Below are 144,179 nucleotides of genomic sequence, written 5' to 3' on the forward strand. Positions count from 1 at the left end.
TGAACTCTTTTCTATCCCCTCTTATTGTATCAGTTAGGGGTCCACCTATGCCACTGAAATTCTTAATAAACTTCCGGTAAAAACTAACCAGACCATGAAATGATCTTACCTCAGTAGCAGACCTTGGAGTAGGCCATTCCAAGATGGCTTTTACCTTCTCTGGATCCATTTTGAGACCTTCAGGTGATATAACAAACCCCAAATAGACTAACTCCCTTTTTGCAAAGTTACACTTCTTTAGATTAATTAATAGTTTCTCTTCCCTTAGCCTTTCAAGGACATTACGAATATGCAGTAAATGTTCTTCCAAAGTCTTGCTGAAAATTAAAATATCATCCAAATAGACAATAACAAATTTTCCCAAGAACTTCTTAAGTACCTCATTCATGAGCCGCATAAAGGTGCTTGGGGCATTCGTCAATCCAAAGGGCATGACTAACCACTCATAAAGACCCTCCTTGGTCTTGAAGGCTATTTTCCACTCATCTCCTTCTCAAATCCGTATTTGGTGATAACCACTCTTCAGATCTATCTTTGTGAATTACTGAGCTCCACTCAAGCAGTCCATAAGATCATCCATCCTTGGCAAAGGAAACTGGTACTTGATGGTTATCCTATTTATAGCTCGAGAATCTGTACACATCCTCCACTCTCCATCCTTCTTTGGTGTGAGTACTACAGGTACTGCACATGAACTCAGGCTCTCTTGAATCAAGCCCTTCCTCAATAGCTCCTGAACCTATCTATTTAGCTCCTCTGTTTCAGTAGGAGTTATCCTGTGAGCAGCCTTGTTAGGAAAACTAGCTCCTGGAATCAGATCTATCTGATGACTGATTTGCCTTACTGGTGGCAATCCATCTGGAACATTATCAGAGATAATATCTCCAAACTCCCCTAGTAAATTTGAAACTTCATGTGGCATTTCACTACTACCTTCTTTATCTTTCCTAGGAATCAAAGCATAGCACATATGCTAATGTTTCATGCCATCTAAAAACTTTCTTTCATCAACAAGACAAATCCTAGTACTGCTACATACTTTTTCAACTTCCTTTTTCATGGGCTTCAATTTGTGGCGAACTCCATCCTTTGTCAGAGAGTATGTGTTTGCATGTCCATCATGTACTGCATGTCTATCAAACTGCAATGGTCTACCCAACAATAGATGGCAAACATCCATCGAAATAACATCACAGAGAACTTCATCATGGTAACTCCCAATTTTGAATTTCAATAAACATTGTTCACTTACTAGGACCTTATGATCATCTTTTACCCAAGCAATCCGATAGGGCTGGGGATGTTTCTCCCTCTTGAGCTTCAACTTAGAGACCATCTCTTATGATACCAAGTTATCAGTGCTACCACTATCAATGATCACGTCACAACATTCATCCTCACACTTGCATCTGGTACGGAACAAACTCCTCTGTTGTCCTGGTTCAATCTCACCGCTTAGTAGGACTCTTTCATTTACCAAGGTCTCTCCTCTTTTTGCATCCTCTGAATGTGATGATTGTGCATCCTCATCCACATGAGAAATCCTAGCTTGGCCCTCAGCTCTCCTATCTATCCTTCCTTGTCATTGAGGGCATTCAAAGGCACGATGACCTTCTTCATTGCAATGGAAACAGGTACCATAGAAACCTCCTCTTCCTTGTCCATGTCCTCTACCTCTTCCTCTTTGATTTCCAAAGTCTTGATCATGGGAGCGGCTGAAACCCTCATTCCTCTGGTTCCTGCTAGTACCCACATCTTCATTTTTCTTTTGGGTTTCATTGCGGCCTCCAGATGACCTACCGCTTCCCCTTTGTCTTCCTTCAAACCTTTTATTTAGCTTCTCTTCAACTTGTAGTGCAAACTGGTATGCCTCTTCAACGCTAGTCATTCTTACCAGACTTAATTCCTCCTGGATGCTAGGTCGCAACCCACTGATATAGCGAGCAACCTTCTCCTTATTTGCTTCTGCATGCCCCGCTCTGATCAAGAGTTGATAAAATTCCTCTGTATATTCTTGGACTGATCTTCCTGCTTTATTTAACCCATGCATCTTCTTAAACAAATCAAGCTCATAGTCCATAGGAATGAACTGCTTCTTTAATTTGTCCACCATGCGATCCCATCTTGTGATCTTCTCCTTTCCTCTTCTGTTTCTTTCCAATTGAACCTCTTGCCACCAGATTTTGGCATGGTCTTTCAGTTTGGCCTTTGCAAACTTAACCCTATCTAGGTCCCTGATATCCTCATACTCAAGGTATTCTTCCAGTTCATTGATCCAATCGATCAACTCATCTGGTTTCAGATTTCCTGAAAATACACCCACTTCAATTGTGGGTCTTTTCCCAAACTTAGTAATGGCCCTAAAAAGCCTTTCCTCTGCATGATTCAGAACTTCCCCATCAAATTCCCCTTCTGGTCCCATAACTTCTTCTTCATTGTCATCCTCACTGTCATCACCAGCGGCAATATTTGCTCCTCCACGGAGCTCCTCTTGTAATGCTTGTACCTGCCTTTGGAGGGCTCTAACCTCCTTAGGATTAATAGCTCTGGCCCTTCCACCATGCTCTCTTCATGGAGGCATCTTCTAACTTGAACCCACAACCACACAGTCCTGGTGCAAACTGCCTCACAGTCGGCGCTCTGTCTACACACTTAGGAAAACCAGCTCTGATACCACTTGATGGGGACACGACCCAAGAACAGAATGGACACAATAGAAAAGGGGGAAATTATATTAACTGAGAAAATAAGCTAGTACAAACAATACAGAGAAAATAAACTTCAGAACATGCCCTAAGGGCTTACAATAGCATAAATCTAGAGATAATTTCTCCTTTCAGTACATCCTCTCAAACTCCACTCCGAACTACTTTTTACAATGCCATAAATCTCCTTAAATAGACCCCAAAGGGTTAAGGACTAGGAGTACATTCTAGAAAGTGCTAGTAGGCATCCACCGACCAAATAGAAGGTTCCAGAAGCTACGTTAGAAGTCGGTGCAAATCTAGAAGAATCCAGAAATGGTAATCGAACTTTCGGGAGGCATAACTTTTGAACCGTAGCTCCGATTGACGAACCGTTTACATTTTCGGAAAGCTCTTGAAGCGCTCCATAGCCCTATGGAAAAGCTTTTCTTGTCCCCCTTTTTGGCCCTTTTCGAGGTCATTTAATGCCCCTAACCTGACTTTGAAGCATTCTTAGGAGGTCTCCAAAACTCAAAAAACTGCAATAACTTTCAAACCGTGGGGCCTTTTGACCTGATTCTTTTTCTGGAATGCTCTAAATCGCAATTACATTTATCTGGCCAATTCACACCTTCTAGGTGACCAAAATGATGGCCAAATTGCATGCTCCTCTTTTTTTGGGATTGTTTAGCACACTGATAGTTGAACTGTGAGAGTTGGAACCTTTATTTGACCCAAATGGGTGCCCAAAAATGAAAACACATGAAACGGAAACTAAGTCTAAGTACATTTTTTTTTTGGGTGACACAGGATTGCCCTTATACCTCTGGATGCTCCTGCATCATAGAAATACAAATAATTTGCGGATCAGAAAAGAAGAGAAGCACACTTTAATGTTGGTGATTTAGTGTGGGAATATAAGAAGAAAGAAAGATTACCTCAAACAAAGCATACAAAGTTATTACCTAAGAAGGTTGGTCCTTGTAAAATTTTGGAAAAATATGGACGCACTATGTACAAGATCCAGTTACCTACAGACGTTGGTATTTCATCCATATTTAATGTTTGTGATCTCACCCCATACAAAGGTTCAAAAAACCAACCAACACATGAAGATTCAGTAACAACAGATTTGCAACAAGTATCTAAACCAACACCATCTCAATTGTAGAAGATACTAGATACAAAGATAAAGAAGACTCAAAGGAGACAATATGCACAGTATTTAGTCAAATGGAAGAATAGACTAGCAACATAAGCTATTTGGATGGATGAGAAAAATATCAACAAGCATGGTTCATCATTACAACATCTCATCTCAAGTGGACTTGAGATTCATTCTACAGGGGAGTATGTTGTAGTGGCAGATCAGACAGATGCTACAAGAACTAACATGGTAAAAAATGCTACAGGAAGCTTTGCAAAAAATTAATGTCATGTTTTAAATATTTTCAATTTTAATGTTTTAATAAAGTCCTATGCTGTGGTGGCATAAATGGAATAGTAATTTGATGAACTCTCCAAGTATAGCCACTTAGGACAATGTGTGTTTTATTTTTTTGTTGAGACAATTTTCTTTAAGTCAGAGTTTTGTGTGTTTAATAATTAACCTAACTAAGCATTGGATAGCTATAGGAAGTTGGCAACATATTCTTACTTCTGATCAATTCCAATGATTTGAAAAAATGGCTCCCTATTCTTAATTTTGGGATGATGTTTCATCTTCCTACATCAAAGATAGGAAAGTATTGAAAAAGGAAAATTTGTAATAGATAGAGGATCGGATGCAAAGTAAAGGAATATAAATTTTTGAGTTTTTTCTAATTTTTGTGAGTTTATAGTTTTGAATGTGCAATTTTTTCTGTTTCATTCCTAAATTGATAATTTGAACTCCAAGAACATATCGATGGTTTTATTTTAGAACCATAGTATATTGATCAATTTTGAGTTTAAAGTAAATTTGTTGTTAGGAAGCCATCTTAGGAAATATAATTTTTGATTTATTTGTATGTGAATATCTACTGTTTTGAGGGTTGTAGAAATCAATGGAAGTCTTTTAAACTCTCCATTATCTAGTTTCTAAGATCATGGAGGAGTTATGTATTATATTCCTTTTTTTTTCATTCTATTTTCTCGTTCTTTCATTCCTAATCATAGCCGCACAAAAACCAATCTCTAAGGTTGGGTGAATATATTCATGTATTCACTAATACTCTTTAATCACATAATCGATATGTGATACTAAGAAGAAATAGGTTCGAGCCATGAAATGATAGTTTTGATTCATTTTTGGAATGCTATAGTCAATAACTAGTTTGGATTCAAGTTTAGTATTTTGCATATGGACATACAATGTTGATTTTCAACATAAGTTATTATTGATTGATGGTAAATGGGCAGTCAGTTGGATGTTTTGTTTTTGTATTCAAAAAAATTTTCAATCCATTTATGCATTTCAAATCAATTATGGAGGTGGTCGGTTTATATTAAATTGATTCATGGAACCATAGATTGCTACAGGAGGTCAAGGAAGTTCATGTTGCCTGACAGTGTATGAATTAGTATTAAGATAACCAATTAGTCCACAATGTAAAGTAAGTTGTCAAATGATCCTGAAGGTGTATGTGCCCCTTGATGCAACTTAGTCTAGTGATTAATTTCCTCTTAAGTTTTCAAGGTGAGGCTCTACATCAAACTCCACGATCGATGGACTGGCGAAGATGAGGAGTCTTTGACATCAACAATTACAAATCATATAATACAATTTACATATTTTTTATAGAATATAATATAATCAAATAAATTAAATTAACATGAAACAAATGTACCTCAATGAAGCTCATATCATGAATAGGCTCAGAGTCCCTTGTGAATGTTAATGGTCCAGTAGAGAACTAATGCACATGGATACATTTATTTTGTCAATCCTTCATATGGTTACTTACTAAATATATGTATTAATTTAAATGTTAAAATTGATACATAAATGTCAACTCGTTGATGAGACATAAAATGGGGTGGAGAATCTCTACTAGGGCCATCAACACTCTTACCCTAAATTTTGGACAATGTCAAGACACACTGATTTATTAGTTATTCATTGTACATACAAAATGTGATCAAATTAGTTTATTATAATTGTAATTTACCTATGAGTCAATGTCAAATGTCTCATTTAGGAACTCATCAATGACTAGCTCATCACCCATAGTGTCTCCAACGTGACAACCAAATGTGCATAAGGAGCCACATGACGTGCACATGTGACCACAATGCAAAGAAGGCTCCTCCTCAATTAATGGACTAGTGCAATGAATGAGGATCTATGTCAAAGCCTTGATAGTCCCTAGAGTACTAGTCTCTACATGTTCCTTCACAACTGAAGAAATAATGACACGCTCACCCTATGACTTGACAAAAAGTACCCTAACTACATTACGGTCACAATGTGCCCACAACCTTTCAAATGACAACCCCCCACCTCTACCTTGAGAATCTAACATGTAAAAATAATTGGAGATCTCCTTGAGTAAAAATTCACAATATAATTTCTTTAAGAAATATATTGGAACCTCGTGATTATCGTAGGGAGGGGCATCAAAGACTATCCACCATCTATCCCAAAATTTATTTCTAATATCATCATAGATGTACCAATGGATAGAGAACCTTTAGTTGTAGTTTTAACTATGTCTTGTTCTCCTAGCTTTTTAAATAATGCACATATGTTACCTTTCATTATGTCCTTTTTTTATATATCTTTATAGGATATTTTGTTTGCATAATATCTTCTTTGTTATTTTCTCTTAACATGCCAAATATCCAACTGACCACTAATAGAAGCTACATGGCTCATAATGGACTCAAGGGAGGATGCCAATTGTGCTCTCATAAGATTAGTTTTCCTTCAAGATTTTAACCCACCAATAATTGCTTTTAATTTATTTTTCCCTCTTTCTATTTCATTCATTATATTGTCTTGGGTGCCAGGAGGAGGTCTTTCAATTGATGGAGGTTGCAAAGGTTCTTTCTCTTCCTCACAAGAGTTTTCATTTTGATCTTGTGGATGGTTTTTATTTTTATTTTGTTGATCAAGCTGGAGATTTGGTGGTTGATTATTTACATTTCCTGATAAGAAATGAATTGCATTTTAAATAAATAAACAAAATTGAAGCAAAATTTAAAAAAATACAAAACAATGTTAAAACATACAAAACAATGCAAAAACAAGATTAGAAAGCATACTTGATGAACCTGATCTTGATCTCTAGCGACAAGGAGGCATTTTGAGGAGGAGACTGAGAAAAGATTTCAACTTCTACAAAGCACATGCACACTGTTGGGGGAAAAGAAGGCATGAGCAAAAGAAATTCAAAAAAATGGAATGGGTTGCGGGTTTGCAGTCCATATATAAGTTTTTAAAAGTGTGTATGCACTATAGCGCTTATGCACTACTGCAATTTTTCAAAAAAAATGTTGTGTCATATTACATTTTTTTCATACCTTGTATTCTTTCTGATCTCATCATTTCCTCATGATCATCTATCCTCCTTTATGCTTTCACCATTAATCATCTATCCTACCCCCTTATTTTTGACACTTATGTCTACTGCTTTGGCTTATGGGTTTGTGAGGATGTTGAAATCAAACCATATTTATCAATGAACAGTTTGTGAATTTGGTTGATCATAGAAAATGCATGATCCCATATAGTTCTTATTGATTCCCAAATGTGAATCTTCAACTCTAGATTCGTTGCTAAGTCAATCAAGTTGTCAACAATCGAAAGATTATAATATTTTTGCACTAGATCCTTTGTTGAAATCAACTCTCATTACATAACCTCCAAATGGGATATCAACATTGACTGTATAGAGATTAATTTGGCTCTCATTCTTCTATCTACTCTATTTAGCTTAGCCAACCTTCCTTGTGCAAACCACAATTTGTTATAGTGTGTTGAACTTGATTTAGTTGACTGAGAGGTATATACTCCTGATTGTTTAATGTAAGCTTGAATTCTCTATATGTTTTCCTGAAAGTCACTTGTGAACCTTGACACATAACAAAGTATGGTGTACAAATATTGTACTTTCTTTACAAGTTCTTCAATGTTTTATACAAGTACCTACGATTCCACTTTTCTAACCACAATGGCCCAATAGAAACTTTCTTTATGACTTTCTTCTCAATTCCTTCTCAAACCAGACCATAAGTTTTTCATTTGCCTCAATATCTTCAGTGTTGACCTTTTCTACAATTTGTATCAACTAAGAGATAATGAGGGCCTACTCATCAATGATCTGAATATCAAATGCATCAAAAAATATGTCCTTGGTGTCATGCAACACTTGCTTTTATTGTTGTTCTCACCTTATTTCTTCTTGCTTCTTCTTCTTTACTAATATTCCCTATAAGGTGGTAGTTTTCTCAAAAGTGAGATTGGGTAGATCCTATTTTGGTATATTAATTACTTCATCCAAACTAATAGTAATATCTAGAGAACTATCCTTAACCTTCTTTCCTTTACCTTTCTTGGGAGTGTTGTTGCTCAAAACTGCTAGAGTAAGAGTAGGTGATGCGATGACACCACTCAGTCTTAATTGAGCTTTAGTGCTTGGAACAACAATGGTAGCACTTGGCACTACATCCTCTTTTACTATTTTTGCTTCTCTAGTCTCCTTATTTCCCTCATCCTGTGTTCTTGAGACATGTGGTCCTTCTTGACCTATAGTAGAAGTTTCTACATTTGTTTCCTTGACTGGTCTCTATTGCTCTTGCTTCTCCCTATCTAGTTCATCGACATTTAAGGTCTTTTTATGTTCAACAATGGGAGTGTCAGGTGTGGTGGCATGGATAGGGGATATGTTTCCTTTTGGACTTGACACACCTAAGATTTATTCATCACTTTGATCATCCGCAATAGCTATTGTGTCCACTACTTTTTCTTGTTCAACTTCTTTATTAGTTAATCCAAAAAAATTCTCCCATAAAAATGCATTTCATTGTACAAAAGTGATGGGGACAACCCAGGAACAGAATGGAACCAATAGAAAGGGAAAAATATATTAACTGAGAAAATAAGCTAGTACAAACAGTGCAGAGAAAATAAACTTCAAAACATGCCCTAAGGCTTACAATAGCATAAATCTGGAGAATATTTCTCCTTTTAGCACCCCCTCTCAAACTCCACTCCGAACTGCCTTTTACAATGTCAGAAATCTCCTTAAATAGACCCCGGAGGATTAAGGACTAGGATTACATTCTAGAAAGTTCTAGTAGGCATCCACCGATGAAATAGAAGGTTCCGGAAGCTGCATTAGAAGTCGGTGCAAATCTAGAAGAATCCAGAAACGGTAACCGAACTTTCGGGAGGCATAACTTTTGAACCGTAGCTTCGATTGACGAACCGTTTACATTTTCGAAAAGCTCTTGAAGCGCTCTATAGCCCTATGGACAAGCTTCACTCGTCCCCCATTTTTTGACCCTTTTCGAGGTCATTTAATGCCCCAAACCTGACTTTGAAGCATTCTTAGGAGGTCTCCAAAACCTGAAAAACTGCAATAACTTTCAAACCATGGGGCCTATTGACCTGATTCTTTTTTTGGAATGCTCTAGATCATGATTACATTCATCTAGCCAATTCACACCTTCTAGTTTACCGAAATGATGGCCCAAATACATGCTCCTATTTTTTTAGGATTTTCAAATGCACTGATAGTTGAACTATGAGAGTTGGAACCTTTATTTGAGCCAAATGGGTATCCAAAAATGTAAAGACATGAAATAGAAACTAAGTCTAAGTACATTTTTTTGGGTGACACAGGATTGCCCTTATACCTCTGGATGCTCCTGCATCAAAAAGCCTTAATCTTATTCTATAGAATCATGAATGATCTTAATTTAGGAACAAATTAGTTCCTATGATTTTCCAAAAATTTTGTCTTTTTTTTGTTTGATAAATTAGGCATAATCTTGGCCAATGTGTCTTCTCTTATTTGTTTCTGTACTTTTGATGCTTCTTCCCATCTTCTATCTAATCTACTATTCAAATCACTTGGAATTTTATTTTCCAATTCAGTAGGAGCCATTTTATAATTAGCCATCATATCTAGCATGCCCTCCTCTACCTTAATTTTCTCATCTTTGTTCAATGTATCATACTTCACAAAAAATTAAACTTGATAACCCTGCAGAGTTTCTAATGTTGGCACATACCTTGTCAATATCTCTTGGCTTTGTAGGTACAATGACATGGTGATGTACAGGTTCATTGGAGTCAGTCTCCTTTGCATCCTCTTCTTCAATATCTTTCTTCTTTACTAGCTTTCTCCTCTTTGTCTGGACTTTAGTGTCTGGCACTTTCCTCTTCTCTATACTAGTGCTGCTAGGTTTGGTTATTTTAACCACTTTTTTCTTCAAAGGTGGCTCGACACTTATTGTTGTTGTTGCTCTAGTCCTCGGTCTTTATGGTGTAGGAGGAAAGAGGGGCTTAGTTGTTGTCTTCTCCACTACCTTTGTCAGCTTAGGCTTTGTGATTTTCACTATCTCAGCCTTCTTTGCTAGTTGGTGAACCAGTGCTTGGGCTTTGCCCTTTTCCTCTTCACATAGTCTTCCTCTTCCTGATCACCACTTTCATTTTCTTCATCTTCTCCTAGACCTTGAGTCAATATCAAAGGTTCTTTTGTTTTTGTTTGTTTCCTAGTTTACCTTCTAGGTCTTCAATCATTCTTTTTCGCTTCTTATCTATAGAAGCAATCTTGATATCAACTGTTATTCTAGCCTTTTCTTCTTCAAACTTTCCAAAAGGCTCTCCCTCTGCATCAATTTCTTCCCTGAGTAGTGTAGTAATACTTGCATTAACATTGTTAGCTTCAATCTCATTTTCAAAAGGCTTAAGCCATGCTTTCCTAGGCTTAACTACCTATACAAATGTATTATCTATATCTACTAGAAAACATATACATCATTGTAATGTTTAATCACTAATGATGCAGGGATCCTCATTCTCTCTTTCATCTTTTGTTTGAATTCTTCAAAATACTTATCCATAATACTTTCAAAATTTTCTCCCAACTGCATTATGTAGTTATGGATATATTTTGTAACTAGTTTGCCTTGCTCCCAAGCAATATTTCCAATAGTAGGAAAATAATTCTAAACATAGAAGAAAATATACATAACTAATGATCCAAACTTACACATAGAATTCTTTGCCTTCCTAATTGATGTCAGGTTCTTTTCCAATTGTGACCTCTACAACTTGGCAAAATCATATTCATGATCCTATGTTACAATCTTTCATGCTTGATCAACTCCCATACAAGGCATGCTATTTGGTCCACTTGACTGATGAAACTAATGAGAGATGACTCTTATTGAAAACTCAATCAATAGATCAATAATGGTTGAAATGGACAATCCTTGTCCATTCCACTTGAATTTTGTATTAGCCTCAATTTCTTCTTTTCTTAGGCAACACATCATCTTCTTCTCATCCATTGTTAGATATCCAGTTACATTGTGAATTACTTTATTTGAAATCTCAATTGGTCCATTCTCTAACCACAACTTCATGTCATGAATTCTGCTCAGCACAACTTTGATCCATTCGATCTTTATATTCCTTAGAAAATATAGGGAACAAGTTAACCATTTCTTCTCAACAATTTTGAACTCATCCTTTAGTATACCTTCATCACATAATTTCTCATACGCCAAACGAATCTCATAGTTTCCAACTTCACCAATTTTGCACACGTACCAACTCCATACATCATGTATCAAGATAACCTTAGGTGGTGCTGATGATATCACACCCACTGAATCTCATTTCATAGTATTATCTGCAATAACACAAAACTTAGGTGGAGGACAAGCGTCACTCATCACCAATTGAACATTGCTTACCTATATTCCTTGATTCCTTGTTGTAGATGATGAAGATGTCATATTTCTCATGTTAGGGTTCTGAAACTTTTCTTTCTGAACTATTCAACACAATTGAACATCAATGCTTGATCACTCTTTTATTGTTAGTTTCCTTTCCATTGCTTTTAGAATTGCTTCACTACTTTCTCAAATTGCTTTGTGCTCTCAATATTTGAATGCAAGGCATGAAAAAATATCTTTAAATTTTTTATATATACCTTCATTCATTCAAGTTAGGGTCTCCATTAATCCTAATAAATTTGTTAGGTGGAATCCAACTATCTCAATCATTACTAAAATTTTGAACTCGGTCTCCACTATATAGCTCGGTCAATTCCATCTAACTCAGCCTGAATGTTAGTGTTATACTAGGGTACTTGGTCCATATTACAATGCTTGGTCAATATAGATAATCTTACTGATGTTTGAAACCCATCATGTAAGTGATTATTTTGCACTATTCTTTCCATAGATATGTTCTTATGTATATTTTATCATGCTGATATGAAATTTTGCACATTTTATGTTAGGGACTGGTGTTAGATAAGTCATTAAGTACACAGTTCCTTTCATACCTTTCTTGATTAGTTTGAGGTGATGTGATCACCTTCTCCATTGGATTGGGTGACTTTGACTTTATTCATTCCACTGCCTCTAGTTTCCACCTTTTTCTTCTAGGTTTGATTTATCTCCTTCTTTGTTTTTTTAGAATCGTCTTTTTCTTTACCCTTATTGTGTTCATTATTTGGTACTGGTGGTCAGTTCTTGCTCACATGTCCAATCTTGTGATAATTGGAACAAACTTGCTTAGGTGAATTCCTATCTGTCCAGTAGGGCTTTGCTTGTGATCTACATTCATATGCTCCATGTCCAAACTTTTGACAATTTTAACAACAACTTTCAAATCTGGGTGCACTAGATGTATTTTTCATTCTTGATCTACACTCATGTATTTGATGTCCTTGCTTCTTGTAGTAAAAAAAATAACCAGTAAACTTAGGTTTAGGGTTTTTCATATTATTCTTGCTTCTGCAAATGTTTACAGTGTGTCCAAGTTTACCGTAATGATAGCATATAGGCTTTTCTTTTGACTTTGCTTTCCTTAGCTCTCCACTCATGGATGATTCTCCTTCTGTAGTAGATAAATTTTTCTTTGTATGTCCTTGTCTAGAGATGCTGCCAAATGACCTAGGTGATTTCATTAGTTCTTCAAACTATTTAAAAGGTTTATTGGGCCTGTTCATCTTTTCCACAAGTTTTTTCTCAGATCTGAACTCATTCCTTAGTAGGCTAGTTTGTGATCTTAGATTTTCTATCTCCGTGTCTTTCCTATTCAATTCCTGATTTGCAAGTATTAGTTGATTTACCATGTCTAGTTGAGTGTTTGTTAGCTTTTGCACATCATATGAAATTTCTTCAAGTTTGATAGCCATTTGTCTTTTGTCTTCATCAAATAAAAAAAAATATTCTTCAGCTTTCTTCTTCTATTCAGTCACTTCACATAGCCTTGCTAACTAGATTTCATGTTCTCTTTTCAATCCTCTGACTTCTTCACTCAGGTTATTGTTCTTCTCTAGTAGATCTACAATAGCTTCATCATTCTCATTAGAGTTTCCATTGTTAAGAAATCCTTGTATATAAAATTCATAATGTGTATCATTATGTTGAATAGTAAAGTCTTTTCTCTTTCTAAGGGATTTCCTCGGTTCCTCTCTTGCTACTTCAAGTTGTTGTAGTATGAGCTGGATGTCATCCACTTGATTGTCAATAACCTTTCCCAATTTGTAATCCTTCATCTCCAATATCTGAACTCACAAGATGTTAGACTTTCTTTAAGAGAACCAAATCTTTGATACCAATTTTTGGAAGTTTAATTGGGAAACTAAGACACTGAGAGGGGGGGTGAATTAGGATCTTTAAAAGTTATAACCTTCAATATAACTTTACTACATTCACCATATTGACCTTCTCATATCTAGTTTATGCATAACATAACTTGTAAAATCAAATTTTGTAATAAATAGATCTAACTATCAATCACATCCATGAAATGTAGACACTTGACACAAAATATTTGGTTACCTAGAAACCCTCCAGGGTGAAGGTAAAATTGGGGTGGGGATGACACCCACAAATCTTCACTACTGTAGTAACAATGTTAACCTATTAGGGTTACAATTTTGATCACTTCTAATGATCTACCCTATGAGGGGTCTACCCTACTAAAGGTGTTTAAGACTACTAGGTCTTACCCTGTTAAAGGATTTCACACTTATAATAAAGTAAGGACTCTATTAGGAGATTTACAAAGGTATGTTAAAACCACTATGTTAAGATATTTTCCCTTATTCAATCTGTTAGAACTATCTCAGTGCTTGATCCTTCAGTCTACACTTTAATTGTTGATTAAATGGTGTGTCCATGTCAGCTTGAAATGGTTTACCTTAAAGTTTTTAAAACTTCAAACTTTTTGGTTCTCTTTGTGTTACTCTACACTCATTGTTTCTGATGCTCGGTCATAACTATACTCGGTTCATTTTATATAATCAGCATCTATGTGCTCTGTCTGCTCAACATTTACTAGGCTCGACTTGTACTAAAAATACTCAGAGACCAAAGAATTTCTCAGTTCTTATAGAGCTCGGCATATACATGATTATTTACAAGTCTTTACATGACTTGACCTATGTAGTGTACCTCGGTCGTAGTGATGATCATCTAACTCTGCCTTATATATGACTAAATGTTTGATGCTAATAAACAACAAAACTTAGGTATATCAACATTATGTACTTAGCACATATGCATTTTTTATTTTCTCTCAACTTTCATTGATAAATTATAAGAAAAAAATAAGTTTGGCTTGATTGGTTCTTTTAATGTATGAATCTTCTACATTATTATTTTCTACTTCAGCCATGCTTATTTTTGTTTTGGATACCTCCTGAATTAGGAAGGGCTTTCCCTATTCTTGGTTTATATCTATAATTTCATTTTTTGGTGCTTGTTTATTGCAGCATACAAAATACTAGGTCATCTGTATATAGAGGGATATATACCTAGTTTTCAACTAAATTGTAGTCGTCAATATTGTTCAAATATGATGCATGTTTAAGCATATTAATGTTATGCAGTTGTAAGCCGATGTTGGGCTAGGTAGGTGTAATGTATATTTAGATCATCTTGGTTGTACAAGGATCTGGTATGTCTTGGATATTGTGTGTTTGGTCTTAGATGATTAATGGAAGAGTCTTCGAGGCATAATTTATATATTGTGATTTTAGGGTTTCCTCTTATAGTATTGTTATTAAGTTATAAGTAATTCTAAAGTTTTCAAATATAAAATATACTTCCATTAATTTCAACAATACAACATTACATGGATTAAGATATTCCATCAATAGTTCAATTAAAACATTAAATTTTAAAAATCTTTATTTCTTCAATTTTAAGGTTGCAATATAGTTTTCTTAAAAGAAAATTTATTTAAAAAATATATATATTCTTGTAAAATAATGATTAATATATTAAATATTTACATGTTATTCTATTCTATTGTTGTTTTAATGTTTAATATCTTTAACATTTAAAAAAAAAGATAATTATATTATTATTTATAAATGAATAACTTGATCGTAGACATGCATACACCAATACAAATACACATATACAAAAACATATATTTTATTTTATAAATATATTTTATATTTATTTTCTTTTTAAAATTTTCTTATAAATACATTAAAAAAATTATAATTATAAAAAATTATCAAAAATAAATATTAAATAATATATTCAAACATAATTTTTTTAGAAATAAGGCATATAATATCTTATAGATAATAATCTCATTTATAACAATTTTCTTTCTCTATTTAAAACATCATTTGAAAATAATTGTCATTTCACCAATAATAATAATCAATAGTAGGTCTCATATTACAATATATATAACAAGAGATGAAATGTCTTAAATCTCTTAATCAACTTGTGTAACTATTGCAAAAATATTAAAGAAAACTCTGAATCTAGTGCTAAGACAAGCTTGAAAAGAGAGATCCCTATTAATAAGAGGGCGTAGCCATGAGTTAATAGTGAAGAACATCTCTTAGAAAGTTCCTAGTTTACTCGATTTCCCCTTTGGACCTTCAATTTTTTGCAATAAACAATTTATGTCCTATTTTCCATGTAGTGCATGGTTTTTTAATCAAACTTTCAATTCATAATAAGAGATAAGATATAGCCATAATCCAAAAAATACAATGTATGTTTCTAAAATCTTAATTTCAGATTGAAGTAAAGTATATTATTTTCTTAAATCTAAATTTATTTATTTTAAAAGGTTTTCCTCTCTCCCTCATTCTCTTTATCTTTATAATTTATATGAGTGGTCCTAGGACGAGCTAAACCAAACACCCAAGCTTCAAGCTTCCTATTACAACACGAGGCCAAATCAAGTTGCCCTTCCTGCAATTCTCATTAAACCTGAGCTTGATTTGATATCCTTTGATCCAACATCTTGCAATCCATGTGTTTTTCTAGATATTGATGGGTCTATGCTGAAAATTATACATAGCACAGGTTCATCTAATTGACACTAACTATATTTTGTGAGCAAGTACTCCTCCATGTTTAAATTCATAAATTATAATCTTCATAGTTTATTTTAAGTTTCTGAGATAGCCTATAAAACTATAGACATCAAACATAGTCCAATATTATATTTTAAAATTTTATATAGTTACATATTGGTGCAACATCACCTATTCATTGGATGTTTCATGGATAAAATCATATTTTACATTGTCTTTAACATGGTTTTAATGTTATGAAAGGAACTAAATACCATTTGGAGTTCATTCAAATTATTTTGTAAGGCTATAAAAGCCATTAAAAGCATAATGACTTACAAGGTCCTGAAAAAGTCAAGTGTGATAAAACCACTCAAATATATCAAAGTAGAGTGGAAATGGTTTAATCTGAGTCTTAAATTCATTTTAATCATATTTCAATGGTTTATGAAAATTTTTAAGTCATTTGGATAATTATTGTAAAAGTTGTTCAAAAGTTGCCAAATTTGTAATGACAACTTTTACAACTTGGTGTCAACTTTTTAAAAATTGGTTTAAATATGTTAATGGGTAGTTGTAGGTTAGTTGGAGAGTTTAATGTGATTCCAAATTATATATATTTGGTCTCCAAAATACGAAATGGTAAGTTGGAGAAGTTTGAGGAAGGATTTGGAATGGAAGAAAGCTTATTTTGATGTTGTATATCTTAGTTTTTTGGTTATTTTTTCCTGCAATTTCTCTGATGTTTTGATTGATGCAAACTCATTTATGATGATACAGACCTAAAACTTATATTTTTGGAAAGATATATGAGTCAGCTTTTATTTGGTTTTGGTTTGGATGATTTTCATTATGTGTAGAAGAAGAAGTTATGGCCATTTTGGTGAAGACTAGTCAAATTCTGTCATAATATGAATAGCTTTGAAGAAATTGCAATAAATTTTATTTCCTAAATTGTATTTGGCTATAACTTAGAGAAAATGTTGTTAACTCACTGTTATTGAGTCTCACAAAAAGGATTGGTTTCATTCCTTCAATTATGGAAGTTATTAATGACTGATTAAGGGTTTTACATTCTTCTTTGGTTGATAAATTGTTCTTAAAAGATGCAACATTCTTGCATTCATTTGAATGGTTGGAAAAGATTATACATGTGAATCCATACCTATAAGTTAAGATTTTTGTGGAAGGCCCATATAGCACACTTCTATTGTGCTCTCTACATTAAGTGGTATCAAAGCCCAAGAGGTCTGAGCAAAAAGTATTTTGTGGTTGTTTGTTTGTCTTTTACAAGTTGAAGAGAGAGAACCTGGATACCGAGAGACTAGGCCAAGAGAGAAGAGAGGAGAAAGGCCTAAGGAGAGTTATCAAAGACAAGAGGAAGAAGGTAAAAGAGACTTTCTTGAAAATGTATTTATTTATGAAATTGATGCATGGTAAATTTCAAGGTATGGATTCACAAAAGAAGAAGAAGGAAGAAAAAAAGAAAAGACAGTTGGAGATTAAAAGATTGGAAAAAGAAGAAAAGGAGCATACAAAGAAGTTGGAGGCACTTCTTAAAATCCTAGAGCAGCGAATTGCAAATGGTGAGGGAGATGAAGAATTTAATTTTTCAAAGGTTCAAGAAGTTGAAAAAGATGTGGGAAAAGAGAATGAACTTAAGGAAGAACAAAGAGAAACAAGTATAGAAGAAACAAAAGAGGAAGAGTTGATTGAATCTAATATGGAAGTTGAACCAATCAAAGACTCCATAAAGATGGACATTGCTGGAAATGATTATGTTGAAGTATTTTCAAATATAAAGGATAATAATGAACAAATATTAGAGAGTGGTTAGATTTATGATGAGAATGATAGTAAAAGGGAAGAGTTTTCAAGAAGCTTTGAGAAGAAAGATACAAATTTTGGGATTGATTTTGATACTAACCAATTAATTTTTGCCCATGAATTTTTTGTTATTCTCATTTCAATGTAGGTGATGAAGAAATCAGCTTGGAGAGGACATAAATTTGTTCTTAACAGGTTCATATTCTCAAGCAAAAGAATTGAAAGACCAAAAGTGAAGATGAAGAGATCTTTGAAACCCCATTTCCAGGAGGACTTGGAAAAATTTTAGTTGGGGAGTATGGTGCGGCAGCACCTATTCATTGGATGTTTCATGGATAAAATCATATTTTACATTGTCTTTAAAGTTGGGGAGTATGGTGCAACAACACCTATTCATTGGATGTTTCATGGATAAAATCATATTTTACATTGTCTTTAATATAGTTTTAATTTTATGAAAGGAACTAAATACCATTTGGAGTTCATTCAAATTATTTTGTAAGGTTATAAAAGCTATTAAATGCATAGTGATTTACAAGGTCCTAAAAAAGTCAAGTGTGATAAAACCACTCAGATATATCAAAGTAGAGTGGAAATGGTTTAATTTGAGTCTTAAATTCATTTTAATCATATTTCAATGGTTTATGAAAAGTTTTAAGTCATTTGGATAATTATTGTAAAAGTTGTTCAAAAGTGGCCAAAATTGTAATGACAACTTTTACAACTTGGTGACAACTTTTTAAAAGTTGGTTTAAATATGTTAATGGGTAGTTGTAGGTCAATTGGAGAGTTTAATGTGATTCCAAATTTTATATATTTGGTCTCCAAAACACGAAATGGTAAGTTGGAGAAGTTGGAGGAAGGATTTGGAATGGAAGAAAACTTATTTTGATGTTGTATATGGGTGAACCCACAATAATGGGTTCCACTTTAGTGGGACGAACAAAAATGAAAAAAATTGCAAAATGAGAAATTGAATTTACCATATGTTCGTGCGAACACACTTATTGTGTTCGCGCGAACTTTTTTTTAAATCATGTTCACGCGAACATCTTTCGTATGTTCACGCGAACATATGTGATAAATATGTTCGCACAAACATGATTTGCATGTTCGCGCGAACATGGTAAACGTGTTCGTGCGAACGCCATGTTCGCGCGAACATGCAAAATCACAAAAAATTAAACCTTTTTTTCTTTTCTTTTCTTTTTTGCTCTTTTGACTCCCATAATTGCAGGAGAATGATCTCCTACTGTAAAATAAAAAATGTCAAAATGTGCTGCTCGGAGCAAGCTTTCCAACGACTATAATTTTAATACATAATTTAATCATTAAGACTTTCAAATATGAGTTTAACTCATTATAGGTTCATTAACGATTGAATATCAACTGACTTTGACACCTCAGGAAAATTAGTAAATTAGGTTAAAAAAATTTTGAAAAATATGGAGGCACTGGCTTATTGAGATACCTTTCTATTCAAAAAAAAAAATGGTTTATGATAAATTGACTTCAAATTATCTGTGTCAAACGGAATGTATGTCTGAATTACGGTTCATGTCACTTCAAAACTTCATAAACTATACAATATTCAACAAAAATAAATCAAACCAAATGCAGACACTGGATATTGATGTTACAAATCCAACGCCAAAAGAATTACTTCATTATCATTTTTAGAAGAAATGTTATGTGTGTCAAACAGACTATCACTCTTTAAAATATTGAATTTTATTGTGTACCACTTTTCAGAGGAGATAAAAAAAATTGACATAAATAATTTTTTTTTTTAAGATTAAAAAATAGAGTTACAAAGTAGGAACAAAGTATTCAAAATCACTAGTTTATGTCATCTTGAAATTATTTATAGTTTTGGAGATATAGTCACTTGAACGTGACGTTTGTTGCAAAAATATTGATTTCAGTGTCAAAATTGGTCAAAAAGTGGAACCCATTATTGTGGGATCACCCATATCTCAATTTTTTGGTTATTTTTTCCTGCAATTTCTCTGATGTTTTGATTGATGCGAACTCATTTTTGATGATATAGACCTTAAACTTATATTTTTGGAAAGGTATATGAGTTAACTTTTATTTGATTTTGGTTTGGATGATTTTCATTATGTGTAGAAGAAGTTATGGTCGTTTTGGTGAAGACTAGTCAGATTCTATCATAATATGAATAGCTTTGAGGAAATTGCAATAAATTTTATTTCCTTAATTGTATTTGGCTATAACTTAGAGAAAATGTTGGTAATGCACTGTTATTGAGTCTCACAAAAAGGATTGGTTTTATTCCTTCATTTATGGAAGTTATTAATGACTGATTAAGGGTTTTACATTCTTCTTTGGTTGAGAAATTGCTCTTAAAAGATGCAACATTCTTGCTTTCATTTGAATGGTTGGAAAATATTATAAATGTGAATCCATACCTATAAGTTAAAAGTTTTGTGGAAGGCCCATATAGCACACTTTTGTTGTGCTCTCTGCATCACATATATACTACAATTTCCATCCACTTCGGACAATCTTTCTTCCCCTTTCACACTTCCCTCCACGTATCCCACCTTAGACAAGGCTCAAGCAACCCTTGTTTCTTATTATCTCAGTTCAATGTCATCCCTCTAATAGAACTTTAGGCATAGTATTGACTTCATGATCTTCCTATAACACCAACAAAAAATGGCCTTACTTTTGGCCCTATAGAGTAACTAATAGTCTCTCTTTTTAGTATTTGCCAATAGACTAAGTACTATTGTGACAATTTTTGCATTTCATGTCTTAACTCGTGATTAAAACTTATTGTTTTTACGAGTTTAAATTTATCATTTTGAAATTTAATTATAAAATGCATAGTTATATGCAAGTTCTTTAACTACATAATTTTTATTAAATATTTTTTGATGGTTTGATTGGGTGAGTCATTTTGATTCTTATATGGACAGGATTGAAGTTAAATATTTTTATTTGTGAGTTAGTTTATATGTTTATACTTTCAATATTCTATTTTTAAGAATTAAATTTTTTCATTCAACTAAAATATTTTTAAAAATATTATCTATACTTATATTATAAAATATTTTAAGAAACACTATTATATATTGTTATTATTAAAATATTTATATTTCCATATTATAATTTATTTATAATAGTATATATGATATATATGAAAAGAATTTAACTATATAAGATTTGTTTTGATTAAAATATTTTATATACTATGATAAATTTATTATTTTAACATTAAATTTACACTAAAAACTATTAAAACTAAGGCAAGTACTTAGTCAATATATGGCACTTGTTTAATTATGGAGCAACAATCTCTTGGTCCATGTCAAATAAACTCAATCATTGAAAAAAAATTGTTTTAGAAGAACACATTTTGGTTGATCGAATAGGAATAAAGGAATTAGGAATATGTTTTATATTTTCCATTTAGTACGTCAATTGGGATAGGAATGCACATTCCCCTTTTGCCCCTAAAATGAGATTATGTTCATTTCAAAAATAGTTATTATTGGAATAGTCATTCATATTCCTAATATGCATTCCTATCTTTAATCCCTATGCCCACAATCAATTGACATTACAAAGATTTCAACCGAAATTATATGTAAGAAACTTTGCAAGATCTACCTGAACACAAACACACATAGAGGAAAAGATTGCTAATAATAGTAGTTGGAAAACTGCAAAACACTGTAACAAGTCTGCAATCAACGTGAGACAAGTAAAAGCAGTTCAAATGTGAACATACAGCTTATACAATCGAATCAGAAAGGAGTAGGTAGTCCACAGTTTCTTGTGAAGGAATTAAAATAACACAATCCATAGAATCACAAACAACCACGGTTGATTAAAAAATATAGATTGGCCTCTTTCATATGGAAAACGCCTCCGGCGTAGTAATCAGAAGGAAAAAACAACAACATTCCAAATTGGTTGAAGATGGGCATATCTCATAACTAAATAGATATAGAGTAGAATAGAACCATATTGTCTATCAACTACCAGATTTTGACCATACATATGTTAAATTAAAATCAGAATCCAAGAATATTGACTTCTGAGATTTATTTAAATGGTATTTCTGGTCAAACATGGTGGGTAAACAGAACAATCAAGACATTGGGAAAACGTGGTAATGAAGGCATTGCTCCCATTGGATATTCAATGTGTATACCCTTTTACAAGTTTATTGCTTTGTATCTCTTCAACTTTGGCTTCTTTATTAACACAAATTTGTGTGTATTCTCTGTACAACTAATTTTCTACAAAGGCACGTTGTAAGGTTTTGTATTGTTGTTGGAAGCTTTGTGTTTTTTCGCAGGCTGAATTGAACTGGTTGAGTTTGAGAAATGGCTGCAAAACCAGAAAATGGAGAAGTTAAGAAGGTGTATTATGATCCAGTTTATTGTACAGGGAATAATAATAATAACAAGAATAATAGTCAGGGAAGAAAATTGTTTGATGATTTCAGTGTTGCAAATCATGTGCACTTTTTGAGGCCGCCACAATCAGTCTCAGTGGATACCACAAGCCTTTTGAAGAAGCAGAGCAAGGAATTGAAGGCCAAGGAAGAAAAATCTTAGAAAGTTTAAGTTTTGTTTCTGTTTTCTTCTCATGATGATGTTTGTGTATATGATTTGTTTTAAATGAATGTGTATCAACTTCTATTAATGGATAAATGTAAGAATATCCAAAACAAAAAATGTAAAAATACATTATGTTTGTGTTCATGATATGTATGAGCAAGTGTACATCATTTTCTATTAATATATAAATATCATATTATATTTGTGTAACTGTGTTCATGATATGTTTTTATGAATAGTTGTAACTGTTTCTATTAATTTATAAATGTATGCATATCTTTAAGAAATATAAGAGGATGTGAGGTTACTCTTAGAATCACAAGGTTGCATCCGGCATATATAATGTGTAGATTTAAGAGTCTTTTAATGATTAACTAGGTAGGACATCAAGATTTTATTTTATTTTCATTTATTTGAATCAAGTACACTCTAAATCAAGTAGTCATTATTTCCCAAACATGCAACGAATAGGTAAACAAGAATGCGACATGTTTCAAATTATCTCTATCTCCTCCCTCCATCTCTCCCTCCCTCCCTCCCTCCCTCCCTCCCTCTCTCTCTAATAATTTATATGCAGCTACACACCTTTCCCTTCCTCATTCCATAATTATATATATCTACCTGTCACTTTCTTTGAATTTCACCTCTCTCTTCCCCCTTTTCTCTCTAATTATCAATTATTAGGGGAAAAGGGATGTAGGTAGAAGACAAATATGAGAGAGAGAGAGAGAGCACTTTCTTTCAATTTCACCTATATCTTCCCTCTTTTCTCTCTACTTATCAATTGTTAGGGGAAAAGGGATGGAGGTAGAAGATATATATATATATATATATATAGAGAGAGAGAGAGAGAGAGCGAGAGAGAGAGAGAGAGAGAGAGAGAGAGAGAGCTTTCTTTCAATTTCACCTCCCTCTTTCCCCTTTTCTCTCTACTTATCAATTATTAGGGGAAAAGGGAAGGATGTAGACAAGATAAGATAAATCCATTAATTTCCAACAAAAGACCACCAAGAGTTTAAGGGACTGAGAGCATACAACCAAAGAAATAGTGCACTAGTGGACAAAAAGACACCAAATGGTGTATGAGAAAGAGCGAGTGAGAAACAAAAGAAAAAAAAAGATAAAGAAGCCAACAAAGAGGCAACAACTAGGGATCCTTCCTCCGCTGAAAGAAATTCAACACCGAATGAGACAATTTTGGGTAGGACAGAACTCTGGTCCTTCACTATGAGTTGCAAGAGCGGTGTTGCTGAAGAGTAAGAGTAAACTTGGTGCGGGGTCTCACTGATTTGGAGTGGCTAACCATGGGGGTACTGGAGGCATTGGAGGTCTATTTCACCCCCTGCATCAAAGATAAGGGGGAGAAGAAGGTGGTGAGTTGATCCAAGGCCTTCTGGGGGGTTAAGCGTTGTAAAGTGTAGTCCTTAAACTACACCGCCTCCTTGAGGTAGAGTTCTAGACACCTCTAATTTGTGTGCATGAAAAAAACCATGAGGGAACTACACTCTCTAAATAGACAATAACATCTCCCTCTGATCTCATAGTAGGACAGGCAGCAAAAGATGAAATGGTTCTCAGCCTCCGCTTCAGACAAGGAGCACAAGCAATACATCTGGTCCTCTCTACCCATATGATGATTAGTCTGGATCCGTAACTAGTGGGATCCAACTCTAAAAGATCCAAGGGAGATGCATAAGACATGACATCAACATCGTGACTAGTAGCTAGGTCATGTAATAATTCCATCAATGATAACTAATAAGTGCTCAGCGTAAAAGGCCATGTTAGGATGTAACTCCCCAAACAGATTACTCCAGGCTATGGTGATATATTATTTGTAAATGTTCATCCTGACATGCCCATTCAACTCCTATTGCAACGGGAGGAGATGAGTAAGAGCATCTAGTGAAAACTTGAAGGGAGGGAGGTGGTCAATATCAATCCCTATTAAGCTCAACAAAGAGGTAGCTAGAGCATACCGACATCAACCTCTAGGGGAGGGATTCGAGACAACAACGACAATAGAGGAGCAATAGGCCAAGTAAGCATATTTGTAATGACCATCCGCAAAATCTAAAAAGCCACGAAGCCGGTGAAGAAATCAAACTAAATTTAAAAATGGCACCTAGTCTGAAAGGATGAGAACTGAATTCTGCCATAATAATGCCACGGGGGTGAATCTATGGCATCTGATAATGTGTTGGAGAAGCAGAGTCTGAACACACTCAATAGAGGGGCATTCTAAGTCAAGAAGAGATGGTCCCCATATCATTGAACCATAAAGCACTATTTGTCTAACCAAGGAATCTAGAAGGAACAACTTGGACATCATGTCTTGGAAGTGGTGTTTGAAGCATTGTCTCTCGAGCATAGCAAGGGAGCACATCTCCTTGTTGAAATTGAGCTAGATGGCTAGCCTCATTCTGAAGTGATGTCCTAAGAATGTGACACTGAGGTATGTGTAAGAAGAGGTGATCTCAATCTCTTGTCCATGAAAGTAAAAGTGCAAATTGGAGCTCTGAAAGTAAAAGTGCAGATATGTGGTTCCAATCTCTCATCTTTGAAAGTAGAAGATAAATATAAGGGTGTGGGGGAGAGAGAGAGAGAGAGAGAGAGAGAGAGAGAGAGAGAGAGAGGGAGGGAGGGAGAGAGAGAGAGAGAGAGAGAGAGAGAGAGAGAGAGAGAGAGAGAGAGAGAGAGAGAGAGAAGGTGGTTATATTTCTTTTCCAGGTTCATATGCTACATGGAAAAGAACTAGTTATGATGAATACCATATGGAAGGCTTATGTTAGATATGTGGTTTCATACCCTAATTCTTTGGAACCAATAAGCTACAGAGTTAGTCTTTTGATAGCTTGGAATCTCCTAGGTGACTTAGTTCCAATATTTGCATACATAAAATTGGCTATGGGTATAACTTTGATTTGCTAGAGGTCTAGATTTCCTACCTTTTTCTATATGACCCATTTTATACTTATGTCTCTTTATATTTTGTGGATTTATGATGTTTAGATAATACTTTTTATAAATTTTGTTCATTTAAATATGTGGTTATGCATATTAACAATATTCATTTTTTTTGGAGACACATTTGTGGTTTCCAAATTTTGGAATGCAACATGATTAATGGATGTAGAGTTATACCTATAAGTTTACAAGTTTTTCATGCCAAATGTTTTTGGTGTTCTAGATCTATGAAGATATCTTGTTCAAATAAAAAATGTTATAAATATATTTAGTAAAGATAGTTACATATTTGCCAAAAGATTTGAATATATGGTTTTAGAAGTTTGTGGCCTCTTTCTTAAGGGTGCAAATGTCTATATGTGATTAGTGTAGGATTTGAGCAAAAGCGCACAACTAATCCACGAAGCCCAAGAAAACCTGCATGCAGAAAAGCTATCACGGAGAAGAAAAAGACAAGAAGAGGCAAGGGTTTGATCTGAAAAACTCAAACGAAGAAAATATTATTCAACAGATCTTCATAATGAAAAATACAAAGAGATCAATTCTTATAAAGGAGATCGAAACCCGAAAAGGGTAACCTAAAGCCTAAAAAAGCTAGGTTGCACAATATAATTAATAAAATATTAATTATATGCACCTACAAGATAGCTTAAGAAAACTAGAGTAATAGGAAACTTAATTAATTAAATCAAAGTGATTTAATTAATAAGTGCAAACAAATAATTACTCTAACACCCCCCCTTAAGCGAAGCTCAGGAGGTAAGCTAACCTAGCATAGCTATGAAAGAAGAATTGGGTCCTGGCAACAAGGCCTGATCAGGTACCCAATCACAACAAAACCTCTATTTCTCCTCTTTATAGAGATTTTGTTGTGATTGGGTACTTGATCAGGCCTTGTTGTCAGGACCCAATTCTTCTTTCATAGTTGTGCTAGGTTAGCTTACCTCTTGAGCTTCGCTTAAGGGGGGGTGTTAGAGTAATTATTTGTTTCAGGTCCGGAGATCGATTTTGTTGCTTTAGTTGCTTCGTTTTGGGCTCTACCTTCTGTTGTTTCAGCCTTATATTTTTTTTAATCATTTTTGATATTCATTGTAAGCATCTTTATGCAACGCACTGAGATAAAGTGCCACTCTTGCGTTTCGGGATCCTTTTCATCATTGTGATTTGTTGTACTCGCACTATTTTATAAAGTGCCATGGGGGGGGATAGTTGTTTGCCGCTTATAGGCCCTCTTTCTCTTTTTTCTTGAAACACCGAACAAGCTACAACAGATCTGGCTCTGATACCATGTAGGATTTGAGCAAAAGTGCACAACAAATCCATGAAGCCCAAGAAAACCTGCATGCAGAAAACTTGTCACGGAGAAGAAAAAGACAAGAAGGGGCAAGGTTTTGATCTGAAAAACTCAGATGAAGAAAATATTATTCAACGAATCTTCATAATGAAAAATACAAAGAGATCAATCCTTATAAAGGAGATCGAAACCCGAAAAGGGTAACCTAAAGCCTAAAAAAGCTAGGTTGCACAATATAATTAATAAAATATTAATTATATGCACCTACAAGATAGATTAAGCAAACTAGAGTAATAGGCAACTTAATTAATTAAATCAAAGTGATTTAATTAATAAGTGCAAACAAATAATTACTCTAACAATTAGCTAATTAATAGTTTTATGATGATTTTTGTTTAGTTTTAGAACTATGGTTTATCTAATATATTTTTGTAATATGTTTGTTCTAAGTTTTGATTTAGTGTTGGTGTCATAGAGAACCTACATATTATATCTAGTTATTTTTTATTTTCATGTCACTAATATAGCATTCAATCTATATGTTGCACTTTGTGAGATATATTAGTTTATGGTCTTTTTTTGTTGGGTAAAGAGCCATGCTTCATGTCACCTTTGAATGTCATGGTTATGTTATTTAGTTGGTTGTTTGTACTTAAATTTTGTATGAGTATTTTCATATGCGTTGTTTGAACCACATAATTTTCAATTATTATTGGTCTCTAATTGAACATAGTTGGATTCCATGAGGATATAATTTTAAGCTTGTCCAATCATCATATTTCATTGGTATTTTGATCATGGAGAATAGAGAGATGGATGTTTGTAGTAATTAAGATAGACACACATTTAAACCTCTAATAGCTATGGTAGCATGAGAGCCTCTAGATCATAGCTCAATGGTATCTTTTTAGTTATAGATTGTGATTTTAGTTAGCCTTTTAAAAGTTATAATTGGTGTTGCAAGTATGCTATATAATCATAATGTGTAGTCTTCATGTGATTAACATAACTCCTAATTAAGTTCTATTATCATTATTATAATCTTTTATTAGTAGTCAAGTCATTTATAGGGTCATAACTAAGTATCTAAGTCAACCTGGTTAGTAGTCATGATATTTCTAGGTGCATATATGAGCTAGTGGTAAGTATTTTTTTCATTTTTTTTGCAAAACTTTATATTTATATTATATCATAATAAATTTTAACATTTTTTTCCAAGTTCAACAAGGGCTCATGGAGGAAAGAACCTGTAAGAAAACCTCCACATCAACACCCAATCTGAAAATAAAACCTATAGACATCCCAACACCCAGACCCGAGTATGGCCAATGAAAAAAGTCTTTAAACAAAATTATGCCTAATAGACCCCCCTTACAATATTAAGTCCAAAGGAACATCCATACAAGAGAAGTACAAGCATACATTATGTTGTGCATCCTTTGAAGTATACATGATTTCGCTAATCCCATAACAACCATCTCAATAAACCCCCCTTACAATATTAGTGGTAAGTTTATTAACATCCTATAATGAATTGTGTTTTTGTTGGAGGTATTTCGAGGCTTCCCACTTAATTACTTGTTATTCTCACTTATTATCAAGTATTTGTAGTGTATTTCATATTGTAAAGATTATAAAAGAAAGATTATCCTAGTTGTTCCTCTTATTGGCTCCTGTTATTGCTCTTGAAATTTTTTCCTTTTTCTGACACAAATATTATCTCAAATATTTGAGCATGGAAATTGTCATTTTTTTAGGAAGGTCGCACATCACTTATTTCAATTCTTAATACACACAATGCCTCAAAAAGGCCAAAACTTATAGAGTAAATATTCTCTGCACATGGGATGAGGTGTAGATTATTTAGAGAGAGTGGTAGATAGATTTATGTGACAAGAAAAAGTAGAAAAATAGATACATTATAAACAATAAAAAAATATTGCTCCACTATAGTTGTGCTCTCTATTGCTTTCTCATGTTGGAAGAAATTTCTATTTAATTTTTCTTAGAAACCAAGAAGGTATCTAGTTAATCTCATTTTAAGGGATATAATAGATTCAACATCCTCACACACATGAAATCTTACTTTTGTGGAAATGATGGTCTTGGAGTGGTCCGTCGTAACCTTCCATAATTGAGATGTTTATTTGCTATTTGTTTTTTTGTTTTACCATTTCTATTTAAACCTGATCATCTGGCTTTTATTTTAGGAAAAATGCCATTATATTTAAATATTTCTGCTTTAAGTTGAATAATTTAAAATCCTTTACAATTTTATTTAGAAAAGATACATTTGTAAATTTATCTCAACAAACAATTAAAAATTAGAATAAAAAGCTCTATATTGAGGAGAATTACTTCCTTATTCAATATATTTCTCTTCTTCGCTCTATAATATTGTTACCACCATATTAACCTCAAGAATGTCGGTAGATCAACTTTGGCGGTATTGTAAATCATTTCCTTTCCTTCTCATTATGTTTAACAAATATTTGTGATCATTAGATGACATTTTAAAATAAATAAGTTGAAGTACATATATTGTACAACTATGCACATGTAGCATCAAATTTATTGGTAATTTCAAATCTACATGTTCTACAAAGAATGGGTGCATAACCTTGATAAGGCATGTTACCCAACCAACCATACATCATCCACATCAAAAAAATTAAATTATTTTTTGGAAGTTTTATTGGGAAACTAAGATACTAAGAGTGGGTGAGGGGTGAATCAGGATCTTTAAAAACTTTATCCTTTAAAATACCTTTACTGCATTCACCATACTAACCTTATCATATCTAGTTTATGCATAACATAACTTATAAAATCAAAATCTCTAATAAATATATTTAACTATTAATCACATCTATGAAATGTAAACACTTGACGCAAAATATTTGGTTTCCTAGAACTCCTCAAAGGTGAAGGTAAAACTAGGGTGGGGATGACACCCATAAATCTTTACTACTGTAGTAACAAAGTTAACTTGTTAGGGTTACAATTTTGGTCACTTTTGTTGATATACCCTGTGAGGGGTCTACCTTGCTAAAGGTGTTTAAGATTTTGCTACGTCTTACCCTGCTAAAGGATTTTACACTTACAGCAAAGTAAGGACTCTATTAGAAGATTTATAAAGGCCTATTAAAACCACTATGTTAAGAGATTTTCCTTGATTCAATCTGTTAGAACTATCTCAATACCTGATCCTTCAGTCTACACTTTAATTGTTGATTGCAGATCTTCTCCTTCCAATCTTTGATCTTATGTCCAATCTGATATAGCTTTTCTCAATCCTTTACTAATTCATAAGGTCACTAACCTTTGTTCTTCTCAACTCTCTCTTGCATGTAGAATTCAAAACTTAACTTCTTTGCTTCCTTCGCACACTTTGCAATCTCTTCTGCAGTAGCTCACTCCTCTATATTGAAATAGGGCCCACTCCTTACATGATTTCACCAATCCCAGAACAACCATCTCAATAAACCCCCCTTACAGTATTAGTGGTAAGTTTATTAGTTCATCCTATAATGAATTGTGTTTTTGTTGGAGGTATTTTGAGGCTTCCCACCTAATTACGATAATGTAGTGTATTTCATATTGTATTGTTCTCTTGTGCTATTTCATTTATTTATTATCACTTCTTCAAAGCCTTAAGCTCAATGCCCCAAGGACACACAACTTGTGAGTATATCAACTCAATGAAGACACATGACCTACAAGCTCAACACCCCAACAAGAATCTAAGCCTTGATGACCACAACAACGTTAGAGTTAACCACTTCAGTACACGTTAACCAACTTATAAATATTTTTAATGAATCCCATTTAGTATGATATTTATTAATTACAATTTAATTTAATTTCAATCTTTATATTCCTCCCTCCATTTTTGTGTGTTTGTACTTATTCCCTAACTCAAATATTCTTACAAAAAAAATGATAGGCAATGGGCCAAAGCCAAGATCACCATGGAGATCAAGTATATACAAACCCAAAATCTCTTACAACAAATCATTGAATAGAGAGTATTCCCTATTCTTATAAATAACTCCTTTAATTTCAACCTTCATATTTCCCCTTCATTTTGATATATTAGACATTAATATATTATTCCCTCAATTTTTATATTTTATTTCCCATGTTAATACATCCTTAACTTATTCCCTAACTAGAATATTCTTACAAATACGTTACTCTATTGATTTCAACATTTATCTCCCCCATTTTCATATGTCTTAATTTATTTCCTTAACTTGAATATCTTAAATATATTAGTCCCTTAGTTTCAACCTTTGTATTTCCCCTTCTGAACTTATTCCCTCCTCAAATATTCTTACAAATCTATTTTCCCTTAAATTAATCTAAATTAATAATATTAAACGCACATATATCCAAACTCTGCATTCTAGATAGTCTCGCTTGCCCGACTTGACAAATCCTGCAAAAACAATAAACAAAGAGAGTAAGAATAGAATAATCTAGAATATGTCGTCATACGGGCGGCTCGCTCGCTTGGATGGTAGATATACATCCATGCAGTATATTCACTGAATATCCTTCCAAGTTTTGATATTTATCGCTCCCATTTGAAGCTCGGTTTCACTTCTGAATCGCTGAAAAATAGCTTGAATCTGCGAAAGTTTGACCTGTGGATAGTTGGTTGAAAGCTTTCTTCGCTCAACAATTCAGGTTTTATTTTCTATTTTGGTTGGTGTTTTGCTCAGAGGGAAGAAAAACATTCTGGGAAGGCCAATTCTTTTGGTCAATTTTCCCTTTCAAGTGTTTTTTTTTTTTTGTCATTTTCTTTTTGCTTTTGGGTTTTTAATCTCAAGGCTCAAATAAGCTATTTTATTTGCATTTAAATAGCTTTTGGCAGGTTGAATTGATCTATTTGAGCTCAAGAAATGGCAATGAAATCAGAAAACGAGTTAGAGAGGAAGGTTTTGTACGACCCGCTTTATGGTCCAAGGCATTTGCAGAATAACAACAATAATGGCGAGGTTAGAAAGTTGTTTGATGATTTTAGTGTTGCAAATCATGTGCACTTTTTGAGGCCGCGGTTGGTCTCAGTGAATACTAGTACTCTGGTGCAGAACCAGAAAAAGGAAGAAAGCCTCAAAAAATGAGCTTAGCAAATGGTTCAGGTCTGGTTATGTTGTATTTACATTGTATATATCATGATTCAGGTTGGTCATGGTGTATTTACATTGTGTATATCATGGGCCAGGTACGGTCACGGTGTATTTACATTGTGTGTATCATGGTCCAGGTACAGTCACGGTGTATTTGCATTGTATATATCATGGTCCAGGTACGGTCACGGTGTATTTCCATTGTGTATATCATTTTCAGAGTTGCAGGTTCTATGTACATAAGTTTGTCTTAAAAACTCTGTTAAAGCCAGATGAAAACATGCCACTGATATGTAGTTGGATAACATTTCAAGGCATTTCAGGTGTACATCAATTCTATCACCAACTTTATCAAGTAGTGTTAATTGTTTACTGAATACGAATGGCAGTCTTGTAATTCCAGAGGTTTTTGTCCTTGAAAGTGATTGATGATAATAATGGAGGATCCTTTTTTTTTTGTTTCTGCCAAATTGGGGCTCACAATCTTTCTTTTATAATCTTTACATTCCACTTTTGTAATGTTTTGTAGTGAATGAAATTGTAATATTTTTGTAATGTTTTGTACTGAATGAAATTGTAACATGTTCGGATTGACTTAAATTGTGATTCAGGGAGATATTTTGTTAGACCATTTTATTGCCTCGCTGTGATGGAAATGAATATTTGTACTGCCACTGCAATATTAATGTCAATGTCAATTTCACAGAAAATATAGATGGTATTTGCAAGAGTTGGAATAGTAGAGTGGTATGAATGAGTATTATTATGTAGTACCATCATCAGGGTAACATGATGTAAGTAGATACCTTTTCTAATGAGGTTCATATGTATCGCTGGGTACTTTTGGAGTTTTGTAAAGAAAGGTATCAAATTATATGTATTAGTGGGCGTCTCATTCTACTTTTCAAGTAGTTAAAGTTGCTATCAAAATAGTGTGATTAGTGCGACTCATTATGAGTTTTTCTCTTTCACAAACAAGGATCCATCACTATCCTAACTTAAAACATATATTAATTCAAAAATCTAATTTCTTGAGGTAAGTGTTTTACTACAAATTTTAAATTTGAATTTTAAATCAAATAATATGAGAAGAGGATGAAGTTGATTATAGAATGTAAAGGTGAGACAAGAGTAAAATAGTTAAATCTCGTAAGTGAATTGGATGTTTGTTTTGATCTCTATATTGGTTTAGGATAGGACAAAGAATCTTGATCTATAAATGTTCGTCTTTAAGCTCATGTTACTTGAATATTGTTGCATGCAATTTTAGCCACTTTGATATGGTCAAGTTTGTACAATATCAAGGTTGTTCTTTAATTATAGAGATGTTTGAATGGTGATGGTCATCTTTATTGCTAATAAGAAACTTGAACTTACAATGAAAATATTTTGCTTGATGAGTTTAGGCTTTGTTAGGTTTTGCTCACTTCACTTTTTTGTCTATTTTATCATTGGAAGTCCATGTTTTATTATGTTGTTGGTTAACTTTGGCTCAATAGGCGATGTTGTAGAAGATTTGATAAGTGGAGCTCATGGCACCCTCGAACAGATGTCCCAAGAAAGTTGTTCCCATCTTTTGTGATGCACATATAATTTTCTTGATTTTGTCTAAACCGTAGAATATTTTTGATAGCGCTTGAAGTATTTCCATAGATTGACTTGGCAAGACTTAGGCCCCTAATGGGGTTTGGCTTGACGATGTTTAGAACTTAGCCAAAAGTTTTCTTGTTCAGTTTTGTCAAGTCTAATAATGTTTAGGTTGTTCCAAACAAAGATCACATTTGTCAAAATTGACCTTGTTAAGGTCGATGACTAAATTGAATGGTCTCTCACTCTAGATATGTTGGAGTCTCTTTACCTCGGCACTTGGCATTTGCTTCATCTAGTTTATGGAAATGTTGTTTGGGGATGCCTCTATGTGTATCACTATCAATAGCCAGCAACCTTTGGTGTTTGAGCTTTTCAAATATATTTTCCAAGGGTGCCTTTTAGCTTTGTTCTTGCATTATTAGTTCCTACCTACAACAAGATACTATTGTTTTGGTTCAATCCAAACATTTTTTCAACCAGCCAATGAAATCTAACAATTTTACTGCTTGTTGATAATAAGCTAAAGTTTCAATATTAAAATTTATTTAAATAATTCAAATATTAGTATTTATTCGTAGTCCAATTGGCAGCAAGCAGAAAAGACAATGAAAAAATTAATATTTTAAAAGTTTAAATAAAGAAAAATTAAAATGACACTCATGAGATAATGACATATGTCCGAAGGTTATTTACTATATATTTATGCCTATAGTGAATCTTTAATGGGTTCAGTGATTGCATTAAATGAAAACTAATACTGAATGATTTAGCTAGATTTCTCCAACTCATACATTTAATTAAATAAATTTGTTCCTCCATTGTCATTTAACCATTTTGCATCGGAATAAGGAAAAGTTCTAGCACCAAATTTTTTGCCATATTCTCCACATTTATGTGTTCGAGGGTTGATGCTATCACGACATGAATACTGTTTCAGAGTTCCCCTCTTATTTTGTAGGTTGAAAAATGTTTTCATGGATAGATTTTATTGGCAGTTGTTAAATTTGTTTCTTGCAGGCCTAATTAGTTTTTTTTATATTAAAATTTAAACTTTTAATTTTCCATATAATTTAATTCTAATTTAAAATGTTTTGGTGGAATAAAAAATAAATTTCTAATTATTTATGATTTTTAAAAAAAAATATTTTAATTATTGATATTCTAAAATAGTCAACTTGGTCTTCACATATGGAAAACCTTTGGCATTTTCTAAGTTCACAATGAAATGTACAATTTGACTTTACCCAAACCCCACCACACTTAGGCAGGAACTTTGGTGCTTGCGCCCCTTGTTTGGTTGTTGAAGGCGCTTGCACCCCTTGTTTGGTTGTTGAAGGCTTTGAGTATTTGATAACAAATATCTTTGCAGGACATGTCAAATGTATTACCTTTTCAACTTGTTATAGTAATTTTGTGAAGGATTCTTTTCTCATCCTCATTGAAGATGAACACAACATCTAAGATGTATTTCAATGTCTTGATACCTTTTGTTTGGCCTTTGATTTGACTATTCAATAACAAAAAGTTTAGTGTTATCGGAGATCCTTCCTCTTGACTCTTTCTTGGGTGCTCATAAATGGGTGGACGTGGATAAGACATTTTAATTTATAGGCATTCATTTTCCTTTCCAAGGCTAATTGGTGGACCTTTGGGATGTGGTCCTAGCTCTCATCAAGAAAAAGTTGGCCTACTGTTTAACCAAGTTGTTCTCTTTGGATGGAAAATTTCATGTTTGCTCTGAAATTATTGTGACAACCTATGTTTATTGCTCATCTTACTAGGCTCCTTCGAAAGATTCTAGCAATCTACACAAATCTTTTGATAGAAATTTAATGGCCCTTTTTAGTTGAGCATAGTGGTTCCACACAGTTGCTTAGGAGTTTTGTTAACTCTTGCATGACTCTACAAGGTTTGAAACAAGGTTTAGCATTGTGTGTTGAGTGGATCATTCATGCCATCTTAGGCAATCTTGCCCTTCCCACAAGGACAAGTACAAGGACAAGGAGGATGCAACTATAGAAGAAAAGTGGTCCCTTCTTAAAGCCAAACCCAACCCTATTGGTGTATGGGCTCCTAAGAATGATGGAAATCCACCTCGACCGAGGCCACTACATTAGCCACATAATAAATTTTATTTGTGTTCTTTTCTTTGTGATCGTTGCCTATGTTTTTGGTTATGGGTGTTACCCATGTTTTTTTGTTGTTGACTCTATGACCTTTGCACATTTTCAACTCCTAAGGGGTGATCTTGTATCGTCTTTCTTTTTCCTACGAACAATCTACTTTAATCTAAATTAATGGAATCACTGTTATTCATGAAAACAAATTGTATGAAATAAGATGGTATTGGAAACATTAGGGACTTGTGCTAGGATGCGGAAGAGTTTATCTTGAACCCACTCATGCCTTGGTCATGTTCCAAAAATGGATTTGAATAGTCAAAGACTGGATCATGGGAGGACAATAGAATGCCTAAGCTATCAGGTTTAGTATCAACATACGTGTGTTCATGTGTAAAATGAATTTGTAGTAAAGCAATTGGAAACTCTTTCACAACCTACATTACCTTCTTCCCTACATATAACTTTACTAATCAAGTTGTGTGTGTAGCCTCATTAGAAGAAGATAAAGAAAGTAGGCTAATAGAATTGGTTCCATACTCATTGAAATTTTCTTATTTTGTAGTCTTTGAAGTTTTGGAAATCCCCTCACTAGTATGTACTTAGAGAGCATTCTAGGCTACATATACTATGGAGGCAATGGGCTCAATATGATTGAGAATTTGTATAGATCAAATGCCTTGCAAATTTACAAACTAGATCTAAGAAAGGGGTGTTAATGAGAAGCCTTACTCCGAGAGAGCTACTAATCTTGCAACATATACTACATTAAATTCAACCCACTCGATGTGATAATGTTGCTTGATTTGTCTTCTAGTAGGCATCTTACTCATGGGAACAATGTCTCTTGAGTTAAGATCTTTCTCACATCAATTTACTTTGATAGCTTACCTTATAAGGTTAGCCACGCAACTAGGTATGTTGATTATGAAAATTTGAAGGAGGATATAAGAAGAAATTTGGGGCTATTAGAAACTAGATCTTCAAAGGTTGAATTAAATTCATTAAGGGACTATGAAATTTGTAGGGATAGTTTTTTATTAAGGAAAACTGGTTTTGAAGGGTGCCAAAAACCCTTTACAAATCTAAATATTTTCAATGAAGTCCACAAAAAAAATACAACCCAAAGGTGAAATAGGTTACCAACCAAAACAAGGTGACCAGGGTGGCCTCACCAATAACACAATACACTTCTACCACCAAAACAGGTTTTGAACGGGTGCCTGAAACCCCATAGTTACAAAAGAAATAGACAATTAATCTTGAACCATGTCAAACTACAAAGAGCAATAGGACAAAAAGGCCAAGAGAATCAAACAAAAAGGGACAACCTCAAAAAGAATAGGCAAGTAGTAGGTAAAGAAAAACCAAGCCTCAAGATTTACATTTCGGTCTCATCTTTTGAGAACACAAAGACATATCAAACGAATGAGTGGAGGACTTGACCTTTTTTCCTTTTACTGTTGTCCATCCATCCTCCACCTTCCCAGCAGTCTTTTGTCATGCAACATTTGTAGGGATAGTTACTACATTAGTAAAAAGAGTATAGGCAATTGTAGGCACTACTTTATAATGGATGTGGTTAAATTGGATCGAAATATCTTTAAACATATTGTACATGTGTTATGGATCAAGAAATGGTGTTTTTTTATTGATTTCTTCCAAGAAACCTTATCTAAAAAGGGTAGAAACAAGTACCTCATTAGATCTTATGTTGAAAATAACAAAGAAATAAAATGGTGTCCAAACCTTGATTGTGAGTATGTTATAGAAGTCGTTAATTGTGAAAGCAAGTCAGGGTCTTGCAAAAAGAGGGTGAAATACACACTTTCTTATTAATCACTTGATTTTTATTAACCCTAGCAGTATCAAAATTTATGTCCTCTATAATTTTGTAAACATTATTCAAACTATTCTTCAATAACTTTGCCCATTTTTGTATTTTAATATGGGGGACGTCCTCCTTATGCAACACAAAGAAATAACTATTAAACCAATAAAGGAAAAATTGTATGGGACAAATTCTCATACTACTCCATGATAACAACAAAACTACTACTTTAGTGCATCAAACTTTCACTAACACACACATTATGGGATGTTTTTCAACTAACATTCATCAATATGTTGGCAAACCTTTGACAACCTTACGACAAAAAATCACTCAAGTTTTGATGAGTGTTTTACTTCCAGCTGAAAGTTTCGAAAAAAATAAAACATTGTCATCTAAGGTGTGTGGGAGGAAGTCGTCAGATTTCTAACAAAACCCCCCAAAAACCTCTGGCGATAATGCCTTTCCTTGGATGGATAGTTTCATAAACAATATAACAATATTGTTGGAGGTTTTTGGAGAAGATTTGTCGAAAGACTGATGATAACCCACCAAAACCCTATGCTGAGAATCTTCTTTTTTTGCCAAAACAAACCAACGAAAGTAGCGCATTCTCCTTGGAAGTTTTTGGAGGAGTTTCGTCAAAATTTTGACAATATAGTCAATGGAGACTTCAGGATCCAAGGGACCAAAATAATTGCTTGGAGTCTCACTAAAACCTTTTTAACAATTTTGTGACTCATCAACACTAGGGGTATGAAGGAATTCAATACAATCCCTTACACATTTAGACATAGAGGACACTCGTTGTTTGAAGTACCTATTATGCTAATGTGTTTTGATTAAGTAAAAACAAGTTTTGAAAGAACCTGAAACCTTGTACAAAGGGACAAGAAAGATATAACAATGCGGATCTTATAACAACTATGGAATACCACCCAACAAACTAGAGGGACACACCCAAGTTCTCCACAAGAGGGCAAACAACCCAAGAAACCACGAACCATCAAGATTTACATTTTGGTCCAGTCTTTTGAGAACGTAAAAACATATCAAATGAAGGTTTAGAGGATTTTTTTTTTTTTTTCCTTTAACTAATGTCCATCCATCCTCCACCTTCCCAACAGCCTTTTGTCAATCCCCACTAATCCCCAAAACCCTTGTAGCAGGAGAAGCACTAGCAATAGTGTTCTGGACAGAGTCAACAGCAAAAAAAAGGACATCATCAACATTTTGAACCAAATTCACCAAAGGGGCAGCAATCGAAGCAACATAATCAACAGTAGGAGAATGGTCAACAGCAACATTCTGAGTCAAACCTGTCATAGGGACAACATTTGAATCATCAAACACAACATAATCCTTAGCCAAAGAGAGATCAATATGAGAATAGCTATCCAACCCATCTACTTCCGTGGATACTTTTTAAACCATATAGTGATCATCTAAAACCCCCAACCACCAAGAAGGTGATTTCTTTGATCTGACCTTGTCAAAGGAGCATCACACAACGAGTTGGCTAGTCTTATGACATTTCCTGCATCTGAAAGGGAATACCCTCATAATCAACAAGTTGAATTCGAGAACCATTTTGAGAAGCCAACTTCAACTTTTTAGGAAGCCCCTTGGAGACATCCATCTCCACAAGGATGTGAGTATACGTCTTCCTATAGATATTGGAGGAAACTGAATCAACCCGCAAGAAATCCCCAAGGGCATCCCCCACAGCCTCTCAAGACTGAACCCAGTCAAAAGTGAAGGGGAAGATTCAATAGGCTTACCCAAAGAGGACTCTTATTAAAAGATTTAGTAATCAGATCAAAAGTCGGATACCAAGGTTTGGCCATCAGGGGGAACCTTTCTTCACAAGAGAAACCATGACATAGGATGAAATTTCTATCATCAACATTTACAAATTTCACAATTAAAAAACCCCTTGCCATAAGGTAAACCTGAACTAAATCCAAAATGATTGGTTCCCAATGTTTGGAAGTCTAAGCATGCAACCCTAAACCGAAAAATAGCAGCAATAGAAGAGTAATCCTCCACATATGTGGAAATATCTTCAACAATTTCTAAATCAAGACTAAGTACAATCGGGTTACTTACAAACACAGGCACAATCAAATGAATCCCCTTCTTCAGAACAGGAGCACCAATACCTGCCTCAAAAATGACCACATCCACATAAGGAATTGCAAATCTCCCCACAACAACCAGAGACGCATCAAGAGAATAGAGAGCATCCACAAAATGAGCAGATGGAGCAACGGGGGCAGAACCTGCAACAAGAAACCCGAGCCACAGCAGGAGGGCAGAAAACCTCCACAACTGCAACCAAAGGACGAAGGGAATCCCCAACATCAGCCAGAGGACCATGGGCGGGAGAGACTGCCTGTTGAACCCCAAAATGAGCAGTGTGGGCAGAAGCAAATTTAGAAGCTGGAGCAGAAACCTTCGCGTGAGCGAGAGCTTTTATTTCAAAAATCCCCTCTTCCAAAAGTATCATTTTTTCTATTATGCTAATGTATTATTAATGGTATGTTACTGACCTTGTTGTATATATATAACCAACACCTTTATTGTTAATGTATTGTTATTATCTATTGACATCTAAAACATGTGATTGTGTAAAGAAAAACACCCTTATTTTGCTATTGTTGCTTATTGAACAAATTATAAGTTAATGCTTACAAGGTGTCACCTTTCCAATTTGTGCATCATTTGTTAGTTCTAATATTTAGTTAGAAACATTACACCATATCATTAGTTTTACAATAAGTATTATGGGATGCATATCAATCTAAACTTTCACTTCATACAGATTAATTATACTTCAAAAAAATGCTTTTCTACTATTATTATTTGAACTAAATTTTATCAATGACACTCTTCTTTCATGTGGGTAGATTTTTTAAACGTGATCTTTTGGAATATTAGCAACTATTAATATAATAATCTTTTATACAATAAAAAAATGAACATTTTCACTATTAAAGCAATATTCACACAATTTAAGGACCGCTAATGGGCTCCCTCAAGTTCATTCTTCCCCTCTTCCTCCTAGCACACCCTGGGCACCACCAAACAAACGTTGAATTAAGATTAACTTCGATGGAGCTTCCAAAGGGAATCTTGGGCCTTCAGGGCTTGGTGTTGTCGCTAGAAATGATGCAGGTGACATTTTTGGCCGTAGGGGCTAAAGGGCTTAAGGATGGAACTAACAACTAGGTGGATTGTCTTGCGGTTGTCGAAGCGGGCAGCTAGGTGTGAAACTTGGTTCCGGCGAGCTACATCTAGACGGGGATCTGCAGATCGTGAACAATGGGATTGCCAAAGAAGCATGGATGTTTGGCATCTTGACACGCACATTAAGCAGATTTGAAACATTCTATCTGAGTTTGAGGAATTCAAAGTTACACATGTTCTTAGAGATTCTAACTCCCTCATTGATAAACTTTCAAATGTGGGAGTGGCGGGTTCCTTGGAAGATCAATTTGAATTATGCGAGGATTTCAGCCATATTCCCCATTGGCTCTGGGTTGGGAACATCTCTCAACACCTATGATTCATCTTTCTGGTGCCTAGATGTCATAAAACTTGGCATGACTTAAGCATTGGGTTTAATGGTTCCTTCTCCCAAGTTACAACCTAGACCTTTGACATCCATGCCCGAGTTGGCACCCCCCAATTGGTCTTGAAAATCAAGAGTCCTAGTCATACACTTTCTTGGATTTGCTCACATAGTCATGTTGTTGCAGATCCCCTGATCATAGAAGGGTTATATCACACCTCTCCATTACACATCTAGCGGCCCTAGCATACGATGATCTATTAATGATGGCAGGTAGACATGCGGGTTTATAGAGTGCGGTTGAAGTATAATGACTTGCATATGGGAGATCACACATGGCCTCTCATTGGCAGAAGGAAAGGAAAAAAGGAAAGGTGGTTTTATAGTCCACGACACTATGCCATAGTTTTTGGGTTTACATATGGTGACAGTGATATGGGACTACTTCGTACTCTTTTTCGAGAGGCGCTTGGCGCTACAAACGAGGCGTACATACCCTACCCCCCAGTAGGATTTGAACTTGTGACCTCTCTTTCAAGAGTACAAGTTCTCCACCACTAGGCCAACTCAGGTTGTACTTCAGACTTCAAACTTATGCTCCTCCGATGGTCCATCTGTTTGAGGAGGCTTCATATCCAAGTCGTGTACCAAAAATAGAGTGGGGTGTCATATTCGAACATATATAAGAACAAAAATACAATTTCGATATATTTGAAAAATAAAATAGATTATAAAACAAATACCACTAAGTGGTGAGTACTTGCTATCATACTATTGTAAATATTGAAATAAAATTATTTGTTATTAAATTTATAGAACAATTATAATAAAAAAAAATTAAAATCTATTAAATTATAATTATAATAAAAATTAACTCTACAGTAAATAATTATAATGAAAATTAACATTTTACTTAATAGCACATAATAATTTAAGTTTGATATTACTAAACTTATTATAATTCAATTAATAATATTTTTTAAAAATTAGATATTTTGTGTAATTCTATTATAATATGATAATGTAATATAACAAGCTCTTGAAGAATAATATGACAATAATTATAATTAACAAATTCAAAATAGCTGTTCAAATAAAACAAATTAAGTAATATATGTATTAAATAAACTTTGTATAGTTTATAAATTATTCTTGAAAAAATTCTTGGTCATTATTATACATTTTTTTAAAGGTTCAAAATAAGTTACTGTCAGTTCTAAATAGTTAATCAGTCACAACATCAAATACTGCTTCGCCCACCTGCTTCCACTGTAGAATACACCTCTCTCCATAACAAATATGGTCAAAACTGCAGCATCAACTAAATAAGATAATATGCTCCTCCATTGTCAAGAAAACAATCCTACATTGTATAGAGCATAGTGTTATCACAGGCACTATTTTCTAGCCAGGAGATAACATGATCAGAAACATTTTTCCCCGGGAATTTTTAACTCAAGCTGTCAATTTAGTGCTTGAAAGTTGACTTAATCTGCAACTTTCAGAAACAGGTAAGTATTCAAACGTGTTGCACCTTGTAACTCTTCAGAAGTGCAAAAGATCCCTATCACGTCAATAAAGCATCCAGTTGACCCCTTGATCTTAGTTTTAAGAACCAATTGAAGAAGCTCCATGTCTTCTCTCCTTTTTGAATCGAGCTTGTTCTGGATCAAAACCACCTTCTCTTGCTCCATAGACAGCCCAAGATGGAGTAGGCGCGGCATAGTCTTTACTACTAAAGGCTTCTCCAGATGCAACCTACATTAAAATTACACAATTGATATTGCTTTGCAAAGAAAATAACACAATAGAACAAATGTGAAAATAAATTGATTGCTCAGATACCAAACTCACCAAGTCATGGAACCTTTCATAATCAATCCATGTGAACCACTGATCCTGCACCTTAAATTTATTCGCATTCGCTAGAAGTACACAACATGAATGTGCATGCTCACAAGCAAGCTCATATTCCCCATTGCTTCTTTCAACTACTTCCTCTGCAAAAGCTTTAACATCCGAATGCCATGGAACATTTTCCATTGTCAATGTAGAAGTGGCAGATCTGTAAAAGATGTGGACAGACTCCATTAGGATATCAATTGAAAAAAGACATTATTGGAAAGTAGATCAATAAACTTTCACACTTGTCAATGGTTGATATTATAACATCTTACGTGCCACAGTATGTAACACCCTTGATTTCAATGAAGTCAGGTTTCCCAAGCTTAAATAACTCTGTGTATGCATCCAATTCTTCTGTATTCCAACCTTTTACCAGTGTCAAGCGATAAACAGTGCGTTGTTGTTTGTCACGAAGAGCCTTCAATGAATCCTGCAAAAATATCATTTCCATCATAAATGGCCCATTAATCAAGGAAATTTTTAAAACAACAGATAATAGTCTCTGTGCTTGCAATATGCCAAAAAACATGATTCTCCACATGTTATATATCAAGATTAATTCTTAGGGACGGTACAATTTCAAAAGATAAAGGTTGTTAAATTATTTGTCCACATAGCATAAACAGACTTGGACATGGCTACTCAATAAGGCAGAAAAATGAGTGACACATTAAAAAAAGGTGTATTAATGTTTGTGACAAGTTGAAAAAAAAAACATGATAGTTTAGGATATTATGAAAGGATGTTTACAAGGTAGGAAAACTGATGAACAACCATTGTGATCAGTTTTAACCACAAACTTGCCAGACACCAAGTATCATTTAAACTTCAATAAGACATGCATGATGGCTACCATCTTCTAATGTCTCCTTCAGAAATAGGATTTACTAGTAATAACAATAAAACTAAAATATAAATATATAGATAATTAAATAAAAGATAATACAATATAATATATATAATTACAAGTTGAGTTTAATTGAAGTTCAAGAGATATGCAATGAAAAGCTGTGACCCCCTCAACATGAAGTTTAAAAGGTAGGAGAATTTATTTGGAAGTGGATACGGAGGGAAAAAAATATAGAGCAGAGTTAAAAGAAGGATTAATGGAAGAAAAGAATAGGAAGAAAATAAGGTGACTCTTACAAAGTCCAGCAATGATGACAGGTTGACTTCTTCAAAGGGTTGTAATTATGCAAGGTAGTAACTCTCACAAAAGGGTAGAATTTAGAAATAATGAAGGGATGTGATTCTCTCAAAAGGCAGTACTTATGAGAACTTGTGATTCTCTCAATAGGAAGAAATGATGAAGGGTTGTAACTTTCAAAAGGTGGTAATTGTGAAAGGTTGTGACCATTGAAAACAAGCAGACATGATGGAAGGTGTGAATCTGCCTCACCTTGGAAGATATAAAGGGGAGAAGGGTTCATTTGAGGAAGACATCCAAGATATATCAATTTGGATGATACAATTATCACTCTCAAAGGGCAACAATGGAGGGTGGTGACTCGAGTCTTATGGGTGGTGACCCTTTCACCAATGAAGTATAAAAGAGATCATTCAAAATTCCAATCATTCAAGGGTCACTTATGAATCTTCACTTATTCATCCATCAATCGTCAATCCCTCAAGAAATCAAGCAAACAATCAGTCAGCAAGGTTAAACAAATAAGTATCAAATCCACATCAATCATCACTTTGTCTTGGGATCAAGAAAACAAGCAATTTAACAATCAAATCAGCACCATACAGTAATCAGTCATCAATCACCATATGAACAATCACTGAATCATCACTCATCAATCATCAAACCAACAATCATTTAATCAATATTCACTAACATACGAAAAGATCAATCAAGAACTCTGATTTAAGAAAATCAATCTAAAAGAGTATTCTCTTATAAGGGAATCAAATTCTGATATACAACAGCCCATTGCAGAAACTCTGATTTAAGACTGGTATGCATGAAAGGGTATTTATCATGCTTGATGTATGTGATAGTATGCAATTTGGGCGATATGGTTATGCATTTATTATGTTTGATGTTTATGGTAATTTGGATGATACAATATGCTGACATATATGATATGAGTTGGAGGAAATAAGATAGGGAGACGTGGTTTACCAGCTGCCCTGGACTAAGTATGCCACCCCACAAGGATGGAATTGGTCATAGTTGGACATCCTGCCTCTTGTGGGCTGGGGCGATTTGGTTACCCCAAGAGTGGTATTGGTCATAGTTGGACATTCCTGCTGCTTGTGAGATACCCCGAGGGGGGGACTAGTAATAGTTAAACAGTCTTGCCCCTTGTAGGATGTGGGCAAGTCCATAAAGTGAATGTGATGACCTAGGCTGGGCAGTTTACTGGCACCCTCTTGAGGTTCCTACCAGACAAAGTCGTGATTGGTCGTAAGATGGAAAAGTCCAATTTGGGAACATTACAAAGGACCATTAATGAGATTAGTTATATTTTATCTGTGTCACAGAATTCGGCAAACTTCATGCATGAAGTTCTAATTTTTCCAGATTTCAACATAATCTAAAAAAATTGTTTAAATTTGCCCTCTAATTCGTACAGAACCATTGACGGGCTTTTCATTTTAATCGTTGCATAGTTCAAACAAATAAAGCGCAGCTATGTCAGTCCACCGATAGACAAGGTTATAGTGCGGTGACCACCAATTGCAGATATCGTAGGCTCTTCATCACAAATGGTTGCGTCTTTTTCCAAGCGCGCTGCTCCATCTCTGTTCTGATAGAGTTAAATTACTATATTCTGTTCTATAAATCTAATATTTAAAAAATTATAAATCACTTTTATTTATATTTGTTTTCAAAATGTGATATTGTTTAATATTTTATAATTATTTCAAATCTATGTTGTAATGTTAAACTATCTTTAATAATTTATTGGATGTACTTATATTATTTAGAATACTATAAAAATTTATATAAAGCAAATTTTATGTCGAATTTTTTGATCTTGTCAATCTTCATCTGAACTTCATAGTCGTCGAACTCCAACTCAAATTCGGCCCTTTTGACTCAGTATTTTATGACGATTAATTCTCTTAACCCTAGTGAAAAGCATTTTCTTTATGGATTATGTTAGAATGTAACTTTAGTGTAAAAAATAGGGCATTCGAAAAGTAGACAATACACTCCTTATCATAGATAAAAACTTATTTTCTACAATTGTTTATTCCCACTTTCAAGAGCAATAGGATGTTATTGTTGCATCAAAACAACTACAGTGCCCTCACCAAAGCATCATGGTACAACATAAAAGGAAGTGAAAATTTTGGGATGTCAAGCACCAAAAACGAACACACTACCTTTTTTTTTAGTTCATTAAGAAGTTTGCTTGGCAACATCTAACCACTTAAATGCTCCTTAGTCAAATATATGTGGTGTACTATGAATTGATAGAATCCTTTCAGAAACCTTCTCTAGTTGCTGCATAACCCTCAAGTCCTCTTGATTGTGATGCATTCCTTGGGATCACAAATGACATGTCCAAATAATAAATCTCCCCAAATCCAAACTCACAATTTGACTCTTTGGCAAAGAATGTGTGCTGATTTAATATGTTCAAGACATCATCCAAATGCTTCTGCTCCTCCCAGGTTTACTATATATCAAAATATCATCAAAGAAAATTACGACAATCTTTCTTAACTGCTTGCTAAATACCTACTCTACGCACGGTTAATATGTTATTTAGGCCTTGATCAAACTAAAGGGGCATCACTAGAAACTTGAAGAGTCCAAATTGACACCTTACTGCAGTCTTCTGAATATCTTCATCCCTCATAATGATTTGATGGTCTCCTAAGCACAAATCAATCTTCAACAGGTATATAGTTCCATGCAGTTCCTCTAACAATGTGTTGATCTTAGGGATAGGATAAATATTCTTGATTGTTTTCTTATTAAATGCTTGCTAATCAACATGCATCCTCATGGTGCCATCCTTTTTCTTCACCAGTACTACAATAAAGGCAATGGGCTAGGACCCAACCTGATTTGTCCCATATACAATAACTCCTTTATTGCATTCTCTACTCTTCTTAGTGGGTCATTTGGTGATAGTGGGGAGTGCTTATCTTGGCTTTGCATGTCTCAAGCTCAATAATGCACTAGAACCCTCATTCATTTGCCAGTATTGGAGAAAGTCCTAAAAAACATAGACATGCTTGTCCAACACAACCTGCTGATAAATATCGTATGCATCATTTTGTTCAAGAAAGATTATTTGTGTGTGATCAAGCAACTAGCCACCAAAACTAGTTCTTTCATCCCTTTCGTAATAGTAACTTGGGGGGCACCATTTCAAATTCTAGAATCACTTCATTCGTTCGTTTTGAATTTTAATTCCAACAAGTGGTGCCTAAATCAGAATTCTCAAAAAACTTGTAGATACTATACTTTGAGAACCATGTATCTTCCAACCCAACCACAACAAATCCTCATATATCAAACGATCTCCAAAAGTCATTTCAAATGCTAAATTCTTTGTGCAAACAAAATGGTAAACCCATTAGCCATAGTCACATTGAATCCCTTAGAATTGTCAACAACTAAGTCTCTTGTTGCTAGACCCACATCAATAAAATAGTGGGTTGCTCCATTATCGATTGAGACAATGATCCTCTGACCTACAAGCACTTTGTGAACCCTCAATGGATTGCACCTTTAAGTTTCAAATAAAACTGCAAGCATTCCTTCACCTAGATCTTTCTCTTTCTTCATTTGCCTTCCAAGTCTCAACTTCTTATCTTTCCCCATCTAGCTTAACTTCAATATAGTGCAGCTAACCTTTGCCAAGTCACTTCTGTCGTCACTCCCATAGGTCTTTGCAATCAAAACAAAGCTGCTTCCTCTTTATTTCATTAATGTTATCACTTTTTTTGAATGCTGGTGGAATCTTTTGTGTGCTTGATTCTTCCTTTCCAAGCTTCTTTTGGTTTAAAGGTGGAGAATTAGCATAGATTTACTTTGATGTAAAAAACACTCCATAGAGACAGCCCTTTGGATTGAATCTTGAATTGGAAGGCTCCAATGCCTTGATAAATTCCTTCAATGGCTTTCCCAATCCTTCTATGAATACAACCATAATCATTATTTGGAGACATCAAGTACTTTGGTAGTTTATTGTATTCTATAGAAGTCACCTATGTAGTGTTCCACTAACCTATAATGTTTTAGTTGCCCCAATTCATAAAGTCAATTTCTACATCAACCCTATTAAATATTTCAATCAACTTTTGGTTAAAGCATTCAAATTAGTTATGAGACCATGCTCTTGAGTCACTCTACCATGGTACCACCATTCACGAAAGAAAGGAAGTCAAGCTTGCTGGCTTCTTGACATTGGATTTAGAGACAAATAGCTATTTATTTTTTGAATATAGGATTGAGTTGACCACTTTTGTGCCCCATCATAGGTGTAGGAACCCTTCCCAAACATTCCTTGTTGACCTGATTTTGAATTGGTTTTTTTCTATTAAAAGACCATTTTAGAATTTGATGTCGCCAAATGTAGAAAATGGCATATCATCTTAATTTCTTGCACTAGGGTTTTGTATTCAACATGCAAGGCTAAAAAGTGATCAATCAACTCAATTGTCTCCTCTCCTAGCTATCTTACCTTCTTTACAAGAATCTTGATTGGAAGGGATTGGGAAAAAACCAAGCACTAATGCATTTCTCCTTCCAATATGTGATTATGGAGTTTCGAGAGATTTTTAACATTGTAGTGACACTGCCATTGTGTATTTGAGTGCTTGGGCCAATTCTTGCTGGCCTACATCCAAATTGATCATTACTTAAACATGGCCCAAGCCTTTTCTCCCTTTATCAAAACACACCTCCCTCCTTTTGCCGTCCTATATCCCCCAAACCCTGTATATCCTTGGTCTACAAGATCACGGGATGAAGCCTTTGATACCACTATAATATTCCAATTAGGGACATGGAATACTTCTATTGATCAAACTCCACAAAGCACTAATGAATGAGTCTTAATTCAAATGAGATCTACTATAATAAGCAATATACTTAACAAAATATGCAGAAATGAATTAGAAACCCTCGCAAATCACAATCTCTTTACTAAAACAGAAATTCCACTTACAGCTAAACTTGTTAACTTAACTTTCATGAACATGGCAACAATATTATCAGCAGAAAATCTGACGAATATAAAATAGAATGGTGATATAGGTGCTTGTTGCCCAATTTTCAGTTCATCCCTTTTGCTCAAGATTGCAGTCAAGACAATGTATCAATGTCTTGAGTCTGAATCTAGGTTACTTCTAGGAAGATGTTCTTCTCATCTACCCATCAAGAAAACCAGGCAGGAAATCATGTAAGCATGCGATTATCCAAGTGACTAGGTGATTAGGGTTTGGGTGAAGTCAAGCTTTCCCTGATGAGAAGAGGTCTGTAATTTCTGTTGATCCATTGTTCTAATTCTAAAACATGTTGGAGATGAAGATTCATATTGATCTACAGTTTAATGGCGAATGATCCGGTCAAAGGTGGCAAGAGCAAAGGCAGAAATTGAATAATGGCACCAGATGCATCTGAATCTCCACGTCATAGGTTGAAAAGTCAATTGCTCTTAGATATAGATTCATCACATCTTCCAGGGTCGCTGGCAATTAAAGTTAAACATGCGTTAAGGTAGCAAAGCAGCGAAAGTTGAAGGTTGCATTGTCGCATGCGGTTAAAACTGATCTTAGTGTTGCAACAGAGCGAAAGTAGTGATCGCAACATCGCAAGCTAAAAGGCATTCAAGACATTTTAAGTTGTGACCTAGCAAGAATGGTAACAGTTAAACATTAAAACGGTCATCACAGCGTCGTAGATGTTAAGGCTAACTTTCATTTGGCTTGCAAAGCTGCGAAGGATGATCTCGAAAGTTAAGTGAAAGGTGATCGCAACATTGCATGCAGTATTGCAATTAAGGGATTGTAAGTGGTGAAACTGTGAAAAGTAACCCAAGACATTCAAATTTTGAACTGTCGCACCATCGCAAGTGGTTAATGGTAACCTGAGGTTAATGTTGCGACAGGGTGAAAGCATGCATTCGAGGCTTCGTAAGGATAAGTGAAGAGTAAGAGTTTTAAGTTGCAAGCGTGTGAAAAGGTAATAGTTCAACTCAAAATGGTCTTTGCAGCGTCCCAAGGTGTTAAACTCTTAAAGAAGGTTGCGAAGGTGCGAGAGACAACAACAGTTAAGATAAATAGTTTTCGCAAGGTCGTAGGCTAGAAAGCATTCAAGACATTCCAAGCTGCGAAAAGGCGAAAATCATTTGATAGTTAAATAAATAAGTTTTCATACTGTCGCACTGTTAAGCCATGAGTGAAGATGTTAGTTTGCAAAATGAAATAATAGTTAGTGAATTGCATCATTGCATCGGGTAAAGGTATCGTATGAATGACAGTTGCAAAGAAGTGACAAGGGGAAAAAAAAGAGGATTACTAAGGTTTTAAACATGATCATTGATTGAAGATCAACGGTCAGAATTCAAACTTGTTGTGATCGTTGAGATACAAATTACATGGATTTGGTGCTAACAACAGAATATGAAGGAAATGAAGATTTTCACAGGGTTTCTGAAGTCGCAAGAAGATAAACGATAGCCAGGTGTTCTCAAAGGTGCCATGAGATCAGGATCATCGTTGGGAAAGATGCCACGCATCCATACTATGTTGCAGAGTAAACATTTTCATGTTTTATTCATATTTTCTTTCTATTGTATGGTTGTTGCACTGCCAAAACTGAGGAATGATAGAAGACTATAAATGTAATTTTTGATGATAATGAAAAGGTTGACAAACTTGATAGTGAATTGGCTTTGTAATTCCACTTACCTAATTTACTTTTCATGTTTTGTTGCCCATTCAATTGAGAGTAGTTTTGTATTGAGAGTTGAAGGACGATTACATGTGTTTTTGTGATCACCCCATGGATTCCATTTCACCGTGGTAATTAAAGTATAGGTAATTCCATTTACCTTTTTCACATATAGTTCTGCTTCTCCTCTTGTTTGTTCCATGGCATGCTAAAAAGTAGTTTCATTGGGAATTGAAGAATAAATGTGGATGAATCTATTAGCAACTTGTTGGATTGCATTTCACCTAAGTCTAATAGTTAAAGCAATTACATTTGCCCTCATGTGCATCTCTTCTTCCTTTCCTCTTTTGTATTTAGATGATTAATCTACATTTAGAATAGGAGTAAGGGTCAGAAAATTTCAACACAATCTACTATGGTCATTCCATTGGGTGTGATAGGTTGTCCTAATCCATTTCGCCTTAATTGTTTGCGTCTACAAGCAATTTGGTTAGCCTTTAATGCTTTCAGGTTAAGAGCTTATCCTGTCATAACTTTTGATCTAAGAAAGACATATTCATTGTACATCATTGCAAGTCCTAAGGGAGTTGTACCTTGTAATTCAGAGGGCAGTGCTATAACACATACACTAACCCATTTGTCGGCGACATTCTTTTGTTTCTCCAAAACTATGGGTATTAAAAAGAGTCAGGTTATGAACCCTAACAGGCGAACAAACTATTAACCAACAGTGCCTTAAACTGAAGCAACTAGACATTGTAGGCTTTACTCAAACAATGATTCAAATTAGCTCAATTACAATCCCTATTTATATTGCCTATAGCTAGCCAGAGGTTTTCATCCACTGACCATGGAAATCAAGTTCTTCCCATCCTCCAAACAGCGGTGACAAACAAACGGGGTCCAACGTATTTGAGCAAGATTAATGGATGAAGAAGCATGTCTTGTCTTTGTTAATTTGACTTTAATGAACATGGCAACAATATTATCAGAAAATCTGACAAATATAAAATAAAATGGTGATATAGGTGCCTTAAACTGAAACAACTAGACATTGCAGGCTTTGCTCAAACAACAATTCAAATTAGCTCATTACAATCCTTGTTTAAATTGCCCACAACTGGCCAAAGGATTTCATCCACTGACCATCTATGGAACTTATAGTTAATCTTGTCAACTTGACTTTCATGAACATGGCAACAATATTATCATCAAAGAATCTGACGAATATAAAATAAAATGGTGATATAGGTGCCTTAAACTGAAACAACTAGACATTGTAGACTTTTCTTAAACAACAATTCAAATTAGCTCAATTACAATCCTTGTTTAGTATTACGATAATAGATAGTAGTCTATTATTAGTTAATGGTAATCTATTGTAAATATCTAGTTTGCTTTTGTTTGCTTTCACTTTTTTAGCTTTCTCTATTAGAATAGAATGCTTCTATTCTTTACGATCGTTTCCTAAGGAAATATCATTTTATTCTTTTGTATAAATTGACCTTTCGGTCTTTGTTAATAACAAGCAAATCTTTCCCAATTACTTTGTAATATTTAGATTGCCCACAACTGGCCAGAGGTTTTCATCCACTGACCATCTATGGAAATCAAGTTCTTCCCATCCTCCGATCTCCAATGAAAAATGAACGGTATTCAATTTATTTGAGAAAAATTAATGGGGTGAAGAAGCATGTCTTGTCTTGAATCCATCTTCATTAAATATGCAATCTTCAAATCATTTTCCTTTCTATTTAAAATAAACCTGCACACAATCCTTGGTCGAGACCATTACTAAAATGGTCAAATTATAACATAAAAACTAGAGTCCCTTGATCAAGATGCCCAATGTACACACCTACTCTTACCTAAGTTACTTTCTCTAAAAACACACAGAAAATGAAAAATGGGCTTACAAGTCAATCCAAAATCTAATGGCAAATGGGGACATGACAAATTGTTTAAGGGTTCATAAAACAAGTCTTAAATCCTATAAATCTCCATATTTCGTGCCTTTTTCAATTTGCTGATTGTGGGTGTCAAATCTGAGCTAAGTCAAAAATTAACTTGTGAAGTCCCCAGTGGGAGTCTGAGACTTGTAACATTGGTTCTTTCTAACTTACTCTATAAGTGTACTCTAAAAAAATTTGGTAAGCATAGAGTGATAGCAGTAGAGAAAGATTTTAATTTTAGAGTGAAAGCAAGTATTTATTCCTCAACTATTCAACCAGTGGGTGCAGATCAACAAGGTATTAGTACTTGGAGTTTTAATGGGACAAAAGGTAAAATTGGAACCCAAACATTTTTCTTGAACTTTTTGTCCATTTCATTAAGGAAAACAATGAATGATGCATTATTGAGCTCAGGTTGACTAGTAACAGCCAAAGCTGATCACAATTAAAAATGAATAAAATCTCCATGGAAAACAAGGACCAAAGGTATGTAATTGTTTTTAAAAACCAAGTTGCAAGTGATGAAGTAGCTTCCTCTAATTTGTCGGATGTAGACTCCAACAAAGAAGGGAGAAAAAATCACAAGCTCAATTTGATAGAGCCAATTGACTAAGGGATTCTAGAATTGCAATAATACTCGGAGGATTGAAAATATTCTCTATACAACCTTTTCAGTACCAAATGGAGGATTATGAGGTATTTACAACAACTTGTAATTTTCTTAAAGCTACAACTGTCATTGAAGAGCAATTGATGAAATATGATTTTGAAAAGTTGGACAATTCATGTGTAAAAAAAAATTGCAGTAGAGGTATTTGACTTTGCAGAAAAATGCAAAATTACTTACATAAGTCTTAGATCACTAGGAGCTATTACAAGAAAAAAGGGAAAGAACAATAGAGAATATAGAGAAGGTATAACGGACCAGGGGGAATATTTTAGTGAAAAACTAATTCAATAGTTTGAGGAGAAAATAATAAAAGGCCTAACTACATAAAAAGTTCAACCACAAGGCCCAAATACATTAAAGACCAATTACAAGGCTCAATTACATAAAAAGTTCAACCGCGTTAAAAAGCCCAACAACAACAAAAAAAGGTCAAACTATGTTGTACAACCTTCTCTTACATAGTACAACCAACATCCTCTCATGTTATACCAATCTCTCACATAGTCTGACAGCATCATGGTGTACTTCATCCAGTGAATGGCCAGTAGAATCCTCTTAGGAAAGGGAGTAGAATAAATCTCGTTTGTGTGGCCAACTGTAAGGAATCTTGTCATACAATGAAGAGAAGGGTGTGTGTTTATATTTGTATTATGCATCCAGTCTACTTTCACCATACAACCTTTGCAATTGTATTGTCCAGCCTCTACTGTTCTGTACATCCTTTCACCAACATCCTTTCACATCATACCAATCTCTCACATAGTCTGACAGCATCATGGTGTACTCCATCCAGTGAATGGCCTGTAGAATCCTCTTAGGAAAGGGTGTAGAATAAATCTCCTTTGTGCGGCCAAGTGTAAGGAATCTTGTCATATGATGAAGAGAAGGGTACATGTGTATATTTGTATGATGCTTCCATTCTCCTTTCACCATACGACCTTAGCAATTGTATTGTCCGGCCTCTACTGTTCTGTAACCCATTGGGATTCAGCAATTCTATGCAAAGTATAGTATCCCAGAGTACAAACCTCCTTTGTCTTCATTGTATGGCACTCACCCTCCTGCTTCATACAACCACTGTCCTCCACCGTAAGGCATGGAGTACATTGTTTCGTCTGCAGCATTGTACAGGTATCTTCTGCCAATAGCCATACACCCTTCCCTTTATGGTGATTGTGCCACATCCATATCATAAGGACAACAGTTTAGAATTGAAGTGTTTTGGTGATTGACATCGTACAGTTATCAACTATGGTATCAAAACATTCTTCTATTATTAGTCACTTGTCCTCTTGGTTCACTCTTTACTGTTGCACGATGTCAATGATATCTATCACAATCAAATCCTCCCTAAACAAAGTCTGAAACTTTCATTGTATGCTTATACACTTGGCCTTTCAATTATTATAACTTTCTGATGATAGGAATTTGGGCCAAGCAAGTTAAATATCTTAGCCATATAATTCAGCAAGCATATACAAACATTGTTTTTTGCCTTCTACAAGTTCATGAAAATAAATTATAATATGCCGCATGAAAGTTCGTGCAGGTTTAAAGGTTTTAATCTAAGCTTGGTGGCCAGGAATCTGCTCCTCGACCCCACCCTATATCACGACAAGGAGCGCACCGAGTGTGCTGCCCCTGAATCATGCATGGGATAGCACTCCACTGGGAGCATTGACCCCAAACCCCCACTGATTGCCAAAAACTCCCATGTTCTTATTTTGCAAGTGTAATTCCAAGATCACCATTGTCATCAGTTTGGAAACACTTCTCAAAGTTACTCGATGTTTACTTGTTGTCCAGAAGACAACTTTTTCTTTTGGGGGATGATGTAGTTACCGTACAATATTATGTTATGATAATAAGGGTTATCCAATTATGTATTAATTGTTTGTCAGCTTCAGGCAGTTATAAGCATTGGTTGGTCGATGATTGGGTCCTCTTGTTAGGTCCTTTGTATAAATTGATAAAGAAAAGGGCCACAAGCAATATGATCTAGTCAGATCGACTCTAATCCTTAGCTGACCATCTTTGTTCTTCTTCTGTAATAAATTCATGTGCAAAGAAAGATATATTTTACACCTGTACCTTGTCTGCATTGTCATCTCTATTATTAATTCATGTCTTCATGTTAACAAAAGAACTGGTATGCAGTTAATGACAAGCTGTTTGAGCTAGAAGCCAATCTTGAGTGGCTTGAAATGGCAGAAAAATCACACTAGGTTACAAATTCTATCCCACAGTTGAGCTTTAAACCTCTTATGTTCACCAATTTCAAAACAGATCCTTCTTTTAAGGGAAGGAAGAAGAAAGATAAGCCAGTCCTCACCATTATGTCAGCACAGGTAATACTTTGTAATCTTATTTTTGTATACGGTGCACCTGAAATATGTGCACAGTTAGAAAGGCACAGCCATACAAAAAGCTAGCATTAGCTAACCTTTGTCATGGTTACTCACTCTGGAAACACTTGAAAACATGTTTAAGATGACCTCCACAAGTAGCCCATTGGAATGGGTAGCTGAAACCTCAAAAGCTCATATTACATGTAATATCCTCTACTTGAATTTGCATCAAGATGTTACTCTTAGTTGTTGACAATTAATCAATAACTTTCACCTAGACAATTAGTTTTTGAAAATTTTACTGATTGGAAAAGCTAACCTTTTACAAGAATTGTTAAGACATTAGCTTTTTGGTGTAAAATGAACCGTAAAATTTTCAATTGCAAAATTCACATAAGTAATGCAAAATGAAATACGATGCCTGCAATCAGCTACTCACAATAAAACGCTCCCAAAAATCTCCAAACAGAGGCCTGTCAATGGCCTTCAATCTTTCTTTCGTTGCAGCATCAATGCTTACATAGAGCTGTAAATTCATAGAATAATGCATGTTTAGTACTGAGTTTCCTTGGAAACATCTATAGGTAGTTGTCTTCCCAACCTTTTGAGTACCACAGAATAAGCCAAACCAACTTGCAAATGTGATACCTGAGTCACAGGTCTCAGCGACCTGATGGCATCTGGAAACTGTGCATTTGTTACAAGAAAGGTGGAAATTCGCCTTCTGTGTAGTTCCTCAACAAGAGTATTGATCTCAGGGTACATGATAGGCTCACCCACAAGCGACAAGGCACAATGCCTGGGATTTAAGCCTTCTGTCAACCTTTCCTGTGTCACACCTGTACATCAAATAAATGTCCTGCTTCAGTCAGTGACTAAAATAAGCATTGGGTATATATATATATATATATAGATAGATAGATAGATAGATAGATCCAGGATCTCTGAATTGAATGCATTATATGGTTGAGCATCTGCAGTCAGTAACTAAAATAAGCATTGGGTATATATATATATATCCAGGATCTCTGAATTGAATGCATTATATGGTTGAGCATCTGCAGTTGTAAATGAAGCTATTGTTCAAGGATGTCACCAATTAAAATATGCAAGTTAATGATCTTCAGCAAGACACATAATGCTCTATATCCCAGAAACATTTCCTGTTCCCAAAACCCTGTCCTCCCATATTTCCTTGTATCCACTGTGAAGGGATGGGTAGGAAATGTCCTCTTAATTTATTTTTGGCTATTGCAAAAACTAGGGGACCATTTCCAATATGTTCCCTGGTAACCTAGCAATTTATGAAATCCCTAGCCATGCCAGTCAATTTTATCCAAGGGAAAAGCTTGGTTCCATGGTGTTCTAGAAAAGCTAAAATTTTAGAAAATAGATGGTGATGCTGTTTGAAAAAGGAAGCTATCACCTACAATTTTGGGTATGTAATATTGTCTCAAGTGGCATCCCACATTGACTAACAAGTTTTGATTACTGAAAGTCATTGCCATTTTATTTTTTTGGAATTGTATTGGAATTTGATATATTGTGAACCAGTTAATGAGAGCTCTAATTTCTCACCAAAGTGGAACATAAAACTGGAGACTACATTTTATTTATTTATTTATTTGACATGGACACTCAGTTCTGATTTCAGATTTCATTTAAGCGTTCAATGATTGATTTTCCCCATTTCTGTTCACAAGTTCACAGATTTCAATTTCAATGTTTATAATTGTACTTTATACCCTTAGGCTCTAAGCTCGATACAGCATAAGTTTTCTTACTTATAAAGTAGTTATAGAAGTCTCAAACCTCCATATCTAGTTTTTTTTAAATATAAATGAAAAAAAAATGTCTATATATATATGTGTGTGTTTGTGTGTGTGTGTGTGTGTATTCATTCCTAAAAATAATTCACACATATTTTATACACCACAGCACAAAAGGAATAACTAATGCTTTAAATAACAGTGAAACTCAGGAACTCACACCCCCCAATAATCCTCGAAGTAACTGTCCCCGAGACATCCTCGCACAGGGTAATTGGACTATCTGAGTACCGCCCCCCCCCACCACCATCCACAACCACATCGTCATTGGGATGGGTACTCGAATTTCTATTTTTGAATGTTACTAATGGGAATGTACTATGTTACTATGTTGAATTGCGATTTTTCTATGTTCAAGCATATCAATTTGCTATGTTAAACTGAAACATCATTTCAAAACCGGCATTTCAAGTTCTATATGTGTAGCATACAAGACTCCTCCATGCCCTGCCATCCTTTGGTCATCCTGAAATCGAGGCTGTCCCCCCAACCTGTAAACTCATCCGGGCGTAACACTGTCCCAACATACCCCAGCGCTGGTGTTACACTGTTAAATAATTAACATTCTTATATTTTGATAAGAGAACCTAGCATGCTTGTATACAAGGACTCCTTTCCAAGTTTGTTTTATTGCCTTGAAACTTTTGGATACCCTAAACCCACTTATGTCGTTATGTTCATTTGAATATAAAACATAATCTCTGCACAAAACATTATTTGCAAATATAAAAAATCTTATTCAAAATTAGTAATCACAACTCTTGGTTTAGTTATTCAAAATTTCAGAATTAGGAGAGGGTGATAGAAAGAACTCCAATTATTTTCATTAAAAGAAGGTTCATTTCCACATACATACCTGGAACACCTTTCATTTGTTTTATCATCTTAGTATGTTGATCAATAGCCCCTTCAACTATTTTTAAAGGATCATCCAATTTCCATCGCCAGCTTTTTCCCACTGGATTAGTGTGATGTCTCCAGCAAAATACACACTTATTGGCACAAGCCAAACTAGGAGTTGTTTCCATACACCTGCTCAGGCACAAGGTTTAGAACTTCATATCAATGGTTTACTGGAGTGAAAAAATAATAAATGAATTGGTACTATTTAATGGTTATTTGAGACTCCAGATATGCATGCCTAGTGAAACCTAATTGCAATTTTCTAATTACATAGAAGAAATAACAACAAATCAAATGGTTGATGTCAATGTAAAAACAACAAGCTCCAATGGAATCTGTAATGCCAATACCATATACTCATACCACTTGCCCATATGACAGGACTACGGGCAGCTTGAAAGCTTCATGAGATGAACAGCACCAAACTCAATGAAAAAATCCTTCTTGAGAGATTGAGTTTAAGGCTCAACTGTCATCAATATGATAATTCAAGTTCCCTCTATGCTTATCTTGTCGATTTTATCTTTGTATTTAACATTCTTTATTTTTCAGTTGCAGGATCTTGGAAGATTTCCTTCTTGACTTAATTCCTTGTGATAGAAAAAAAGATTTCCTTTGTATTAATGTTATTCACATTGGTGGCCCTATGCTTAAGAGTTGAGACGTACTTTCTTACCAGCATCCCACAATGCACAGCAATCAGACATCAAACTCAGCAATATGGTTTGTTGGCTTGGAAAATAATGACTTTTGAAATCCACTTGAATCCTTCATATCACTCCCAAGCATAACTTTTTTACATGTTGAGCTATTTGTTTCCATCTACAGTATTGATATTGTTCCCATTATAAACTTAGTTTCTCTTTCATAAACAATCATCTTTCTTATGCTAACTTTAGTAACACTGTTAATACAAGTTTAGAAAACACATTTTCTATGTAAGCCACAGATTGTTGTCAGCTGTTGACTGTTTTTTGTTTAGGCACATGAACCTCATATGTGCATTATTTTTGGCTCAACTCAAAAATGCTCTTTTTCCAATAACTGAGCAAGATACATGGCCCCATTAATACTTGCATATCAGTATTACTAGCCTTGTCACACTTAGCTCCTCTCAGACTATCAACATGTCTAGTGTTCTCCCTCATAATCTATTATTTGCTTCTCCACCTTGCTACCCATGTGAACCTTTTTATCTCATTCAGTTCATGCAGCCTTATTCAATTCATCCTTAAGTTTGTATCCATCCAATGATAGTCAAAACTAAAATATATTGAAGCATGTTTTTGATCTTCCAGAACATTGGAATTTTTCGTGCCCCCTAAGAAATCATAATACAAACAGCCACCCCATGACTGCATGGTCTACATCCATGCACTCATGTTTGAGTGGTACGAGTGAAATACTGTAAGATAGGGAAACATGAAGAATTTTCAAAAAACTATTGACTTCCATTATTATATACCTGTCCAGTAGCATTAAGATTTATATACACTACAGGCAATATGAAAGAGCTCCCTCAATTGTCAACAAAAGATGTAAATATATGGTCAGACATAACAGGTAGATCAGTTGACGGCAATTGCTTGGATATTCCATAGCACCCATCATAACATAATATTAGAAGTAAGCTTATTATTCAATCAATTGTTTATTTTTGGCATCACAAAATTGTCTCGTTCCATGCTTGCAGCTAGATTAAAGAATTACACTACAATAAATGCTGCCTGTGCCATCCAAACCTTTTGCCTAACATATATCTCATATGTTCTTGTATAAGTCTGCGCATAACAATTATATGAAATCCAAGAGATGCAAAATCATGTCATAACAGTAAACAATTTTTAAAATGTAATGACAAATCAAGCCTGTTGAAACTCCAATCAATTGTTTTCCTTCAACCACTGTATTTAACAAAGTACTCATATTCTAGCGAAAAAGTAGCCACTTATCTAAATTTATACTTCACCATAGTTAATCAAACCATGGTAGATATGGTAAACAGTTTATGACTAGTCTACAACATCTTGCAATATGTTCTTAACTGAAACACACCTAAAATGATACTTCCAATCTTATTGAAGCTTCAAGTTCAGCATAAATTTTAACATTTTTTATTGGAAATTTATTGTGAAGACCTATTGCATCTATATTATGCATAGATCATCTGTTTATAGCTTTTATTTCAGTGTTCCAAGCTGAAGTTCCTCGGTTGAAAAATGGGTGAACAACAACTTTTAAAATGCTATACAAATCAAGCCTGTTGAAACTCCAATCAATTGTTTTCCTTCAACCACTGTATCTTACAAAGAGTATTCATATTCTAGCGTAAAAATAGCCACTTATCTAAATTTATACTTCACCATAGTTAATCAAACCACGGCAAATATGGATAAACAACTTATGACTGGTCTACAACATCTTGCAAAATGTTCTTAATTGAAACACGCCTAAAATGATACTTCCGATCTCATTAAAGTTTCAAGTTCGGCATATATTTTTTTTTAAATTATTGTGCAGACCTATTGCATCTATATTATGCACAGATCATCTGTTTATAGTTTTTATTTCAGTGTTCCAAGCTGAAGTTCCTTGGTTGAAAAATCAGTCAACAATAACTGCATAGTACAGAATTCAGATAATTACCTGTGGCTTTCAATGCCATAGAATGAATGCTTGTAGCAGCCACCTCGGCCACGTAACTGTGACTTGGTCCATCTACACAACTTTACACCACTATGAGAACCTATTATTTTATATCCCTGCACATTGAAGATCAAAGATTTTTATCATCACAACTATCAAACATGCTATATATATTTAAATATAGTTCTCTTGTTTGAGTTCCCCTATCATTAATTTTGCACCATATGTAATCAACACAAAACAAATGAAATTGTGCAGTGAAGAACATCGATAACTTGAAATCCAGAATTCGCACCCACATAATATTTGTGCAAGTAAAGAATTCTCTTGGATGATCCAAATTGAAACACATGGATGACAAAGTCTGTAGGTTAGGGCAAAGAACACTGTCACATATTGGTCGTCTCCATAACATGCAAAAATCAGGAAAAACTTACTTGTTTTGCAAATAGTCTTCAATGGATTTCTAGAGAGATTTGCATGCCCAAGGAATCTCCTGACATCATGGACCAGGATGAAGGTTTGTAAGACATAAGCTTTATTTAAACATTAATATAAGAAATTGGAAGCTTTTCAATTACAGCCAATAGAAGTCCAAAATCGAAGCTAATTAGGTTTATAGAAAACAATCCAATGTTTACCCAGTGTCTTCAAAACACAAGCATTTTATTCACTGTCCACAAAAGTAGAATTTGCGGTTGTTTCCACATTTTTCTACTGTAATCCAATTATGACAAGACAGGAACATTTACTGGAGATAAGACAAAGTGATGGCTGCATTCTCCAGTTTCAAGACTAGCATGTTTGGTAGATCATGTAAAGGTTTGAAAGAAAACTGCATAGCAGCAACCCAAACCTAAGGAAACCAGTCTTAAAACTTTTATCCTTTGATCACAAGTAGTTTGACCTTTGTAGCACTGGACCTGATATTTGTCCTGGAAACTTTTGAGGCACATATTTCACAGCGTGTAGCCTATAAATAACTTTCTCTATATAGAAGTTCCATTCTAGAATGATAAAACATCCACCATTGAGGTCACAGTGATCCACAAGAGTGTTCCACATTTGGCCCATTGTCTCTAAAAGAGTTTTCTATTGATATGATTCATGAAAAAGGAAAAATATGCTTTTCTGCAATATGGACATCTTTTACTACTGTGATCTAAACATAAAACGACAGAACATATCAGAAATAAGACAAAGGATGGCTACATTCTCCCAGTCTCAAACATAGCCTCTATAGGAGAAGATGAAAATATTTGAGAGGTAGGACCGTACAGGAGCATAAGAACCTACAGAAACCAGCATCAAACTTTTGGCCTTTAAAATTTTCGAATCTCTAATAAATACAATGTGGAAAAGCATATATTATTAGAAAAAATAAAGAAAATACACTTTTCCATAGGGATGCATACTGCAACCCACCCCCATAAAAACAAATCTGAAGTTTGTAGGACACAAACATCCCCTCAAGATGCCAAGGGGGTGTACTACCAGCAGCAGCTAGAAGGCATTCCTTAGATATCTCCCTCGGAGAGCTGACATTTCTGGGGCATGCCTCCCTAATGGGTGTTAAGGGGACATCAAAAGAATCCCAAAGCATTCAGAAAACTTCCGAAAGTCTCTCAACAATACCCAAGATAGCCTCACATCTCCCAACGTCAAATACTTGAAAACAAAACAAAAAACCAGGCATGTTTTTGAAAAATTAGGTCACTAGCCCTAATCTTAATAGTTTATGGATCCCACTTGTAACCTAAGCATGCAAAAAATAAAAATATACTATAAATTTGGATTTCATCTTCACTCCAGATCAGTACCAAAGCACAAATCAAGGCTAAAAGTTGCAACAAAAAGCTGCAAGAGTGAGATTGTAAGCATGTGTGAGAGCAACAGCAGGAGAAGCAAAAAGTGCCAAGTCTTCATCAATCAACCATTCAAGTTTTGATGTGTCGTTAAGCTAATAACTTTATCAGGTCATGTATGGCCAACCTATGACTTCTGCTATCATTTAATTAGTCTCATTTATGTAGTCAAGTCGGCCTGGATGATATAATTGGGTATCTAAGTTAGCATGGGTGATATCCAAGGCATATGTAGGGTACATAAAGGAGGAAGCACTGTTATTTGATTATTATATTGCCAAGTGTGTTCTTATGGGACATATTTGGAGGTTGCCCGGTAGAAGTGGCTTATCATTCTCAGGTATTATCATGTATCCATAACATATTGCCTATTATAGTCTTTTCTTGTACAAACTATTTGAATGCTCATTTCTAAATCTGATATCAATGATCATATCACTTGTACTTTATATTCCAATTTAGATTACAATATTCAAGATTGATTGTATTGTTCATATATTATTTGTAAAATGTTGTTATTAGAGTTATTTAACTGTTGTTTGTACCTGAAAAACAGCATTTGGGATTTTATTTTACAGTTATTGCAGCAATATTTTAGGTTTTTTAATATATTCATTCAATTATTTATGTTTATGCGAAAATTCACAAAAATATAAAATAGTAATGCAATCATAAATACTAGTGATATTAGCATTTCATCTTTTTGGTATACTCTTTCTATTATTTGTGCAAATTTTAGTAGGAAAAACAAAATAATATCATAAATACTAGCAAAGTCATTTCATCTTTTGAATATCATCTATTCTATGCTTTGTGCATTTTAAAGCTTAGTTACCAGATTCATGCCCTAGAGGCCGGATCCGTGCCTGAATTCATCTGGATTCTTCCAGATTTTTTTTTTTTGATTTTTTTTTCCAATTATTTTCTTATAATCACAATGGCTTTGATCCATAGATTCATACTATGAAATGATTTAGTTTTTGAATTATATATATTTCTCTCATTTTTTAGTATATATATAATGCGTACATGTATATGTACATATACACACGAATCCTCTACGAATCATAATTGGAAAAAGACACAAAAAATCCACGGATCCAATTCATGTGCCCAAATCAGTAACTAAGATTTAAAGTAAGAAAAACAAAAATAGAATCCCTATTTGATGAAGGTTGAAGAGCAAAGGGCGGGGGCCCTAGCTCGGTTGGCTAAATCTTCCCTGTTGCAGGGGGTTGGTCACGGGTTCTAGTCTCCCCTGTCCTTGTGGTACCGGTGGGCGTGTCGCGCCAGCGCTACTGGTCACGTTAAAAAGTTTACCAGGCGCACTTTCAAAAAGAGAAGGTTGAAGAGCAAGGATTTATATTTGTGTCTATCCTTTGCTTTTGTGCATAATGAGAGATGTAAACAAACAAAAAAATACGTGTGCTTTAAGCCATTGCATTACAACACTTATAATTCACTTCTTTTAGTATCATGAACCCTTAAAGAGGCCAGGATATCTAGAAAGACTATGGCACAAGAGGACCCAATTCTATGGTATATTATATACATGGGCCTCATTCTTTGACAACCATGCTAGCCATTTGTTTGTTGTCCCAAGTTTTTAGTTCTTGTGTTGCTAAGAGAAACTAAGCTACTTATAGCTTCAACAACCCTATTGGGAGAGATAGGATTGCATAACACCTTCCGACTAATTAACTCCAACATGCTTATGCACATGACAAGTCTAGGAGCCCAATGGGACATCGGGCCAAAGAAGCCAAAACAAGTTAATGGTTGTGTGGCCCAAACGAGCTTTATTGGTATTTGTTTGGCACTAGCTTTGGGGATGATTAGGGGCTTTGGGCCATTGGCTAATTGTATTTGAATTTTAAATCAATGTAACCTAGAGACTCACACCCCCTCCCAAACCTTGAAGTACCCATCCTCGAGATGTCCCCGCACCGGGTACTTGAGTACCCAAGCATCCCCACCTCCGCCAATCCGCAACCATGCTGCCGCTAGGATGTGTACTTGAATTTCTATTTGAATTTTGATTTTTGAACGTTACTATTGGGTATGTAATACGTTACTATGTTGAATGTCAATGGTTCTAATTCATGTGGCAATTTTGCTATGTTCAAGTCTTTTAATTTGGTATGTTGTAGTGAACTATTGAAACATCATTTAACTAGCATTTCAAGTTCTATATATATACTATACAACAACCCTCTTTGGCCCGTCCTCCCCTAGTCATCCCCCCACCGTCCTGAAAATGAGGCACATTTTCCCCACGTCCCAAAAACTTGCCCTGGTGTCCCGCCGTCCTAAAGTACCCCCGTACTAGTGTAACACTGTTTGAATTGTAATTGATCATTTTGTATACAATATATTGATGCTTCATGACCATCATCTTCACTGTCTAAAACAATTTGTTTAGGACTTCAAAGATTCATTTATTATTCCTTATATATTTATAATTAAACTTAATAAATGCTAAGTATAATCGTACAACCATCTCCCATCATCAACAAAAGTAAGGCCCTCAATCCCCTCTCCCCAAGATCTTTCCGCCTACAATTTCATGGAACTATGGAACAACGGGGGGTTTCTCAATGCAGATATATTTTGCTACAGCGAATCTGATAAAAGTAGGCGGTAACAAATTTCAAGAATAAGATAATTGGATGGCTGCATTGTTTAGCCTTAAGGACAGTGTGTATGGGGTATTGTGAAAAGATTTAACAAAGAAGATTGCAAAAGATATGGAAATTGGCAGCAAATTCAGCTTTTGGTAGTTACAAATTAGAATCCATAATAATTGTATTATCTTGATCTTTCTCACTATGACTTTCCCCAACCCAATAACTAAACATGTGGCATCATTGACCAACTCCATCCCATTGTTCTTGAAGTTTGTTGAAGGTCGTGTATCTAGATACTATGCCAAAAAACGTGTTGGTGGATAGGAATTATGAAATGAAGAAAGTTGTCTCAAGACTATATGCTTATCAATGTAATGTCTAAAGAGCACATAAATATACTGAGAGGGAAGGGTGAATCCGTATGTTAATAAATTCACCAATTTTAAAACTTTTATCCAAGTAATTAACTTCAAATGCTAAAATGAACAATTATGCACATGAATACATTAACACAGTGATCTATGTGGAAACCCAATGTGGGAGAAAACCATGGCAAATAATTGCTTTTATATAACTTAGAATCTTTTTACAATATGTTTGTAGGCTCCAACCTACAAGAGGCTCCAACCTCGATTTTACGAGCACCAACCCGCTGGAAGCTACAATTCCCGCAATTTGCAGGCTTCAACCCACTAGAAGCACCTACTCCCACTTCTGATCTTGAATCTGAAACTCCACCTTTGTCTTTGTTGCTTTTACAACTGATGATGGAACTATGTAATTTCTTTTGCCTTTGAAGTCAGCCAATCCTCCTTCAATTGATATATAATTTTGGACACCTCACTCTTCTTTACTAACTCTGATTAAATATATATATATCAGATTAAGAATATCTGAATATATTTATTTCTGCTCCTCTCTGCCAAGCTTCTCAGGCTGCTGACTTAATTTTAAAATAAATAAAATAATCCTTACTTATATTTCCACCCATCTAAAGTTGTGATGTTTGAAATTTAGAAGTCACTTCTCTTGATCACATTATTTCATTAATATTATATTTATTTTAAATAATAAGTTGTCATAACATCCACCTTCTATACATTTGTTTTCACTACCAATCATAATGCTATAATCATCGAGTGATTAATACTGCCAAACATAATCGTATCTCCTTTTATTTTATAAGTATTTGATATATTAACTTCAGGAGATTATCAAGGTATATTCCCGTGCATACCTACAGGTAGCATCGATTATTCAAAACATAGGCAACTTTCATTCGTTGAATAATCAAATTGCTCAGCCTTCCATAATTTGAAGCATATGTATCTGTTATTGCATATTCAGAGTTAATTGCCGCAATGAATCCATTGTCTCAACCTTTTCTATCGTGACTGTATAACCGGCTTCAGTTCTGGACACATATATATTCATAAAAGACTAAAATATATTGGAATTCGATGACTCCAGCAGAAACGTGAGCAGATACCCTTGTTTGCTGCGTGAGGTTGATTCATATACATTGATGCCATTAAATACATATTCATCTTATATCGCTGCATAATTTTTATCTTACATAGAGACATCTTCATGATATATATTCTTCCATTTCATATCTCCAGTTCATTGTATACACAAGCATCTCCCATCACCTGACACTTTTTCAACAATTCATCTGAACTCCTGTTTGTACCCTTTCTGTATACTGCACTGTGCAAATACATCTTGTGCACTTTTAAATTTGATCTATGGTCTTTCGAAAGTCATACAAAGACTAGATATTCTGTTATTAACCAATGCATGAGACTTTAGGTTCAAATTTTATTTGATCTTATGACGGTTCTGGATTTGTCGTGGTCTGCAAACATCATTGGTAACTTTATGTTTTACATTTCTCATACTCCCAATTGTGCCTCTGCATATAATCGTTGTATATGATTTCTATGTTATCACAGAAAATCTATTAAATGCCATTTATACCATTGTATAGTTATTGAAGCCTTTCTTTAATTCTTTGATATATTTTCTGATTATTGGGCACTTGTAATGTTATCGAAATCACTATACATCTCTGGTATGGTATTGAATCTTAGTGTATCTAACCTCTGTCTCATATTCTGATATAACAAACTGCATCACACTTCTATCTCATATCTTCAACTGTTGCATTATCTTCATGATATCTAGGTTCCCTTGACATCAATGACATTCTATTTCCATCAATGTCCCTGTTTCCGGATTGAGTATTTGATGCTAAAACCTGTAACAATTGTTAGTAGATGATAGAAATAAACATATCTATAAGCATTAATTAATAGCTAACTACTAATCCCATGCTAAACCCGGCTAATCCTTAGGAGGCAATTCTAATCAGATTGCTTAACCCTCTGATGAAAAGAATTCTTAGCTAGGCAACCATCTCATCGAAAGCATCTTTCTAAGGCCTCTGGGATCTCTAATAACGGGTGAACCCATTGGCAATTAACACTTAGCAGAGATTCTACCTCTAGCCAAGCCTCTTATCTCTTGTATATACATATGAGTGACCACTACAATATGTACTGTCTCTAAGAGATTCTGTAAATCTCTCTCTGGATTCCAAATTGCAATCACAACATTCATTAGAATGCTGTTTTGGATTTGTGAGTTCCCATTAGGGAAACTCGACATTCCCTCTACCAAGCTTACTTGGTCTCTATAATAATCATAATTATAAAGTTCTTGTCTCAGACATAATATTAATTCATAAATGAATAATATCTCTACCATTCTATAATTAGTAATATCCTCAACTTTATAATAAGTAATCATACCTCTGCTGTCTCTATTGTTCTCTGCAATTATGCTATGTAATATGTGCTGCATATTTCCTTCTTACTCTCTCTATGTTGAAAATAAACAATTTTGTTTTTATTTTTTATTACTCAAGTCAGCGCTGGCAATCCTGACAAACTGTTTTGGTTTTTTATTATTTATTTTGTTCTGTTTGTTAATTCTCTTTTTATATAAGAAAATTGTATTATGTTTTCATTTCTATTACCCTATATAATATATATTTTCATATATATATACATAAAACTATGGTTTCCTTACCATTATCATATCTATATATAGACATATAAGAATTGTTCTGATTTTATTTCAACAATATATAAAGATACTAGTTTTGATTTTATTTCTATATATATAGATAGATAGATAGATAGATAGATACAGATAAATATGTATATATGAAGTTCTGATTTCATATATATATATATATAAACAAAGAAACATCGTTCTGATTTCATTTCTACTATATAGTATAACTATGATTTCATTTCCATTTCCATATATATATATATAAGCAAAGTGGAATATATGTTTATATGATTAATCTCCTAACATATTCTCTTCCAATCAATGTTGGTGTAGCTGTCTTATCTACTTGTCTTCTACAAACATACACCGTACTTCTCTCTAAAATATACATTTATTTATTTTTCTTCTCCTGACCCTTATTTATCCATTCGATCCATATGCAATCTCTATTCTCCTTCTTTTCCCTTGCTGAAGTCTGACAGATGGCATTCTTATATCTTTCAATTGCTAGACATCACATCAGATCATATTGATTAGACACCGATTAGTTTACAATGACTAATTGATGGTAACATTTATTTTTTCTTATTTTAATCAAACTGCTGTATTGGTTTGTGATTAAATGGAGGATTTCTTGATATGCTATCTTTATTGATGACTAGTATTCTCCTTATGTATAACTCGCTTTTTAACACAATGCTTGTCATTAATATGCTGGCTGTTATTTTCCAGCACTGACACTCCATCTTAGAATCTCTGTGCAGTATTGAGCATAACTATTTGAAGTTCGATGTTCATGAAGTCAGGCACCATTCCTATCTCACACTGCTTTTAATCTCTATTATTGCTAGTTGCTATATATTTTGATTCAGATTTCATCAGGTATTAAAACCAAGGCATATATTTACTACAAGTATTAAGTTGTATATGTTTACCATCTTTCACATTGCACCTTAGAAAGTCTTCATTATTATTTAAAGTTGTCTAGTATTTGTTTCTTCATTGAAATATTAAATTTATTTATCAAGCAAATAACTTTTATATGATTTGTAATTACATATGTTATATCTTATTTTATTATTTTATTATTTATTTCATGTTTTTTTTTTTGATGAATAGTCCTGTTCAATTAAAAAAATATACTCAGAATACAAGACACAAAAAAGGGGTCGGGGGATACAAGATCACCCCGCTATTTCATGTTTTAATATGATTATTTATTCATATTATATTACAATTAAACTTTTTTATTATTTATGTTTATTATTATGATCATCATCTATCGTAAAGGGGACATCACAATCAAGTCACTCCAACTAAAGTTTTTGAACTCCCTATAAAGTTATGTATTGCTGCTTGAGTTCTTAGGACACTACGATGCATTGTGTTCCATCTTGTGGCACTTGAAACATTTCACACAACTGAAGTTCTCTGGTCCAAAGAATATAACTTTCTCCTTGCACTTCTAATGCTTCTCAAATCCTCCCTTCTTACAAACTTTCCTCATCTTCTAAATGAGAGAAAAGTGCTAACTCTCTTCCACTCCAGTTGAAATGGTCTCTACTGTTGTCTCCTTTTTAGATTAAATCATCCCACACTCATCAAAATTGAGAAATTTCTCACAAGCATAAAAGCCTGAACAAAAAGATCCCAATATGAAGATAACCCATTTATAGCTATGAGCATCTTTTCCACCCCAAACCAACAATCTAATCTTGAAGCTTAATGATCTTGATTAGGCAGTTGGTCACTATGTAAGTATTACTCGCATCTATGGCACTCAGTTTATTCTTTAGCATAATGTTCATACTCAATACAAAGCGATATAGGTGTCTTACATTTCATTCATTGTCATCTTCTGTATGATGTGAGGGATTAAATGGTTATTCACCGACTCTGGGATGATCCATTTCACCTGGCGATGTTTTAATTATGTTCAGCCAATCGAATAGGTCCAGTAGAAGCTGTAACATTTCATCTCTGCGAAACTCCAAAGGTCAACCTAATACAGCAGCATAAACAATCTACACCTCTGAGGTGTAAAGAAGTAAGCATCATCTAAATACTCATGCTCTCTGAGATTGAGACCAGTCATACCTGCAGCTCCTAGAACACACTAAAACCAAATAATTCAGCTTGTAATAACTCAGATCAACTACCTATCACAGGTGCAGATTAAAACTCCATTCAATAAAGCACTAAGCACATCCCACTCTACGAACTCTTATGGGTCCACAATGCTTCAATCACTAAAGCCCAGGACATTAAATTACTGAAATTCTCTAACAATATCCTCTCCAGGTAGCAGCCCATTCCATTCAAGGGTATGGTAGAATTCAGATCAAAAGCTCTCCTATCAGGTTAAGTTGCAGATCATGGTAAGCAGATTCTAACATCAAAAAATTTAGTCCTAAAACTAGACAGCTTAATACATGAAAATTTCAATCCAAACAATAATCTCTGCATATGCTAATTTACAGCTACATGCTATTGAAAATATGAATGACAAATCCACAGTATTGGACATTCAAACCTGTACATGTCTTCTAATTAAATTTGAAAAGAAATGCACTATAGTGGAAATAATATCTAGAGGAAAAAAGACTATTGTTGATGTGTGTTTTATGACCCACCAAACAGTAGAACAAAATACCGAAATATCTTATCCTCTCTTGAATAAAGTCTCGTGTATGCTAAGATTGCAAGAAGATCATAGGATGACCCCAAGGTTCCTTCAATGTCAAGTCTTGACTGTGGATAAGCTCGGTGGTTGATGTGATTTGCTGATGATCACAAGGGGCCTTATGTATGTTTACTTAGATTCATTTCAAGTCATACTGGATGTGGGAGCTATCTAGAGCTTTTGCAATTAAGTACTGTTTTTGGGTTTTCACAAAATATGCAGAAATAAGATAGGATAGGGTTTAGAGATCCTAATCTATTCCTATGGGCAATGATGACAATAGATAGTATTCTAGTGGACAAATTCCTCAACTTATCGAGCACCACTTCGCCAAGTTATACTACAACTACATGTGAACTAGTGCAATCTTCAAGGGTTATGCGAAAGATTTTCAAACCACCGCATACACCATCATAAAGAACTATGTATATGAATGATAGAAGTTAAACATATGCATGAAAGGGTTTCAAGCTAACTTTGCACAACGATTTAGAATCACTAAAACGTCAAACGTATTAACCGAAGGAACTCATCAATACACCATTATCTTCTCCATTGAAATCACAACACTTTAACTACACTTAATCTAAATGAGGGAATTTAAGATAACAAGCAAGCACCAAGACACGTCAAGTATTCAGCAAGCTTCAATGAAAACTCTATTATCTTAGTAGCTCATAGCAACAATCTCAGAAAATCCTCTCTTTACAAATGAGTGAGGGCTTTATATAGGTCCTCAATTACAATAGGTGTCTCGGATGATCACAATAATCGATGGCCCAAATCATGCCACATCAGCCCTAATTAGGGTTAGGGCAAAGAAAAGGAATCTACATTAATGCAATAAGGAATCCACTACTATAATGGGTAATAAATGCCCACTATGCATGCCCATTTGAGGAGGAAGTGGGGTGCAATAAATGTCTACTAAGGATACCCACTATGCATTAAATGCATCCATCCCTGATTTCCTTGCTTGAAAGCATGATATCGATCCAACAATGTCTCCAACTCTTTTGAGCTGATGCTTGGTGTCGACTCTTGCTTGAATTCTAGAACTACAACTACTTTTTCTGCCTTTCCCAAACTTTCCTCCCAATCTGGTAGTAAGTCCTAAGTTGTGTGCATGGTATTCCAAAAGATGGAGTTCTCAAAATCGTCTCTTTCAAAAACATTCAGTCGAAAGAATTCCTCTAACTTGACTTTCAAATTATCAATTGTCATTTCATCTTCCACCAATCTTTGTGACAACAAGGATGCAACTATATTGGACACCACTTGCTTGATGTTGTCAACAATCTTCTTCCTTCAAGCAGATTCCTTGGTGAAGCTCTCAAACATTTCCTTAGCTATGATCACTGCATTGTACCATTTAAGGAAATCACAAATGTCTCCTTCACTAATAACTCGACCATTGATCAATGCTTGCTTTGAGGTCTCCATCAGATTCTGAATATCGGAAATCATTTCATCTTTGTAAATATGCTCATCCTCCCATGATTCCTCCATGCATTGGATCTTGGAGAGTATAGCTAATGCTCTAGTATGTATTTGCACCAATTCTTCTGCATATTTGAATGCTTCCTCCTAATTCCTTCAACCCAAAGCTTCACACCTTGAGCAGTTCGCTTGATCCTATCAATATCATCAACTGCTTCAGGTTGTTGATGTACTGACACAAGACTTTGATATCTCCTTTCTGTTTTTGGTATCCATCTTCTAGCTTCTTTAGACTATCTTTCAAACTTGAGTAGAGTCATTGAATTCTTCTAAGATTTGCTACCGAAAGGCATGATCAAGATTGATTTCGGTGATATGTACTCATTTGGAGCAATCTGATTTTTACCCTTGTCAATTGTAGGAGTTGCTATCTACAAAATCCAGGACCCCGACTCCTCTGACAACCTTAGTGAATCTTTTTGCTTTCCCTTGCTCTTTGATCGGTTTGCTTGGTCCAAAATTTCCTCTAATTCAATTTCCAGATCAACCTCCTTTTGTTGACTCTTCTGAATTCATTGCTTCAACCATTTTGGAATGGGTACACTCTGGTCCCTTGGGATCACCAATTATTCTTTCCTTTGGATTTCTTAAATGTTGATTTCCTCTTCACCTCTCGGACTATCCACTATTACTTCAAGAGTTGCAACTTCAACATTTGAAATCTATATCTCTTCTGGACCAACCTCAAGCTCCATCATTTCTCGCTCTAAGATTGCAATAAGACTTTACTCTATAGCTCTATCTTGATCTCTTCCTCTCCCTTCCACGGATTTTTCATGGGCATTTATACTCAAATGCACTGGCCTAGCCAAATTTTCTTCTTGCTCAAATCTCCTTATGCTCGTCTCTACTTCCTGCCTTTCAAATGTTTCTATCTCCTGAACACTGAGAGTATGCCTCGGAGAAGAGGGAGAATTTTCAAATTTTTGCTTCTTCTGTTGAGGCTCTTAGACATTTGTCCCACTCCTCAGATGCTCTTCTCGAGCTGCTTCCCCTTCTTGGTTCCTACATCTTCTAATGGAGTTCCTCTTTCTTTGATACTCCCTTCAGATATTTTCCCTCATCGTTCATCCCTAAGTGGTCGATGACCAATCAATTGATACGTGAATCCATTTGCTAGTGCAACTAGCTTTTCAAGCTTATGCTCAATCCACCACTTTGTAAAATCCAAGACAGGCTTTGAAAGAGCGCCCAAATCTGTGACTTCTTTCTTTTTCCAATCATATGGATGAACTGTCATTTCTAGATTGAATCCTTTTGGCATCACATTTGGACCCTCCTCCATCTGATCAGGAACCCAGAAAATGTTGCATGCTCTAATAATGTTCAATGGCAATCTTGAATGCATCTTCCTTCTAATCTTATGCCCATTTGCAACATTTGCCCAAAAATCCTCAAGGTGAACTTTTTGTTGATACTTTGATCCGGCTACCAATCTGATTTTGTTGAAGGGATCAAAACAGTACTTTTTGGATAAAGGGGAAGATAAAAGAAGTGGAGTTCATCCGATGATCTCTCAATTGCCTTCAGATATGGGCATGTTACAATTTTTCCTTCTCCAACAGAAATTGGGAATTGCAATCCCAACTTCTTCTCTTTTTGAATCTTGACATAGACTGTGAGTTGTCGAGTAAGCTCTAACAAGACCATCTCATTTGTTGGGTACCTCAAAAGTTTGTATGGCTCCATGGAGAATCCTTGAATTTGGATGTATGAAAAGGTGGGAAATTGGATGAACCAAGCATCGTAATCTTCCACCAACTTCATTGCGCCAATTAACAATCTCATATGTAGTCTCTTTTGCAATGTCTTTACTATGCGCATGGCAAAGGCATCATTAACCTTTACATAATCATCACTTGAATATAAATGCAACAGTGGGTAGCATTCATGAACTTTCAAGTGTTGGGTTCTGCTCCCAATCGGTCCTTTGCATCTCAACCCATCATAATTCATCCTGTGTGCTAGCATATGGATGATGTAAGAGCTCATGTCGAATTTTCTTATATGCTCTAGATTCACCAATTGCTCATTTAGGTTATCACTTATGAGTCCAGCCCAATCTATCCCATCACCTTTTGTTACCTGCTAAACAAAGTACCACATCCAAGATTCAAATCTATAGGAATGAGGTATGCCAACAATGCAACTAAACATCATGATCATGTCGCTATACTCCCTTTACTGGTCAAGCATATTAGTTCCTTAGGACTCTTGGAATGATGAAATCTATTATTTTTCAACCATTTCTTGTTGATTATTTCTTCACAGAATTGGATTCTAGCAGTGTAGTTTTGAGTGCTTGCTCCCGTGTTTTCATCACCATTTTGGGGTGTGAAGGCATCTTCCTTCTAATCTCATGCCCATCCGCAACATTTGCCCAAAAATCCTCAAGGTGAACTTTTTGTTGATACTTTGATCCTGCTACCAATCTGATTTTGTTGAAGGGATAAAAGCAGTACTTTTTGGATAAAGGGGAAGATAAAAGAAGTGGAGTTCATCCGATGATCTCTCAGTTGCCTTCAGATATGGGCATGTTACAATTTTTCCTTCTTCGACAGAAATTGGGAATTGCAATCCCAACTTCCTCCCTTTTTGAAACTTGACATTGACTGTGAGTTGTCGAGTAAGCTCTAACAAGACCATCTCATTTGTTGGGTACCTTGGAAGTTTGTATGGCTCCATGGAGAATCCTTGAATTTGGATGTATGAAAAGGTGGAAAATTGGATGAACCAAGCACCGTAATCTTCCACCAACTTCATCACACAAATTGACAATCTCATATGCAGTCTCTTTTGCAATGTCTTTACTATGCGCATGGCAAAGGCATCATCAACTTTTACATAATCATCCCTTGAATATAAATGCAACAGTGGGTAGCATTCATGAACTTTCAAGTGTTGGGTTCCGCTCCCAATCGGTCCTTTGCATCTCAACCCATCATAATTCATCCTATGTGCTAGCATATGGATGATGTAAGAGCTCATGTCAAATTTTCTTATATGCTCTAGATTCACCAATTGTTCATTTAGGTTATCACCTATGAGTCCAGCCCAATCTATTCCATCACCTTTTGTCACCTGCTAAACAAAGTACCACATCCAAGATTCAAATCTATAGGAATGAGGTATGCCAACAATGCAACTAAACATCATGATCATGTCACTATAATCCTTTACAGGTCAAGCATACTAGTTCCTTAGGACTCTTGGAATGATGAAATCTATTATTTTTCAACCATTTCTTGTTGATTATTTCTTCACAAAATTGGATTCTAGCAGTGTAGATTCTAAGTGCTTGCTCCCGTGTTTTCATCACCATTCTTGGGTGTGAAGGAATCCCAAATGCTTCAGTTATGAATGTCGGAGAAAAATCTGCGAGAACATTTCGTTTAGAATCCCTAATTGTTCTGTCCCTAAGACTATAGTATTTGGCACATTCTATGATCAATTCCGGATGCTAAAAGGAGGGAAAACAGCTGCAACAACAATTCCACTTCTCCCAATTCTGGTAGCTAGGTGCATAGGAAGATGGTCCTTGTATCCAAACATTCTTCGATTGAATTCTTTCAAGTCAAGGCTGCCAAGGCTTGTATCTCCAATTTCAGCCCACTTTGACATGATTTTGGATTCAAGGTAGAATCCTCTCCTTTCATTCTTTATCAATTGTTCTAATGTTTCTCTTGTTCCTCGAGGTTTTGCCATTCTTCCTTCCTGCAAAACATAAACATGTTCATACGTAAGAATATGGAAGAGCACAAAAAGTAGGAATAACTCCTCCAAAAGAAAAAGATTTTTGGAACTTTGTCAAGATTTCCAAATTCTTCTCCTTGGAATTCTGTTTTCAAGATTTTCTCAAGAAACATGCGATTTTCCACAACTCACTGGAAAAGTTCCTTTTTAATGAAATTCAAAAACCTCCGTCACGAATTCCTAGTAAATTCCTTCTCTCTCCTCAATGATCTCAAAAACTTCTTCAAAAATCTTATTTCCAAACTCTCTAAATTTTGCTCTCTTAATTCGTTCTTGTCTTTATGGGTGTGAGAGAAAGAATAAAATGGTTTGATTATATAAGTCGTTCCTTTGAAAATGTTGTCATTAAAGTTGTAGACTAATTTTAGGCAGTTCCTTTACTTAGCCACCAAGATTCCCATTTCTGTGCCATCTGTTGCTTTTCTCCTTATTTTTCAAAAAGTTGCCATTTTGATGCTTTCATGAAGCTAAGTCCTCATTTATCAAATTTTGGTTTCAAATTTTTTTGGAACTAAGTAATTAAATATTAATTAAAAATCAATTTTCATGACTTACGCAAAAAATTAAAAAAAAATCTTTCAATTTCTTTTAATATTTCTTTTTTTCGATTATTTTCAAAAAAAATCAAATTAAATATTAATAAAAATTAATATTTAATTTTCCATGTAACCCAAAAATCTCCTTGAAAGAACATCGCTTTTAAATCCAACTTTTCCATCCATGAAGAATTTTATCAAATTTTTGTCTTTTCACAATCTCCAAACTTGATTTTCCACAAGATTTAATTTTTTCAAAATTTTCAATTTTTTTGGATTTTAAAGAATCTTCCACCGTCAGGAATTTTCATATTTTCCAAGTTTTGGATTTTCCAAATTTTTCCGAATTTCTCAACTTTTCCAACCTTGTCCAATTCTTGGGATGTCTCCAAAATTCTGAATTTTTTGAATTTTTTCATATTTTCAAAAAAAAAATCAAAATTCAAAATTCCTCTTGGATTTTTCCAAATTTTCCAAATTTTTAACTTTTCCAATTCTCATTTGGACTCTGAAATTCTCGTCCTTCGAAATTTTCACAATGTTTTAGATTTTCATGTTTTCCAAACTTTTCAAAAAATTTCCCATTTGGATTTTCAATTTTTTCAGTATTTTTGGATTTTCAATGTTTTCGAAAATTTTCCAAATCTCTCGGATTTTTTCAACTTTTCCCATTTCACACTTTGGATTTTCACGATTCCAAATTTCTCAATTTTTCCCATCTTTTCGCGCCTAACAGTTTGGAATAGGTGGGAAATTTCATTCTCAATAATTTTACTATCATGGAAAATCCACGCGATGCATTGGAATGTGTGTGAGGCAAAATAGGGGGTATTTCAAAAGGTGTCCCAAATTCTTTCCCTTTGGGCACTTTCCTCAATGCACATAAACATGCGCTCCAAAAAAGTAGAAAAGCACGGTTTGGGAAGGTCCGTAGATTTCATCCACGGGAGACTCAATCCTCCATAGCATGAAAATTCCACTCCGCCAATTAAAGACGGTGTGCATTAGTGGAGGTCATGGATTTTATCCATGCCAAACAAAATCCTTCATAGCATGAAAAGTGCACTCCAAGAACTTAGGAGAGCATGATTTTCTTGTTGCTGTGGATTATATTTGGTTTGACCAATCCCTCGGGTGGGTTGACCTGCACTCCGCAATATTTGGGAATCCACGGTGGAATTTGTGTCAACCTCACTCCAAATACATTGAACGCTGGGGTACTCCACGATGGACGACTGCATTTAGTAACATGCCTGCACACACAGGGATCCCATGAAGGGGCAGGGGTGGGACAGAATAACACAACACCCATGTGCATCATTACAGAAACTAGAATATGTGCCCTTTATGCAGCCAATTTTGTTTATAAAAATGGTTTGAAATTTTTTCTTTGTTTTTGCTTTATGTGAAGGGCAGCCTGTGGGTCCACCTGGGATAAGCCAAGGTTTTCCCAGGATCCCTCCCAAGGACCCCCAGAGTCCCCAGGGTCACTCCCAGGGACCCCCAAAGGAACCCTGGGTGAAACCAGGACCTGGACCCAAACCAAGCCCATATGGGCATGGTGGACTCCAGAGGAACCCAGTAACGTATAAGTCTCAAGTAGTTTCCTTGGCATTAATCTCAAAGAAGACTCCTTACATAAGTGACATTGTTCTCCTACAGTACCCCATCCACATCTCTTGGCTACACAGAAATCAATGTGCACACTACCATCACCACTGCACCGTGCTGATTCTGCTTGACTGCACCTTCCATCCACTTGCACACAGAAAAAAGCTGCTGCTAGTGCTAGGTATACTTATCTGGTGAGGAGAAACTGCAGTGTACTTATGCACGGTTTAACAAAGAACACATTCAGAATCACATGGATAAAACTCTAACACATGAGACAAAAACAGTGACAGCATTTTTGAGTCTCAGGCATGACTGTGAGACCATACAAAGATTTAAGAGCAAAGACTGCATAGAGAATTAACCTCAAACTATGGAAACCATAATCAAACTTTTAGCCTTTGATAGATCCATATCCATAAAAGTAAAATATAAAGGTTTTTTGCTATTTCAGGCAGTTCTGTAATATTTGGTCTCAAATTAGTATGTTTAGGCACTCATGAAAAGACTCAAACTGCAAAGCAGCATCTCAGAGTATGAAACAAGCAATAGATTTTCAATTTTTGATAACTCTATATCCATTGCAAATACATTGTCTACAAGGATAATTGGTAGCTTGACGTTTCTCCGTACAACATTGCTTGATATTTGTTCTGCAAATAATTTATATTTGACATCCAATATTTCAAGCACTACATCAAAATTGAACAGTAATATCTGCATTGATTGAATGGTAATGTAGCCAGCAGTGTTCTCACTTGCTTATTTGAACAAATTTGTTGCAAACAACTTGATTATTGGGTATTATACTGCTATGGGTTGGGATTTTCTAACTGTTTTCTTGTACACAAGAAAATGACAAAAGTTCAACTAAGGTGGCATATTCTATGCCTAGAGAAGATAAATCTCCAAGTGGCAGAGAAGCTACAAATCGAACATAAAAACCTCACCCAAAACCCCTTTGGTGTTTCAGTGCAGATTTCCATCTACAGTGAAAATCACAAAAGAGACCATCCAAGAAAAGATAAGCAGCTATAGCTATGTTAACCTTGCAAAGCCATTTTCAATTAAAGTACTGTAATTTGTCTGCAGTCATCAACTTCAAGCATCCACTTTGACTAAAATAATTTCTTACCAAATACAACATATTACAACAAATTTATAGTAGAGATAAATAACAACAAATGCACGGTTTATACTAAAGGAAAGTTAAAAAATTAGATTATTCTTTATTAAAAAGAATTTGCTAAATAAAATACCTGTTTCTCCAAACTTGCACGGATTATTGGAGTGACCATAGCCTTGGGACCATTTTCCTCCATAGAAGGGGTCTTGTCCTCATTAATACCCTTAACCAGTTGATTGACCTTCCCGAATTGTTTCCTGCTAGTGCCATTTTTGGGAGCAAATGAAGCTTTACCAGCTACATCTTCTAAATCAACAAGGCCAGAAGCTTCTGGTACATTCTCTTTATCATCTTCCTCTAAATCTCCATCACTACAATAGTCAGAAAACCCTTCATCAACCAAAACATTTTCATTACTAACTGATTTCTGCAATTTATCAGTCAAGGATTCAACAAGTCTATGGCTCCAGTCTTCAAAACTTTTGTCCAGCTTTCCATTGTCCTGGTCCCCTATTCCTAAAGGAAGAATCTCGATTGCTCCAAGCCCCTTTAATTGACGGCAAAAAGCCTTGGCCGCTGCAAACATTTAGCAAAAAAATTAAGGGCCACAATTATCACAACTATAAAGCAGATGGAAACTAATGCAGGCCTTAGGAAAAATGTATGTATTGCAGAGAGTTCCAAAGAAAATACATAAGATTCAACAATAATAAAAACATGTATTTTGTACAATCTGATAACATTATGTTTTAGAAAATATTTTACTTTCTTATGCTTCAAAATTTAAAATTTTATTGAAAGATTGCTCATTGTCATATGAGATTATTGATAGCTATTACCTCTTATTGTTAAGAGGGTTACAACCAGCTAAATTTCTTTGTTTGTATAAGCATCAACCAAAAGTTGTTAACCTCCACTTAACCAAGAAACTTATCTTCACTCCTACATAATTGGATTAGGAGTTTGTAAGCAAGCTCGGAAAATTCAAGCATTTGTTATTTTTATAAGCAATAATTTGCTCTGTAAATCAGATCCATGCTCAGTACTATGTTGTATAACCAGATTGCCCCTGTTACCTAGTTGGCAAAGGTACAGTCCATTCTAAATTCTGATCCTGGTAGATGAATCCAGGGGCATGTCAATGGTTACCTTTCTAAATGTGGGTTCATCCCAAAAAAACCCAAGTCAAACCTAAGCAAATTTCTAGGAACATGTGGGGAATCCAACTGATAATAACAGGTTTTCTGAATTTTTTTGGCTTTTTAAATTGTTTAACACATTTGACTTTGATTCTGAAGCATTAAAATGCACCTAACATTAAAAAGTGTATTTCTAAAAATATTGTAAAACAAAAGCGAAGGAGTTGACCTCTTCAAAACATAAAAGTCGTTCATTTTTTGCTTGCCATCACATGGATAGAGTTGATGATTGATCAATGAATGTTCCAACCTACATATGTGTAAGAGCCCATGTTGTCATGTCACCTTTGCCAAAAGAAGAATTAATTAAAAATTAAAATATTTTATGTTGGGCTGGAAAATATATATCTAAGGAGCAACACATTATTACTATTATAAAATAGTTTAAAAGTGTTTCTATAATATCCCTAAATGGGGATAATAGAAAAAAACAACAATATTTCCAAAACTAGGGGACATAAAAATCTGAAACTCTATTTGCATATAACAAATTTTACAATAAACTAGACTTAAAATCTGATTTTCACTGGACAGTGGGCTCGGGGCCTAACCAAGGACAACACAGATTGCTTCTAAGGCTTGGAGCCAGTATATAATCATCCTCTAAATTCATTACAAGGTAGCAAAAGAGTGAGGTAGATAGGAAATAGAGAAGTAGGATCCAGAACTGGTTTCTAAATATAGCTAGCAATAAGCCAAACCTAGGCAAATTTCAAGGAACCTGTTGTGAATCAAACTGCTAATAACAGGTTTTCAGATATTTTTGGCTTTTTAATTGTTTAACACATTTGACTTTGATTTTGAAGCACTAACGTGCACCTAATCCTAAAAAGTGTATTTCTAAGGCATTTGTAAAACAAAAGCAAAAGAGTTTACCTCAGTGTGAATGCAAAACATAAAAGTCGTTCATTTTTGCTTGCCATCAGATGGATAGACTTGATGATTGATCAATGAATGTTCCAACCTAAACATGTGCAAGAGTCCATTCTGTCATGTTCCCTTTGCCAAACAAGAAGAATTAATAAATTATTTTATGTTGGGCCTAGAAAATTTAAATCTAAGGTGTAACTTAATATTACTGGTATAAATAATTTAAATGTGTTTCTATAATATTCCTAAATAGGGATAATAGAAAAACAAAAATATTTCTAAAACTGGGTGACAGAAAAATCTGAAACTCTATTTGCAAATTACAAATTTTACAATAAACTCAGAATTATGATGGAGGGGTTCTAGCCATAACTCTTCCAGAGGTATAGGCAGGTGCTGATCTGATTTTCACTGGACAGCGGGCTTGGGGCCTAGCTGAGGCCAACACAGATCGCTTTCTAAGGCTTGGAGCCAGTATATAATCATCCTCTAAATTCATTAGAAGGTAGCAAGAAAGCCAGGTAGTTTGGAGATAGAGAAGTAGGATCCAGAACTGGTTTCTACATATAGCTTGTAATAAGCCTGTGACAACCTAAGAGCTTGCATTCTTGCATGTGTGGCTAATGGGGTCTACCGTAATCTGCATATGTAAAGGCCTGCAGGCATGTATTGCTTCCATTTTGGACCAATAAACTTGCATATTTCTTTAAATTTGAAGGTGGAATGCAAAATGAATAGAAAAAGCAAAAAATCAAAATGGAGTCAAATTAAAAATTAAAATGAGGAAAAATGGAGCTCGTCAGTTCAAGATTTAGAAAACGAAGGTTTTAAAATGTCAAGGCTGAGGAATACTAGGGGAAAGGACCCAGTAACTGTCAGGGAGTCCAATAACCATGACCTTTTTGTCATGTTGACCTCCCAATTACTGATATTAAAGGAGCCTGCAAAATGGTAATACATGTACTAATAGTCAATCACACATGTACTAATAGCCAATCATTTTTAGGTTTTTTGGTTGGTAATTGGCACATTTGTGTGCAACTAATAGGACATTTCGTAATGACTACTAGGACATTTGGCCACAAGTACTAGCTTTTTTGGGTGAACGGCTATTGGTGCAAGAACATAGTGGGTATCAAATGATACTTTGAAATGGCCTTTTTAACCACTTTGTATTTTACGGCGGCAACCTCTACTAAGAGATCCATAAATCCTCTAAAGCTGAAACCCTAGATTAAAGCAGTTAACTTGCATATAGAGACATATCGAAAAAATCATCAAAATCCAACATACTATTTAGGATCTAAAAGTGCGTGATGCTAGGATGTGCGACTATTGGGTCCTTTCCCTTAAATTTAGAAGGGAAAAATTAAGCAAAAATGAGGAAACAAATTTTTTTTATTAAAGTGATGGAGTTCAAAAAAAATTATGTAGAGGCAAAATCATGAAGTTCATGAATACAAAAAAATTGAAAGCTGAAAAAATAAAAATAAAGACTAATAGAATATTAAAAGTGGCCAATGTTAAAATATCAATTTTTTAAAACTACAAAAGGATGGGTAAAATATTATTACAATGCATGGGAAATTGCATAGCGTCTTCCATTCAACCACATCGTACAACTTTGGTACATTTCCAGGGTATGATTTACATTCCAATTAAATGCATGGTCTTGAAAAGCATTTTAGAGAGAATGACAAAGCTTGGAAATCTTCATCGTATAACCTCTTGGGTTTTTACTTCTTCACTTTAAAACATACAGAGTCCTCCCAAAAGTTCCATATTGTACAGAAATATTTTAATGTCTTTTCCCTACCATACGATTAGGACACTCACATTGACATCCCAAGATTTTTGTTTCATTTCTACTTCTTCTTCCACTTTCAACTAACGTATAGCCTCAACGCTCTTTCTTTCATGTAAGGGCACAGAGCAAAACAAATCCTCATATAGCATCAAAGAAAGCAATTTCAGCACACAACATTCCTTAGTTGAGAAGCGACATTGGACGGCAAAGATCCAAAAAGAACTAAGGGTGATTTGTATATTCAACCAATGACTGGGTGTACAAACTCTTCATTGGGTGGTATAGTCTCCCTTGTTGCTATTTTATAGAGCACAGCTTCCTACTTGCAATCTAGTGTGCATACATCACTTTTGGAATTTCACAACTGGAAAGCATGACTTCATTTTTTAAGCTTGCATAATCTTTCCCCCACCATATAGTCCTTGCATTATTTTGAAGTAGAGCAATTTATTGACAACTATCATATCTCTTTTTGAGGAGATGTATATCTAAAGTTTATTGTGCATTGTCGAGCTTAAAGCTTCTACTCATTCATCAAAGAAATCATGGGAATGAGGCCACTACATTATAGGCCTTGTATTGGATAAGGTAAGACAATTCAAGAAAAAGATGATACCATTACAACATATACAATCATGTAACATCCCCTATTGGGGCTCTAATTTTCCCTAGAATTCCCAAATAAGGTATGGAGTACATTTAGGAATGGACATTTCAGCTTTATATCTTGATTTAGTGCATGATGGTGCATGTGGGATTCAAAAATAATTTTCCTAACAGCCTATTCTCATTATGAGTCCCCTTAATGCGCCTTGAGCTTACTCATTTCCATCAACCCCAAGAGCACGGAATGCCACCCACAATTCAGCCTACTGGCCCACTTGGGGTTGCTCTTTTTGAATGGAATGTATGTGCTACTTGCATCCCTTGCTATGTATTCCAACATAATGCATACGTGGATCCCCTTAAGGCTTTTCCCAACAACCCATCTATATCATTGAGCTGCATGGGAGATAATATAAGGAGCGTCCAGCCTATCCATCAAGCCAGAAGCATGGAATGACTCAAATGGAACCTTGTGCTACTTGTATCCCTTATATGTACATTCTCCTCTCCATAGTGGGATAGCAAATTAAAAGAAAGCTTCAAAGGAATATATATATATATATATATTAGAAGCACTATGTTATCTGCATAACATTCATACTTCCTACTGAATGATATACAAATAATAAATCCACCAAATGAAAAGTGCATGCTTAATCCATTGTAGCAATATCCTGAGTCAATTATAAGTCTGCAATATAGTTTATTAATTACAAAACTCTACTTTCTGCACTGATCGAATGCCTTATTCTCAATTCTTCTACGCCTTATATAAATCCGACCTGCTGTTTACAATCAAATATATATTAGTATATCTCAGAGACTCTCCTCTTTTGACGTCCTTCCTATCTTCTTCTCAACATGGTTTTACACTATCATTTCCCTCAAGATGTGCAATTCTTGGAGTGGCTGTCCTTTCATGAGAAGTCAGGTCTCCTCATTGGTGTCCCATTGCTAACAAATAGTCATCACAACTAGTTCACACCTCATCATGGATCATTGTCTTAAAATATTACTTAGTTCTTTTCCTTAATACAAAGTGCTGCATTATTAATAAATAAGGAGATCACTGCCCTTATTTTTTTGCAATCCCAGCTTATTATTGATTTTTCATGATACCCATAAGTAACTGCACCATACTTGCTTAAATATGCATCCTTAGTCTTCATTCAAAGGGAGTCAGACCTATACAAAATTATGTTAAATATCAAACGGACGGCTAGCCTAGAGAAACTCAATCGACCCCTTGAAATTTTTCATAATTCCTTTAGTTTTATATCTTGAAGATGTCATCATAAATTTTTGGCATATTTTGATATCATTTCTCCTAATATCGTTGCTAATATTGTTTTGATGATGTAGAAATAAAGGGTTTTTACTAGCAGCAAATTGACAAATAGTGTGACAAGATTCAATGCCATAATAGTCTAAAAACTAATCATATTGCTTATTTAGGGTTACACTTTGTTGCCTAGTTCTTTGGAGTGGAATGCAACCATGAATTGCCTACACACATAACTTGGTTGCCATAGAATCGGAGTTGCTAGTGTCAACATCGGAGTAGCTAGTGTCAACATATTTTGTTCCCACTTAACCTTACAATGATATTTGCTAGCTGTGGATGTATCATTATCATCCATGTCCAGAAATGACACAGTGCAAGGCAGGAGAATCCCCAAAGGCGATGTCTTAGCCCCCAGCAATATAACCACACAGCGGAAACACGACACAAGATAATAGCAATGCAAGATTTGATACCAAATCACAACTCTTTATTTATAAAATAACTGTTTACATGCAATATGCCCGGCTGTAAGGCCTTCCGAGTTACGGCCAAATACAACAACAATTACAATAACAATTCTGCAAGATCCCTCAAGATCCAATCCAAAACCTAGCTAGTCCAAATCCACAACTAGATAAGAACACCAAGAAGAATCCACACTTGTACCCTCAAGTCCACCAAGCAATCCTCTGGTTCTCCAACTGCAGCCCTGGCTCTTCAAAATTCACAACTACAGTTCCTCCCCTTCTCCAAGCTGGAATAATCACTTCCTCTAAAGACTCCACAAAACCCCTTACTTATACCCAACTAAGCCACAAGTCAGCCCAGCTCATTACAAACTAAATTAAATCCCGTATATTAAATATAGGTCAAGCCACAAGTCAACTACAACACTAAATTAAATACCCATACATAAATTAAATGCCAAAAGTCGACTCATAGACAACTCCGCATGAACTGAACCAAAAACCAATATTGGCACTCGGCACCAACAGGTTCACTCGGCATCCACTAAGAGGTACAGTAACTCGGCACCCACTAGAGCTACAATAGCTCGGCATCTACTAGAGCTACAGTAACTCGACACCCACTAGAGCTACAGTAACTTGGCATCCATTACACAGCTCGGCAGCAACATAAAATTGAAAACCATTAGCACTCGGCTCCAACATGCAGGATTGCAAGAAAGCCTAGGATGCTCTTGCATCAGACGCCACAAGTTCAAAAAGATGTCCTAGTAACTAGAAGAACATCTTTTGGGATTCAACACATAAATCCCAAACTGGTTCTTCACATACATATTTTGCAAATCTTCAACTTATACAATCTTTCCCTCCTTCTGCTTCTTCACATCCATCTTAGGTGTGCTACAAGTCTTCTTTCCACACTGATCTCCAACTTTCTCAGAATATGCCAACTCAACTCGGTTGCCAATACTCAAGTTCCTCCTACCGAGCTCTTCATTCCACAAAGTAATCAGGGAAAACTTCCTGCCACCTTTCTCAACAGTAAGCACATTCTTGACACAATCATGCAAAGCCCTGCAATCATACTACCAAGGTCTACCATGCAACACATGACAATTGTTCATGTCCACAATATCACACAACACTTGATCTTTATACTGCCCAATTTGGAAATCAACAATGTATTGCTCCCTCACTTCCAAAGTATGTTGACCTTGCAACCAACCAATCCTATAAGGACAAGGATGTCTCACACTCTACAAACCAAGTTTTTGAACCATCTCCTCAGCAACAAGGTTATCAGTACTACCACCATTCACAATCACCTTGCAGACTTTACCACCAGACTTACAAAAAGTCCTAAACAAACTAGTCCTCTAACAAGAATCCAATGTCCTCTCACCAACCAGTACTCGTCGAGCCAGCAAACTTTCTCCTTGCTCAAGTTGACTGTCTTGGACTGCAACCTCATTCACAACAACAATTGTCCTACCTGTCCCTTGTTGATGTGTGTTTTATGACTCACCAAACAGTAGAACAAAATACCAAAATATCTTATCCTCTCTTGAATAAAGTCTCATGTATGCTAAGATTGCTAGAAGATCATACAATGACTTCAAGGTTCCTCTAATGCCAGGTCTTGACTGTGGATAAGATCAGTGGTTGATGTGATTTGCTGATGATCACAAGGGGCCTTACATGTTTATTCATATTCATTTCAAGCCATACTAGATGTGGGAGCTATTTAGGGTTTTGCAATGAAGTACTTTTTTTGGAGTTTTCACAAAATATGCAAAAATTCAATAAGATAGGGTTTAGGAATTCTATTCTAATCCTAAGGGTAGTGATAACAACAAATAGTATTCTAGTGGACAAATTCCTCAATTTACCAAATTCCGCTTCGCTAAGTTATACTACAACTACGCATGAACTGGTGCAATCTTCAAGGGTTATGCTAAAGATTTTCATATCACTACATATGCCATCATAAATAACAATGTATACGAATGATAGAAGTTAAGCAGATGCATGAAAGGGGTTCAGGCTAACTTTGCACAACAAGTTAGAATCACTAAAACGTCAAAAGTATGAACCAAAGGAATTCATCAATACACCATCATATTCTTCATTGTAATCACCACACATTTTAACTAGGCTAAACTTAATCTAATTGAAGAAATTTAGGAGAACAAGCAAGCATTAAGACACGTCAAGTATTCACCAAACTCCAATGAAAACTTTATTATCTCAGTAGCTCATAGCAACAATCTCATAAAAATCTCCCCTTTACAAATGAGAAATGAGGCCTTTATATAGGTCCTCAATTACAACAGGTGGCCCAGATGATCACAATAACTGATGGCCAAGATTGTGCTACATCAGCCCTAATTAGGGTTAGGGCAAAGGAAAGGAATCTACATTAATGCAATAAGGAATCCACTACTGTAGTGGGTAATAAATGCCCACTATGCATGCTCGTTTAGGAAGGAGTGGGGTGCAATAAATATCCACCATGCATGTCCATTACTCAATAAATGCTCAATCTTCCTTGAATAAACTATTCTTGATTCCATTCTCTGAATGCATAGAAGTTTGACTTGGAGACTTCAGTTCTTCATCAAAGATAATTGGATGCCATGAAATGATGATGGAGGCCATGTAAGCTCAAGTCTTTTCCAATTGCATCATTTTAACTAAGATCCAACTTTGACTTACTTTTCTGAAAATCTCTCTTCGAACATTCTCGTCTTCCATATACTTGCTTGGAAATTTATCTCCCTAAAATGGATTGGAATCCCTTGTTGATGATTATGTTACTCTAGAATTTCTTCATATTGAACTACCTTTGCCATGTTCTTGGATTTTTGGATTTGAACTTTGATCTTTGAACCTAGAATGTCTGGGACCGGATCACTTAGTACTTCGATCTTGGTACTAGAATTTTGGATTTTGAGCATCTTTCTTGAATTTCTAGAACTAGAGCTTTCTCCTCCTTTTTCTTCAAATGCTCTCAATTCACTGTTATGCCTTTTCTTACATTTTGAAGAATTCTCCCTTTTTTAATCATCATCAATCATTTTTCCAGTCTTGGGTACACACTTGAAGAGGGTGACATTCAAGATCTGGAGATGAAATTTCCACCACTTAATCCTTTTTCATTTTTTCATGAAGGAGAAAGTTTCCAACACTTAGCCATTTATTCTTCCATGAAGGAGGAATTGCCAACACTCAGCCAATTTTTCTTCTATGAAGGACAAATCTCCAACACTTAGCCATTTTTGCTTCCATGAAGGAGAAACTTCCAACACTAGCATTTTTTCTTCCATGAAGGAGGAATTTCTAACACTTCACCATTTTTGCTTCTATAAAGGGCAGATCTCCAACACTTAGCCATTTTTGCTTCCATGAAGGAGGAATTGCCAACACTTAGCCAGTTTTTCTTCCATGAAGGAGAAACTTCCAACACTAGCATTTTTTCTTCCATGAAGGAGGAATTTCTAACATTTTGCCATTTTTGCTTCTATGAAGGATAAATCTCCAACACTTAGCCATTTTTGCTTCCATGATTTCTAATTCTCTTGCTCGTGGAAATTTTTGAGTGGTCATGGATTTTGTCCATGATGGAAGAATTCCACAACAACCATTTTTCTCCAAGGCGGGATTTTTTGAGAGATCGTGGATTTTGTCCATGATGGAAGAATTCTACAACAACCATTTTTCTCCAAGGCTGGATTTTTTGAGTGATCGTGGATTTTGTCCATGACGGAAGAATTCCGCAACAACCATTTTTCTCCATGGTAGGATAATTTGAGAGATCGTGGATTTTGTCCATGATGGAAGAATTCCACAACAACCATTTTTCTCCAAGGCAGGATTGTTGAGTGATTTTGGATTTTGTCCACGATGGAAGAATTCCACAACAACCATTTTTCTCCATGGCAGGATATTTTGAGAGATCGTGGATTTTGTCCATGATGGAAGAATTCCGCAACAACCATTTTTCTCCAAGGTTGGATTTTTTGAGTGATCATGAATTTTGTCCATGATGGAAGAATTTCGCAACAACCATTTTTCCTTATATTTTCATGCCTTTCCACTTTTGGATATTTCATGGGTTATTCCAGACTTAACCATTATTTTCTTGATTGACTGTCGTGCTTGCCCGTTCTTTTGGATATAGACACATGTACCCTTTTGGCTCTTTATCAACCATAGCTCACTTGTTGCAAAGTTAGACCTACCAAAAATAGACATTCTAAAAATAGTAAGTTGTCCCAAAGTCAAAATAAGGCCAATCTAAGATGCAGTGAAATTTACTAAAAATAGACTAACTAAAAATAGACACTCTAAAAATAGTAAGTTGTCCCAAAGGAAAAATAAGGTCAATCTGAGAGGCAGTGAAATTTACTAAAAATAGACTTTCTAAAAATAGTAAGTCAAGACATTCAATTCTCAAACAAGCAAATAATTTCCATTCTCAGAGCCACATGGACAACACTTTCCACATCTGGCCAATTTTACCAATTCTCATTTGAAAGAGAGAACTTTAGAAGATTGAGCCCAATACTACCAAGAACTGAAGCCAAAAGGACAAGACCAAGAGACAAAAGGGGGCCCCCCATTTGCAATGGGGCGATGGTGTGAAAAGCCCACAACATCCCCCTTTTCTAATCAGTGAGTTTTGTTTCACTTTCAGCACTCGATTTAGCTTGTGCCAAGCTATCCTGCTTCTCCTTCCCTCTAGCATTACCTTGACTTTTCCTTTTCAACTTATCCTCTACCTTCAGTGCATACTGACAAGCATCCTCAACCAAAGAAATATTCAGCATACCAACCTCATCCTGAATATTGAATCTCAAACCATTAATGTACTGAGCTACATTTTCCTTTGACAATTCTCTATAACCAAACCGAATAGTCAACTTGTAGAATTCCTCAGTATAATCTTTCAAAGACATATCTTTCTGTTTCAGATTCTGCAACCTTTTAAACAACTCAAGTTCATAATCAGCATAAATGAACTTATTCTTCAACTTAGTCACCATCAATCTCCATCTAGAGATCTTCATTTCACCTTCCTCTTCTCTGTCTCTTTACAATTCTTTCCACCAAAGAGCAGCATATCCTTTCAACTTAGTTTATGCCAACCTCACTCTGAGTGGATCTTCAACATACTCAAGCTCAAAGTAGTCTTTCAATTCATCAATCCAATCAATCAAGTCTTCAGGAGTCAAAGTACCTGAGAAATTGGAAACCTCCATCTTATGTTTCAGCTTCAACTAAGATTCAGGTCTAGCAAACTGACCAGCCCTAGTTCCAATAGGTCTCTAGAGCCACACGATCAGTTTTGTCCTCACCACTAGATCCAACAACTTCAAAGTCTTCAACAACTTCCTCATAACTTCCTTTAGTACCCACATGCCTAGGTATGCCACCTAAAGCACTTACAATTTCAGCAATCATGTCACTCTTCATCAATGCAATCTCAGATCTGAACTCTACTCTTATCTTCTCTGAGATCCTTTCTTCTACGGCATCACTAAGATCATCAATTGCCCTACGGTCCAATCTTCTTGGAGGCATCTTCCAAAATTTTAGCAAACCCTAAGCAACAGATCCACCAATCCAGAAGATGAATCAGCCATAAGATCAACCTTCTCTGCAAGTCCTAGTGTAAACTGCCTTAGCTTCGGCGATCTATCAACACATTCAGGAACAAACTTTACTTTGATACCACCTGACACAGTGCAAGGCAGGAGAATCCCCAAAGGAGATGTCCTAGCCCCCAGCAATATAACCACACAACAGAAACACAACACAAGATAATAGCAATGCAAGATCTAATACCTAATCACAACTCTTTATTTATAAAATAACTGTTTACATGCAAATGCCCAGTTGTAAGGCCTTCTGAGTTACGGCCAAATACAACAACACTTACAGTAACAGTTCTGCAAGATCCCTCAAGATTCAATCTAAACCATAGCTAGTCCAGATCCACAACTGGATAAGAACACTAAGAAGAATCCACAATTGTGCCCTCAGGTCCACCAAGCAATCCTTTGGTTCTCCAACCGCAGCCCTAACTCTTCAAAATTTGCAGCTACACTTCCTCCCCTTCTCCAAGCTAGAATAATCACTTCCCCTAAAGACTCCACAAAACCCCTTACTTATACCCAACTAAGCCACAAATTGGCCCAACTCATTACAAACTAAATTAAATCCTGTATATTAAATATAAATCGAGCCACAAGTCAGCTACAACACTAAATTAAATACCCGTACATAAATTAAATGGCAAAAGTCAGCTCACAGACAACTCGGCATGAACAGATCCAAAACCAATACTAGCACTCGGCACCAACAGGTTCACTCGGATCCACTAAGAGCTATAGTAACTCCGCATCCACTGGAGCTATAGCAACTTGGCACCCACTAGAGCTATAGTAACTCGGCATCCATTAGACAGCTCAACAGCAACATAAAATTGAAAACCACTAGCACTCGACTCCAACATGCAGAAAATTGCAAGAAAGCCTAGGAGGCTCCTGCATCAAGAAAACATAACAGAAGGGTTAGGTATCTTAAAAATAGGTTCTTCTAAAACATCATGAGATATCAAGCTGAAAGTGCTTGTTAACTCTTTTGATAAGTTCAAGCTTCATGGAAACAAAACTAATGCTCTTATAGAGCCGAGATTGATTTGCATATTTTCATAATTGTTAATCATGATATATGCTAGATTCATGCAAACATATATGTCAGATACAAAACATAAGACATGAGGTGATCCCATACACTTGAATATATGTAAGGCATAAAGCATGTGCAGCATGTCATTAGTCATATATAAATATACAAACGTCATAAAGCACACATTTCAAAGGCACGCACATATAGAAATGCAATGCTGACCCGATTCATTCTATTTCAGACTACGTTTATAGATCACTTTCTTGGCCTTTAAAGCCCTTTGGCTAGATTGCATCAACTACCTTTCACGGGATGGCAAGATAGATGCCTTGCGACCAATTGAAATGTCCCCCTATTGCAACCTTACTCTAATTTAACATAGAATTCCCAAATATCGTATGAAGTATATTTGAGAATGTAAAGAGTCAACTTTATGTCTTTATTTAGAGCATAATGGTGCATGTAGGATTTAATGATTCTTTCCCTAACTACCTATTCTATTTATAATTTCCTTGGAAATACATATAAGGTGCCTTAACGCCTTTCAGCTAATGTAGTTATGTAATATTTCTAAAATGCTCACTGAGTGAGGATCTTTCCATTTCGTAGTTAGTTCTTATTTAAAATGTTTCATTTTAGTCTTTTATTTCTAAAATGCTCACTCGGTGAGGATTTTTCCATTTCATAGTTATTTCTTATTTAGAATGTTTCATTTTAGTCTTTTATTTTTGTTTTAAAAACTTTGTTTGTAATCTCTATTTAAGGAGTTTTTTGTCTCCTTTGTAATTAATTGAATATCAAACATCACTTAATGGTATTAGAGCCCATACTTTAGTTTTTCAAAATTTCACATGTGGAATTAAATTCCATAAGTATTTAACAATTTGTTATGAAACTCTGTGTGGAACCCTAGGAAAAAAACAATTTGTTTACAAAAGTGAGGGTTTTTGAAACTGCAAAACTCTGAAAGTTTTGAAGATTTTCTTTGTAGATTTTAAAGGTTTTCTTCGGAGCATGAGAGATTTCCGTCTTAGAACTGTGTTTTTTTGGAGGTATTGTTTATTGTGTTTGAGGAATTTTTCATTTGCTCATGGATGGAGGGTTTGCTTATTTTTTTTCCTACAAAAAAATTTATTAAGGGTTTTTTTAATTTTTTCCCACAAAAGATCATGGAGAGTTTTCTGTTTCTTTTCCACCAAAATTTTTGTAGGGGTTTCTATTTTTTTCCACAAAAAAATTACATAGGGTTTTCTAATTTTTTTCAAAAAAACAATCATGTTAGGACTTTGCACGATTTCCAAAAAATCGTGGTGTTTTATGGGTTTTGCTGATTATTTTCCACAAAGATCATGATTTCTTGTAAAGTGTTTTGGGTTGCAGCTCGCAAACGATGTTTTTTTGCAAATTTTTTTAACAATTACTTTACAAAATCATGGGCATTGCTGCTTTTGACATTTTTGGCAAAATCATTATTTTTTAGAGTTGTGAAGTTTTTTGAAGTTGATCTTAGTGTCTCTGGATGCAAGGAAGGGTAGCTTTGTTACCTGACATCATGTTGGAAGGATTATGGTAAACTTGGTCATATCCAGAAGTTTTGCAACACCAGGAAGGATCTTAGCAAGCAATAAGCTCATGCCGCAAAGTATTTTGAAAATAATGGGGCAGCCTTCTATGTATTCACAGTCAAATGACATACAAATCATGTCAAGTCTTCTATAGGGTAGTTATTAGAATGACCATTAAGGGAGGGTGTTAATGTAATTATATAATGTTTCTATAATGATCATTTATTTAGGATCATTCCATTTTGTACTTAGTTCTTCTTTTGAATGCTTATTTTCAGTCTTTTATTTTTGTTTAAGAAATTTTGATTGTAATCTCTACTTAGGAGCTTTTGTCTTGTTTGTGATTAATTGAATATCACTAAATTATCATTTCAATTTCCATCAAGCCTAAGAGCACACAATGACACCCATCATTCAGCTTCCTAGCCCCTTTTAGGGTTGCTTTACTTGAATAGAACTTATCTGCTACTTGCATCCCTTATTATGTATCCCATCATAATGTAAAACTGGAATCTCTTAAGACTTTTCCCAACAACCCATCCCTATTATAAAACATCGTGGGAAATCATACAAGGTGCATCAAGCCTATCCATCAAGCCCAAGAGCCATGGAATGACACTCACCATTCAGCTTCCCAACCCCACATGGGGTTACTCTACTCAAATGGAACCTTGTGCTACTTGCATACCTTATTTGTACATTCTCCCCTCCATAATGGGATGGCAGTTTGGACGAAAGCTTTAAAGGAATCTTTATCAGATTTTATTATGCTTCTAATTATATATATGAGAAGCAATATGTTATCTATACAACATTCCTATTTCCTAGCAAATGGAAGGCAAATAACAAATCGACCAAATGAGAAATTTATGCCCGATGCATCATACAATGACCTGAATGAATTAGTCTGTAGTCTAGTTTATTAATTATAAAACTCTAAGTTTCTGCCTTTATCAAATGCCTTATTCTCACTTCTTTGATGCCTTGAATAAATTTGATATGCTGTTTACACTCAGACATATATGAGTGTATCTCACAGAATCTCCTTTTTTGAGTCCCTTCTTCTCTTCTTCTCAATATGTTTTTATACCCTATCCTTTCCCTCAAGATCATAACAATAATTGTATATTTAATAACGAAGATGGAGTTCACAATATTTATCCAATTCCATTATGGTGTTTCTAAATGAAATAAACATAAACAGAAGCTGGATACCTAAACTAACAAAGATGACCATTAAAGAAACATTACAATATTTAATACCTTCCATTAATTGTCATCGTTCTAAATACCCTACAAAAGACACAATTTGCAGGTCTTTTTATCATGAATGCATAGAAGGCTGACCCTTTCTCTTCAAAACATTCAACGACATAGGTTTTCTATTGCAACCCTCCCAGATGTTGCTAAACTTCTAGAAATGAACAAGATGACCAAAATCCTTCCGACCTAATGTCAGGTAGACAAAATTATCCCTCCTTGTAGCCAAAAACACTGAGCTCAATTTGTCAAACTGAAACCAAGAACTTGAGGAGAAAATGGTCAAACCCTCCATTGCTTTAGAAAAAATACACAAATTTTCTGGAAAATCGGCAAAACTTTTAAAGATCAGCATTACAACCCGAAAATTGACTCCTTGATGTGATGTTGAGATCACACACGAAAAACTGCCTTCTTTTTAAGGAAAAAACCAAGCAAACGCTCTAATGAGTTTTTTATTTATTTTTGCAGGCAAAAAACCCTGAGACCAGCAGCACCAGTCATGGATTTTTTGGAAAAAAAATTGAAAACCCAAAAACAAATTTTAACGAGAAAATAGATAAAACCAAATACAATTTTTTTGGAGAAAACTTGATCAAAACTAGACATGATTTTTTAAGAGAAAATTTGATCAAAACCCAAAATCATTTTTTACTGAGAAAATTTTAAAAATCCAACAATAACCATTTTGTTAAAAAAAACATAAAACACAACATTTTTTTTTGTGGAAAAACATTATGAAACCCAGAATAAGTTTGTGGGAATAAATTTACAAAACAGAATATTATTTTTTTTGTGGAAAAAATTATAAAAACTACATGTTTCTGGAAGAAAAATGAAATGTCCACTGCTCCAAAAATCCTTGCCGCAGAGAATAATCCACAAAACCCTAGCAGCAGTTGCAAAAATCGGGTCGTCGCATGTTCGCAGAAAATGACAATACAAGAATTGTCAAAAATTTAAAACGTAGGTCATAGAGAGCAAAGTTGTAAGCTTCACCAAAAACAACGTGAAAACTAAAAACAACACAAGGAAAACGTGCACAGGCTGGAAAAATGCAGAAAAACCGATGGTTTGAAAAAACCTGCAACAACAGCCTGCATTCATGATGCGCAAGAATGCACAAAAAAACCAAAAGCTTCCATGCAAAACAAATATGGCATACAACAAGAATTTCACGCAAACAGGAAAGAATAAATGGGGCCACGAAAATAATGGGCACCAATCCACCCTTGTAAAACGGTTCATAACCAAACATGGGCTAAAACCAATAATTTCCCAGAACATGACACCTCTTCAAGACATAGAAAGACTGAGGAGAAAACCCACAAAAAGCTTCAACGATTTCTTGGAAGAAACCGTACACGAAAATTGTTTCACTTTGCTTAAAAAATCAAGCCAAAAAGCTTTTAAAAATGTTGTGAGAAATTTGTAGGATTTCCAAAAATGAACTTTATAATTTTTTTGCCAAACTCTAAAAAACCCCATATTCTGCTCTAATACCATGTAATGGTAATTGTATATTTAATAATGAAAAAAGAATTTACAACAGATAGGCAGTTATAATATGATATTTCTAACAGAAACAAATGTAAACAAAAAGTCAAAAATAGAAACTACCTAAATTAACTAAGATGACCATCAAAGAAACATTAGAATATTTAATAAAGACGTGCAACCCTTGGAGTGGTTTTCCTTCATGACGGGTCAAGTCTCGTCACTAGTGTCCCATTGCTAACTACTAGTCATCATAATTAGTTTGCACCACATCATGGATCCCTGTCTCTATTAATCACTTAGCTCTTTTCCTTAATTCAAATTGCTGCATTGTTAATAAGTAAGGAGATTGCTTCCCTAGTTTTTTGTGATTGCAGCTTATTATTACTTTTTCATGAATTCGTTGTGTAATCACACTCATTCTTGTTAAATATGAATCCTTAGTCTCTATTCAAAGGGACTCGAGCATATACAACATTGGATTTAATTTGTTTTGAATATCAAAAATGTGAAGAGCCCAAGCCGGCTCTTCTACTTATGCTGATGAATGAGAAGATGTTTCTTGGTTTTTTCAATTAAGCATGGAAAGGAAAAATAAAATGAAATGAAATTCTGCAAATGCAACATATAACTCACATCAACGATTAATTTTGAATGTTTGCAATTTGCACTATTATCAAAACAAATGATGCAATGATAAGGGGAATCACAATTTTTATTGAAAGAACCTGATTTTTGTCGAGAAATTCCAAATAGAAAGCAGACCACTTTATTCCCAAATCGCAACCCTCCTATAGTGTTGTCACTGTACAGGTAAGTATGCTGTCCACAGTCTATTGCTAACAGTGACCAATTTGCAGCTCTATAATCCACAGTCTATTACTCAGCTTGTCTTGCTATTAAATTCACTCAAAATGCCACAATGAACCAATGCCAAGAACAAGGAGAGATGGTGCTAGAAACTCAGTTCAATAGGATCTCAACTCCTCTTATAAATCCCTGATAAGCCATGCCAATTTTCAGAGAATAATGGCGTTCATATTCACACAGCTGCACACTGATTTATTGCAGATCAATTGCCGCCTATAAGCAGAGATTTAGACGCCTGTTTCAGAACTATTATGCAAGGAAAAGCCACATCAAACAACAAGAGATTGGGCGTCCAGAGAGCACTGAATACCCACACTCAAATTCAGATGCAAACGCCCCAAATAATCAGACATGAGAATGCCCAGCAAACAGATATTGCTAGCACTCAGAATTCAGAAATCTCCTCCCAAATTTGCACACCCAGCCACAGGAAAACAGTAAGGGTGACATCAATTTCCAGAATTCCAATACCAAAACTCTTCAGCCACAATTTGCTTCTCAGCCATAGGCAACACAATATGAGAAAGCACCAAATTCAAACCCCAGAAAACTCAGATTGAGTACATTATACTTCAGCACTGGATTGAATTCACCAACTCCAAACAAACACTCACAGGTGATAAGTAAATATTAAAAAGCAATCGTCAGTTGGATGCCAATTCCTCACAATTGGAGTCATATTTATAATGTAATTGTGCAACTTAGCTTCCTCTTCACACTTCTCACTTAAGAGGCTTCAACTTCACAACATTAAATTATAACATGAAATAACATAAAGTGCATTAAAAATAATGAAGCCTCGTTAATATGTTAATGAATATGAACTCCATCATTAATATGCTCAACCATATGCAGATGGCAACCAACTGCCAATGCCACCACTGTAGTATCAAATATAGCAATTACCCAAAATAGACTCACTATAAACAGCAAGTTCAACTCAGAGACCCTAAAAACTCACTGTCAGCTCACGAGGGTCACCATGATGAATTGACCTAGACAACTACAAGAACCTGCTAAAAATGGGGACACTACAAAAAAGTTGGCTAGCCTAGATAAACCCAGTTGGTCCCTTGTAAATATTCAAAAAGAACTTCCTTGCCACTCTTGAATGGAAGTGCATTTAAGATTTGATCAAGTGTCAATTGCTTGGAGTGAGCGGGGCATCTAGCATAGCTATATGAATGATCCTATTTAAGATCGAGGTAAGCATAAGGAAGTTCTATAATTGAGTATTTGTGTTGCTTGAGAAGATTTGAGAGTTCTCGTGCTTTAAGCACAATGCATTCTATATGATATAGCATGTTATTGGTTTCCTACTAGATGTTATGCGCACTCAAGTATCTCTTGATAAGGGGGGAAGATTTCAGCCATTAGGGAAACTAGGCACTTTCTATCCAATTGCATTTTATCAGAGGAACATAGGCATACAATAGGGAGGATACAAAACAATCAACAATGCCACTTGCTCAGGAAGAAGAGGACATAAAAAGATGTTTCAGGGAGTGGTACTACCATTGAACTATTTTCATTAACAAAGTCTACTATAGAGACAATATCACGTGCAACGAATGCCTGTTCTCAAGTGGATGTTGAAGGGTATGTTGAAGGATCCATCAATGTGTGGGATACTTAGTTACCAACTCTAGCCACAATATCACCAATAGTTGCAATACCACTATCGATTGTAGATCCATCATTGGCTACAAAGTCACCATCCACCACATCGACATATTCATTTGAAGGCACTACAGTGACTAAAGAAGCCACCAAGATTGATGACTGGCTTGGCATGTTAGAGGTTCCAATGGATGTTCGTACCCCAAATTCACCAAGGCTCCTAACCAAGGGTTTAGGCCATAGGAGGCATAGGTCATTGCCCTGCCAATTGACACTCAATTATAAACGCTAGAGCCCTCACAACTAGTTCGGCTGAATATAGGGGATGTCACGAAGAGGGCACTGAAGACAGTCCCACAACCCCTTCCTAGGGCCCTGTAGTTACCAATGGTCAAACCCTCAAAAAAGGAGTAGGAGGAGGTGTCAAGTTAGGTTGATTCATAATTGAGATTGCTCCACTAGATACATACAATGCCCTTGGCACGATAATAGTATTCCCTTGGAGAGTTCCAATCTATGGCCAACGTTATGCATGAGGATGACAAGATTTCTCCAATTCTCAACAAAGGCCATGATCTAAGGAGAGGACAATTATTTTTATGAAAAGTTGACTAACAAAATAATTGGCTACTCCATTCCAAACTATGTATGTCCAATATTCTTGTTGTCATTTTGGCAGTTGCCACTTTGAACATGATATAATACTTAAAAAGAAATTCAAAGAGTAGAACATATTTTAAGTTCAACTATTAGAAGTACATTGTGATTTGGATGTAGATATGAGGTTTTCAATAGCATAATCAATTCAAAGATAAACATTTTAGCGTACGAAGGAAGAAGTAAAATGATAATTAATTGTCTAGATTGTGATATTGTTATCAAGATTCAACTATGTAGTTTTTCAGTTAAACTTATAGACCCACATTTCATGAGTAGTGGTTCACAAGAAGCCATCTCTCATGAGAGCGAATGGAACACTTAGCATCCATTGCATCTAAGTGATGCTCACATGGTTCAAACATTGAGACTTCCCAAGAGATCACGCATCCCAATACTATTCCAGGTCAAGCATGAGAGTGAATGGATTACTTAGCACTCATTGCATCTACATGATGTTCAAATAAGTGAAATCGGGACTTCCCAAAAGACCACCCATCCCAATACTGTTCCAGCTCAAGCATGCTTAGTCACAGAGTTCCGTCCAAGATTAAGCCACTTGGCTTGCAATCCAACTTGCAGAACCATTGCCAAGTATTGTGCCATATGAACCATTCATTATAAAACCCCTTATACTCCTAAACTCAAAACTCATGAATGCTAATCAACTAGTTTTGACTAAAAAACTACACAATTGAATTCTAATAGCAATATCACAAATGCCTTGCTGTGAAAATTATCTCCTTATTAATTATCCAAAATTAACCAAAATTCTGCCTAGTGGAACATACAACGATTTCAAATGAGCATATGAATTACCTTGATTGTAAGTATATCCGTAGGCGCTACTGCCGACGCCAAAGACAGCAAATTTGCATGTGTTGAGCAGCCCTGCACCAACTCTGAAATCCTTAGAGCTCTCATCAAGCCACTGCGCTAGAAATGCAGCATTATCCGGAGGCTTACCATTCTCCCAGGTCGAGGCCACTATTATCACAAGCGCCTCCTTCACTATGTCCTCTGGCTCATACGACCGCGGGTCGACGACCTCGACCTTAACATTATTTTCCTGCAGTAGGCTCGAAAGCTTGTGAGCCAGGGCCTTTGAAGTGCCCGTCTGCGAGGCGAAAAAGAGCTTTCCGGGCGGAGATGACGACAAAGACGACGACTTGCAGCAACCGTTGTTAGGTTGCAGCGCCGGGTTTCGAACACTTGACCTGCAGCACCCATTGATGTGGTTCGATTGATTTACTGATTCTTTTGCCTCTTTTTGCACATGGGATGATTTTGATGTTCTGAGACGAGTGGATTTCCAGAAGCAATATAAGGAGGCCGAGACCAGTGCCGCAAGCGCTACTCGAGCTGCTAAAGATGGAGGCCCTGCCACAGAAATCGACTGTGCCGTCTCCATCGAAGATCCTTACTGCCCTGCAACACTACGCCAAATCTACGCAGGAGCAAAATTTCACAATTAAACCCTTTTTAAACCATTTTTTTATTAACGCACACACACCTCGCACCTGATACGCTCGTGAGCTTACAACTTGGCCCCGATTACTTTTTAATTGTAAGGGTTCTCGTTTGTTAAGGAGTTTCAAAATAAAAACCATCACTTCTATTTGTTATTTTTAGTGTGCATGGGGAAATTTCAGTCAAAAGAGTATTGTTTTGTTAATTTTAAATTAGTTTTTCTTTTTTTCTTTATTCTTAATTTAAGAGAATGGTTTACTATAACAAAGTGTCTTTATTTTATTGTCAATTAAGGTTTCTAAAGTTTGAATTATTAAATATTTTTGCTTTATTTCACTACAATGCGAGATTTCGAGATGGTACTTTTGTCACATCTCAGTGATTTAGATAATTAGTTTAGATATATGTTTTATGTTGTGATAGATTTTACAACTTTTTAGTATCAATATTTTAGATCATGGTCTATGATTTATTATTAGGATAAAATGGAGAAGGGTTGAAATAAGAAAGGTTATGTTTGACTTGAACATCATGATAGATGGATTAATTGTGATGACTTATAACAAAGTAGGAAAAACATAACAGTGTTGACGAATTGTGTAGGTAAGAATGTATGTTTGATTGACTTGGTGCATAATTTTCATCTAACCTCTAACAAATGTTAGTTATGTAATTATAATAACTATGAAGGTGGCAAAGTGTATATAGTGATGCTTCGTATTTAAATATAATTGGTTGTGGTGTATCCATATAAATGTTCATAATGGTAGAGTTAGAAGATGTGATGGTGTCTTGTGTTTCAATGACTAATACATAATCTATTATCTATAAGCAAACGTGTGTGTGTGTGTGTTTTCAAACTTTTCAAGGCCTGAATTAAAATGGTGAGAGATGTTATAGTGATTGATAGCAATAGTAGAACTAAAACTTTGTTTAACTATATGCATACACTATTGAATGCAATAGTGTTTCATGAAAAGTAATTCTATGCTTATTTAATTAGACAAAAAATTGGTGCATATCATTAGTTAATTAGATAAAACAGGTGTCTATGGTTATTTAAATAGATGAACAATTGATGTCAATGACTATTTAATCATATAAAGAGTTGGTTTCATTTTCAACAAAATAGTTAGGATTTTTTTCAACCTAAGGGTGCTCATTCTATAGAGTTAAGACTCCTTTCAAAGAAAACATGTTAAGCATGTAGACATATTAGTCTAGTCTAGTTTGGCTCTACTTTGCATATCATGTTTTAGTTTAACTTTTATTATTACTAGTGTTATTGTTTTCTATAAGAGAAATTCATCTATGTATTATAATAATTCTATTTGTAAGAATTTTCCTAAAGTAATGAATGAAATGCCAAGATCAAGAAGCTTTGTAGATAGCACAAGAGAGATAGAAGGTGATCAAATAAGAATCTCAAAAATTATCAAATGATAATGGATATCAGATAAATACATCATATATGTGCCTATATATTTAACGACAATCAAGATGACTAGGAGTCAAAAAAGATAATTATAACAAGTAAGCACATGTCCACCAAGAGTGGATTATCCTCCATTGTGCATGAATGTACGTGAAACAATTACAGGATAAGAATACAAAGGTGTATAGATCATAAAGAGATTTAGTAGACAACATGTTCTCAATTGGAGTGCAAACAACTTTGTCGGCTACATGACAACTCGTGAATATGCAAACTCCTGGATGTCCACATGACAACTAATATGAATATGCATTAACCTAAGTAAACTTAAATAAAGTTTAAATAGTAAATACTTAATTACACCAACACTATTCAATCTCATTTGTGTTCCGAATTCATTATGTGCAATCACTACATTCTTTTTAGGTTGTCCAAATCATCTTGTAATTTGATCTTCTCTTTAGTTGATATCATTATCAACTTTTACATGATATTGAAGCACAATCTTTGCTCCTACATTTTAATTGGTTGGAACAAACTATAGAAGTCTAAGTTACATTGAGTAGATGGGGCCTAGGTCTTAGGTTTACCACATGCCGACTAACTTTTAGGGAAGGTTTTATAAAAGAATCATAGAAGTTTGAAGGGTAAAAGTACAAATCTATGTCACTTTTCAAGCTGACTTATCAAAATGACTAAATTTGAGTATTTCTATCCAAAAATCAATTATGTTCAAATATTTGATCTAGATAAATTTATTCTAGCTAAGTTATATATGGTCTCACACTTTTCCAATTGAAAATGTCTATTAAATGCATGTTTTATGCTAGTTTGTATTCAATTACTAAAGAAATCAAATTATTTCAGAAAACTAACGTTTCAATAACTCTTACTATTTTTATGAATATTATTTTAGTAACATATAAATACCATTTTATAGAGCTCAAAATCAAGAATATTCTCATATAGAGTTTATAGTGTTTTAATTAGATATAGTGTATTGTAATTAAAAAATTATACAAGCACATATTTTAACACTCGAAAAGATGTTAATTTTGAGAAAGAAAAAATATTAAATCATATCAAAAAAATAAAAAATTATATGACGTTCTAGAGGAGAGAGTCCTCTTCTAGAATGTATAATTTTTCTTCTAGTTAGAGTAGATTTGTTATGAAAATGGTGGTGGGAGATGAAAACTTTCGATTTCAAGTGAGTTGAAATTTGAATCATTATAACAAAGAAAATATATGTCTAAAGTCAATTTTTATTTTTGATTGTTCTAGTTATGTATGTTATCTATAACATAGTCTGAGTTCAAATAGAAATAAGTTTATTTCCATATAGTTTTGTGGTGGGAACTAAACTCCTAATTTTCAGCATTTTTCAACAACTAAAAAATTATCTATAAAAAATAAGAAAATATATAAATTATTATTCAAAATAATTATTAAAAAATATAATTATAAACTTCATCCATTTCTACACATTTCATTAGTTTACTTCATTTTCAAATTCTAAATTATAATACCAGTTTTATGTTAGTGACGACGAAGAGTTATACTTTTGTTAGCCTTTTCCTTTACAAAAGGGTGACACAGGTTTGTGCTTTTACCTTAAAAGGAAAATGAAATAAAATGAGGATCAACAAAAAAATGCCCATAATTGATGGAAGAAAATTTCTGGACTTAAAGTGGGGGCAAATTTGATGTCGTTTAATAGTATGGACAAAGAGGTAAAGGGAATGGACCAAGGATTAGAGATATACGAGTCTTATCCAAAATTTTATGACTCAAGAGAAGTGGGCAAGGGACCAAGTTATGTGACATGCTTAGTGTTACAAAAATATATAGAGAAAGGTTAATTAGATGGAAGACAATCAAGGTTAGGAGATTCTTTTTATCACATAACTTATACCTTTTTGGGTATGATGGTATGATTATTCCTATAAATATGGCTCTCATAAGTTCTTGTGATCTTAATATGATATACTAATAAGTATATATTATATATTCTAAAGTATAATTACAACATGATTAACTTTAAGACAATTAGTACCTTAAATACTCTTAATTAAAGAAGGGGTATGTCCTTGCATAACTAAGTTTATAAATAAAGGTGAAGATATTTATCCTTAAGTGTCATATCATCTATTATTGAGTTCATATATATTATGATCTAATAATTAGGCATAACATGTGGATTTACAACACACACAAAACATTATTAATGCTAGATTTGAATTTACAAACAAACTTGCATAAGACTGACTAGGTATGTGCAGGATCATGGTCAACCAAACTATGCCCTTAAGTGGTAGTGAAAAACCAACAATTCAGGGTTATGTCAACTTGACGCGTAATTTTAAAGTAGTTATGAACTTTATATCAAAAATTTGTAAGAATAGAATCCATAGGAAATTAAATGTAGTTTCTAAACTACTAGGCCTTATCTAAAGAAATAAAATTGTTTGTTCAAAATTTTGGATTTTAATGTAGTAGTACAAAAGTTTTAGGACAAAATTAAGAAGTAGGTGTATTTCTAACCACCTTAATCAAAATCAAATGATAGTAATTTTTAATAAGATTCTAGATATAAGAAGTACATTCGTGCCTGAATGCGACACATATTTTTGGATATTTTTATTCTAAATAAATAATTAATTATGAATTTTCTACTATACCATTTTCAGAATTAAAAAAACCCATGTCTGACCACCTTAACTAATTTTTTAAAAATCCAATTTTCTTTTCTTTTCCTTATATTAGTCGAAGCATAGAATGTGACACATATTTTGGATTTCAAAAATATTATAAGGTTTCAAAGCTATAGCTATTTTTTTAATCAATATGTCAATCAACACTTTGTAATGAATTCCATTAGAAAATAAGTAATAATTAATTACTAAACTCATAATTTAATAGAAATTATACCATGCAAAATTGAGAATGTTCTCAAGAAACCCTTTTTGTTTCATCAAATTTGGATGAAAAAAAGTTGTCAGCTACATGGTCGAAGTCAGAAACAGACAATAACAGGTCAAAAATACATTTTTGGGACATTTTTGGTGTTGACCATGGAGGGTTGGCATCCAAAGCAAATCCAAGCCTAATCAAGTACCCATTCCCAAATTAGATACCTGTTCCCAAATCGGATATATGATTTTCTCAACAAAAAAAAAAAATAGTATGACCCCTTTTTAGGATCCTTAGTATGTTTTTTTAAAGCTTTAGGACCCTTAACCATACAAATAATGGTTCCAAAGGATCAAAAGGGGTCATAGGGTACCCTTTGACACTCTTTGACCCATTCAATCATAATATGTACGCTTATGGGTCCTAGGATTCCTAACCACATAAATGATGTGATCTAATGGCTCAAAAGGGGTCCTAGAATACCCTATGAGCCCTTTTGACCCATTCAATGGCATTAAGTGTACTAAGGGATCATAGGGTACTCTATTACCCCTTTCGACTCACTCGAACTCATGATATATGTTCCTAGGACCCTTAGGAATGTATTTCCTTGTTTAATGGGTCAAAAGGGGTCATAGGGAAGTTTATGACCCCATTTGACCCATTCAAACACATAATGTATGTCTTAGGGGTCCTAGGACCCTAGGGACATGTGTTGTCATATAATGCATCGAAAAGGCGTCATAGGGTACTCTATGACCGCTTTTGATTCATTCAAACACATGATATATGCTCAAAGGTGTTCTAAGACCCCTAGGAATATATGTTCTCATTTAATGGGTCAAAAGGGGTCATAGGGCACCCTATGACCCCATTAGACCAATTCAGACACATGACATATGTCACTATGGCCCTAATACCCCTAGGAATATATTTTGATACATAATGAATCTAAAGGGGTCATAGGGTATTCTAAACCCCTTTTGACTCATTTGAACACATGATATATGTTCTTAGGGGTTCTAGGACCCCTAGGAACATATGATATCATTTAATGGGTCAAAAGAGGTCATAGGGAACCCTATGACCACATTCGACCCATTCAAACACATGATGTATCTCCCTAGGGATCTTAGGACCCCTAGCAACATACATTGTCATATAATGAGTTGAGAGGGGTCACAGTGTACCATATGATCCATTCAAACACATGATGTATGTCCCTAGAGGTCTTAGTACCCATAGGAACACATGTTGTCATATAATGGGTCAAAAGGGATCATAAGGTACCTTATGACCCCTTTGAATCCATTCAAACACATGATGTATGTCCCTAGGGTTCTTAGTACACCTATGAACATATTTTGTCATACAATGGGTTGAATGGGGTCATAGGGTACTCTTTGACCCCTTTCGACTCATTCGAACACATGATATATGTTTCTTGGTGTCCTAGGACCCCTAGGAACATATGTTATCATTTAATGGGTCAAAGGGAGTCAAAGGGTATCATATGACCCCTTTTGACCCATTCAAATACATAATGTATGTCCCTAGGGGTCCTAGGAGCCCTAAGAACATATGTTATCATATAATGGCTTGAAACAGGTTATAGGGTACTCTATAACCCCTTTTGACACATTCAAACACATAAACTATCTACATATATTCTCATTTAATGGGTCAAAAGGGGTCATAGGGCACTGTATGACCCCATTTGACCCATTCAAACATATGGTGTGTGTCCCTAGGGGTCCTAGAACCCATAGGAAGATATGTTGTCATATAATGGGTTGAGAGGGGTTAAAGCATACTATATAACCCCTTTAGATACATTCAAACACATGATGTATGTCCCTAGGGGTCCTAGTACCCCTAATAACATGTGTTGTTATATAATGGGTTGAAAGGGGTCCTAGGGTACTCTGCAACCCTTTTCAACTCATTTAAACACATGATATAGGTCCCTAGGGGTCTTAGGGCCACTAGGAACATATGTTTTTGACCCATTTGAACAAATGAAATAGGTTTCTAGCAGTCCTAGGACCCCTAGGAACATATGTTGTCATGAAATGTGCCAAAAAGGGTCATAGGTTATCCTATGACCCCTTTTGACCCATATAAATTATTATAATATGTCCTTAGGGATCCTAGGACCCCTAGAGGCATATGTTGTCATGAAATGTGTCGAACAAATAAAATAGGTCCCTAGGGGTCCTAGGACCCCTAGATACATATGTTTTTATGAAATGTGTTGAAAGGTGTCATATGATATATTATGACCCCTTTCAACCCATTCAAAAAATGAATTAGGTTCCTAAAGATCTTAGGACCCCTAAGGACATATGTTGTCATGAAATGTGTTGAAAGTGGTCATAGGCTATCTTATGACCCCTTTCAACCCATTTGAACAAATTGAATAGGTCCTTAGGGGACCTAGGACCCCTAGGGACATATGTTGTAATGAAATGAATTAAAAGGGGTCATAGGTTATCATATGACCCCTTTCAACCCATATGAACAAATGAAATAGGTCCGTAGGGGTCCTAGGACCCCTAAGTACACATGTTGTCATGAAATGAGTCAAAAGGGGTCATAGGTTATCCTATGACCCCTTTCAGCCCATTCGAACAAATAAAATAAGTCCCTAGGGGTCCTAGTACCCTTAAAGACATATGTTGTCATGAAATGTGTCAAAAGGGGTCATAAGGTACTCTATGACCCTTTTCAACTCATTCAAATACATTATATATGTTCCTAGGGTCCAGGGACCCTTAGGAACATATGCTATCATTTAATGGGTCAAAAGGGGTATTTAAACACATGATTTATGTCCCTAAGGGTCCTAGGAAAATTAGAAACTCTATTAGAGAATGTTCAAGTAACATTTTAAGAAAATTAAATGAACTTAAGAACCCATTTATTAAGGTGTATAGTAAGAATGCTTTTTCAAAATTTATGTATGCAAGGATTAATGACCATGACAACTGTACATCTTTATACGACACTTTACAAAATAACAACTTTGAAGATTACTTGTTAGATTGTGATATTCAGTGATAGCTTGTTGTTGCCTTTTTATTAAGCTGATAGCCTTATATGTGTGATCTTTGCTCCAAGGTTTTACAATTTTTTGCCAGAAAATTATTAGCCCCATTCCAAAAATATTGTCAGTCTCATCAATTTTTATTTTTCAACCAATTTTCAGACGAAACTCTTAAAATAATCTATTATTAGAAAAATTAAACTTTATTCTTTCATTCTCAACTTTGATATGGCAAGTTGCTAATTTTCTTTGGTGCCAACAAACTTTTGTAATTGTTTAATGTTAATTATAATTTTCTTCTTGTGATAATTCTTAGGGTTTTTATTTTTCATTTACATTCTCGCACAATCCTTGGGTAAAACTAGGGTAGTGAACCTACTTTTGATTTTGCGTAGAAGGGTTTGTATCCTTTTCAAGAGAAATTAATTTTTATTAATATTTCTGGTGCATTTTGACTGTTGTAATCGGTTATATTTTAGTGGATTTGTGGATCTCTACATTTGTGTGTGTGTGCTTGAAGGGAGGAAGTTGTTATGACTATTATGAAGCAGACTATGCAAAATTTTCTTGTGCCTTGTTTTTTTAATACATTTTTTGGGGTTGTTTTCTTACAGACTGATTTGTGTTTCTAAAGTCATGTCATGCTAGCTTTACAAGAGGTAGCAAAAGCATATTTTATCGGTCTCTTTGAGGATGCAAACTTGTGTGCCTAAGATCCATGTAAAGAGGGTCACCATCATGTAAAAGGATATTCTAAAAGGATATTCATCTTGCTAGGAGAATTCATGGTGAGAGAGCATAAGATCTTTTAATCTAGATCAAATTTGCAATGTAATGCTAATGATTTTTTTGATTTTTTTGTCTAGCCTTTTCTTATATAGGTGTTGGACTACACTGTTACATTTTACACTAATCAAATATGACTTTGGTATATATTATCTCATATTACACTTGTTATTATTTTTTCTATTTTAGTTTCATAGTAAGAATTTCATTTACATGTGAATGGTAGAAATGTTTTTCGATCATGAATTTCTTGCTTGACATTGTTGATGATATGTGTGCAGTTAAAGTGTTGTCATGCCTTTGTTTCACCACTCAACTTGTACAGACAATAGATGTATAGAAATGGAAGAAAAAGTCCCAAATGCAGAAATATTTATGACCATTGATATTTTCAAATTAGCTAGATTTGCATACTTCCTCTCAATTTGGACATATTATATTCTTTTTAATTGACCTATTAGACAAGGGTTCTTGTCTTAGTTTTTAAAATTTTAATTGATTGATTTTTATGAGAGTCATCTGTTCTCCGCATTGAGACAAACTTCCATTGTAATATCTAGTGCCAATTAATTGTAATGTATTAGCAGGTCAAGCTTTTTTTATTTATTTACAAATGTGCTATTATTTTATATTTTCTCTGGAATAACTATACATACCAAAAAAACTATGGTGCGTAGTTAATTTTAAAATGTTTCAACAGAATGAAAAGTAATATTCTAAAAACCCTACAAAAAATTATTTTAAACTTCATATTCAAAATTTCAATTTAATAAGAAATTTAGTGTTGGTTGCAAGTAAAAAGTATAGCCTTCAAATAGTTATTAGTGACATACAATTACTAGATTTAAGAAAATGAACACATTTTTCACATTAGGATGAAGCTTTGCGGCTAGGGAGGGTTTTAATTTGATCACAATCTCATAAAATAAGTATCGAGACCTTTATATTTGCATTAATATTAATGTCACTCTCTAGTCGTGCTTTGTAGAAGATTGAATGGAAGTCTCAAGATTAGTGGTAAATAAGGTTTCAGATTATTGTTACAAAGATCTAAAATTTGGGGTCAAATTGCGATGACAGTGTAATTTGTGGTCATTTTCATATATTTTTTTGCAATTGTGCTGACGCCATTGTAATACCGATTTTGGCATCATAATTGCGATGCCCTCATGAGCATAAAATAAGAAAAAGAAACATGGCAATCATTTTCCATTTGTTTTGATTTTGAAGATAGCTACACGTGAAAGAGGTGGAGAGCTATGCATGTTGTTGTGGCACACTTATGATCGATGTATTTGGTTGTTGTGCCCTCGTGATCTTTGCATTTCGTTGTACCCTTGCTCTGTGATTTCATTGTCGTGTTGTGCCCTTGCTCTACAATTTCATTATTGTGTCATGCCTTTGCTCTTTGATTTCATTGTCGTGTTGTGCCCTTATGATCTGTGTGCCCTAGCTTTGCGATTCTCTTCAAGGGTGAGATGGGGTACGTATGTACAAATGTTTTTTTCTTTTCCTTGTAAACATGTATGTCTTTATATTTTCTTCTAAACATGTATCTCTTTATATATTTAGAGAGATCCTTTTCAAGGTGCTTATTACATATATGATCCAGCTGCATACATATTCTAGAATCCAAATAATAAAAGAATAAAACTTACTCAAGCCATGCTAAGTGACTTACCTCAAGATCCTAAACAAAAATAATGCATACCACAAAAAATGGGTTGAGTTCACAAGAAATTTTACAAAAACATATCATAGCAGATATTTTTAGAAAGAAACAAGCCATAACCAATTAAATGGGTCTAGTTGTTGAATAGTTGGGTTGATATATACATATATTTAACTCGATTATGGCATCTGCAAGGGAATGAGCCTTATGATTATGCATATGAGTTCAGTACATTTCTTTCTTGTGATATACCTATGCATTTCATTGTTGTGCCCTTGCTCTTTGATTTGGTTGCCATGCCCTTGTGATCTCTATGTTTTGTTGTCGTTCCCTTACTCTGCGATTTTGTTGCCATGTTGTGCCCTTGCTTTGTAATTGATTATCATGTTTTGTCCTTTCTCTACGATTTTTTTGCCATGCCCTAGCTCTACGATTTTCTTCAAGGGTATGTAAATGTTGGTTTCTTTTCCTTCTAAATAGGTATCTCTTTATGTCTCCTTTTGAACATGTATATTTAGAGATCTTTTTAAGGTGCTTATTACATATTAGCTACACAAGAGAAAAAATGATCTAGCTGCATACATATTCTAGAATCCAAAAAAAAAAAAAAACTCACTCAACCCATGCTAAGTGACTTATCTAGCTACATACATATTCCAGAATCCAATAACAAAAAAAAAAAAAAAAAAAAAAAAAAAACTCACTCAACCTGTACTAAGTGACTTATCCAGCTGCATACATATTCCAGAATCCAAAAAAAAAAAAAAAACTCACTCAACTTGTGCTAAGTGACTTACCTCAACATCCTCCACAAAAATAATGCAGACCAAGAAAAATGGGCAGAGTTCACAAGAAATTTTACAAAAATATATTATGGCAGATATTTTTAAAAAGAAACTAGCCATAACCAAATAAATGGATCAATGCTAATTAATTGGGTTGATTAGAAATTCCTTTAGAACTGTCATCATATTAGGTACAATAAAATGAACAATTAGTTGTTCCCAACTAGCAAGATCAAATACAATTTTCCAAGGTGATAAAATTGCATATGCAAGAATTGAAAAATAACTTCTGTGAAGAGCTTCAAGTGTAAGGAGTTAAAGAAGCAAGTTCTGCTTCTGTGTAAATGCCATAATTACAAGGCGCATTCCCTTGTACAAGCCTCTGCTACAATGACATTACCTCTAAACCTTGCAAAGGATGTTGAAGCGGTTCCCAACCTTGAAACACTCTTATAAGCGATTGATACTTGGGATCATCGCAGGGAGACTGTGCCAATACTTGAAACACTCTTATAAGCATTTGATATTTGGACTATAAATTCTCAAAAACACTTTCAAGTGAGTCCAATGTCATAGTACATACCACAACACTTTCCTAGATTCTATCCAGTGGCTCTTATAATATCCTCTATGTTGTCTAGTTATTGTTTTTGTCATGCAGTCTCTTTCTAAAGCCACTCCTCATTCTCTTCCTAAAGTCACTCCTCCTCCTTTTCTCTCGTGCCTTAAATTTTGATTATCCAACTTCTGAATATCTACCTCTACCTTATCTAAAATCAACTTCACAGTGTGTTGTAACTCTGGCATAGGTGTTTGATCATCGATAGGTTCCATTTCAACATTCAAGTTTTCAAGATTGGTCAACATCGTCACTTGCAAACCCCTCATGTCAAGCACTTTTTGTATTGTTTCAACACCATGTTCTTGCTTTTGAGCTAACAGTTCTTCAGATGCATTTTCTTATAAAACATTAATTTTGTTGAACAATTGTAAACTCTTAGAAAGTGTATTGTTGTTTTCATGTATGTATGTATATATGTATATATGTATGTATGTATATATGTGTGTGTATATATACGTATGTATGTAGGTATATATAGAGAGAGATCTTGTGGATTGTGGATTATGGATTATACATAAAAAAAGAAAAGAAAACATGACATTAATCATTCCCCATTTGTTTTGATTGATTGTGGAGAGCTACACATGAAAGAGGGTGGAGAGCTCTGAACGTTGGTGGAGATCAGTGGAGATCTAGAATTTTGTTGTCATTCCCTTGTGATCTCCATGCCCTTGCTCTACGATTTTCTTCAAGGGGAGAAGAGGTACCTACGTAAATATCCTTTTCTTTCCTTTCTAAACATGTATCTCTTGTTCATATATAATAGCTTTGGTCAGATTCAAGGATAACTAATTATGATGATTGTATGCATATATGCACGTATGTATGTAAATCAGTTCACTATGTGAACAACGTTACATACATACATACACACTTTCATAGTACTTGTGCTAAATTAAATTAATCATTCATGTCTTGGATTCACACAAGCAATTATCCTTGCATTCAATCAAATTTATTCATACCAAACTAAGTATGCAGAAATCTATACTTATAGATTATATTATCTCTTGGTGACTGAGTAAAGATCTCGTGCATAATATCATCCAGGTAATGATCAGATACATTCACATTAAATTCTAATAGGAACGAGAAAATGATCCATTTATGTTACTTCATACTTGTTTTATTGAAAATTTTGTTTAACATAATCAGTAATACTAGAATTATATAACTACAACTAGTACTCTTGTTTATTTTATTATTATTATTATTATTATTTTTAAAGAGGGGTAAATGCTTTGACCTAGAGCTATGAACCAGTGAGGCCAAAAATGGGGGACCTCATCCCCATGAGATTTGAACCTTGATGGCAAGGATAACAACGCAACAACTTAACCATCACAACATGCCACTATTAGCTCTTGTTTATTTTATTTAATCATATACATTTAAGACTATTATTTTTGTTAAAATTAGACTATATATTTGTTATCATTAAAACACAAATATAGATCTCTACTAGTTATGTTTTTAAAATTCAAGATCATCATATTTAATGTGAAGAGTTTCCACTACTGGACAATGGAATAGCCACAATGTGGAGCCACATAGCTCATGGCTTTTTCCACCAAATTATATTTTTATCCTTCAAAAATATTATAGGTGAATGTTCTTCTGATTTTCCATATATTTAATAATTTGTTGCTTATCATTTGAGGTAATTTTCTATTATGAGATAGATACATCTATCATAAGGATGAACATACCAATTTTGATCATCCCGCTTTCAAAGTTGATTCCCTTATCTAATTAATGAAACTACTTACAACCAACACTCTGATTTTTTGCAACTTGCCCAATCAGCCATTCACCCAAATGAATCATCCCATATCCATGAACAACATCTAATCTTATGTAAGTCTCTCTCCTTTGAAGACCCAACACGGAGTCATTATCATCATGAATAGACTCACTCTCCTCAAACGAATTCAATCGAAACTATTCATACCAAACTAAGTATATATAAATCTATACTTGCAAATTATATTATCTCTTGGTGATTGAGTAAGGATCAAATATAGTTTTCCAAGGTGATAAAATTGCATATGCAGATGTATGTATGTATATATGTATGTGTATATGCATGTATATATGTATGTATGTATATATGTATCTCTACATCTCGTTGTCATGCCTTTGTGATCTCTATATATGTATCTTTGTATGTATGTATACACATGTACATATACATAAAGAGAAGCTTCTCTAATCACCTACTGGGGGAAATATAAAAAGATACATGTTTAGAAGGAAAAGAATAGAACATTTACATAGGTACCTCTTCTCTCCTTAAAGAAAATCGCAAAGCAAGCACTACTACATTTAGGCTTGAACACCACAAATTACATTGCCATCACAAATTGTCGTTGCAATTTGACTCCAAATGTTGTAGTGCTGCAAAGGGCAAAGAGATCACAAGGGCATGACATGAAAAAAAATTGCAGAGAAAGGGCACAGAGATTAAAAAGGAACAACAACAAAATGTAGAGATCACAAGGGCATGACAACAAAATCCTAAATCTGCACCAAGGGCACGACAACAAAATGCAAAGATCATAAGGGCATGACAATAAAATGTAGCAATCAAAAGGGCACCACAATGAAATGTAGTGCTCACAAGAACACGAAAATGAAATCTCCACCAACGTTTAGAGCTCGCCACCCTCATTTAGAGCTCTCCCCCTCTTTCACACACAACTCTCCATAATCAAAACAAATGGGGAATGATTTATGTCATGTTTTTTTTGTTTTTGTTCTTCACATTGTTTTGTAACTCTGTCATAAGTGTTTGATCCTCGATAGCTTTCATTTTGGCATTTCAACATTCATGTTTTCAAGTTTCCTCTTTATTATATAGTCCTTTTCACCCTAAAAACTACTTTGCTACTTCATTAAAATTGGGATTTGAACAAAGCCAATGATAAAACAAAGCCCATATTGCTGAATCCAAATAATAAAACAATAAAACTCACTCAACCCGTGCTAACTGACTTAGCTCAAGGTCCTGCACAAAATAATGTAGACCAAGAAAAATGGGCAAGAAATTTTAGAAAAACATATCGTAGCAGATATTTTTAGAAAGAAACAAGCCATAACCTAGTTAAATTGGTCAAGTTACTAATTAGTTGGGTTGATTACAAATTCTTGTAGAACTATCATCAAATTAGGTGTACAATAAAACGAACAATCAGTTGTTCCTAGTTAGCAGGATCAAATACAATTTTCCAAGGTGATAAAATTGCACATGTAGATGTACATGTATGTATGTATGTATGTATGTATGTATGTGTATATATATGTATGTATGTATATGTATGTATATATGTATGTATGTATGTATATATAGAGAGAGATCTTGTGGATTGTGGAGATTAGTGGAGATCTAAGATTTCATTGTCGTGCCCTTATGATCTCTATATATGTATGTATATATATATACATATATATACATATATTTATGTATATATATATACACATATATACATATATATACATATATTTATGTATATATATGTATGTATGTATGTATATAAACAAAGAGATCTTGGCACAACTAAAAAACAATAAAACTCACTCAACATGTAGTATGGCCACATGTATTGTCACAAGCTTTTAAACATAACTATATAAGGAGTGAGCTAGGATGTATATAGGTTAACCTTACATTAATAGTAAACTACAACACAAAGCTTGCACCATGGTATTACAATATTTTAGTTATAGAAAACCGCCTGATTCACCCAAGTGGGTGTATGATGGCAAAGAGCTATATTAGGTGAGTAAAGCTCACTAGTGGTTATAGGAATACATCTACATCAAAAGAATTAGAAACCAGAAATACATATTTGTTAGAGTGAGTAGTTCAAGGGTCTTGATCCCATGGATACAAGTATGTAGGCAACCTGGTAGGCAGAGTATGCCTCCAGTGTCTAGATGCCTTGGACATAGTTAGGTAGCACTTAACCATATATTAATGTAACTATTCTCTACTTAATAGTGCCATCCACATTGGGGGGGTGCGGGGTGCGTAGTTGAGCTTGCACCTTTGACAATACTTCATTTCCATTATTTGTGCTCTCTAAATAAAAGGTATATAACTTTATCACTTGTAACTAGAATTTTCAAATAGTACAAACCACAATAGTTTTTTATAATTCAATGGTTCTCTTTGCAGGTTTATAAAATTGAAGTTTAAAAATTAATTGCATTTATGTACATCTTTTTCAAGTTTGATATTTCTCTTTTTCTTGACTCACAGTCCAGCAATAATTTTTTTAAACACATACTGACCAGTTGGAGATTGAGCCAAAAAATTGTAAGAACGATTGTGCCAAAAGAGCTAAAAAAAAATGATTGTACATGATAATCATCTTTTCACGTTCTTTTTGGCACATTTTTTTTCTTACATTTTATGATTTTTTGTGAGAACAAAATTCCAAACTAATCAGGTAGGTGATAAGATCTGTGTCTTGTGATAAGACTTGTTTCTTTATTTAATAGAAATCCTAGAATATATCTAATTGAGTTGATTTTTATTTGGTTTTGGCTAATATAAAATTTTATTTTCAATCTATGTTTTTTTTCCCCAAATGCCATGATTTCTAACAAGAAAATCTAGTTGAAATATCGTATCAAAATCCTAGAATATATCTACTTTTGTTAAGGGAAAATTTGTTCAACTTTTAAAGAGTATTTGTATTTAATGATTGCTTTCTTTTAAAATGGGGTTTGAAATATGTTTAATTTTCTATACCTGTTGATTATACCTATGTATTCTATGTGCTCAAGAAATACAAGTTTTTGAAATTTCAATTTGACTTCAATTAGATTCAGGAAAATTAGCTAGGATAGGGTATTAACAATGTAGGAACATGTTGGGAAACTTAGTGGACTATGTTATTGTTTGTTCTATGTTTGCCAATAAATTTAACTGGAATGTCTAGATCTAGCAGATTTGGTATTTTATGCCTTTCTTATTAAAGGTTTAAAAGAATTGTAGATAAATAGCTTGATTTAAATTCTGCGGGTTTTGAATTGTATTGGCGCGCTCTCCCTGCGAGGATCCCAAGTGTCTACTGCTACTATTAATTTGGTCTAGTTGTTGATTAGCTGGGTTGATTATAAATTTCTATAGAACTGTCATTAGATTAGGTACAATAAAATGAACAATAAGCTATTCCTAGCTAGCAAGTTCAAATGCAGTTTTCGAAGGTGATAAAATTGCATATGCAAATGCATCACTTGAATGCCAGACATGAAGCACATTCCTAATTTATAGTGAATGATTGGATATAAAGGTTCCATACACTAGCCCAACAATGAAAGGCAAGGATATAACCATGCATGTATTGGCACACTCTCCCTGTGAGGATCCCAATTATCTAATGTCATCATTAATTTGGGCATCACTATATGATCTAGAATGTAATGAAGTACTAAAGCCGGTAGTAACCGCCAACATTCCCCTTTGGGATTCATGGCATGGCCTAACTACCATGTACAAGTCTAGTGGTTGTATCAAGCATTAATAGGTTGATCTTTTGGTGCAACAACTCCTCTAGCTTATACAAGTGGTATCAGAGCTTGGTCATAGGTTTGAACCTCCTCGGGTAACACTAAGAGGGGGATTGTTGGACTAACACCAACGTTCCCCTTCAGGGTTCATGACATAGCTTAATTGCCTCCTATTTTCTATAAGTCTAGTGGTTGTATCAGGCATTAATAGGTCAATCTATTGGTGTAGCGACAACTCTAGCTTGTAACAAGGTTCAAGTTCCCTTGGCTCCCAGGAATCTGTAGTAGCTATTCTCACTACTAGAAGAATAAATTTAGTTAAGAGTTAAGTGTAAGGAGTTGAAGTGAAGGAAGTTCTAATTCTATGTAAATCCCATAATCACGAGGCTCATTCCATTGCAGTGTTGGAGTTGATGAAATCCAACTCCGAAGATGCCCAAGATCACTTGCATGCAATAACCTGTCAAAGGGAAGCCAAGGAGAGAAGAGCGTGGAGCAAGGAAAAAACCCTAAACGGACATGAGAGAGAGAGAATATGCAAACACAAGAAAATATGTATTTACAATATGATGAAAAGTGATATGAGCTTACAATGAGAGAGAGGTCGCTTATAAAGGCCTCAAGGAAGCTTGTAGAACAAGCTGGAAGGAGGTATAAGATAAGGTTGACAACCAAGCACTCTTCCACAAAAATGTGGAACGTGCTAGAAGGGAACAAACTCCCGTGTTGTCAACAACTCACCACAACATGCATTAAATACTTTAAATATTAAATAAATACATTAACCTAAGTAAGCTTAAGTAAATAGAATAAATAATAAATAATAAATTATTTACTCTAACACCCCCCCTTAAGTGCAATTTAGGAAAATGCCTTAAGCTCACAAAACTAAGAGAAAATGCAGAAATGGGTCCCGACAACAAGGCCATCTTAGGTACCTATGTACAATGCAAGAGAAATGCAACCTCTAAAAATGGGGAAAGATAGAAAACCACATGGGAAAAACCCTCCCCCAAAAAGAAGTAAGAACCTAGTGAAGAACTGAAGAAGCCTCCAACTAGGGGAATGTCCCCTAAAATAGGAACATTTAGAGAGTGAAGAGCATCACTGAAGCATGAAGAAGCGGCAAAATCTGCCATCAAGAAGAAACTACTGATCTGAAGAACCTCCATGGAAGAAGAAGGCACAAATCGAGCGTGTCTATATGGTAGATGATCCATCTCACCAAAATGCATAGGTAGCCAGCCACTGTAATCGCCTTGTATATAGGATCAACCATTGAATACATAGTTCACACTATCGAACCATCGAACGAAGGATGCATTAGAACAACAACATAACCCCCCCTTAATGCAGATGGGGTGAGATGACAAGCAACTGAGAAGGTGGGCCAAAATTCTCCTACAGATGAACCAAGAATGACGAGAGAGGAAGAGGTACAAACACCTATAAAGACACAGTCACAATGACGTTGCATGGGGCTAATGTCATGGAAGGGGCACTCACTTGACAAAGGGAGAAGGCCTAAAACAACAAACAACTATCCCCCCATGGTGCTTTATAAAAATAGTGCATGTACAACTGACTCAAAACAACATTCAGAAACTCGAAATGCAAAAGTGACACTTTATCTCAGTGCATATACAAAAGAGCTTACAAATGATGTCTATGATGATCAAAACAAGGAAAACGCTGACACCAAAGAAAAGACAACCCAAAAGAAAAGAAACCATGCCAGGAAAATGATCTTTGGACCTGAAACATCCAAGATATCCACCATAGAGCGAAAATGCCAAAAATATGATAGAAAGAGCATGGGCCAAAATCTAAGAAAAAGGACTACATTTTTGAAAAGATGACAAAACCAACTTTTCAAAAATATAACATTTTCAAAAAACTGACATGGGACGCAAAAGATACGCATGTTGGAGTCAAAAACACAACTTTAGACTTTAACTAAAAAACAGGCAACAAAAATGCATCAAAACCTAAAAATACCTACACCAATGTCTCCGTCTTGGAACCAACTGTAGGGCCCATTTGCCGTTGCACCAAAAGCCATGACTGTTAGTGAACATGAAACACCACATAATTAACTACCTGTGGGTAGGGGAGCGCGTCGCATCACCCAACAATCTCCCCCTCGACACGCATACTAGGTGCTTACACGGGTCGGGAAGGCACCGGGGAGATTTGAACCCATGACCAGGCCAAAACCAGGCTCTGATACCAATTGTAGGGCCCATTTGCCGTTGCACCAAAAGTCATGACTGTTAGTGAACATGGAACACCACATAATTAACCACCTGTGGGTAGGGGAGCGCGTCGCATCACCCAACACCAACTTTTCAATGCTTCTTTATAATTGGAAAAATACCTCCGTATGCTCAAGTTATGGCCAAAAAATCGCAAGTAGGTCAAAAAGGACCTAGGAGAGGTGCAAGAGGTGGATGATGTAGTGCTGACATCAAAAAATCACTGGATTAAATTTGACGTCCAGTCAGCCATCGCAGCAAAAAAAGAGGCCACGTGGCACACCACGTGGCAATGATGACATGACAGGGGTGATGTGGCGGGTCTACGTGGTGCCCAAACCACGTGTCACCCCCACGGGCTGCCAACTGTGCTACAAATGCTGACTATACAATGATCCACGCGGGCACTGTTGACAAAGCATTGACAGTGCAGAAACACCCATGCAGCAGCTGTTCAGATGTCTACCTAGGCTCCGATTTAGTGGAGGAGAACCACGAGTGGAGCACAAGTTGGAGAAGCTGGCGGAGGCACCGGAAGCAGGTTGAGCCACCGGTAGAAAAACTTGGGGGCGCCGCCATGAGGACCGAGGAGGTGGCCAAGTGGCACTACCTATAAAGGCAGAGCATAGGTTGCACGTAGGCGGCCCCGTAGTGGCTGTTGGGCGGTGGCACGACCCTTCGCTAATTTTTTTTATTTTTTTGCAAAAATCTGTCCGTACAGTCTGTACGGAAGGGCCTAGACTAAATTTTTTTTTGCCTCTCGAAGTCCTGTCTCCAAAATTGACAAATTTTTTATGGATCCTAGCTAAAAAGTGACTTCTGAATCTAATGGCAGTGTCTGTTTTAGCCCAATTGCCTCTAAAAATTTGTTGTTCCCTAGATTTGAAGAAAAATGCACAAACAAACTAGGGTTTGTGACTCCAAATCATGGCTTCAAAATTTTTTCAACAAAGCAGCAATAGGGAGGCTCTAATACCATATTGGAGTTGATGAAATCCAACTCCAAAGATGCCCAAGATCACCTGCATGCAATAACCTGTCAAAGGGAAGCCAAGGAGAAAAGAGCATGGAGCAAGGGAAAAATCCTAAACAGACATGAGAGAGAGAGAATATGAAAACATAAGAAAATATGTATTTACAATATGATAAAAAGTGATATGAGTTTACAATGAAAGAGAGGTTGCTTATAAAGGCCTCAAGGAAGCTTGTAGAACAAGCTAGAAGGAGGTAGAAGATAAGGTTGACAATCAAGCACTCTTCCACAAAAAGGTGGAACATGCTAGAAGGGAACAAACTCCCGTGTTGTCAACAACTCACCACAACATGCATTAAATACTGAATATTAAATAAATGCATTAACCTAAGTAAGCTTAAGTAAATAGAATAATTAATTAATTATTTACTCTAACATGCAGAAGCTATAATCCAATTAAATATATGTATATATACAAGCCATAACCCAGCTAAATGGGTCTAGCTGTTGATTACTTGGGTTGATTACAAATTCCTATAGAATTGTCATCAAATTACGTACAATAAGAGGAACAATCAACATTATTTTTGTGTAGAATCTCAAGCTAAGTCACTTAGCACAGGTTGAGTGAGTTTTATTGTTTAATTATTTGGATTATGGAATATGTATGCAACTTGATCAATTTCTCTATTGTGCTAAGATGTAATAAGCACCTTAAAAAAGATCTCTCTGTATACATACATACATACATACATGTATGTATGTATGTATGAATGTATGCATATATGTATGTATGTATATATCATGTTGAGATCTAGGATTTCCTTGTCATGCCCTTGTGATCACTGCATTTTGTTGTTGTGCCCTTGTGATCTTTGCATCTTGTTGTCGTGCCCTTCTAATCTCTGCATCTCATTCGTTTTATTGTACCTAATATGATGACATTTCTATAGAAATTTGTTGTCGTGCCCTTGTGATCTATGCATCCCAAGTATCTATTGCTTCTATTAATTTAGGCATCACTATATGATCCAGAATGTTATGAAGTACTGAAGCTGGTAGTAACTTCTCCCATGCCTCCAGCAAACGTAGCATAGGTTCAGGGTCCCTTGGCTCCTAGGAATTTGTAGCAGCTATTCTCACTGTTGGAAGAATATCTTCAGTGAAGAGTTGAGTGCAAGGAGTTGAAGAAGTAAGTTATGCCTCTGTGTAAATGCCATAATCACAAGGCCGATTCTCTTATAGAAACCATAACCCAGTTAAATATACGTATATATCAACCCAACTAATCAATAACTAGACCCATTTTACTAGTTTATGGTTTGTTTCTTTCTAAAAATATCTTCTATGATATATTTTTGTAATATATATATATATATATATATATGTATGTATGTATGTATGTATGTATGTATGTATGTATGTATGTATGTATGTATGTATGTGCCCTTATGATTGCTACATTTTGTTGTCGTGCCCTTGTGATCTCTGCATGTCATTGTTGTGCCTTTGTGATCTCTGTATGTGTATGTATGCATGTATGTATGTATATATATATGTATATATTTATATTGTTGGACTAATCACCAGCCTTCCCCTTTGGGATTCCTGACATGGCTTAACCACCTCTTGTGTTCTATAAGTCTAGTGGTTGTATCGGGCATTAACAAGTCAATATTTTGGTGCAACAACAACTCTAGCTTGTAACAAGTGATATCAGAGCTTGGTCGCAGGTTCAAATCTCCTTGAGTAATGCTAAGGGGGGAATTTTTGGACTGTCTGCTAGCCTTCCCCTTTAAGATTTGTGACATGGCTTAACCGCCTCTTGTGTTCTATAACTCTAGTGGTTATATTGGACATTAATAGATTGATCTTTTGTTGCAACGACAACTTTAGCTTGTAACATATATGTATGTATGTATGTATATGTATATGTATATATATACATACATATATATATATATATATATATATATGTATATATATGTGTGTACATATATACATATATGTATACATATATATATATACATATATATATGTGTGTGTGTGTGTGTGTGTATGTGTGTGTGTGTGTGTATCTATATATGTGTATATATATATGTATACACACACATATATATGTATATATATACATATATATGTGTGTATATATACATATATATGTGTGTATATATAACATATATATGTATATATATATACATATATATATGTGTATATATATACATATATATATATGTGTGTGTGTATATATAACATATATATGTATATATATACACGCACATATATGTATATCTATATATATGTATATATATATACATATACATACATAGATATACATGTATATATATGTATATCTATATATGTATATATGTATATATATACATATACATGTGTATATATGTATATACATATATGTATATACATATATACATATATGTATATATGTATATACATATATGTGTATATATGTATATACATATATGTATATACATATATACACATGTATATGTATATACATATATACACATATATATATGTATATACATATATACACATATATATGTATATACATATATACACATATATATATACATATATATATGTATATATGTATACATATATATATATATATATATGTATATGTATACATATATATACATATATATATGTATATATATGTATACATATATATATATATATATATATATATGTATACATATATATATATATATATATATATATGTATACATATACATATATATATATATATATGTATACATATATATATATATATATATATATATATATATATAGAAACAAAGAGATCTTGGCACAACATAAAAACAATAAAACTCACTCAACAGGTAGCATGGCCATAGATGCGATGGCAAAACCTATTGGTAAGTAGATTCCTCTTTCTCTCTCACATTTTTCATGTGTTTATTTTTCTTCAACTATTATTTCTTAGGGGGCATTTTCTAATACCGGATTCATTTTATGCACGAGGCAATGAGGACAATCCTAGATGTACCCGTGTAATGAATTGTCCATCAACAATGAAGATGGACTTCCCCTAAGAGTAGCAAGAGGTGATGAGGACATTCCAGGTACTTTAAAGATTGATCCTTTCTTAAAGATTTTAGATGTTAACTGAGAATTTAGATGTTGGGGGGGGGAGAGGCAAATGAGCTTCCACCTTCACATGGTTGGCCCTAATTAGTAGATAATGTTAAACTATTCTCAAAACCAAGTGAAGCTCAACAATAAACTATGATTGTATGACAACTAATTGTGTGAATCTCTTGGTTTTAGTCAATGTAGAAAGATGCCATAATTCAATATGCAATGGCAATTCATATGCATATGACATCAGGCGGAGCTGAAAAATGCAATTGGTTTGCATTTTTGTTAGAGGTCTTTAATTAGGTATTTTAAGTTATAAACCATCATGAAAATTGTTTATGATCATGGTCTATAATTTAGAAAACTTAATAGACCTATTAAATAAATGTAATCGTGTTGCATTTTTCAGCTCTACCTATTGTCCATGCATAAAGAATGCAGTTGCATGTGCATTCTCGATTTAGAGTGGCATAATCTTATTTTGGATGTGACAGAAAAATGATATGCACCAGAAGATGGGAAAATGATGTCACTTTTGTAAGTCTAGAACCTTTTTTTGTATTTTGAACATTGATCATTTCTTAAAGATTTTAGATGTTAACGAGGAATTTAGATGTTGGGGGGGAGGGGGCATGCGGCCAAATGAGCTTCCACTTTAACATGGTTGACCCTAATTAGTATAGAATATTAAACTATTCTCGAAACTAGGTGAAGCTCAAAATTAACCTATGATTGCATCATATCTATTCAACTTTTTCCACCATTTTTTTATTAATATAGCATGACATCACAATTGTGACACCTGATCGTCGATCCCACAACATTCTTGCCACATGCCCATCCCAATTATGATGAAGGCTTTTGATGGCTTTCTGTGGGTCACATAGAATTTTTGTCACACATACATCACAATTATGATGGTGTCTTTAACAGATTTTTGTCACAATTCTTATGCTGAAATGAACGGTTTGCCAGAACGGTAGCCCAATTTACGAAACTTGTAGTCATCACAAGTGTGATACTAAGCCATACCATCATAACTTGTGACAACAAAAGTCTGACTAATGTTCAACTGGAGCTAATTTTGACTGATGTCGGTTGGGTGACGGGTTACTATCGTAATTGTAATGACCTGCCATTGTAATTCAGGCCCAAATGTAGCAGTGGAATGAGGTCAATGCCATGTTTTTTTATTTTGAGTGGATCCAATTTTTTAGCTTGCAGTACTATAGTATTTAGTAGACAACCAACATCTGAAATTACATTGCTACAACTTTTTTTTGATTGTAACATACATCTTTTTTCTTGCATTGATATGGTCCTTTACATTATTTAATAATAGAAAAAGAATTAATCCTTATAAAGTAAAAAGAATCTAAAATTAATCATAGAGAAATATATTTATTTCCTTTTCATAATATCATCTAAAATAATTATTAGAAATATGAATTATGTGATTATTTTTCTTCTGGATTGATTGTATGATAGTTTGGTCAATATACATACCCTTGGCAACAATGAATAGTTCCTAAAACTGTTCAGAATAAAAGTGATGACTGAAGTTTCACAAATGAATTTTGTAACAATAACCTTCAAGTACCCATTATGTTTATCATAGATGCAATTGAACTCACTACTTTAGAGAGGTTTTTAGTAGGATTATTTTATCATCAAGATGCACAAGGTTTTGAAAAGAAAGAGACCATGTGTAGCAACTAACATATTATAGCCAAAATAGTCGATTCATCCTCACTACTTTTGTTTTGTGATCACACCTTCTAATGTTTGATATATTTATGTGCAACAAAAGACAAAGATACCCTTCAAGTTTTGGAAGAGAACCATCCATGTAATCTCATAATGTCATGTTTTTTTGAGCTAGATAACATTTTTCTCTCTCAAGGGTTAGTCTATTCCGATGCTTATAGATATGAATACCAAGCTCACACATGAAAGTGACAACATATTTCTCTTCATTCTGACAAACCCCATTGAAAGGTTGAAAAGAGGGTCTAAATGTCCATGTCTCACCAATTAAATCAAATAAGTGGAAAAACATTCTTCTATCAAATAAAAAATTATGTTTAGGATGGAATCAACATCAAGCCCAACCAATTGGGCATAAAATTGGTTGAAAGCCTTACTATTCAAAGAAGTTTGTACCAGTTGTATTGAACATGTTCATGGGGATCCATGTTTAAAGTCCACCCAAAGATCATGTTACTTATAATTCATGTTGGCAGTTGGCTGCCTTCAAAATGCCACCATAGAATGTTCAAAGAATGACCTTGCACCATCACCAACAACTGTACAATATGAGTCCTATTTTGCAATACTACCATGCTATCAAGTCTCCACATATATTGGAACACTCATTTTCTAAAATACAACGAATTTCTGTATAGTAAGAAATGTCATGCATATGGCCCTTAGTGCTTAAACTTCAATCATGAACTTGTTATTGAGTTTTTGTGGCCCTTTTTCTTCTCCTTCCATAATGACCTCCACTAGTTATCTCCACATTTCAAAGATGGAGTATCATTGAAGGAGACAGTTGAAAAGAATTACAAGATCTATCTTGATGTAATCACTCGTGGAGGCTTGTTATCATTTTGAGGATCGAACCAAGCTCTAATACTATTGATCTGAATTATATTATATTAGTAATTTAAAGGAAAATATCGAAAGAAAGAAAAATGGTATTATAAACACATAATAAAAAATATGAAAGTTTTCTTTTTTATTCATAATATTACAAATTCCATACAAATTTGGAAAATCTCCTAGGTGAGATGTGGGTATGTGCAAGATCATGGTGTGCCAAAAAGTGGCAATGTGAAAAAAATAGAGTTTGAAAACATCTAAAAGCGTTTCAAAATCTACTCTAACTTTTTTCCACCCATCCTAATACCAAAGCAAAAAAGTTAGGACCAAGCCTTATCAGGTATCCTATTTCATATCAGATACTTGATGCCTACGACTTCGATTTAAAAAAACCCAAGTACTTTTCACACTACGTTTTTTTTTCTTAGAGCTCTAGTATCTAATCAATGAATGGGTATATGATATTAGTGAGTGTTTTTTTGTTTTTTTTAAGAAATGTTTTTGATGAATTTTATTATAAATTAGTTATTTTTAATTGAATTTGTTAAAAATTAGGTTTTTTTATAATAGAAATTGTTGAATCTTAGGTTGTTTTTAATAGAAATTATGTTTTGCGAATTAATAGGTATGGCTGACAAAATGATGATATTGAGGCAAGAAGTAATGTTCCTCATAAACCCCCACCAAATGATCTAGTGCCCCCTCAAAATTGTCCACCAAATGATCCCCTACCCCCTCAAAACCCTCCTCAAATTGAAGATTTAATATTTGAAAATCTCATCGAATTGAGGGCTTTGTGAACCACAAATAATACTTTACCTACATTGGCTCCTATGCTATCCACGTTAAACACCATAGTGGATAATATTGACACACTTACCAATGAACAAAATGCCGCTCTTCGTTAGTATGACGAAATACATGCCATGTTTGATGATGAGTTGGACTATGATGAGGTTGTGACCCTCATTAAGTAAAGATGATTTGGTTGACTTGTTTGCGAACCCAAAAACTGGTTTACAAGTCAACTGCAAAAAGCTCAAACTATCAATTAAATGGTGCACAAATGACATTATACATGCAAACTTATGGGATTGTTGGTGGATGGTTTTTGACATCCCCCCATATAGCAATTTAGAGGTGCCATTTTATTTCCTTAGAAAATTGTATGCAGAATTTGTGTTGGGCCTCAAGGTGAACTATTGGAGCATGAAGCCCAACATGGGTGTAGGAGGAGGAGCTCCTTACGATAGACCCTTTGCATATTAAATGAATGTTTTATACTAGTAAGTATTCAATTATTAAATAAATACAATTATTTAAAAAAATTGACATTTCAATAACTCTTATTATTTATTATGATATTTTTTTAATAACATATAAACACCATTTTATAGAGCTCAAAGTCAAGAATATTCTCATATAGAGTTCATAGTGTTCAAATTAGATATGGTATATTGTAATTAAAAAATTCAAAAAGTACATATTCTAACACTCGAGAAGATGTCAATTTTGAGAAAGAAAAAAAAATTAAATAATATCATTTAAAAAAATAAAATTATACGATGTTCTAGAGGAGAGAGTCCACTTCTAGAATCTATAATTTTTCTTTTGGTTGGAATAGATTTATTTCAAAAAATGTGGTGGGAGATGAAAACTATCAATTTGAATAAGTTGAAATTTGAATCGTTATAAAAGAGAAAATATAGGTCTAAAGCTACATATATTATCGATACCATAATCTAAGACCAAAGGCAAATAAGTTTATTTCCATATAGTTTTGTGGTCAGAACTAGACCCCTAATTTCCAATATTTTTCAGCAACTAAAATTTATCTTTAAATTTTTTTATTCCAAATAATTATTAAAAATTATAATCTTAAAATTCATCCATTTCTACACATTTCATTAGTTTACTTCATTTTAAAATTTTAAATAATAATACTAGTTTCATGTCATTGAATGTGAACAACTACAGTTTTGTTATGTAAAAAGGTGACACAGGTTTGTGCTTTTACCCATTATTAGTGTTATTATTTTCTATAAGAGAAATTCATCTATGTATTATAATAATTGTATTTGTAAGAATTTTCCTAAAGTAATGAATGAAATGTATTGAGATCAAGAAGCTTAGTAGATAGTACAAGAGAGACAAAAGGTGATCAAATAAGAATCTCAATAATGATCAAAATGATAATGGATATCGGATAAATACATCATAGATGTGCCTGTATATAACGACAATCAAGATGGCTAGGAGTCAACAAAGATAATTATAGCAAGTAAGCACATGTCCATCAAGAGTGGATTATCCTCCATTGTGCATGAATGTACATGAAACAATTAGATGATAAGAATACAAAGGTCTATCGATCATAAAGAGATTTAGTAAACAACATGTTTTGAATTGGAGTGCAAACAAATTTGTTGTCTACATGACAACTCGTGAATATGCAAACTCCTAAGTGTCTACATGACAACTAATATGAAAATGCATTAACCTAAGTAAACTTAAATAAAGTGTAAATAGTAAATACTTAATTAAACCAACACTATTCAATCTCATTTGTGTCCCAAATTCATTATGTGCAATCACTACAAATTTTTAGGTTGTGCAAATCGTCTTGTAATTTGATCTTCTCTTTAGTTGATATCATTATCAACTTCTACATGATATTGAACCTCAATCTTTGCTCCTATATTTTAATTGGTTGGAACAAACTATAGAAGTCTTAAGATATTAGGTTTCCAAACCATGAATCTCTTATAGAGAATTTTGAGATATCTTGTACTTACATATGTGTTATTCCAAATAAGAGTCCTTGTATCTTCTTTTAGACATTTGGGAATCATTTTATTTTTGTTTTATGTCTATTAACTTTAGGTACCCCCATATTAATGTGGGTTTTTTTTATGACTTCTTACTATAATAATTAGCCTTCCACTCTAAATATGGTGTTTACCTTGGTTGTGACATTCTTTTGATTTGAAATTTCTAGTCTCAAGAGAGTGAAATTGGATTTGCATTTGTGTTTACATTTTTAATGATAGCCATACGAATCTCTTATAGAGAATTCTAAGATATCTCATACTTACATATGTGTTATTCCAAATAAGAGTCCTTGTATCTTCTTTTTGACATTTGGGAATCATTTTATTTTATATTTTATGTCTATTTTTTATTGGGTGGCTTGACAGGTATTGATACATAAATAATGAAAATGTTGATATTTATTAGATTTTCATTTTAAAATTATTTCTATCTAGTTATGAATACCATCTTGGCAGAACATATAATTGTTCATTTTTTAAAAAAATAACGTTCTTCAATCATATTCCAGTTTTAAGGAAAAAATAATAAAAATTTAAGCCGGGTATTGGCTAATCTCTATACAGAATGTACTGAAAGTTTTCAGAAAATTAATTAACAAAGGGTGAAATCGTTGTTTTTTATTTTTATTTGTTGTGAATCTACAACATAGGGTGTGCAGATTATAAAGATCATAGAATAACTTTTTGCAAAATTTCATAGTATTTCCTGAAATTTCCAAAATATATACGAACAAACATTCGGGCAGAAGTACACATACAGAAATAAGCATTCCGTCAGTTCTTTGTCTTTGTGAAGTAAATCGGGAAAATAAGTTGCAGTATATGATGGCTTACATTCAAAACTCTATTAGATGGAAAGATAAGAATGTACACATAAATTATCTTTATATTTTACTTACTCTTCATTCTTTTATTTTTATTTTTTATAGAATTTATTATTTTAACAAGTTTCGGGTTGAACTGGACATATTTTAAAGTAGGATAAAGTAGAGATGAAGATGGAGCAAGAGGGAAGAAGGAACAATTTAATAAATCGTGGTTAAGAGAGAGGATACAAGATCTTGAGATAAGAGATAAATATAGTGAAGAAAATATAGATAGAAAATGAATGGAATACTTTACAATCATTGCATCAATGTGATGCTTAGAAAAGTGAAACACCATGATAGACTAGGAGTATGGAGAGGCAAGGAATATTGTAGATTAGGAAGGTAGAGTTTCCTTGCATCCTTTTTTGAGCTCATCATCATACTCTTTCTACTTTGGAATGCTTTGGGATAATAAACAATTCAATTCAATATCAAAGTCAAAAGAAATACCCGTACGTAGTTGTTAACTACATACTCTCACTTAAGTTCTCACTTTGTTAATATCAAATAATTATTATGGACTTACATATAATTTATAAATGTCAAATAATTATTATGGACTTCCTATTCTCACTTTGTTGGAAACGATGAGGCCAGGAATATAGGTATCCATAAATTATTGAAACAATTGCTAATTATTTGGGTCTTTTTGTTAAGCATGGTATGATTTCGTATGAAAAATTAAAATCGAGATGTTAGAGTCTGTCTGCTAGTTTGTGACATGAGTACTGCTGGATACACTCTTATTGATTATGAATACAGATCTTTGTGTGACAGTTATTGAAAGGTTTGTTGAAAATTTGTTTTGTAAGTTCAGGGATTCCAGCGACTAATTCATATTGTGAAATATGTACTGATATAGTCTTATTTCTTTACTTGTGCATGCACAAAATGAGATGAAAAATGGGTTCAAAGAAGAAGGTTCTTAAGGTAAAACAGGTACCTTCAAATGCATAAGGGTTTTGGTATAATGAAGCTAATAAATTCAAATAGCTTCAAGTATGTCATTGCGAAGGTATGATACAGTTACCATTTATTCATTCTAATGAAAGAGATTAAAGGAATGAAATATCTTTTATTTCCTAGTTTCAGTTTTTGGAAAAGGTTGAGATTTTTTACAAGAGGCATAAACATATTTTAGTCTCAGTCAGGTCTCATTTTTAATGGAATGTATACGAAATCTTTATAACTGGGTTATTCTATTATAAAGAAATTCTTTTAGTTTATGATAAGATGTTTTCAAAATAAAAAGGAAAAGCATAGTCATGCATTTTTTTGAATTAAAAAGACAAGGGTTTCGAAGAAAAATTTTAATGAAAGTTTGTTTATTCTTTTAGAAGAACTCCTTCAGATTTCTTTTGTGGGGCAATGAAAAACTTAAAAAAAAAAGGGCAAAGAAATCTGTCTCAACATGAATGAAAAAACTAGATTAATACCGTTTCTTCAAAGGTAAGAACATTTATGTTGACAACAGGTTTCAGTTCTCTATAATGGTATTCCTTAAAGTTTTTATTTGAAATATCTTAAGGGCTTCAAACCCGAATCAATACTTGTACAGTTTGAAAATGGTTACACTTGATAGTTTTTTTTAAAGGCAAGATTATATTCGAAACTGAACTGATTCCAGTTGGTTTTAAAACAACAATTCAGAAGGGGTTTTCTAACAACCCTAACTAGTTCAGTTGATTATGTGTAACTGTTTTATTTCCAAATTTCATCTCTATTTATAGATATCATTTGTAAATTTGAAGTGGTAAGGTGTGAAAAAAAGCATTGAAAGAAACAGATAAACATTTGTAAAAGTCCTAAAAAGAAGTTGTGCTCAAAAGCTATATTATAAGCTTGTATACATGTATAGATGCAACATATACATTTGTATGTATATGTGTATATGAGATTGTAAAAACAACAAATAGAGAAAGGGTTGAACACCTTGAGCAATTTTTTCTGCTGATTGTAAAGGAATTTGAAGCAATAAAGTTTACAGCTTCATAGAGTGGTTTTTCTCCCTATGACGAATCCCGTTTGAGGAATTTTGAGGGTTTCCCACTTGGCAAAATCTGTGTCTCCATACTTTGTGAGTTGGCATTTTCTTTCTATTCATGGTGAATGTCTTAATTTCCAACAATTTGTTATTCTGCTATAAATGGTTAAAGAATTGAAATCAATATTTTTAAATTAAGCCTACATAGTTTTGATTCACACCCCCCCCCCTTCAGAACTCTTAAACTTCCAACAAGTGGTATCAAAACGTAGGATTCCTTTTAGGAATTGTTCCAGGGATATTAATTGGAAGTCATGGCACAATCTAAAGGAGCTTCCCTTAATTTTTTTTGCTGATTGTAAAGGAATTTGAAGCAATAAAGTTTATAGCTTCATAGAGTGGTTTTTCTCCCTATGACAAATCCTGTTTGAGGAATTTTGAGGGTTTCCCACTTGGCAAAATCTATGTCTCCATACTTTGTGAGTTGGCATTTTCTTTCTATTCATGGTGAATGTCTTAATTTCTAGCAATGTGCTATTCTGCTATAAATGGTTAAAGAATTGAAATCAATATTTTAAAATTAAGTTTACATAGTTTTGATTCACCCCCCCCACCCCACCTCTCAAAACTCTTAAACTTCCAACAAGTGGTATCAAAATGTAGGATTCCTTTTGGGAATTGTTCCAGGGATATTAATTGGAAGTCATGTCACAATCTGAAGGAGCTTCCCTTAATAGGGCTCCGCTGTTTGATGAAAACAATTATGTTTTCTGGAAAGTGATGATGGAAGCCTTTATAGATTCTTTAGATGTAAGAATGTGGGATGTTGTAAAAATAAAATATACTGTCACAACAACAATCCCTATTGATGCATATGAAAAACTGAAATTTGAATTGGATAAGAAGGCAAGATATGCCCTTCTTTGTGGTCTCTCCAGAGATGTTTTTGCTAAAGTTGTTTATTACAAGTCATCTAATGATATATGGGTCAAACTTGAAACAATATATCAAGGAGATGAAAAAGTTAAAGAGTCTAAACTGATAACTCTTAAAACACAGTTTGACAATTTGAAAATGAATGAAGATGAAACCATTGCTACATACTTCTTAAGAGTTGATGAAGTAGTGAATGCTAGAAAGGGTCTAGGTGAAGAGATAGAAGAACATGATGTAGTTTCAAAAGTCATTAGGTCAGTATTACCTAAATTTGAAACTAAAAAATCTACATTAGAAGAAAAGAAAAGCTTCTGAAAATTGACCCTACATCCACTTCAAGGAACATTAACTACATATGAAATGAGAATTAGCAATCAAGCTAGTTCCTCATCAAAAGAATCAGCGTTTAAGATTGAAAAACATGATGAGCATGATTCAAACCTAATAGATGCTTTAGAAGCATTACTAGTTAGAAAAATGAGAAAGAAATATAAAGGCAAACCTCAATGCTTTAGTTGTGGTCAATTAGGACACTTCACTGCAAAATGTCCAAATGTCGAACTTGAAGACTGTGATGAGAAATTTTCCAAAAAGAAGCCTTGGAATCAAAACAAAATGTTTAAGGACTATAAAAAGAAAAGTCTCCTGTCAAAAGAAGATTCCAATGAAGAATCTAGTGATGTTGATGAAGAAGGGGAAAGACTATTCATGGCTGAAATAGTCCATACCGCTTAATCTGATCCAGTGAATTTGAATCCTCATCTAACTCAGATGTAGAAGTAGAGCTCAAAGAAGAACTTCTGAAATCTTTGCAAGAACTTAAAAGATTAAAGAAGTTAATTGCTAATCATGAAACTGAAAATCAAAAACTTCAAGAAGAGTTAAAGGAAGCAAATTTGATTATAGAAAATCAAAAACTTTTACTTGAGGAAAAGGGTAAAAAACTGAATGTCTTGCAAAGTTCATCTGAAGAATCTACTAGTCAGAAAACAAAGTTCTTTTTCAATGGTTATTGTTTTAATTGCAATATTTTTTGGGCCCAAGGCTATCTTTTGTGGAAATAACAGTAGTCAAAGAAAAAGAAAAGTTGTTAGATGCTTTAAATGCTTTCATTATGGCCATTATGCAAATCAATGTAAATTGAATTTGAGACCAAAACAAATCTGGAAGCAACTTAGGACAACTGAAAAGTCCTTAATTGTTGAAACAACTCTATTCACTCAAAAGCCTGCAACATGGGTATTGAATAGTGGCTGTTCACACCATATGACTGGATGTAAAAGAAAATTTAAAACCCTAGAAAATTTTGATGCAGGGTTTGTATGATTTGGTGATAATTCAGGAGCCTATATAATAGGAAAAGGCTCAATACTTCTAAATAAAGATACACCAAGTCATGATGTGTATTTTGTTGAAGGTTTAAAACATAATCTGTTAAGTGTAAGTTAGATTTGTGACAATGGATACTCTATTTCCTTTTATGCAAAAGGATGTTATATTAAAAATGGAAAGAATAGAGTCATTGCTAGTGGGTTAAGAACGAGAGGTAATCTTTATAACCTAATAGATTCAATTGTTCAAGAAAATTCATTAGTTAATACTTGTCTAATGAGTCAAGTAGAAGAAAATTGGCTATGGCGTAGAAGACCGAGACATCTAAACTTCAATAATCTTGCTAGAATCAGCAAGAACAAAAAGGTTAGAGGACTACCACAGATTACCAAACCAACAAATATTTGTGAAGAGTGTGTTAAGGGCAAAAAAATGAGAGTTTCTTTTAAAATGAAAGAATACTTGTCAAATAGACCACTTGAATTAGTGCATACTGATTTGTGTGGTCCAACTAAAACAACCTCACTAAATGGTGAAATATATTTCATGTTGTTCATAGATGATTATTCAAGGATGGTTTGAGTAACATTTTTGAAACATAAATTAGAAGCCTTTGAACGCTTCAAAATTTTCAGAAAGATGGTAGAAAGAGAGACTGATTTAAAAATGAAATGTTTAAGATCAGATAGGGGAGGAGAATTTACCTCTCAAGAATTCATTGAGTATTGTGAAAAACATGGCATAAAAAGACAATACTCTACTACTAGGACACCATAGCAAAATGGTGTTGTAGAAAGAAAGAACATAATTGTAAAAGAAATGGCTAGAACCATGCTAAATGAAGCAAAACTGCTTGATAAAGTTTGGAAAGAAGTTGTTCATATAGCTATTTAAATTCTTAACAGAGAACAAATTAGAGTTAGAACAACTTATACTCCATATGAATTGTGGAATGGAAAAACAACAAATGTCAAGAATTTTAAGGTTTTTGGCTGCAAATGTTTTATTAAAAAGAATGACGATTCTCTAGAAAACTTTAATTTAAGATCTAATGAAGGAATCTTTCTTGGTTACTCCACGCACATCAAAGCTTATAAATGCTATAATAAAAGGTTGAACAAAGTTGTAGAAGCTATAAATGTCATATTTGATGAAAATTCTATGCGTTGTAATAATAAAGAAGATCACGAAGATTCATCTTTTCAAAAATTAGAAATTGTACATGATGAACATCCTGAAAATGATAAAACTAAAGTTGCTGATGAAAATAAAATTGTTGATAAAACTAAACCAGAAATCTGTAACTCAAGTCCTTATATAACTAGTGCTGGTTCAAAAATAAAAACTTCTTCTAGAATAATAGTTGAGAGACATCCCGAGTCTCAAGTTATTGGAGATGCAGAGAAAGGAATTTTAACTAGAAGAAAAGCCAAAATAGGTGAACAAGCAAACATTGTAGAACATTATTGCTCAATATCAGATTTTGAACCAAAAAGTGTTGCTAAAGCTTTATCAGATTCTTGTTGGTAAAATTCTATGCAGGAAGAAATAAATCAAATAGAGAAAAACAAGACTTGGGAACTTGTTCCCAGAATTAATGATAAAAATTGTCATAGGAGGAAAATGGATATTTCGGAACAAATTGAATGAAGAAGGTAAAGTGATCAGAAATAAAGCTAGATTTGTCTGTAAAAGTTATGCTCGGTAAGAAGGAATCGATTTTGGTGAAACCTTTGTACCAGTTGCAAGAATAGAATCAATCCAAATTTTTCTTGCTTATGCTAGTCATAAAAAAATCACAGTTTACCAAATGGATGTTAAAATTGCCTTCTTAAATGGGTACGTTGAAGAGGAAGTTTATATGAAACAACCAGAAGGTTTTGAATCTTCTAACAAACCTGATTATGTTTACCGACTAAAAAAGGCTTTGTATGGCTTAAAACAAGCTCCTAGGGCTTGGTATTCCAGGTTGGATAAACATTTAACTTCAAATGGATTTTCTCTTGGAAAGGAAGATAGCACTTTGTATATCAAAGTGATAAATGATGACATTTTGGCAATAGAAATTTATGTGGATGATATCATTTTCGGGTCTACTAATGATGATTTAGCAAAACATTTTTCAAAAATCATGGAATTTGAGCTTGAGATGTTAATGTTAGGTGTGCTCACATTTTTCCTTGGTTTGCAAGTCTCACAAATTGAACATGGATTATTTCTTTCTCAAACTAAATATGCCAAAGAAATGTTGAGAAAATTTAATATGTCTGAATGCAAACCTGTCAACACTCTTATGGAAACTAGCTGCAAACTAATAAAGAATGATGATTCACCTTCTGTTAATCAGACTCTTTATAGATCTATGATTGGAAGTTTGCTATATCTAACTACATCTAGACCTGATATAATGCAAGCATTATGTATGGTGTCAAGATTTCAATTTGATCCAAAGCAATCTCATCTTAATGCAGTGCATAAAATACTGAAATACATTCAAGGCACTCTTGATTATGGTTTATGGTATCCTCACAACAATAATTTTACACTTACTGGTTATACTAATGCAAATTGGGGCAATTCCGATGATAAAAAGAGCACCAGTGGTGCTGCCTTATTTCTTGGTGAGTGTTTGGTTGCTTGGCATAGTAAGAAACAGGATTGTGTAACTTTATCCACTTGTGAATCTGAATATGTTGCTACTACAACATGTTGTACTCTGTTAATTTGGATGGATTATCAATTTTTTGATTTGGGCATTCAGGTTTCAAAACCTATTTCAATAATGTGTGATAACATTAGTGCTATCCAATTGAGCAAAAATCCAGTTATGCACTCATGTACAAAACATGTAGCCATCAAAATTCATTTCTCGAGAGATAAAATTCAAAATAATGAATTCAAATTGGTTTATGTGCCTACTTAAGGATAGGTGGCAAACATTTTTACAAAAGCACTACCAAGAGAACTGTTCAAATAACTAAGAACATGATTGGGAGTCTTCTCTCAATCAATGTTGGCATAAAAACTCTTCTTAATAACTATTCTGTGTTAGGTTTCTGCTCCTCTCATAGAAATTGTTCATGAAAAAGCAGATGGCCAAATTTTTTTTTTATGCAAAAATTTTGGGAGAGTAATCAGCATTTATTAGATTTGGTCTCACATGTTTGGTTTCTCAGATTTGGTTTAGCATTTCCCAAATTTGGTTTATCAAATTGGTTTCAAATTTAGTTTCTCAGCATCTCAGTATTGTATGATGGTTTCTCAAATTTTTGGTTGATGGTTCAGATTTTGTCTAATGTTTTTGGATAAGCATTTCATGGTAAATCAACATATTTTTTATACTCATTATCTTGTATATATAAGTTGAAATTCTTCAAAGTCACCTTGTATATATGAGACAATATCTTATATGTATAAGTTGATTTTTTATCTCACCTTGTATATATGAGATGGTGAAAATTTTTGCATAAAAAATGGGGGAGATTGTTGACCACGATGACATTCAGAAAGTTGGCAAAATGCGTATATAAAATGGTGGCAAAATAAACATGTTTTGTTTGACGGCAAGAAAAGGTGGTAAGCCATAATATATCATGGTATATATTTTATTACATCGCATATATATATATATATGGAATTTATGAATGTGGTACTTATTGAATAAAGCCAATATTTCAACGACAGTTTCATAAACTCGGCATAGAACGTGGCACTTGCACAGTATTTAAGGTCACTGGTTGTACACAGATATTTAAGATGCACATCACAAATTTTTTACCAAATATTAGTTTTGTATGGCGGACTTCAAAGTTTTTAAGTTTGTGGTTATGGTTGTGGGTATTTTGAAAAACATAATACTCTATGGTTTCCATTGTGAAATTTTTTTTGTTTATCTCTGCAACTTGTAAATACTTGCTGTCTTGTTGGAGCATGACATGAATATTGCTGGATACACTCTTCTTGATTATGAATACAGATCTTTGTGTGACGGTTATTGAAAGGTTTGTTGAAAATTTGTTTTGTAACTTCAGGGATTCCAGTGACTAATTCATACTATGAAATATGTACTAATATAGGCTTATTTCTTTACCTATACATGGACAAAATGAGATGAAAAATGGGTTCAAAGAAGAAGGCTCTTAAGGTAAAACAGGTACCTTCAAATGCATTAGGATTTTGGTATAATGAAGCTAATCAATTCAAATAGCTTCAAGTATGTCATTGCAAAGGTATGATATAGTTACCATTTATTCATTCTGATGAAAGAGATTAAAGGAATGAAATATCTTTTATTTCCTAGTTTCAGTTTTTGGAAAAGGTTGAGAATTTTTACAAGAGGCATAAATATATTTCAGTCTCAGTCAGGTCTCATTTTTAATGAAATGTATAAAAAATATTTATAATTGGGTTATTCTGTTATAAAGAAATTCTTTTAGTTTATGACAAGATGTTTTCGAAATAAAAAGGAAAAGCATAGTTAGGCATTTTTTTGAATTAAAAAGACAAGGGTTTCGAACAAATTTTTTAATGAAAGTTTGTTTATTCTTTTAGAAGAACTCCTTCAGATTTTTTTGGTGGGGCAATGAAAAACTTTAAAAAAAAAAAGGGCAAAGAAATTTGTCTCAACATGAATGAAAAAGCTAGATTAATACTGTTTCTTCAAAGGTAAGAACATTTATGTCGACAACAGGTTTCAATTCTCTATAATGGTATTCCTTAAAGTTTTTATTCAAAATATCTTGAGGGCTTCAAACCCAAATCAATACTTGTACAGTTTGAAAATGGTTACAACTGATAGTTTTTTTTAAAGGCAAGATTATATTCGAAACTAAACTGATTCCAGTTGGTTTTAAAACAACAATTCAAAGGGGTTTTCTAATAACCCTAACTAGTTCAGTTGATTATGTGTAACTGTTTTATTTCCAAATTTCATCTCTATTTATAGAGATCATTTGTAAATTTGAAGTGATAAGGTATGAAAAAAGGCATTGAAAGAAACATATAAACATTTGTAAAAGTTCTAAAAAGAAGTTGTGCTCAAAAGCTATATTCTAAGCTTGTATACATGTATAGATGCAACATATACATTTGTATGTATATGTGTATATGAGATTGTAAAAACAACAAGATAGAGAAAAGGTTGAACACCCTGAGCAGTTTTTTCTGCTGATTGTAAAGGAATTTGAAGCAATAACGTTTACAGCTTCACAGAGTGGTTTTTCTCTCTATGAAAAATTCTGTTTGAGGAATTTTGAGGGTTTCCCACTCGGCAAAATCTGTGTCTCTATACTTTGTGAGTTGGCATTTTCTTTCTGTTCATGGTGAATGTCTTAATTTCCAACAATGTGTTATTTTTCTATAAATGGTTAAAGAATTGAAATCCTTATTTTTAAATTGAGTCTACATAGTTCTGATTCACCCCCCCTCTCAGAACTCTTACAGTTCAACATAAACTGTTGTAGTGGATGATCTAAAGAGGCTTGAGCAATATCACTAATCCCAACAATAATTAATAGTAATACATTCTCAGAGTAGAAACTATTGTAGTAAATACATCATCCTCAAACGTTAGTCTTGGAATAATGTCATTGGAATACACAATTCTGAAATATTTAGGTGTATCTTCATTCTCATTGAGATTCTTGTTCTTGAAATCTACAAATGTTTTATCACCATCTGGGTTGTCCAAATGTGTAAATAGCCAACAATTTTTCCAATGATTTTTCTTCATTCAGAAACAAAATTGCTGTAAACAATACAGCCAAGGCTCCTCCTAGCCTGTGCCCTGTCACAATGAATTTTGCATTTTTGTGGGTTTGTAAAAGATCTTTCAGATTTTCATGGAGCACATTGTAGGCTCCTCTTAGACTGTGATTGTCAGAGGGGATTCACACCATGAAAAATCTACGTCTGTTATGCAGTCACCACTCTCAAATGGCCCCATCCCTTTGAAGGCTATCACTATTAATTTGGCATCTTTCTCTTTATCACAAAATATAAATGCTTTTGTAGAATTCTTCTTCAAGGAATTTGGTATTTTTATGTTATTCATATCAACAGATGAGGAATTAGAATTAAAATTCTAATTTAATGTCATTAGATTTCTATAATTTATATAAATGTTTGTGATTTTTTTAATCTATATGATCCATCATCAAAAGAGTCTAAATCTAGTATGATTCATTTAAAATATGATTTTTCTTTCATATTCTTGAATCTAGTTCATCTTAATGATAGATCACATAAAATATTCTAAAATTTTAAAGATAAAAATTGTATAGAAATTCTTTTCCATACCATTCCAACAATAGTAGAACTCCACATAATGCATCAGCTAAATTTGGGATTAAAACTTAGTGTCCAAGACAACTTGAATAAATTTTTCACTTTTGTGATTGGAAAAGAAAAAGATTTTCAAATAAATAAATCAGCGCCCTACCTTCCAGCGTTGGTTGACTGCCTTTTCTAAAAGCAAGGGATTTTCATAGGCTATGGTAGAAGCCAGAACTGATCATAAATCACTTAATGACAAAACGTAGAAGTTTACTTCAACTAATCTTAAAATATATCTAAAACAATACTCAAATTTGCTTTCTCTTTTTTCTTCATGTACTCAAACATCTATGAAAAAAACACTTCATGATTTTAAAAACAAATTGAAGCTAACCGAACAGTTTCTTAATCCAGTATTACAAAATTGGAGCATCATCCAAGAAAACAATTCAGCGGGTAAAACAATTAGCAATCCTCCATTATGGTAAAACACGTTCAGAAGAAATTCTATGAGGTTCCCTATCGCTTTCAATGGTTTAATTGCACCAAACTTGACAATTTTTATGAACATAAGAGAGAGCTTCATCCTCCAGTTCCCTTCGAGATGGAATCCAATTTTATATCGACGATCCATGAGGGAAGATTACGCTGAGGAACAGCTTCAAGAAAGAGTTCCCATGTTCACAAATAATCTGCTCCCATGTTAACAAATTTTCTTCAGATCCCAAGAAGTAAAAATATGCACTGCAATTATATCCATGAAAAATAATCATAAACTGGTTATTAAGCCGATAGGTTTCACTCTTTGGGAATCCTTCACCGATTTGTTCGGATTATAAATTCTCATTTGCATTCCCACATATCAGCAAACGGGAAGTGGCTGATCCTGTTGAAGTGGATGATCCTGATGATACCACACGGAAACCTAGAAGCAGGACAAGAATCAATGGCTTCGAAACATCTTTCAATAACACAAAAGAACTGACAAGCGTCATTTCCGACCATAGAGGTGACAAAATGCTAGCAGTACTGTCTCTTCGATCTGTCTTCTCTCCAATAAAAACTTGTCTATACTAATACATATGCTCATGTAGTATATCATTCTTAACCCTTCCCAGCTAATGATGATGCTCCTGTATCTCATGATGTATCACTTTTACCTCATAATAATAATAATGAGCCGCTGGAGGCCAGAGAAAAATGCTGGATAATTCCATGAAGCGGATTTACCTAACAAATTTCGTGGCAGAATGGATGGCAAAGTTATGGAAAGCTAATGTTGAGATATTGCACTTTTGTGTGAATGTTTAATTTTTTAACGTGCATCGATCAATATCACAATCAAGGGAACAGAAATGGCTGTCAGTTCATCCGTTAGGTATTGCACCACTAACATATTCAAATTCGGCTAAAAATAATTACAATCAATTTTGGAGGTGTTGCCCGGTTATAGAATTCTTTCAATTTTATAACCGTTGTTAATTTTTAAAACTTGCCTAGTTTTAAGCCTTAAATGGATCATTCTATCTGTGAAATTTGCGAGTCTTTAAGCCTCCACGTCTCCGGCTCGTTCCCAGCTTTGCACAGCATTTGAAATTTTTAAAATCCAACTTCTGAGCCTCCAGATATAAAAGGTTAATGATTGCCGCCAAAAACACGTATTTCTTAACCTTTAACTTCTTAAAAGTTAATGTTAACCATCAAAAAGCGTGTTTTTCTTAACCTCCAAATAAAAGGTTAATGTTAACCACCAAAAATACACTTTTCTTAACCTCTCCAATAGGTTAATGATAATGTCCAAAAACACGTTTTTCTTAACCTCTTCAACGTGGGTGCCCAGATAGAAGGCATATTGAAGGTTACAGAAGAAATGTAACATGCTGATGGATTTTGGAAATCTGTTTACCAACAATTTGCAACCATGATAATCTGTGTAATGAATGAAATTATTTTATCTTTTATCGAAGCAGAAGCAGATGATTAGACTACGTTCGGATGGTTCAATATTTTCAATTCACACAAAAAAAATTCGCAATATGTAAATGCTTACTCTTCACATTTTCTCACAACTCTGTATGAACATGGCTCCTTGAAGGAAACCGTAGACAAGTTTCTAAACGCTGCAGACAAACCCATGCATCTTTCTTCTGAATATGTTTCTCTCTTGCAGACCTGCACTAAGACGAAAGCCTTGGCAGAGGCCAAACTAATCCATGCCCACGTGAACGAAACCAGATTCATAGCTGACAGATGTTTGGAGAACACGCTTCTCAATATGTATGTAAAATGTGGAACTGTGGAGGATGCTCGCAGAGTGTTTGACAATATGCCTG

At 34.4% G+C, this 144,179-nt stretch overlaps 2 protein-coding genes, 1 long non-coding RNA gene and 1 pseudogene across 4 annotated transcripts in view; 2 read left to right on the plus strand and 2 right to left on the minus strand.

Moving 5' to 3' along the window:
• Positions 1 to 31,198: 31,198 nt before the first annotated feature.
• On the plus strand, positions 31,199 to 32,477 carry LOC149550727 (uncharacterized). Of its 2 annotated transcripts, none has more exons than XR_016353264.1 (2): positions 31,199 to 31,636; positions 31,742 to 32,477. It is a non-coding gene; the product is annotated as an uncharacterized LOC149550727 (long non-coding RNA). The 2 variants fall into 2 exon arrangements; XR_016353263.1 differs by having other exon boundaries at positions 31,199 to 31,564; positions 31,742 to 32,409.
• Positions 32,478 to 42,216: 9,739 nt separating this feature from the next.
• Positions 42,217 to 101,997, minus strand: LOC149550728 (flavodoxin family protein / radical SAM domain-containing protein). The gene is made up of 9 exons (XM_089786290.1): positions 101,240 to 101,997; positions 80,158 to 80,600; positions 61,243 to 61,358; positions 58,550 to 58,725; positions 56,513 to 56,703; positions 56,304 to 56,390; positions 43,300 to 43,457; positions 42,977 to 43,187; positions 42,217 to 42,880 (listed from the first exon to the last, which is right to left on the minus strand). The coding sequence occupies exons 1-9, from the start codon at positions 101,829 to 101,831 to the stop codon at positions 42,731 to 42,733; spliced, it is 2,124 nt and encodes a 707-aa protein (XP_089642416.1). The 5' UTR covers positions 101,832 to 101,997; the 3' UTR covers positions 42,217 to 42,730.
• Positions 101,998 to 141,082: 39,085 nt separating this feature from the next.
• LOC149550729 (triacylglycerol lipase OBL1-like) lies at positions 141,083 to 142,841 on the minus strand (annotated as a pseudogene).
• Positions 142,842 to 143,980: 1,139 nt separating this feature from the next.
• LOC149550730 (pentatricopeptide repeat-containing protein At3g24000, mitochondrial-like) overlaps positions 143,981 to 144,179 on the plus strand; it is a 1,084-nt gene continuing 885 nt past the window's right edge. Inside the window, exon 1 of the mRNA XM_089789994.1 lies at positions 143,981 to 144,179. This exon is cut by the window's right edge and continues 477 nt beyond it. Within this exon, the coding sequence (XP_089646120.1) occupies positions 143,981 to 144,179 (199 nt within the window).

This window comes from Cupressus sempervirens, chromosome 6, assembly GCF_028749045.1.
Source record: "Cupressus sempervirens isolate cs-2001-9-10 chromosome 6, ASM2874904v1, whole genome shotgun sequence".
NCBI classification, from domain to species: Eukaryota; Viridiplantae; Streptophyta; class Pinopsida; order Cupressales; family Cupressaceae; genus Cupressus; species Cupressus sempervirens.

Excerpts from the sequence above, each read along its gene's own strand:
- LOC149550728 (XM_089786290.1), bottom strand. The coding sequence starts at position 101,831 with ATGGAGACGGCACAGTCGATTTCTGTGGCAGGGCCTCCATCTTTAGCA. Across the intron at positions 80,601-101,239 it reads CGGATATACTTACAATCAAG|CGGCCAAGGCTTTTTGCCGT; the intron begins GTAATTCATATG and ends AAATGTTTGCAG. Across the intron at positions 61,359-80,157 it reads GTGCAAGTTTGGAGAAACAG|GGATATAAAATAATAGGTTC; the intron begins GTATTTTATTTA and ends TTCAATGTGCAG.